Source organism: Aythya marila, assembly GCF_965140915.1.
Source record: "Aythya marila genome assembly, chromosome: 5".
Classification (NCBI taxonomy): Eukaryota; Metazoa; Chordata; class Aves; order Anseriformes; family Anatidae; genus Aythya; species Aythya marila.
The window spans coordinates 20,463,999-20,575,863 of record NC_139046.1 but is presented as its reverse complement, the minus strand read 5'-3'; the positions used below and the strand labels follow the sequence as shown (position 1 = coordinate 20,575,863).

Sequence of the window (111,865 nt, the reverse complement as noted above, 5' to 3'; positions counted from 1 at the left end):
ACTACAACTAACACTGTGAAACCTATTTTGCATCCCAGTCATGTTTTAGGAGATCAGAGTATGGAAGAAGAACAATTCAATAGCTTTAGGCTTGGCTTATTATTAAACTACGATGATTTTAAAGGCTTCACTAATCCTTATTGTTCAGAAATTTTTCTCGGTATTTTGGTAAGTGGCCTACGAGTGACCTCCAGCTCTCAGCTTTTCTCCTGCACATGCCTAGCTGGGCTGTCACCATCCATGCTGGGAGCATCACTTGGGCCAGGACTAGCACCTGAGAACTGTTTGGCCGTGGCAGACCCTGCCCAGAGCAGATCTTCCCTGGGCCTGATGCTGAATTACGAGCACAGAACGTTGGGATGTGAAATGTTATTTCTTGTTCTGATTTATTCCTCACTGAAAGGTGTACGGGTTTGTAAGCAGCTGGGTAGATTTAGATGTGTATTTCAGTAGATTTAGCACATTTGCTGAAGTTCCCTTACATGTCTATCTCCATTATAGCTGTGCTTGTAAAAAAAATAATAAAAAGAATCTGCCACTAGAGCTTTGCCTTGACATCTCATTGTGTTTCAGGTTGGAGACAGAAGAAGCCAAAGTAACCCAGCAGATGTTGCCAGATGCTTTAAAAGGTGCATTTAAAGCCTCCCCAAGGAGCTATGTAAGAAAAGGCATGGGAGAATCATGGTTAGTGTTACACATGTGCACATAAACAGATCCATTAACTGAAATAGCCTTTTAACTGTTACACTTATTGAGCAGTACAAGCAAGCGCATCATTGTTTCCTGTTTTTATTGACGTATCTGCACTGTGTTCAGCTATCTTATAAATCCATTATTGCTGGGAACAGCTGCAGAGCAGACTGATAAGGAAGGGAAATGAGCACAGCTAATAATCCAGAATAACCAGCTCCAGACTGGTCCCACCAGAGCCATTACACCTTGGACGAGGTACACGATCAGAAAATGTCTAGGCATTGCCAAGAGTGTAAAAGCGACTTCTCAAGGAAGCAAAGGCTTGTTTGACATAGTCACCAGCTACTTTGCATTGTCAGGCTAGTGCTGAACTTACAGTTTCTGAAACGCGTCATCTAACCAGGTGTGCATCTATAGACAAGCATGCTGCATCTAGCTGAACGTGAGCCAGGGCTGGTGGGGACGGGCTTTGCACCTATAGCACAGGGAGAAGGAAAGGGAAACAGCACATGAGGTGGAGGGAGGTTATCGGCATCTGGGAAGCGAGAGGGAAAGTGAGCGGCTTGGCAGGAGCAGCTTTACCTGGGAAGAACGATGGTATCGCGTGCCACCTGGAGGCTGAAAACAGAAATGAACAGGATACATTTGTGCAGTTCCAGCCATCGCTGTTTAGGTGGACACATACCTTAATCAGAGCAGATGTTAGATCAGCCTTTACCATAGAGCCTGTTTTCCTTCTGTATTGCATTCCCAGCATTGGACATACCACATGAAACAACTATCAATCAAAAACAAGTCCAGAAATCTTTCACACCTTTTCTTAAAATTTCAGCACACATCTTCTTGCCCGTCCTACTCTCCATCAAAACAGGGACAGAAGCATAGCAGTGTGTGAGAGCACTGTCTCTCTAGCACATGGCAATGTGCTTGCAGTCTTCTCACAAGCACTACTAAAACATTAGGGATGTCCACAAAACACTAGAATTATGTCCAGAACATCACTCCAGAGAACTTGTCTCTTCCCCCGTCACTTGGAAAGCTGAAGGTAGGATGTGAGTTAAAGTAACTCACTTTGATCAAATTAGACTACCGTTTCTTCATGAGGGGGGCTCAGTTGTTAGCTTTGCTTCTGGCTGTTGGGGGATGTTATCTACTAGCTTAAAAAAGAAAGAAAACTGGGAAAAGGTACTTGGATGAATAAATGCGGTGAAGCAAGCAACAGGGACAAAAACAAACAAACAAACAAACAAAAATAGGCCTGGATTCTGAACTTTTTTCTTCACATCTAGGAAACAGGCTGACAGGGGCTCCCAGCTTCTTCCACTTGTGAGATGTACAAACAGCCCCTTTGCTTCTGCCAGCAAAGTAGGCAGGAAGCAGCTCCTCCTGGTGCCTTCCAGGCAGGTTTTGCACTTCATTTACCTCCGCCTGCACAGGCAGGAGGCTGGCGTGGGCAGTTTTTTTTCCCCCAAGATGAAAGGAGGGAGAACAGAACAAAGCACAGTATTGAGGTGACAACATTTGGAACCAACTCCACAAACAGTTCTGCAAATTGCTGAAAACAAAACCATTTGAAGTCAGAGGTTTCAACAACAGGAGGTTTCTTTGGTTGTGTAATGACTGAAAAGGACTTCCTCAGCAGTGCCACAGTAATTGAAAAATAAAAAAAACTAACTTCTCTGGTGGGTATCAGAAGTGGGAGAACACTGTACCTATCTCAGAAGTGAGTAAACTGTTGCTCTCTCTTTGCTCCTCATTCTGTCCCTGAACAAAAACCATTGTATTTATTTTTTTTCCTCTCCCCCAGATCACCCAGAAGCTTTTAAGGCCTAGTAGCTTTCCCAGCACTAAGAAGATTTTTCTTTTTGCTTGAAAAAAGCAGTGTGCAAAATTCTCCAGTGTTTTTCCCTTCCAAGACCCCATTTTTTACTCTTGTTCTGCAAGAACATTCACATCCGTTCATCTCCAAACTCCATTTGCTGCCTGGTAACACCCAGCCAGGAAGGGCATGAAAGAGCAGCAGCATTTCTGACTGCATCCCATTTATCAAATAAAGAACAGGACAAAAACATTACATTCTTCTCTCCGACCTCCAGTTCTTTAGTCTCAAAGGCAGTAAAACTAATAAATGACAATAAATGACAAGACCAGGTACAAAATTTGATTTCCAGATACACTGGCTCAACTCTACCTACCTGAACAGGCTACTAACAAGCTGGTAAGACTGAATAAACCCCTACCTGCAAGAAATGTCTGTAAAATCAAGCTGAAAAAAGATGGGTTTTCATTGTAGTCAGCAGACACAGAAGTGATTTGAAGAACTGTAGCAGCAAACATTATATATTAGAGGTATATTGCTTAGTTACTCCAAGCTGCAATTCTACAGTGAGGATGCACTTATGCTATCCTGCCTTGGGTCAGCATGCAAGAGACATTTTCTGCCAGGTGAAACTTCTGTCATCCAGTCAGGCATAGCTATGTAATAAATGTGAACAGTTTGTTAAAACAGATTCATCATACTATTAGACAGTCATCTATTAGCAATATTTATAAAGTGACAGGAGCTTCTATGGTAATTAACCACCTTTGAAAACCTGTACATGGCTGAAACAGTAACGGTGGTATTTTGGAAGCCCTGAGAATGCGTAACTCTAGGCAGCTTTGCACATGCCCCATGGTCTCTAAGGGCAGCCAGAACAGTTCGAAGTATTTGAATTTCAGTAAACCAAACAACAAGCCTTTGTGATATATGGTAAAAAAAAGTGAGGAATCTTGCTCCCTAAAAGCCTCCCTGAAACTTATTGCCCATGGCAATGGTAATCAGCTGCAGTGGAAGAATACAAGACAATCACTTCGCTCTTATCTCACCACTCAGTCATTTTAGAAATTGCAGTAGGGTTACCGTGGAGGATCACAAGATTTTGCAGTAAATGTCAGCACCCTGAGATGAACTGGAGAGCTGCTGAGTGCCAGAATCATTTTCTGGGCATGTGATTTTCCTGGGGAGTGATTCGGATAATGCTCACCAGGTATGGAGACTGAGAATTTTAATAGAAATTGACTGAATTGAGGTATTTTGTATGCATCTACAGCCAGGTAATCTGTAATCAAGAAGTCTGTTATCACAAAGATATTTTCTTTGTAAGTATCCCTTTTTATGCTTTCCCTTGTGACAACAGAACAGCCCATTCAAGGGATGAAAAAATACTCACTCTTGTTTTTGAATAAGTCCTACAAACACCGGTCCTCAGCCATGGCTATTTCAGTGAGTAGAAATCTTCTGATTGAGCTTGCATTAAGGTATTGTTCCTTCAACTGGTGCAAGCTCTTTGTTTAGAGAAACGTCATGTCCTGGTCCTGCTACGCAAGTCTCAATGTCAGAATAACAACCTTTAGAGAGCCGTGACTGTAACACAAATCATCTCATAATCCACCTGAAAGGGTTGGAACCCACTTTTCTTGCACATTTTAAAGCCTTTCTAAATGAAACAGGTATTTTGGCAAATTAATTTTAATTCAAAAGAAACTGAAAACAAAACTCTAAGAAAGGAAACGACAAAGTGCTCTAGGATGATGCTTTTTAATTGTTACTTTTATATTTTTAAAAACAAATCAATTAAAAACATTATAGACGTGCTGAAATTTCCTGTACAACAAATAAGAAAACAATAAAATTTATACATCATATCAAGATATTTAACTAACAGTCACTTATTTGAAACGCATCAACTTTTCCCTTCTTAAGCAGGCCCCAAATGGGAAGAAGCGTACAACAGAAATGCAGGAGATGTCATTGCCACAGAGTAGAGCTTTGAGCCTGGAAAGTAAATCAGTTTAGATGAGCAACAGCAAGAGAAAACACTGAATGAGGAGAGAGATCTCAGCAGCTATAACACGGTGAACATCAGAATGCAGGGAAAAAAATATTTGCCAGGATTCAAGTCACATTGGCCAAAAAGGATCCACAAGAGACCCCTGGTAGAAAGGTTACCTGTAATCCTGTTCTTCCTGCATAGATATCCTATGAAGCACGGCCTACTTACTCACAGAGAAAATAGAGCCAACTTCATTTAAAACATTTTAAGCCTTACCAACCTTTTCATAGAATCATAGAATATCCCGAGTTGGAAGGGACCCATAAGTCCGACTCCTGGCACTGCACGGGTCTGCCCTAAAGTTTAGACCATGTGACTCAGTGCACAGTCCAATCGGTTTTTAAATTCAGACAGGCTTGGTGCAGCGACTACGTCCCTGGGGAGCCTGTTCCAGTGTGCGACCACCCTCTCGGTGAAGAACCCCTTCCTGATGTCCAGCCTAAACTTCCCCTGCCTCAGTTTAACACCATTCCTGTGGTCCTATCACTGGTGTTTACAGAGAATAGGTCACCTGCCTCTCCACCCCCCCTCGCAATGAAGTGTAGACAGGCCCAGTGCCCTCAGCCGCTCCTCATACATCTTCCCCTCGGCCCTTCACCTATCCCTGGGATCTACAGGTCATTTAGTTCAAACTTCTGCCTCTTCTCACAATGATTAAGTGTTGGGAAATCACAGAAGTGTTGAAGTAGATACAATGGTATTAAAAATGGATATTCATTAGATGCTGACACAATGGAGACTTTGTGACACTGAGACTTCCAACATCAAAAGAATGGGACAGATACTTTTGTTTTCTGCAAGAAAAGGTGGTTGGACAGAAACACGATGCTATCTGGTTCTGATGTTCCACTGCAATATAAAGCAAACACAATCTAAAGTAGAAGATTCATCTCCCTCTCCTCTGTGCTGTATAAAACAAGGACTTCTGAAGCAACAGAGCATTCATTCACCACCCTAAGGCAGCAAGTTTCCGCAGGACCTGGAATAAGGAATAACTGGTTCTGTGCTCTGCACTTAGAAGACTGAAAGGAAGAAAAAAATAACATGACTGTAAGGGACAGGCCTTTCTTCCTCCCAGTTCCTTTGGAATGGTTCAGTTTGGTCCCAGTGGTTTACTTCTGTTTGTCATCTGACAGCAGCTTAGGAAGAATGCTGGGTGAGATCAACTATGTGGACTGCCATTTTGGATGGAGTCGGGCAGGATTGCTAACCTCATGCATTAGGTTTGGAGGTTTTTGTTTTGTTTTTGTGTGTATGTGTACTGATTAAAAAAAAATCAGAGAAAGAAAAAATATTCAAGAACCCACAAGTGGTTGCTACAAAAAAAAAGAACCGAAGCATTTTGTGGTTTGTCCTCCAGCTTTGCTCACCTAGCACACCACAATTTCACACTGGGTGTGAAAAATTCCTCTGGTTATCTGTAAATTTACAGTTGTACACCAGGAATTCCTACATTTTCTTCTGCTAACAGTGGATTCTGTGAGGTTGCCAGGTTCCACTGTAAGACCACATATACTCCTAATATATGTAGCTATTTTTGACAACTCTGCTAAAAAAAACAAACAAACAAACAAAAAGCAGCAGAACTTCAGGGACTCTGGTTATTAAACCTTCACAAGATTTTCACTTCTTTAGAGCTATTCTATAGCATTATTCATAAACTTCATATTCCTTTGCAATGCAACCAGTGCAATGATCCAAAGACCAAAAAACAACACACCCCCAAACTATTTAAGAAGTCCTTCATCGGTAATGCCTTCATAAGTCTAGCAGTTATGTACCAGCAAAATCCAATCAAATCCTTGCCTTGCAAAACCAGCAAACTAGGGGTTTTCTGCTTGTTTGTTCTATTTTTAAAAGGACCAGTTAAAATAACAGCAGCAGTACATTGCAAACAATTACAAAACAATTACATTAGATCAATGAGATGCAGGCAGGTAACATATGTCTCAGTTTTAAACGGCTAAATCAACCGAGAAGTTGGTCTTTACAGCAGAACTTTGTGCAATTTGTTTTGGTAGAAACAGTAAAGCCAGTCAATCTGTTTGGGAGTGCTTGGACACCTGGAACCTTAGTTCAACATTTTCACAGATTTATACATTTGAGAAAAAACAACAACAATAAAAAGACACCGACCTGAGTAAAACTCTATTAGAATAGAGTGATCATTATTCAGTAAATCATATATTGCACCTTTAAATAAATCATTATAAATTGTATAAAAACAGGAATATCAGCCAGGAACAGGGAGGGGCTATTCTGTCCTTCATACACACCCACACACAACCCCGCGCACACATTCACATACTCACTTGCTCAGTTTTTCACTATAGTTAAAGCTCGGAGTGACACACCACACTCCTTTTCCTCAAGCAGAGGCACCGAAACATTAAGGCAGGGGATATTCATGGTGAAATGCAAAAACAAAGCTCACCTCCAAACTTCTGGAGAGTCCTGCCAACAGTGCAACTACAGTTAGGTTTGACATAAGCCTTATTTAAAAATCTGTGTTCTCATTAAGAGTTTCAGTACAAAAATAGAATCTCTGCTGTTTTTTTTTTCTAGAGTAGCAACTAGAAAAGGCACAATTTCCAAGTACAAATGTCCATTTGGAGGAGGTGTTTGTAGTCCTTTTTTAAATAAAAAGGAACACTCAGGAAAAAAAAAAAAAAAAAAAAAGATCACAGAGGCACGTATCTATTAGCTAAGTAACCAGATACAGTAGATAAAATATGTTCCTGAAACTTATAATTAAATATATTAAAACAGCCCACAAGCCTGGTGTCTTTAAATGAAATCATATAAAATTGTAATAAAAAGCTTGTGTTATTATTTTAATATTGAAATTCTAGTTCATTGTTCGTACTGTAAATGCTATTTCACCTATCAGTACTGTTAAATTCCCAAGAAAAAGCAAAAATTCCTCTGTTAACTTTAAGTATTTTCTTTTTATAACAATCCTTGGCTCCTGCCAGCACTGTTTTCGTCCTCCTGTAGATCACATCTTCATATAAGGACAAAACTGGAGAAACCAAATGTAAGACACTGCACACAATCCTGGAAAACATACGTAGAACGTCTTCCTTTCTTATGCGCAGACAACACCTCTTGGAGACACTGCGTTCCTTCCAGGCTATGCATGGTAGCCGTTAGCCTTCCCAAACCTTGGCTCTGGTGTGAAATTTTCATAGATTGCCATTGCTGTTGTGTTTTGGTAAATAAGATCTGTTTTCTTGTCTTTCTGGGATCTAATAATATCCATGACACACTGGTTTAGGAAGACGTACTGGTCCTGATGGGAGAAAAAGAAGAAAGGATATTAAGAGAGTTCTAGCAAATACCTGATTTTGGAAGTAGTTCTGCTCCTGAATACAAGTTTCAGTTTTTGGAGGTACTGCACTGCATGTTTTCACACACAGTCTATTTATGCATTTTAGAAATTGTATGTATATAGGAAGTTGGACTAGAACAGACCTCATGATGTCTTGTGAACCCTCAGCAAAAAAAAAAAGGATCTAATTTACTGTGTTGCCTAACATCCTCTTAAAAGACTTTTATGATGGAGATTTTACAGCCTTTTCCAGATCAGCTTGAGTTAATCCACATGCTTTTTCAGATGAAAGCAGTACTTCCTGCAGGAACGCCTGTGTTCCTGCAGAATACAAAAGATGCATGCAGAGACCTCTTGACTGAAGGCAATTCTGGCTTGTGGCTATAAAGATAAAACTCACATGGGTTGAACAAGCTTAAAAGTAAGTTTTCAGGATTTAATTCTTTCTACCTGCAAATGCTAGTCCAACAAATTACCCTCAAAAAGAGATTGCTTGGATATACTAAAAAAAACTTAGCTGCAAATACTTTTATAGTAAGAAATAGGGCAGGAAGCAGGGAAGTTTAAACGAGGGCGATTTTTAGATCGCTCTGTAAAGTCTTATCTTCCTGTAATTCTGAGCTACAGTCTATAGTCTACCTTTCCTGGATTATTGTGCATGTTTGAGAAACATGCTGCTGAATGAAAATCTAAATCTTACCTCAGTTTGCACCATTAAAGGTCGATGCATTCGAAGATCATACACCACTCCATACACATCCACGGTATTCTCCATTTCAATCTGCTGAATCAGGCGGTCAATGGCAATGAATGTCCCTGTCCTCCCGACACCAGCACTGCAATGACACAGGGAAGACATTTACTACTTTCTCTCAACCACCTGCTCACCTGTAGCCTAATAAAAAGCCAGTGAAGTTAGCAATATGCTTTCTATTATTTCAGTGGCACAGGTATCAAAGCCTCTGCAGTCCAGAGACGTGAGTTTTACCATGACCAAGATGGAGGAAGGACACCCTTCTGGGACTCCCAGAATCACACTGAAAAAGCACTGTTCTTAAAAAGTCACAAGATGAAAGCATGTCTAACAAGAATTTGTTCTTCATACCTGCAGTGCACTAGAACAGGAGAGTCAATAGGATTTTGACTGCTGTATTCATGAACATGGTGTCTGAAGTTGATGAGCAGGTCTGTTGTCTCTGGCACTCCATGATCAGGCCAGGAGGTGAAATGGAACTGACGCACTATGCGGCTCTCCCCTGTGTTGGCCTAGGGAAATACACATTGAAAAAAAGAAAACAAATGAGCTTCAAAAGAGCAGCAGAAGTGCTTCCTGCCATAAGTACTGTGCAAGACTTTTCAATAAAATTGCGCATTACAAACTGTGCAGGGCCCCTCGCTACAAGAAGGACATCGAGGTGCTTGAGCAGGTCCAGAGAAGGGCGATGAAGCTGGTGAGGGGCCTGGAGAACAAGTCCTACGAGGAGCAGCTGAGGGAGCTGGGCTTGTTCAGCCTGGAGAAGAGGAGGCTCAGGGGCGACCTTATTGCTCTTTACAGATACCTTAAAGGAGGCTGTAGTGAGGTGGGGGTTGGCCTGTTCTCCCACGTGCCTGGTGACAGGACGAGGGGGAATGGGCTAAAGTTGTGCCAGGGGAGTTTTAAGTTAGATGTTAGGAAGAACTTCTTTACTGAAAGGGTTGTTAGACACTGGAACAGGCTGCCCAGGGAAGTGGTGGAGTCACCATCCCTGGAAGTCTTCAAAAGACGTTTAGATGTAGAGCTTAGGGAAATGGTTTAGTGGGGACTCTTAGCATTAGGTCAGAGGTTGGACTCGATGATCTTGAGGTCTCTTCCAACCTAGAAATTCTGTGATTCTGTGACTTTGATCAATGATATTCCAATTTCCCTCTTCCTTCCCTTGTAGTAGAGAATAGTTAGAAATAATTTCCTTTCACTCTTCACTTGACTCCAAGATCATCTCTGCCGCATTACATTTGCTGACAGAGATGGGACTAATTGATAATTTAGCAGATATTCCAAATATCTGCATAAAGCATGAGTTTTTGTGGAAGTCTCAGGGAGACACTCTGAAGGGTCACTGATGGGAAAACCAGTAATTCCCATTAGCAGGCTGGATTTTGCCACTGCTTTTATCCCTTCCACTCCGATAACTTTGAATTTGACTAAATTTTAGTGAAGTTACTATATTCTGTCACTCCAGTGTTGCTTGACATATGAAGTTACTGACTCAATAAACCACTTCCACGCATATTTGTACACAACTAACAACTAGACAGCCACTTACACTTTCTACATTGAAGTCCCTTATTGTCCATTCTGGAAGAACAGTCTCCAAGACCACTGTCACAGCAACGTTACCATAGGTTTTGCTTTGTTTGTCTGGCCAATATTGCTCACATTTTGTCTAAGAAGAGAATTAAAAGGTTCAACACATTACACAGAGCAATGAAACACAGGGAAAAAAAACAGAAGATCATGCCAAGGTAGTTTCCTGTGACTCCACCTTGGCCTTGTTTGTTAGTTTTAAATAACACGCCACCCTCAAGTGAGGCTAGGAAGCATTTCACCCTTCCCAATGTCCTATCCTAAGGACAGAGCAGATCTATTAAAATCATTCTCTATGGAGAGGAACCGATCTTAAAAATGGAGATTGCACAAGCCTCCTGAGTCTGGTAGTCAGGAGATATAAAGGGGAAAAAAAAATGTGCTCATTGAATTCAGAAAACAATCTTCCATTAACTATACGCTTGTTTTAAGAGTGATCAATCTCCAACTTATTAGGGTAACAACAAAATTAGAAGAGATACAATTGTATTCAAGAGATGGTTCAGTTTTAATATTAATGATAAACAAAACAACAACAAAACCACCATACCCGGGCTTGTTCAACACATTTCGTCAACATAACAATACAGTAGATATTCTTTTCCCAAATCATGCGCCAGAAGTCTTCTGTAGTATTGGCTAACGGACCTTGTGCAGCAATAAATGCCTTCTTTGAGGTATAGCCCTAAGAAGAAAAAATATACACATTCACACATTCATCCATAAGCCATAAAAAGTCAATTTTATAAATCACATGATCTGTTAAGCCTATATCACAAAAATACACATTATTTTTCTTCTCAACTAATGAAGCAACTTACAGGCATATAGTTTGCATTAATGTAATCACCAGTTGCAGAGTTTAGATCTGAAAGTTTAACACGAGAAATATCATCTGCAGAAAGAGAGGAAAAGAAAATTATGAATTTAAGAACTTTCAGAAATTTTCAGCAAAATACTGCAGTTCTAACACATTTTCTAAATAAAAGGTGTTTTAGAATGATGCACATTCTAAGAATAAGAACATAATTTTAGGAATCAGATGTAGCAGTAGTTCAGGCTTTTATCATGAAGGTCTTCAGAAAAAGGATTGGCCAGCAACAATAAATTCAGAACACTGAACGTATTTTTAAATACGATTTGTTTTCTCACAAACACAAAAATTTGTATTTAATCCAATTCTTCCTTAACACTTCACTTTGCTGGGATGCCTGCAGATAGCTTGGCAGGGTTCAGGTTCTTAGTTTGCAAAGCTGTCCTGCAATGTCTTAATATTCTTTTTTATTGTTCTGATAGATCTGGACTGCAAGTTTCTCACAAATGAAAAATGAAAACAATTTAATTAAGGAAAATATTTTTATAACTTTCAAGGAAAGCTCTTTAGGTTTGTTTGTACAGTGATTTCACACTGGCATGTTCATACAAGTAAAACAACAACCCAATTTCATTTTTTTTCGAAATTGGCAACACTAATTCCCCTTTGAAACCTCCGGGTACTATTAAAACGAAATTAGCCAAACCCAAGGTTTTTCACCTAATAGCTCAATTAATAGAAGTAACAAAATCTGAGAGAGTAACTCACATGGTAAGACATTATTGTATCTATTTTTCCCCCTGTTCTCTGGGATTTCAGCAGCAAATTTGGGCTGATGAACACCAGTAGACTTGAGTTCCTACAGTGAAAGAAAGATCCATGAGCACCTGGTTCTGGTTTAATAATTGTACAGAAACACATCACTGAAGCAAATATTCCAAACAACCTTGGCCTTTGCTGTAAAAGTAGGCATGTAAAACTGGGATAGATGACAAAAATCTGCTTTCTACAAAGAGAGCAGGAGAGTAACAGCAACAAAGCTGATAGAGAAAGTATTAATACAGAATGGAAGAGTAATAGCATGTTTAAAGCCCAGAAGTGGGCTTTAAAAGCCTAGAAATAGTTTTGTAGAAATACATTAACACTGACACTGATTGCACACCCATTCTAACTCCAAGGCAGCAGATCATTTAGCATGAGCTTTGCTGGCATTACAGAGAGAAACGGAGCAAGTTACATCATGGAAGGACTGAAGAAGGAAGCAAGATCTGAAAGGAGGGCAAGGGTGGAGCACCAGCCTGCCAGGTATAGTAAAGGGACAAACTTTGTTCTGGAAAGAAGAAAACCTGTGAGTAACTTTGAGAAGTGGAAAAAAGTAAGATTTTTTTCAACAGCAGACATTACAACACAGAACCCGTCCGTGATGACAGCTGATTCCTGTCTTTTGTACCCTATATAAATTAAGCTTTAGCACACTTCACAGAGAAACAGTTACGGTCACTAAGGAAATTCTGTTTTTTCTCTGACTGCTTATATCCTTCAATTTATTCACAGGTGTGGTTTGCAAATCACACATAATGCATTAAAGAAGCTTGCTATTAGTGAATGACCTGTCTTGCTGTGTAGGAAAAAAATGATGAAATAAACAAAGTGTAGAGAAGGTAAATGGCATTTCCAGAGTACAAATACCACTAGTGCAACGAGGGCAAGGACTCTGGAGGTCTTGTTTCCAGCAAGAGCTCTGAGCAGCAGGCCATGCTATAGCTTACAGGCAGATTTAATGGTTCAGGATGTGAAGAATTTATCATGCACTTCAACTAAACTTAGAGCTCACATGCAGCTTAATAATGTCTATTGTAAAAGGTCCCTTATTCTCCTCCCCTTCAGTAAACCTCACATACACTCCAAAGGAAAGCTAATTTGCTTTCCAAAAATATTTGTCACAAAGCTCTCCCGACTGAGGACACACACCTCATACTCTTCAGCAAAACCACAGTTGGAGTCTGCTTGCTGCTTCTTAAAGTAGGACTCAAAGTTCTCCACTTTAATCATTTTTGATCTAAAATGAGAAAAGCCATGTATTGGTAGCTGATACTAGGTAAATAAACCATGAATTCAGTTAATGCGTTACAAAATGTGCTTTACTTACTTCTTTACTCTTCAGGGGAGAGCGGGAGAAGGGAGGAAGAAAAAAGGATGATTAGACACATGCAGTTGTACTTTTCACTATGTGAATCTAAGAACAAAAGCATGACTGTTAGTAGCACCCACAAAACTGCATTTACAGGGGACAGAATATCAAGGCAGAGCATTTAACTGATCTGTGCCAGCCAAGAAGTGAACAGTGCATCCTATTGATGAGAAGGATATGACAGGTGTCAGGCAGCAATTTCTGTGCTCCCCTTCCATCGGATCGGCCCCATTCCCTCGTGCATTTTATATCAATTAATTAAGTCTACACAGGTGGAACTTCATAGCATGCTCAGGCCATGCCTTTCCATCAGAAAAAAAATAAAATAAAATTGGTGCACGAGCCAATAACCTGGTTCAATTGCTTGTGATTTCCAGGATATTGTGGCTACCTATTGGTGGGCTATTACAATCTCAACATCATATGAATTAACAGCTCAGTGCAAAGCAGCCATAAAATTCAGTGCAGATTTTTGCTTATGAGCTCTTTACCAACAATTTGGATTGCTTCTTTAATGTGTACAGAAGCTTGTGTTTCATGCAAACATCCTATTTTTCAAAACTGCATGGGGCATTTGTCTATCTAATAGTGATTCATGAAGCAAGCACTTAGATCACTGTAGCAGCTGTGGAAGACTTGATCAATATAATTATTTCTAGCCTGCAGGCTTGAATCTTTAAGTTTCATGAGGAGTTAATAATGCAGAATTGTATGTAAAACTGCACAGAAAACAAGCACCAGGGTTCAGAGTAAGTTTTGCACATATCACTTGAGCTCAGAAAACACCATCTGAAAGGATATTGACTTACTTGATTGGAGAAAAGGACACTTCAGTATTCCTTTTATCTTTCCTATGAGGAGAAAAAAAAAAAACACAATAGGCTCACAGTAGAATTTAATGGAACATATATGAGATTTCTGATGACGTGCTTGCTCAGAACAATTTCTTGTAAATCATCTCATTCTGTGCAAAAAAAAATTCCTGAGGCAAACCTTACACCTGCAGTAAAAATAAAAAAACTTCTTCATTCTTTCAATGATGTTTTGTAACGGGCCTGTTTCTTTCTGTTGGAACCAGAGCAAAATTATTCAAAACAATGGGTTTGAACAATCATTTAGCTAGTCTGATGTATCAGCTCTAATGTATAACAAAGATTTTGAATAGAATGTATTTTAAAGCATCATGGCGACAGTGAACAGGAACAGACACCTTATTTTAATAAAAAGGTAGAGCAGTGAAATATTGATATTCCTCAACAAAACAAATTAAATAACAAACATGTTGTTACCTTCTCCTTGTCCAGAATATGTAACCCACTATAGTGACTACAGCCAATATAGCTAAAAGGCATCCAATAACAGCTCCAGCAATAACACCTTATAAAAGAGAACAAGTATTACTCATCATTGATTTACATTTGACAATGCTCTGAATCAATCAACATACTACAAGAGAACCTCACAGGTGACAGAACACACACTATTCTCCTAAGTGTCCTCTCTTCTTTACTGTATCCTTTGGCAGGACCAGTATTGAATCAGTATTTGGCAGGATCAGTATTTGCATTCCAATACATTTGGTTCTAATTTACAGGAACTGTTAGAACAACTGCTTTTGCTGTTTGTTTCTGTACTAAAGTCACACTGTGTCATCCAATCCCTTTCAGCACAACATCAGTAGCATAGGTTTTGGTTATTTCTCAAATGGAAGTCATGTATGGAAAAAAAGAATAACTAGCAGCTCACCTGCAGAACTAGCTAGTTATGAATTTATGGAGCAGTGGCACTGCAAAGCTAGAAAGGAACAGTCCATTGCAGACAGACGAATGGATGTTTTGCTATCATGAAACTTGCCATTAATTAAGGAATTTCCACACATAACGTATATTCAAAACTGCCAGTCCTGCATTAACTATACCTGGATCCTGGGGTAACGAAACCTTGTTAGAACAGGGTGAAAATGATACATAACTATATTCTTCCATAATGATGTTTTCCGCAGTAAAGTTTATGTTAGTGAAGCCTGCAACACTTGCCCTGTTAAGAGGAAAAAAACAACACACATGACATGATTTTAACAGCAAGGTTTGTGATCTCTTCAATTAGAACTCTTAGGTTTCAACTGCAGTGAGATAAATACCTGTAGGAATGAAGTGGAGTCAATGGTCCATTTTTGTAGCCATACGTGGTGTTTCCCTTGCCTACACTGATGATGTGCTGAGAACGGAAGGAAGGTAGTTTTGCCTTCTCTGTCTCTATAACATAAGTCACATAGGTGCCTGTCTTCTTTTTCTTGAAATCTTCATATGTGTAGTTCAGTTTAGATTTCAAAGGTGGACAACCTTCAGGAAAAAACAAGGATATAAGTGGTACACATCACACACTGTTTTTATAACCATCAGTGCAGTTGGAGAGGGTGTCACAAAAAAACACAGCTGTGATTGCTCTGCAAGTACTGCCTGAAATGAAAGGCTGAGGGCAACAGACAATCTCAGAAATTCCCTCTGCTGCAGTGCAATTTACTTAACTTCCCTTCTACTCCCTGGTGTTACTTGGTTTCATCTCCTTTTGGTTTTACTTCTACCAAGTACAGTGGAGCTTCTCAATAAAGGCATATGAGTGGTGGACTCTGCTGTCCTTGTGGACAACTTTCACTACACAAGTCAGTCATGTCCAAACCCACTCCATCAACTACCAAATGTAGAGAATACTACACACTGTAAAAAATAAGGGCAATTTGTGTTTGATAACACTGTGCTATTCAAACAACATCAAGCTTCATTCAGGGTGATGCTAAATTCATCCTGGCCTATACTGTCTGCTGTGTCTGACAAAGTCTCGCACTTACGCCCCGAGAAATGAAAGAGTTACTTTCTGCTTTCTCTTGTCATAGACACAAGTGGGACAAAACAATCAGTGACCAAAACATTTTCTTGTCTGAAAGACGCAGAACAGGGTAATGCAAACGGTGACCAGTAGGACACCACGTGCCAGACAACATTGCTTTGTGCAGTGTCTGCTGTTAAAAGACAAACCCAAGAAATCTGAGGCAGATTTTACAGCTGAGGCACGTATGACCTTAGACATGCTAAAACAGCTTACACCACCAGCTGTCTGACAATTCAAGGACAAGCAAACTAAGAAGAATGTCTTCCTCATTTGGCTGAAGTTTGCTTATATTGCTTTCTGCTGATTGCTTTACAAAGCTAAAAGCTTCTTCTAGGAAGCTGATGTAGTATTGAATTTATCATTAAAAAGGAGAAGCTGCAAAGGGGCTCTCTGAAAGGTTACTAAGTGGAAATGCTCTAACAAGTTTTCTACAGTTGCATAGACAAAGTTTGATCTGATATTCACTGCAACCAACAGCAAAGCTCCCGTTAGCTGTAACTGTGCAGGAACAGGGTGCAATGTAGCTCTTCTAAAGAATTAATGTGGTTACATTAAATGTATCTGAGGCTGGAATTAACTCAGTTGCCTAGAAATGGGTGTTCAATACCACCTGAGATGTCTTATCCAGTCCCTCATTTCAATTCCAAAAGGATGTACATCCTGAGCAAATTGTGAATGTCTTGGTTATCTCCTCAAGGCACCTCACAGCCTGAGACACAACTGCGTAGACAAATGCATAAAGTAATGAATGCCTTTCCTTAAGGTAATGATGTCTATTTTCAGACAGAGAAACCCAATTCACACATATTAATACTATCGGAACACTACAAAGCTGAAGTGATGGTTGGCCATAACGATGGTTTTCTGCTCCTACCAAAGCACTGATCTGATTCCATACATACATAGGATCTTTCTTCCTTATTTCCCTCAATTCTTGAAACCGCCTTCTTGAATTCCTTACAATCCACACAAAAATGGACTGAAGCTTGTCAAGACTAAACAGGACTGGTTGAAAGTACAAGCAGAGCTGTCACTGTGTGGAAGACATGACTTTCAAATCAGCAGTTCCAGGGCAGCTGAGTTGCATGTGAAAAGAATAGGAATTTTCTGCACTGACATACCATATATAGCTGGACATCTCTTAGACTTATATTGTATGGAAAAACACAGAAAAAAAAAATCTACGGACTGCTGCATGATAAATTTCCAGAGCTGAGAAAAAGGACAAGCAGGAATGTCATATCCCACTTGGAAAAAAACAAAAACAACTATCTCCATCAGCTGTGTTATTCCTCCAGTGCACTGTCAGAAATTAAAAGGTGAACTAGAACCTACACTGCAAAGAGATGTTCCTTTACTTTATGATTTGTCTCTAGACATTCATGAATTAAAGAAGGCTTGATGCTTTAAAGAGGTGAGTTTTATAGAATACCATCTAGCTTTTCCTGGTGTTCTGCTTCCTGTGACATGTAATGCTGACAATGTTATTCAAGCCTTCCAACAACCACACACACACACAAAAACAAACCACCCACAACAAAACCACCATCTCACTGCAGAAGTCTTCCAGTGGAAGAAGGGATGGAGAAAAACATTCCACATTGCAGAACTCTATATTTCCAGCTCTGAAAATTATTCTCTTGGGAAGAAGGATACTACTCAGTCTTGTGGCAGTAACCACTGGCAAATCAAGTAACCACTGGCAACCACTAGCAACAGCACAACAGCAATACTTCAGTCTTATATACAAGGATAACTCAGGCTGAAAAAGGCTGAGTGAAAGCAAGAAGTGATTTGGCTTCAGTCAATCACAGTATTTGCCTCATGATTTTTGAAAGGTGACTGAAAACAGAGCAAGCTTTTCCCCTCTCCATTTAACACCTGTTTGGAGTTTAAAACTTCTGATATTCATCACAGTAAATTTTTTGTCCTCACGTAATGCTATCTGATAAACTGTTTCACACAGCTAGGAGACACCATTTTAAAGATCTTACCTTCTTCTGTTATGATCATTACTGCATAGGCTTTTAATGGTCCATACACTGCCTCAAAATCAAAAAATTCAACAGACAATGAGTTGTAACTAAGCACCTTGATTACAGGAGCTGTTTTTGGAGCAGGTGGATCTGTAAACAAAAATATTTTTTTAGTACCTTAATGTCAGGTGAAGATAATTTTTTCAAATAAGGATATATTGTAATAATGACATCATTCAGATCATGCATATTTATCATAAAATCATTTAGCTTTGAAAGTACCCTTAAGACCATCAAGTTTAACCATTCACCTAAATATGAACTCCACCACCAGGCCATGTCGCTCAGTGCCACATCCTCACGCCTCTTAAATACCTCCAGGGCTGGGGATCCACTATCTCCCTGTGCTGCCTGTTCTAAAGCCCGACCACCCTTTCCATGAAGAAATTCTTCCTGATATCCAATCTAAACCTCCCCTGGCACAAGTCCAGGCTGTTCCCTTGTGTCCCATCACTTGTCACCTGAGAAAAGAGACCTACATCCACATCGCTGCAACCTCATTTCAAGGTGGTTGTAGACAGCGATGAGGTCTCCTCCCTCAGCCTCCGTTTCTCCAGACTAAACAGCCCCAGCTCCCTCAGCTGCTCCTCATGTGTCTTGTTTTCCATCCCCTACATGAGCTTTGTTGCTCTTCTCTGAATGTGTTCCAGCAACTCCATGTCCTTCTTGCAGTGAGGGGCCCGAAAGAGAACACTGCTCGAGGTGCGGCCTCACTAGAGCCGAGTACAGGGGATGATCACATCCCTTGCCCTGCTGGGCACACTAGGTCTGGTACAAGGCAGGATGCCATTGGCCTTCTTGGCCAGCTGGGCACACTGCTGGCTCATGTTCAGCCAACTGCCAACCAACACTCCCAGGGCCTTTTCTGCCAGGCAGCTTTCCAGCCACTCTTCCCCAAGTTTATGTTGCTGCATGGGGTTGTTATGACCCCACATGCAGCACTGGCATTTAGCCTTGTTAAATGCCATACAACTGGACTCAGATTACAGTTGGCATGAATGTAGTGTTCTTTTAATAATCTGCATGATAATAATAAACTGCGTATCAATTATGCTATTCTGCAATTGCACAGTTAATGTTTTGGTCCTGTAAATATCTTCCATTCTCAGATCTCAATGCTTACCTGTAATGCTTGTTTTACATGTTTTCTGCACTGGAGAACTTGTATTACCATTTGAAGAAGTTGTAACAGTAACATTATAGGTTTTGAAATAATCCAAAGGTGATGTTTTGAAGCCTTCTGAACAGGACTGACTCTCTTCTGTTATAACCGAAGAATCAGCAGAATATATTTTAATGATGAAGTGAGAATAGTTACCATAAGGACATTCCCACTTCAGCATTAGGTAAGACATATTAGCCACCGGTTCACACTGAAATGAATTCACTGGAGAAGGAACTGCACGAAAAAAAAAAAAAAAAAAAAAGTTTTCTATTTATAAGCTCTTCTGTGTATAAGCATTTGTAAAACACTGGTATTGCTTTCCACTTTTAAACAGACAAAACTTCTGCCTACAAAGAACTTGTCACACAATGAGGAAGAAGAGTATTTAGCATATTAAGTACACAGACCCCCTTTTGTGCCAGTTCCTCTGCAGACAGGTTTACTGAGAAAACTGGGGTTGGATAGGTGTTTGTCAGTATCAGCAAAGCTTTCCAATACTGTTCACCCATTGAACACAAACATTTTTAGACTTGTAGACAAACACTAACTCCCTGTGTAATTACATTAAATGCTTAGTGGCCAACAAATAATAAAAAAAACTTCCTTTGATATTCCTAATGCCCTCAGTTGCTCACGGATAGCTGGACCAGATCTAACAAAAACTTAATCCGGTCATCTATGCTGTCTCCAGCAACGGATGAGCATGGATACAAAGAAAAGAATGCAGGACTGAAGGATGTAAACTTGCTAGCATGTAAAGAAGAAGTTATACATGGCCCCATGGGGACGGTAGACAAGAGCACTAGGGTCACTGTACATGTAGAAAGTGACTGGAGTACACACCAATGATCCAAGAGGAAATAAGAGTGAATCCAAAGAAAACGTGAAGGAGACTGAAAAGAACCACAAGTGACCCTTCAACTTGGTGCCAAACAGAGGAAGGGGGAGACCTAGCAGAGAGTTACAGCAGGAGCAGCGTGTGAGCCATTCCAAACAGCCTCTCAGCCGCCCTCTCTCCAGAAAAAGGGAGGGAAACTGCTCCAAGTCCCAGGGGTCACTCTGTGACAGGGGGTCTTGCTCTAGGACAGGACCCCAGGGATCAAGACAGGACAGACTAAGCCACCTCCTTCAGGACTAGGTTGTAGCTAGCCCTGGCAAGACAAGACCTTGTGGTCACCAGTTACAGGAGCACAGGCTGCTCAAACCAGCGTAAAAGATCCTGGAGACCAAACAACTGAACTAGCTCTGTGAAAGGCAAGACAAGACTCAATAGCCACAAAAGTTTGCTGACAAAGACAAAAGCAGCAGAGGCAGAGCCACACTGGACTCTCTTGCACAGACTAATTAGCATTATGAGAAGCCAAGCAGCACGTTCGAAGTGCCAGAGACGCTTGTAATGGGTTCATCACGAGGCATCTAGGAAATCTCAGTAAAAACCTGTAAACAGATTCACTTCACCTCAGTTAAACAAAGCAAAGGAAAGGACAAAGCAACGCAACAAGGGGAAAATATCACAGTGCTTAGCATAACGAACACAGGATCACCTCCATCCTCACCACTCTGCTGAGGAGCTGAGTGGAGCAGCATAGACAAGAGCTACCCAGAAGTGCTGCCACGACTCAGCCACAGCCAAACATCCTTCCAATGGGTGAAGTTCTGCAGGCAAAATACACCATGTGGGAGCCCTTCAAAACATGGGTGCGAAGCCCAAAACCAGAAGTAAGAGAAAGCGAAACCATGTTCCACACAACCTCTGTCCGCACAAGCATGACCAACAAGAGGTGGGCAGTGTGTAGCACCTATGCCTGCAGCAGTATTTCACCCGCCAGGCAGAGCCCCGAGCTGCACAGCACAACACGGCCCACAAAAACATGACTGCAAGCACCTGAGACTTACTTGTACACTGGCTTACGGACGCTCCTTCTCCTTCCGTCTGACCATCAGCCGCTACTGCAAATACTGTAAAATTGTAATTTGTCCCAGGAATTAACTCGGTAATTTCGGCTTCTGTGACATTTGAGGTCTCATTCCAAAAAGAGGTACCATTTGCAACCTCTATCCTGTATGTGTAGGGGTCCGAAGGATTGTCGTTCACCTTCCATGTCAAGTTGACAAAAGTCTCACCAACATCCACTACCTGGAGATCAAGAACTTTGTTGGGCTCTGGAAAGGCAAGACAACAATCCATCAACCTCTAACAACATCTGCTGGCAAACAGGGACAGAAAAAAACTCAGGCACACCACTGCTTCACTCTATTCATGCCACTTGTTGTTCAGAGTGCAGGGGAACCCAGCAACAGCACCAGATGCTCCCAGAGGCTTGTCCATCAACGGGATTGTAAAGGAAAACTTCAAAAAAGAATAGTCATCTTGAGTGGCCTCCATATCCACTTTGCTCTCCAAAGCATGAGCATATGACAACACTGTGTCAGCATTCCAGAGCTAGAAAAGTGGGCAGGAAGGAGATGAGGGCCAAGAAGGAGATAGGGAAGGAAGACAATTAAAACAAAAAACAAAATCAGATCTGGACAAATGTTTCTGCTGCACTCTAACCTCCCACGATTAGCATACAGCCCACATCAGGCTCCAGCACCAAAACATCCCTTCTGTCCACAGCCATACTGAACTACAAGCCTCACACAGCAAGGCAGAGCCCCGAGCTGCACAGCACAACGCGGCCCACCACTAACACGACTGCAAGCAGCTGAGACTTACCTGTACACTGGCTTATGGAAGCTCCTTCTCCTTCCGTCTGACCATCAGCCGCTACTGCAAATACCCTGAAATTGTAACATGTCCCTGGGATTAACCCGGTAATTTCGGCTTCTGTAGCATTTGATGTCTCATTCCTAACATTTGCAATCTCTATCCTGTAGGTGTAGGAGTGCGAAGCATTGTCGTTCACCTCCCACGTCAAGTTGACAGATGTCACACCAACATCCACTACCTGGAGATCATCTACTTTGCTGGGCTCTGGAAAAGGCAAGAAAATAAACTGTCAAGACAGAGAAATACAGAGAGTGGAAAAAACACAGCAACATTTACTATTCCACACAGATTAAGCGTTGACTGTAACCATTCAGCACTTGTCCAGTATCAATGCCCTGCTGCCAATATCCAGGGACATACATGTATCTCAGGAAAGGCCACAGAAATTTTGGAGGAGATTCTCTTTAGTTTATTTCACACACTGAAATTACTTGTTTCCACAACGGCTTCCCAGACAGGTAAACAGATGGAATTCAGGAAAGGAAGCAGAATGCTGGACAGCGTTGGACTATTAGTTCAAGACTTTGCCTGTGAGTGTCTTAATCTGAGCTTCCCAGCACAGCCTCTCGGGGACACCAGAAGGAAACTTTGCAGGCAACAGTGGCCCGCACTGGGGGGTCGAGGTCGGCAAGTCTAAAGCAGCACAAACACCGGGCCGACAAGACTCACCTTGGGCAGCTTAGACAAGCTCTGCTGAGTAGAAGCAGCTCCAGGACACGCTGCCCCTAATTGCTCTGTATATGGATGCTGCCTGTTCCCCTTCCACATCCTGAGCTCAACACAGAAGAAAGCTCTTCTTCCATCTGTCCCTCTGATCTGGGGAAAAGGTGCCAGAGCACAAAGCAGACAGAGCTGGCACCACTCCTGATAACGCGGTCCTAGGCAATGGCACAGCTCACAGAAGCCCCGGGCCATGGGCCTCTGCAGACAGCTCAAAACAAGCTTCAAGATCAGTAACTCTCTGTGATCCTGGGCACTGGATCCTAGCACAACACAGCCCCGCATAAAACCTGATGACAACCTGCACCAAGAGACTCTGTATGGGGCCCATTCAGCCCTGATGTCCAGGCAAGGTCATGCTGTCGTAGCATCTGGATTTCTACATAGCTCAACAGCTTGGGCATTCAACAAGGCTAACTGCTCCACAGGCAGCTCTCACAGTCTCAGACTGTCACCTTTTTATCAAGGACAGCCAGACATTCATGCCCACAGGAGCCTGAAGTAAAGCAGCACAGCAATGCAAAACAGTAAGAAGTTGGAAATATAGGGAGAAAAAGCAAGGCTCTGTTACAAACTGCTTGTTTAGGCACTGCAGGTGAGAGGCACCGGTTCCTTACTTGTACACTGGCTTTTGGGCTCTCCTTCTCCTTCTGTCTTACCATCAGCCGCTACTGAAAATACCGTGAAATTGTAACATGTCCCTGGGATTAACCCGGTAATATTGGCATTTGTAGCATCTGATGTCTTGTTCCCAACATTTGCAATCTGTATCCTGTACGTGTAGGGGTCCGAAGGATTGTCGTTCACCTCCCATGTCAAGCTGACAGATGTCTCACCAACATCCACTACCTGGATATCATGAACTTTGTTGGGCCCTGGAAAGGCAAGACAACAATCCATCAACCTCTAACAATATCTGATGACAATTGGGGACAAACAAACAAACAAACAAAAAAAAAACCACACACAAAAACAACGGCATGACACTGCTTCACTCCCTTCATGCCACTCGTCATTCCAAGTGCAGGGGCACCCAGCAACAGCACCAGATGCACCCAGAGGCTCATCCCTCAACAGGCCTGGAAGGCAAGAGTAAGGAAAAGTGTCTCCAGTGGGATTCATCTCCAGCTCACATTTAGAAGCAGGAGCACACACCAACACCATGCCAGCGCTCCTAGGGCTCCTCTTGGGAGCCCAGAGATCTGTGCAGGAAGGAGACAAGTGTGCAGATGAAGGTGCCAAAGACAATGGTGGTGCTCCTTGGCACAGCCCGAGGTATAGGAAGCTAAATGATTGCTGGAAGAGAAACAGAAATGATCACCCTGGACCACCCTGCTCCTTTTCCACTGCTCAGGCCCCAGCCTCACTCCGGGACCAGGAGAACAGGGAACACCTCCCCACAACCTCTCTGCGGCACTCTGTTCGCTGTGCCTCTGCCAACGGTCAGTCACCAGTCATCACCAACAGGCAGAGTGGACAGGTTCTGGGAATCAACGGCAAATTCACAAGCACATTCACACATGCATTTCTGGACAACACAAATGACAAGAGCCAGCATCGGTTTCCTTTGAAATGCAGCATGGGGAAAGACCAGACTGTGCTACAGCCTCGCAGGCCAGCTCAAAAACTGGCCCTTCAACACCGTGCATCCAGACGTAGGACACCCAGCACAGTAAGGTGCTGAATGGCCAACGCAATTCTCCTCAACTGGCGTGGCCCAAAGCTCACGCTCCTGCTGCAGCCTGATGGCAGACACGGGACCCAAATCACAGAAACTCCCCATGTGCAATCTGCTTTGTGCATGGGCGCATTGAAAACAGGCGTCTGAAGCCTAGGCTGATAGCGTTTTTTATACAAATCTATTTTAATAGATTTTGATAATAAAATAAAATGGAATTTCAATACTCTATTTAATATTTTAAAATAGTTACTTTTTAAAGTCTCTTTCCCCTCCAAACTTAGGAAAGATAGGTTCTCAAGAAAAATCTCTATGCTGCAAGCTTTAGTGACTTTAGTTTCACAAACTGCTTACTGTCAAGGTTATGCTTCTTCTGCATTCTAACCTCCCATGCTTGGCATATAGCCCACATCAGGCTCCAGCACCAAAACATCCCCTCTGTCCACAGCCATACTGAACTACAAGCCTCACACAGCAAGGCAGAGCCCCGAGCTGCACAGCACAACATGGCCCAACACTAACACGACTGCAAGCAGCTGAGACTTACTTGTATACTGGCTTATGGAAGCTCCGTCTCCTTCTGTCTTACCATCAGCCGCTACTGCAAATACTGTGAAACTGTAGTTTGTCCCTGGGATTAACCCGGTAATTTCGGCTTTTGTGGCTTTTTCTGTCTTGTTCCTAATGGAGGTACCATTTGAAATCTCTATCCTATACGTGTAGCTGTCCGAAGCACTGTCGTTCACCTCCCACATCAAGTTGACAGATGCCACACCAACATCCACTACCTGGAGATCATCTACTTTGCTGGGCTCTGGAAAGGCAAGAAAATAAACTGTCAAGACAGAGAAATACAGAGAGTGGAAAAAACACAGCAACATTTACTATTCCACACAGATTAAGCGTTGACTGTAACCATTCAGCACTTGTCCAGTATCAATGCCCTGCTGCCAATATCCAGGGACATACATGTATCTCAGGAAAGGCCACAGAAATTTTGGAGGAGATTCTCTTTAGTTTATTTCACACACTGAAATTACTTGTTTCCACAACGGCTTCCCAGACAGGTAAACAGATGGAATTCAGGAAAGGAAGCAGAATGCTGGACAGCGTTGGACTATTAGTTCAAGACTTTGCCTGTGAGTGTCTTAATCTGAGCTTTCCAGCACAGCCTCTCGGGGACACCAGAAGGAAACTTTGCAGGCAACAGTGGCCCGCACTGGGGGTCGAGGTCGGCAAGTCTAAAGCAGCACAAACACTGGGCCGACAAGACTCACCTTGGGCAGCTTAGACAAGCTCTGCTGAGTAGAAGCAGCTCCAGGACACGCTGCCCCTAATTGCTCTGTATATGGATGCTGCCTGTTCCCCTTCCACATCCTGAGCTCAACACAGAAGAAAGCTCTTCTTCCATCTGTCCCTCTGATCTGGGGAAAAGGTGCCAGAGCACAAAGCAGACAGAGCTGGCACCACTCCTGATAACGCGGTCCTAGGCAATGGCACAGCTCACAGAAGCCCCGGGCCATGGGCCTCTGCAGACAGCTCAAAACAAGCTTCAAGATCAGTAACTCTCTGTGATCCTGGGCACTGGATCCTAGCACAACACAGCCCCGCATAAAACCTGATGACAACCTGCACCAAGAGACTCTGTATGGGGCCCATTCAGCCCTGATGTCCAGGCAAGGTCATGCTGTCGTAGCATCTGGATTTCTACATAGCTCAACAGCTTGGGCATTCAACAAGGCTAACTGCTCCACAGGCAGCTCTCACAGTCTCAGACTGTCACCTTTTTATCAAGGACAGCCAGACATTCATGCTCACAGGAGCCTGGACTAAAGCAGCACAGCAATGCAAAACAGTAAGAAGTTGGAAATATAGGGAGGAAAAGCAAGGCTCTGTTACAAACTGCTTGTTTAGGCACTGCAGGTGAGAGGCACCGGTTCCTTACTTGTAAACTGGCTTTTGGGCTCTCCTTCTCCTTCTGTCTGACCATCAGCCGCTACTGCAAATACTGTGAAACTGTAGTTTGTCCCTGGAATTAACTCGGTAATTTCAGCTTCTGTAGCATTTGTTGTCTTGTTTCTAACGGAGGCACCATTTGCAATCTCTATCCTGTACGTGTAGGAGTGCGAAGCACTGTCGTTCACCTGCCACGTCAAGTTGACAGATGTCTCACCAACATCCACTACCTGGAGATCAACTTTGCTGGGCCCTGGAAAGGCAAGACAACAATCCATCAACCTCTAACAATATCTGATGACAATTGGGGACAAACAAACAAACAAACAAAAAAAAACACAGAAAAACAAAGGCACACCACTGCTTCACTCCCTTCATGCCACTCGTCATTCCGAGTGCAGGGGCACCCAGCAACAGCACCAGATGCTCCCAGAGGCTCATCCATCAATAGGCCTGGAAGGCAAGAGTACGGAAGAGGCGTCTCCAGTGGGATTCATCTCCCACTCACATTTAGAAGCAGGAGCACACACCAATACCGTGCCAGTGCTCCTAGGGCTCCTCTTCGGAGCCCAGAGAGCTGTGCAGGAAGGAGACAAGTGTGTGGCGAAAGGTGCCAAAGAAGACAGTGGTGCTCCTTGGCATAGCCCGAGGTAAGGATGATAAATGATTGCTGGAAGAGAAACAGAAATGATCACCCAGGACCACATTGCTCAGGCCCCAACCTCACTCCGGGACCAGGAGAACAGGGAACACCTCCCCACAACCTCTCTGCGGCACTCTGTTCTCTGTGCCTCTGTCAGTCACCAGTTATCACTGACAGGCAGAGTGGACAGATTCTGGGAATCAACGGCAAAGCCACAAGCACATTCACACACGCATTTCTGGGCAACACCAATGGCAGGAGCCAGCATCGGTTTCCTTTGAAATGCAGCATGGGGAAAGACCAGGCTGTGCTACAGCCTTGCAGGCCAGCTCAAAAACTGGCCCTTCAACTCTGTGCATCCAGATGTAGGAAACCCAGCACAGTAAGGTGCTGAATGTCCAAGGCAATTCTCCTCAACTAGTGCTGCCGGATGCTCGTGCTCCTGCTGCAGCCTGATGGCAGACAGGGGACCCAAATCACAGAAACTCCCCACGTACAATCTGCTTTGTGCATGGGCGCATTGAAAACAGGCGTCTGAAGCCTAGGCTGATAGCGTTTTTTATACAAATCTATTTTAATAGAGTTTGACAAAAAATAAAATGGAATTTCTAATGCAATTTAAAAATTTATAATAGTTATTTTTTTAAAGTCTCTTTCCCCTCCAAACTTAGGAAAAATAGGTTCTCAAGAAAAATCTCTATGCTGCAAGCTTTAGTGACTTTAGTTTCACCAACTGCTTACTGTCAAGGTTATGCTTCTTCTGCATTCTAACCTCCCATGCTTGACATACAGCCCACATCAGGCTCCAGCACCAAAACATCCCCTCTGTCCACAGCCATACTGAACTACAAGCCTCACACAGCAAGGCAGAGCCCCGAGCTGCACAGCACAACGCGGCCCAACACTAACACGACTGCAAGTAGCTGAGACTTACTTGTATACTGGCTTATGGACGCTCCTTCTCCTTCCGTCTGACCATCAGCCGCTACTGCAAATACTGTGAAACTGTAGTTTGTCCCAGGATTTAACTCGGTAATTTCAGCTTCTGTAGCATTTTTTGTCTTGTTCCAAACGGAGGTACCATTTGAAACCTCTATCCTATACGTGTAGCTGTCCGAAGCACTGTCGTTCACCTCCCACATCAAGTTGACAGATGTCTCACCAACATCCACTACCTGGAGATCAACTTTGCTGGGCTCTGGAAAGGCAAGATAACAATCCATCAACCTCTAACAACATCTGCTGGCAAACAGGGAAAAACACAAAAACACAGGCACGCCACTGCTTCACTCCCTTCATGCCACTCGTCATTCCGAGTGCAGGGGCACCCAGCAACAGCACCAGATGCTCCCAGAGGCTCATCCATCAATAGGCCTGCAAGGCAAGAGTAAGGAAAAGGCGTCTCCAGTGGGATTCATCTCCCACTCACATTTAGAAGCAGGAGCACACACCAATACCGTGCCAGTGCTCCTAGGGCTCCTCTTCGGAGCCCAGAGAGCTGTGCAGGAAGGAGACAATTGTGCAGATGAAGGTGCCAAAGACGACGGTGGTGCTCCTTGGCACAGTCTGAGGTAAGGAAGCTAAATGATTGCTGGAAGAGAAACTGAAATGATCACCCAGGACCACCCTGCTCAGGCCCCAACCTCACTCCGGGACCAGGAGAACAGGGAACACCTCCCCACAACCTCTCTGCGGCACTCTGTTCTCTGTGCCTCTGTCTACGGTCAGTCACCAGTCATCACCGACAGGCAGAGTGGACAGGTTCTGGGAATCAACGGCAAATTCACAAACACATTCACGTGCACGTTTCTGGGCAACAAAAATGACAAGTGGAAGCATAGGTTTCATTTGACATGCAGCATGGGGAAAGACCAGGCTGTGCTACAGCCTCGCAGGCCAGCTCAAAAACTGGCCCTTCAACACTGTGCATCCAGACGTAGGACACCCAGCACAGTAAGGTGCTGAATGGCCAAGGCAATTCTCCTCAACTAGCGCTGCCCGATGCTTGTGCTCCTGCTGCAGCCTGATGGCAGACACAGGACCCAAATCACAGAAACTCCCCACATGCAATCTGCTTTGTGCTTAGGCACATTGAAAACACGTGTCTGAAGCCCACAGTTGCTAATTAAAAAAACAAAACAAAACAAAACAGAAAAAAAAAAGTCTTAATAGCATTATACAATAAAATAAAATGGAATTTCAAATCGCAATATAAGTATTTAAAATTGTTATTTCTTAAAGTCTATTTCCCCTCCAAACTTAGGAAAGATAGGTTCTCAAGAAAAATCTCTATGCTGCAAGCTTTAGTGACTTTAGTTTCACAAACTGCTTACTGTCAAGGTTATGCTTCTTCTGCATTCTAACCTCCCATGCTTGGCATATAGCCCACATCAGGCTCCAGCACCAAAACATCCCCTCTGTCCACAGCCATACTGAACTACAAGCCTCACACAGCAAGGCAGAGCCCCGAGCTGCACAGCACAACACGGCCCAACACTAACACGACCGCAAGTAGCTGAGACTTACTTGTATACTGGCTTATGGAAGCTCCTTCTCCTTCCGTCTGACCATCAGCCGCTACTGCAAAGACTGTGAAACTGTAGTTTGTCCCAGGAATTAACTCAGTAATTTCAGCTTCTGTAGCATTTGTTGTCTTGTTCCAAATGGAGGTACCATTTACAATCTCTATCCCGTACATGTAGGGGTCCGAAGTACTGTTGTTCACCTCCCACGTCAATTTGACAGATGTCACACCAACATCCACTACCTGGAGATTATGAACTTGGCCATGCCCTGGAAAGGCAAGAAAATATACTGTCAAGATAGAGAAATGCAGAGCATGGAAAAACTATTGTATTTTCCTCAACCAATTTCTATTTTAATCAAGACATTCTTTTATGTTATATAGCATGATTGCTAGCTCTATGATCTTCCTGCAACTCCTGAAGACTCACTTCATCTCAAAGATTAAAACTGTCTTGGTGCACTGTGGTGACTTCCATACCTTACTTGTCAACTTTATGCAAGCTGCTGAGAAAGAATTCCACATACAATTTATTTATTTATTCATTTTTCCCTGAGCTAGCTATCCTAAAGAGAAGATCTGCAAGATTCACAAAACTCTCCTCTAGATCCAGGTAGAGGTTATTTCAGCTGTACTCTATCACATATATATTTCAAATCTCTAGGTCACATATTTGAACTGCTGCAGCTGTACTGTAAAAATTTGCCATAATCAGCAGGGAAGGGAACCCAAGTCTAATGGTGATAAAACTATTTCAAGGCCATTCTACAATCACATTGTTCAGTTACACTCTTAGTCAGTTGTGTAGATAATTTTTTTTTTTTTTTGCTCATTCTCTACTCCAGTGAAGCAGTTGGATCCACTTCCTGCCACGATCCTTGCACCGTGAACTATAGTTCAGACTTAAAATGCTAACATAGTGTAAAAGCACAGAATACACTAAAGGTTCACATCCCGGTGGCATTCCGAATCACTTACATGTTACATTGTTCGCATCAACAGTTAGCGGCATGTCCCCTGATGATCTTTTGTTCCTACTTGGAGAGTTTACTGATAAATCATAATTACTACTGGCTCCCATTTCTGCAATTAAGTTTTTTGATCTGCAATCCTCAGTACCTGAAAGAAAAAAAAATACAAGGCAGTAAATATCTTTACAAAGATTCTGGATTCCCCATGTGAAAAAATACAGCCATTTACAGATACCCTGCAGAGACCCAGTCTCCTCTGTTTTTTAATCTGTTCTCCTACAGAGATTTCATTGCACGTTTCCTGTTTTTACCACTTTTGTCAGACAATTTATGTTAGATCAAGAAATTGCCACATTGCTTCAGGTATTCAGTGACTCAACTCATAGTTTGAATGAAGGCTACCATGAGCTGCTCTGTACAGTTTTTTTAAAAAAACTTAGAAGTACAGTCTGTATGTGCATTGTTATTATGTAAAGCTAACTGCTTTACTCAACCTGGCACAGCAACTTTTTTTCTTAGCCCCAGTGTATGAGAGTAAAGAAAAAAACAAATCTGGTATTCACATACTGTTTCCCGTAAGGCAGATATTATATAGTTACAGAAAACTTTAGGTTGACATCGTGCAGCCCAATGTGAGGAGAGAGTTGATTCAGCTCTTTCAGTGAGAATACACAGAAAAACTGCTATCTTAGTTGAAACTGTGATATTGTTACATGAGCAATACACACTGCAAGCATGCTTAGGAAAGGTGATTGTGAGCATCAGGATTTCTAGTCCTGGAGCATGGATTTGGACAGAATCCCAACAGAACAGTTGTTTCTCGGTTTCATCAAAACTGATACACATGCAGGTTCACATGAAACTGAAAGCAAAGAAAATACTATGAGCCAAACTCACTCACAGTTCAAAGCTCCTTCAGAACTATATACAGTTTAAAGCAGTATAAAATGTGAGTTTGTCTCTCCCATTTTAGTTTGGTCCTGAAACTTAAGGGCTAACTCATTTAAGTCTGATGTTTGGTATTAAGGTAGATCTCATCTGCAAGTAATTTTGGAAATTAGTGACATATGAAGCGTTGTCATCTTGGTAAGCACAGCAGTTGCTATACCGACTTCAAAAAATCCTTGGATCATTATTTTGGGAGTCATTTTTGCTCCAAGTTGTTTGTTTTGATGTATATTTTCCTCTTTCTATGTTAAACCTGTACTTGATTTTACCAGAACCCTTTACAAACTGAAAAGCAAAAATGGATTAAAATGCTCATTTATGTCCTTAGATATCCTTAAATGCACTGCTTGAATTATGGTGACCAAATAGGCGTTTATATTTTTGAATGCTTTTTATAAAAAATAATTACAGTAGGTTTTTTTAAATAGTTAGCTGATGCTCTTTGACCTTTCTAAAGAAAAAGAGGACAGCAAAAGTTAAGTACAAAAAAAAATAATACATAATTGAGTAACAGAATAATACTTACAGACAATTGTACATCTGACCTAGAAAACAAAAAGAATTAAATTAAAACTTTAAAACTACTGGAGGCTCAAATAAAATAAGGACTGTTTAAGTAACAGGTACTACAAAAAAAAAAGTTTTAAAAAGAAAGTATTGTTTCACTATACGCTTCTCAACCTGCAAAAGAAATACCTAAAAATCTATTAACAAAAACACCACCAAAAACATTCTGATCAATTAGAGAGAAAAAGTAAGCGTGCTGGTAAAATGTTAGTTTCCACATTTTTTTCCCTCTAACCAGACAAAGTTTATTTTGTCAAAAACCTGGCTTGGCATATGGTGGTTATTTTGCACATAGAAATTTAAAAACAAACCCCAGATCTTAATTAAGAGACTTAAGTTACCCTCAATACCATCCCACAAAAAAAGAGGCAGATGAGACTGATAGGGTTTTTATTCACAGGGATTTTTCTTTCATCCTATGGCTGCATAAACTTTATTATTACTTCTCACAAAAGAGCATTTTGCATTTTCTGAAACAATTCAGTGAAGTCAAAATTCACAACATTTAGCATATATTCTTAATATCCTATGAGGAGCGGCTGAGGGAGCTGGGCTTGTTCAGCCTGGAGAAAAGGAGGCTCAGGGGCGACCTTATTGCTCTCTGCAGGTACCTTAAAGGAGGCTGTAGTGAGGTGGGGGTTGGCCTGTTCTCCCACGTGCCTGGTGACAGGACGAGGGGGAATGGGCTTAAGTTGCGCCAGGGGAGTTTTAGGTTGGATGTTAGGAAGAACTTCTTTACTGAAAGGGTTGTTAGACATTGGAACAGGCTGCCCAGGGAAGTGGTGGAGTCACCATCCCTGGAGGTCTTTAAAAGACGTTTAGATGTAGAGCTTAGGGATATGGTTTAGTGGAGGACTTGTTAGCGTTAGGTCAGAGGTTGGACTCGATGATCTTGAGGTCTCTTCCAACCTAGAAATTCTGTGATTCTGTGATATGTACACATGAAATAGCAACAGCTGCCTATTAACTGCAACCTAAAACTAGTCTGCTAGAAACACTGACAGGCACACAAGAATTTTGCGTTGAAAATATTTTTAGTCTTTCAACTTCATGCTTTTCCTCCCAGGTAAGCCATTCCCCTTCCTGCTAGTCCCCACACAAACTGCCCTCTAAATTCTTTTTTTCATCTCCCGCCAGGTGGCAGCACAAAATGCTCCTAAAAGAGCGCACTAAAAGCACCAGATAGGGGTCTGAAGGCACTTGAGAGAAAAATAGTGATTTCCAGCTGACACCTACCGACTGCGGCAGTCACTTTTGTCAGGCAACAAACAAAAGACTGCTTCAGCAGTCATAGAAAATTAAATACAACCATTCACCTCACAAAGATGCACATTAGAAGGTAAAGGCAAGCAGGGAGATGTACGCATCCCAAGAACACACAGGGCCCCAGCACAGTGCTGGGGACCAGAAGATCATGGTTCCCTTGTGCCACGAGGGCTTGCAGGCACAAGAGGTTTCTGGCCACACACCTCTGGGTCTTCCAGCATTATGGTGTGGGCAATCGGAGACTGTCTCCATCCCCAACTCCTCGGGTGGTGCCTGAAGAAGGGCTGGCCCTCAAAATGCATTGTTTCTAGAAAATCCAGCTTAGCTTTATGGTGGATGGTGCCTTACCCGCCCAAAACACTAAGCTTTCTGATAGCAAAGGTTGACACATTTACCTGAAGCACTTCAGGTTTTGTCTCATTTTCTTTTTCCACTCTGTTTTCTTAGACAAAGTTGCTACCACCCAACAACGTGATGAATGAGCAACGGCCCTGAGCAACCTGCCCCTGGTGACCCTGCTTCAGGTGTGTGTGTGGGTAGATTTGATCATCTCTGGGGTCCCTTCCACCCTTGCCCATTCCATTTCTGAGCTTCCACAAGCTAACTAGAAATAAGCGGCTATATCATGACAACACAATGTAGAGCCTGAATCCCAAACAGCTCGCCCCTCAGCTCTGCTGTTGCCACAACCAGCTCCAGCAGCAACAGGGTTACAGGCCCTGGCAGACACACTCTCAAAAAGTTAGAGGATACCATTAGGTCTTGCTCTTCGTATAAATGGCTATAAAAAGCATTCTGCAAAGGTGAGGCAGACAAGCTGACTAGAAGAAACACAGCAGAAGGAAATCCTTCAGCTTAACAACAGTGAGAAATGCAGCAGAAGAGACTGCGATGGTGTCAGTGCTGCAGCAAAATGTTTGGCTGCACTTCCTAAGCAAAAAAGTGCTTGTAAGAGGTAAAGAACCAACTCCTGATCTTCTCCAGTGCAGTCCTACAGACAACTCAGGGCACAAAGGACAATTGGTACTCGGGTTCACATCTCCTACATACAAATGTAACACTCATCGTCAACCTTGCTGAATATTTGAGAGCCCAGCCAAATCACTAGGCCTATAGGAAGTGAATAAACGTGTTCATCTGCACTCAGGTCAAGAGTCCTTCTGTATTCTTTCACAAACAAGTGGCCAAGGAAGAAGTGACTACAAAGGAAAAAGCCACTCAAAGGTAGGAAAGCAGCCCTGTGCAGCATTCCAAGTACAAGTGCTGAGCTACCTGGAAACAGCTGCTGAATGATGAGCAAGAGGTGAGATTCCCTGAAATGCAGGGCCATCTAGAAGCAAAGCCAGAAAAATGCTGTGCTTAATATGAAAAGGAAATTGCAAACAGGAAAACAACAAAGAAAACTGAAACAGAACTGTGTATGTCACAGTGATTTCTACAGTCCCACAGGCAAAATAGCAAAAGCCTCACATCACACACAACTTGTCCTTAAGTTATTCTCTCTTCTGTAAAACCACCTGGAGATGCCAGTGTTCTTGAATTTTTAAGTTTCTCAGTTCCTTCTCCCTAAAGTTCAAGTTCAGGTGTAGAGCATCCTTCCTGAGCAACAGGAACAGACATCAGATGACTGAGAAATAGCTATGCCACTACCAAGCCCCCCATACCCCTGCTTCCCACCTCCCCATTTCTTCCCTGCCTGCCCAAACAATACGCACGTTGATCCCTGGTTTACCCCCAGCTCTGACCATCTGATCTAACAGCAACTTACTACCAAGCTGCCATGAACTCAGTTGTACAGTCATGCGTTGGTTTTGTTAATGATGTTCAAGCAACAAAAGGAAAGTTGTGCTAAAACTTCTGTCTTGTGATGAACGAATGTCTTCCTGACATTTTATTTGCTTTTGTTCAACGCAGACTTCAGCAATCTCGCAATACCCCTCTGACTTTCCAGAATCCTACATGCTAACCAAATTGAACAAAGCACACCCTGCCGGCAGCAGACAGCCCTCCTTATGAAACCCAAAACCACGCAAAACAAATGATCCCATTCCCGAGCGTCAGCCTGCCTGACTCAGTCATTCCGTGCTGTATTTTTCAACAAGCCATCGACTTAACTGTTCTCCAGCCTCCTGTTATTACTTAATGAAATGCTATTTATACAAAACATTTGTTTATTATTTCAGAGGATATTCATGCTGAACACCTGATTCTCCTTGGGTTCACACCTGACATGCCCAGAGTCATGCCAATTCCACTTTTCTTTTCAATTACATTAATCCATATTACTCATGTACGGAGCTGTTCCCACCCCCTCCTCTCCCCCAGACAGCTGGAATGTGCAGGGGAGAACATCTCTTCCCAAGAAAAGCTAGGAGATATTCAACAGATCAAGCAAACAAAAAGACAGCAAAATGTGAAACGGTGAACATTTCAACCGAACAACAGGAGAGGTGTGTATATACAAACTAATCGCTGTCATCAGCTATGGCAAATGAGTCTTTTCATGCATCACACAGCAACATGTAGAGTCTGACCAGAGGGTGTGCTTTGCAGGGGAGCTGAAGAATTCATCTGCACTCACATGAGGTCTGTCCTGCACTCCTCATTTGTTTTGTGTAAGAACTGCAGGACTCGGCTCCATCCTCCGTATGTAGAGGGGTGGGTCACGTCACTGAGCAATCACCATTATTTTCACAGGTAATTTTACCAATGAAGAAACTAGGAACAGGAAAACATTTTCAAAAATTCTACATGACTGAGAAGCCCAAGCCGCACTGATGTTTGCTGACTCAAAGCTTTTCAAGAGGAGGATCTGAAATGTGCCTGCCATACACAAGCATCAGAGTAGCCATGGGAGCTGGGCAGCAGCAGGAAGCCAGCGGTGCCTCTCCTGCTGGCAGCAAGACTTTGGATTGACTCTACAACTTCCCTCTACAACTGCCTGAAACAAAGCTGCGGGGATTTGGGGGTCAGCCTCTTCTCACAGATAACTAGCAACAGGACAAGAGGGAATGGCCTCAAGTTGCACCAGAGTAGGTTCAGGTTGGAAATGAGGAAACATTTATTCTCAGAAAGAGCAGTCAGCAGATTGCCCAGGAAGGTGGTGGAGTCACCGTCCCTGGGGGTATTCAAGGGAAGGTTGGATGTGGTGCTTAGGGTCATGGCTTAGTGGGTGACATTGGTGGCGGGGGGATGGCTGAACCAGATGACCTTGGAAGCCCTTTCCAACCTTACTGATTATAGGATTCCATGATTCCAACTAGGCTGTGCTGCTGAACTGCACCCTCCAGCAAAGTTTGGGTTCCTGCATAGGGGGAAACCCTCGTCGACAGCAACCCACCTGCCTGGGGTGCTCCAGTTTCCAAAACAAACAGCGTGGTCTGGTTCATGTAAATAGAGGGTTAGGAAGTTGGCTCTAGAGTCAAGTGTGAACAAACCAAAACACCCTAACCAAAAAAAACCCTTAGCCACAAATCTTTCCTGAGAAGACAGCTGAGGCTGCTGCTTACTGTTTCATGTGTGCTCACCAGCGCGTGCCTTGTGACTCAGATGCAAAGAGCCAGGAAGCTGCTCACACCCCTCTCACAGCTAACGATCTTTCACACCTGTACCTTCTGATCTCCTCTTCTCCACCCACCCCTCCTCTCAGGTTTGGATTAGCTCTACACAAATACCACCAAGCTGTCATTACTGCAGTCTCCAAATTCCTTCTCAAAGCCCCTTCACAACAGCAATAGCAATCAGACCATTGGCTAATTAAGCTCAGTGCCCACTGAACTTGACCTCGCTTCCTTTTTCCCTTTGCTGTGTGCACCTACCATTAGCCATCCCACACCCATGGCTATGGGCTTTTAGGGCAAGCCAAAACACTGAAACCATCACAATGGTTTTAAGACTCCAGGCTTTGCTGAAGTTAGAAGTCATCGCTGCCCGGCTGACAAATATTAACTAGCAAAGCCACAACGACTCCGTCGCTTGTAGTCTTCTCTGACACCTCAGATTTTTCATACTTGGCACAGGTTTATTCAGAAAGAATTCCAACACAAAGGTTTTGCTCTATGTCACACAAAAGTGAAAACTTAAGCCAGGAATATCACCATGAAGCCCTGCAATGCTGACAGTGAGACTGCCCAGGCATTGCATCCACAGACTGACAAGGCCCTCCAATACTTGCTCGTTTTCTAGGTCTTGTAAGGCATTGACTGCTGCTCCAGCTGGGGACATGTTCCCATTACATTGGGAGTATAGTGTCTAGACCAGCAGGACGCGTTCCTGCAGGAGGGAACAGTCTCAAAGGCTGGCTGTGGTTTGGACAGATGCAACATTCTTGTCTCTTTCAACCCATCTCAGGGCTGTTTCACCTTATTCATTTCCACGTTATTGCCAAATCAATGGATTTTGTAGGCTTACAGCACAGGGCAATCAAAATGAGATTACATGAACTGGGACTTAAAACCACGTCCCACTCATTAGGTGTGAATGAGCCTATATGAGCCTACTTCAAATACCATGCCTTACTTTGACAATTTCTGGCTTTGGGGGCAAAAAGAAAGATCATAACAGAAAATGAACTAAAACATACTGCCATAGTATTTCTCCTTATTTTCTAATTTCTTCCTAAGATGTCATAAGTCTTTAATTCCAAAACGCTTCTCTGCATTTAAGCAAAGTCTAAATGTATCCTCTGGTATCTTAGGCAGGCACTCATGGCACATCCACAAAACACCATTTCACAGAGTGGTTTAAGAGGGTTTATCCCTTGGGGGGAAAGCTCCAGTTTTAGAAGCAGAACTCAAGTTTTTGTGAGATATTTGGAGTCTCCATATAACCCTAAATGAGCAGCAATGCTAACCAGACTACATGGGGCTAGCTGGAGGTCCAAAATCCAGAAGAAAGAAAAATGAGCTGATGTTTGCTATTAATTGGGTAGGGCTGGGCCCCATTCTGACACAATGTTGTTTTAGGAAGCTATGCAAAACCCTAAAGCAGTTAATAGTCATACACAACTGTGCATAGGCTATTTTGAGCTTTTATGCAGTTATGTGAAAGAAGGAAGACTATTTCCACTTTACAAATACAAGTATTTGACCCCTGACATTTCTAAATTCTGTCTTCCCCGAAGCAAGCTTTTCTCCAAAGAGGGACCAAATATAATTTTTTCCACTGACTTTTATGAATAAGTTTGAGATTCTGTTTTGTGCATCACCTCCAGTGAACTAAAAATGCTGTCAAAGACAAAGCCTTGTAGAAAAGCTAAGATGAGACACCGAATGAAAATTCACAGTGAAATATACTGAAGAAAATCTTTCCTTCCTTTCCTATTTTTTCTCTGTATTTGACCTGTATCTGCTTCTCAGATGGCTAACGTAGGAGTGAGGAATTTTCTGGGCAAAGTATCTGAAATCAAGAGAAAATATCTACAATGGAACTCATCTGAAATGCACCTGTTAGACCTGCTTCTACTTTCTCAGTCCTATCCTTCTAGAAAAAGTTTTTGAGGGAAGTTTTCCAGTGGTTTGGTACCAGGCGATGACTCATCTACCCGTGCACATAGGAACAAGCAACAGAAATACCTAAGGCCAAAAAGCACAGATTTTGGTAGTAAATTGGCTGATAGTAGGTCCAGACACCAAATACATTACAACTGATGGCTCACCACTGACCTTAGGAAGCAACATTAGACCTCGTTCCAATAGCTTCCAGATGAGAAATGAGTTTAAAATTTTTCCATGCAACCCAACAACTTCTCTATGTTTCTCCCAAACCTGCAGGTCCTGAAGAACTCCAGGCCATGGGAGCTGCAAGCCACCTCAGTTTGGCAGCACCACTCTCAGCATTTTGCATTCATCCAGCTGACAAAGCAACAACAAAACTTCATCCCAGAAAAAGGCTGCACAGTTTAATGAGTTTACATTTTCCATATAAACCAATCAGCCCTACGTATAACATCTCCTCAGTGATGGTCCCGCTGAAGGAGTTTACGAACAGAGCAGTGTGCTTATTCAACAATGGCAATGAGTAGTATTTAGGACAGCCACTTATTAAAAACCAAATTATTATCCTACTCAAGCTTCTTATCGCCCCAACATTGGTGTAAAGTGCAGCTGAGTGCGCAATGAGCAATGCCTGAATGGAAAAACTCCTCTTTTAGTATGAATTTTCAGTTAACACAGCCATTTTCTTTCAAAATTAAGAGTTTTCAGCATCAACCTTCATTTTATACAAACAAAGCACATTCCTGCATGTGGCCTAAGAGCACTGTTTTTTTTCCACTCTGAGTCATTGCTTAGGCACACCCTGGAAGGAGTAGGATACAATAAAAAAAGGAAAGAGAAAAAAAAAAGAGAGAAAAAAAAAGAGTCCTGTGGCAACGACACAATGCTAACTGTCCCCAAATCAGCAGGGTTGGCCACCCAGACAACATGGAAAATGCACACCAGAGCCAGCAGCTGCCTGGCGTTTGCTGTGCAGTTATGAAAATGAGGGGCATTTCCTGACAGGGCCGTATTTCAGATCTGTTGAGAGTGATTGAGGCTCTGAGTTTCTCTCTTATCAAAAGTAGATTTCCTTTTCCCAAGTCGGACACTTTGGACTGTTTAGAGTCTTTGCTCAGGAAAGCGTTAAAGCTCACTTTTGAGCTGCATTTGGTTTGAGAGTTTCCAAAGTACTTCTAACTATAAAGGGATTTAAAAAAATTATATAGAAACCTCGGATACGATATGAAGAGAGAAAGATGATTTACAAATAAAGACCAAATTTTTAATCCATGACACCTTGCCCAGGGGCAGGAGAACCATGGCCTGTGAAAGCCTTCAGCTTACTTCCTCCCACAAGGAGCTCAAAATTCTGTCTTGCTAGACAGAAATCCTTCTTTTATGGCAGTCTTGATGTTGGTATATGAAAAGTTTGTTGTTTCCCATGTTTCTGTGTTTTTTCTATGCATGTCTTAGGACCATTCATCTATTTGCCCTTATCAGGCTCCTGAAAACTTCCTAATTTAAAAAGCAATGAGGTGTGCAGCTGGGATAAACCAGCCTGCGACCACTGCCTGACACAAAGACCTTTCAGGCTAACCTTCATCTCCTCCTTCATGCTCTGTTACTGTTTATTACAATTTATTTATGCTCCTTCAGTTCGTTCACTTCTAACTCTACGTAAAACACTGCACAATAGCCCAAATCTCTATTGTGTTTCCCTTGCCCTTTAGCTGGGAAAACCTATCCGAATGGAGGGAGGAAAGCAATCCTTCCCGGCCATCCCCAAAAAGTAGCTCTGGTTTGGTAATGCAGCCTTCAGACCACTAGAGGCCTCAATAAAACCCGCAAACTTCAGCCTGAGTGACTAACAACAGTGAAACGTGCCTGCATTTCCCCCCAAATTGACATATACCGGAAAATACAAGGCTAAGGATGACCGTGCTGGAGCAGGCTGGGCGGATGTAGATGCAAACGCCAGCTGAGCCGCGGTCGTGGGAGCTGACGCCACCATGCCTGGCTGGCTAAGGCAGGCTCACTGCATCTTCAAGCATCACAAACCTGTCACGAGGGAAGTAATTTTTTATACAGTAAGTTATTGTCTAGACCTCATAGTTTCTTCACAGTGGTTATTTACTACTTGTCACATCTTCAGCTGCGCTGTTTTGTATCGAGCCTGCAATTTTTGATGAGCCCTAATAGCAAAGCAGCATCAGATCATTTTCTTCAAAATAAATGCAAATTGCCTCATAGCAAAAAGTGTGGAGCTAAACATGTTCCAACTCGAAATTAAGTCAGAGCTTCAGCCGATCTACAAGGCTCAGATTATCACAAACGAACAATCTGATTAAATAAACAATGTTTTTCCATACGCCGTTTCCATGTGCAGCAGCATGGGGCCAGTGGGGGACACCCTTGAGGTTTGCCCACAACTGTCAGCCCATTTAATCCTTTAATGAATTTAAACTGGAGCAACAGACAAATGGACTAAAAACGTTCAAAACATGTAGTAGTACTCCTCAGAGGGAACAAAAGATCCATTGTACAGCTCCAGTAAGTTCATCCAGGGCTCTGGTAGAGTCTCTCTTTTCGTCCCCTTTGAACAGAAGCTGAATAGAAACAGGAATGAGAATTGGCTTCGCCATCACCCCTTTGCCAGACTCGCCTCTGTGAATACACTGAGGCTGGATGAGAAGTTATTCACTGACAACAACTTCGGCTCTCTCTCACTTACCAGTCAATAGATGTGGCCATATATTAAAGGTCATCTTCGTGGCCACCTGTGAGGACCAGCAATGGTGGAAGAAGGCTGGGTGATGCAGCATCACAGCCAGAGATCAATGTGACACTGCAGCCCAGACAGCTGCAAACTTTTTGCTCTGGAAAAATAATATCCAGGGCTTCTTTCTCTTTCCAAAATATGTGAAGGAGTTTGGCTTAACTCTGATACAAATCAAATATCTATTAGCTTGCTTCAAACTCTTATATTTAAGAGGAAGATAAATTTATGCTGCTTATTATGAGTCTTGAGACAACCATGTTAATCCCCAAAACAAATCGCATATTGTATCATTTTGCATGGTCTTGCAGATCACTTGAAAGACAAACAGAAGGAACTTCTAAAACAACAAGTAAATTTGTTTAAACCATTCTGCTCATTGCTGGCTTGAAGCAGCAGTACCATCTATACAGCTTCCCATAGCCTTTGCTACTTCCATACAATCATGTGTTTTCTGTTACCTGTACCATCAAAACACAAAAACACCCGTCTTTCTCCTGCATGGTCTAAACAGACACATTTGAAGTTTGTATTAAAAGTTCTTGAAAATGACTTTTTAAGAAAAGAATGCAAGTGAATGAAAGACAAACATTCCTTAAATTTACCTGTTTTTTTGTTGTTGTTGTTGTTTTTTTTTCCCAACTGATTGCATTATCAATAAATTAATATGCACCACCAGCAAGTTTAATGATGAAGCACAGCAGTTTAAATCAGAAATTCACCTTCCACTTTATGGTGGCTTTCACAAATTTAAAAAAACACAAGACTTTAAGAAGAAAACTTCCACACAAGATGTGTTTTTGAAGGCAGACACACGTTTTATACAGCCAGCCTTCTGTTTAACAGACTGATTTGGCAAAAAAATGTAAAGCAAAGCACTCTGAAGATCTATGAGATAACGGTGCGCTACTAAGAATAATTTCATCTCAATGACATTTGACAGTGCTACCCCTAACGAAAAAACAGAAAGGGGCAGCAACAAGTGCAGTACCATTCTCCGAACGTTCTGGCAGAATCAGACTTTGGATGGGTCTGTAGCATAAATTATTCTCCTGATTATGACTGAAAGAAAGCAAACTGTTAAGGAGAACTAACATCAGTCAGGTGCCGCCAATAGTGCAGAAGAGATTTGTAGGGGAAGGCTCCATCGGTGTCTATTCCTCTGATCTATCTATATTATTACCCTAGTTAGGCAAATTCCTTTTCAAAAAGCATATTTGGGACAGTTAGAAATTCAACCTCCAGACATGCTCCATGCATTTCAAACAAGTCTCTCTTAGTACTTATACACAAAATGGCTTAATGAATGAGGAGTAGCAGGTACTAGAATCAGTCACGACAACTCATCCTCCAAGATGAGCTTGATTTTTGTTGCATCTTCAGCAAGAGCAGAATAGTTCCTTCAACTAATAGTTCTCTGACTAAACCTGAAACTCTGAACAGATCTGATTTTATTTCACAGGCAATGTCTTTGAAACATTAGATGCATTTTCTTTTGTTCCAATGTCCTTAACATACCTCAAACACAGAAACTGAAAAATATCACAACTTCCTCTCCAGTAGCTTTCTAACCTTGAGACCTTCTGACCTTCTAAACTGCAGAAACATTTTTCCTTCTCCATCACAAAATACCTTGGAAGCCTAGAAGGACAAGAACTTTATGATTTACATACATACATATCTATATGGATTTATATAGATTAAAGATAAAACAATGCCTACAATAAACGGTGGCAAAGCATTACCAACCAAAAGAATAACAAATAGTAAAACATTTCTATCCTAGAGATAATTTTTTCGGGCCTGACATTTAACATTCAACTTGCTACACTTCACAACAGCTGAAGTACAACATCTCTATCATTTTCAGGGAGGAAACAAGGACACATACACCCAGAACCAGGTAGAACACAATTGCACTATTACTGATTTGCTTTAAAGGAAAAAAAAAAAAAAAAAAAAAAAAAAAAGACAAAACATAGGAAAGGCCATGAAAAATAATGCACAAGGGTTGCATTAACACAGATCTTGGCCACAAATAGGATTTTGATTGGTCTGTTAAAAATATTCTTCTACAGTTTCTCATCTATATGTTTGATGCTGACAATTTCCAAAGCTCTGAATAAAAACTCCATGCAAACATCTCCATAGGTTTGGAGCAGGAGCTACAGAGAGAGGTACAGGAGAATCTGTTCAGTTCACCATGATGTATTACATCATGCACAAATGGGGCAAAGCTTCATCTTCCCAATCAAACACAGAAGCCACCTTAAATCAGCATTAAGATGGACTAAGTCCTGCACACCACCATTGTATTTTACATGCCCATTACAGACCTAAGTCATTTACCGTACTTTCTCAGGAAACTGCCACATTTCCCGTAGATTAGAGGGCATAACATACACATATGTAACCATCTAGCAACTGCTGCTCACTACCAATAAAGCCTTTAAAGCACCAATATAAAACAGGAGTTATGCAAAGCTTGAGTGCTCTACACCACGCTGAACTTCTTAGGCCAGTGACACATCCTTACGGTTTAGGGTATTAAAAAACATGGGAGAAGTCAGTGTCGAGTCAGAAGTCAAAGCCTTGCATTAGATGAGATGAATAGTTTCTTGACCTTTGTTACCACTGCATGGCTGTTCACCTGCACAAAATGTGCACGGAGGGACAGAGATAAGACTGAAGTGCAAGCACCTGCATTCCAGCTGCTAAAAACTCCTTTGCTTGTACCTTTTAATTGATGATGTTGTGCAGATTTCCACGCTGCCTTCCCTTAACTGCTCTTAGTGGCCTCATGCTCTCTCCCCACCTTCCAGTAAAGGTTAAACCAAGAGTGATCCACCAGCTGGATTCCTCCATGCCACTCCTGCCTCTAACAGAAAGTTAGAATGTCACAGAGTTATATAATGCTGACAGAAACATGACTACCTGCAAAACAGGTTTCAATAAAGAAGATAAAACTTTTATGATTACATACCAAAAAAAAAAAAAAAAGGTAAAAAAAGTAGTGCATCCTTCACAGGCTATTTTGGCCTCATAACTCCCAGGAGATGCAGCTTTATTACTGTTTACAGCAATCACATTACAGCAGATTAACTGGGGAAAACTAACTAACAACAACAACAAAAAAGGCTCTTTGACCAATTTGTGCTATTGGCAAGAGGTGCCAGCAGGGTTTGATCATCCTTTGCCCACATGGCAGAACCCCCACCCTGTGTTTCAGCATCAGCGAGGAGGCAACTTGCAGACAATAACCGCTAAGAGTTTAAGCGGGATGAAAGACTCAGCTAGGACTGACACACACAAACCAGACCAAAGGCAAAGCACGCCAAGCTGAACTAAAGACTACTGTTCGCTGCACCCAGGCTGCCCGGTGCAAAGCTAAAAAGCTTCTCATTTGACCAAGAAACACATTAGATTGAATTCACCAGTGCAGACAAGACTTACGTTTAGAAGGATGCCTGATCCATCACCTGACTTGAGCTATGAAAAGGGAAATATACCCGCAAACCTTTTTTTTCCTCTCAAGGGAGAAATGCCATGTATCGGGACACGAGTCTCCAGATGCCACAAGGCATGAAGGCAGATGTCCAGACAATCCCTAAGTGCTGAACGTCTTTACAAAGGCATTTTCTCTTTTTCTTCTTTAGTGATATATCCTGTTTGTATGACTCACAGCCTTTTAAGATCCACTGTTACAATGCTTTCTCCCCTGCACCGTTCAGCAAGTTTTATGTCTATGCTGCTTCTAAGTGCATGTTGTGAAGGGTGCGTTCACAGCCTGCTTTAAATCCTGCCATTACAATTTAGAGCACAGTCCCTGCACTGTCTCTGAAAGACACTTAGCAATGCACATTCCTTCCAATTAAGCCAAACAAACAGAAAAGCCTTTCGATAACTGAGGGGTTTCCTTGTTTTAGAACAGAGGTAAGCCCAGCAAGCCTGTGCTCCTGCGTTGTTGCCCAGGGGAGTCAGGCATAGGTTGGTGAAAAAATAAGCTCTAATCATATCATATATATGATATTGTCTTATCAGACATTTCTCAAGATCCTGGTTAAACAAATAAAAACAAAACAAAACAAAACAAACAAACAAACAAAACAAAACAAACAAACAAACAACAAAACACCACCACAAAAAACAATGTCTTAGCAGGTGCTGTCATGAAAATCATGGGTAGGTTTTCATAAAACTGGTAAGATTAAACTATCCTATGAGAAGTAAGCAGGTAGCTTTTAATATGTGTCAAAGAAAAAAATAAAAATCAACCCTTCAGCCTACCTAGCTTCATTAACATTTACAGAGAAACGTATCACCATTAAGTCAACTGATCCCAAAAGTTGCAACAGTGAACACTTTTGTCCTAGGACTTCAATGCAAGTACTTCAGGCAACAAAGCATCCTTCTGGACTGTGGTAACACACCGCTTTGTCTTTTTTTTTTGTGTCATATGTTACTACTCTGGAGGCAGGAACCTGATGCAAGCAAAGACAAGGCAATCACAGAAAAAAAGCAGCAGAGGAGAATTAACTTGTTACTGACACAAGAAGAAGTCACGATCTGTCATTATGCCTACGCCCTGCGCTAAAATCACAAGTGCCACAATAAAAGGCAGTAATTTAATGGGAAAGTCTCCAATAACATCTTCCACATTTTTCTTGCAACACTGACCATTGAGTGGGTCTCAGGAAATTTCTCAAAAACTGAAGTTTGATTATATGACTTATCAGAACCTAACTTCTGCATTGAAATGAAAGAAAATGAACTGCTTGTGCTGTTGTTAACCCCCAATCACAGCATTTATATTGTAGATTTCTGAAACTGTCTCATCTGAGTAACATCCTTTATACCCTACATTCAAGCTACCTGAGCTGGAGACTGTAGGTTGAAACAACTAAAAAAAGGGTATTTTATTCTTTCTGTTCTTTGCCCTGATTTAACTAGAACTTCTCCTGCGAGAGCATCACCAGTTTTCCTAATAAATATCTTTTCAGATTTAACGCATAATCAAATCTTAGAACAGTAATTTTTTAAGCTCTTACATTGTTCCTTCATTTCCCTTTCCCATGTACCCACGGGATGTTCCACACTTCATGTATCCATCTAAAGACTTAACATCTATATTATGCAGTCTGAGTTTTCTTTCACTAAGTTCATTAATTTTACTGCTATGTCATCAGCAGAGTGCACATTTACAAGAAAAGCTTGGTGTAAGTGGTGGCTCAATCACCCCAGAGACCCGGTGCCCACACAGCTACACAACCCAAACCAGAGCGAAACATTATCTTCCAACTGATCTTCTGCAGAAACAATCTTTCCAATAAAGCACCAGAGCTTCCTCCTTTATTTCAAACACTGAGCAGACACCCGAGAGCCAGAACTGCTTTGAATAAGGATGAATTTTAAATGACTAATCATTTCCTCTATTATTATAGAGTTTATGGTGCCTCTTATATCTTGTTTGTGTTTCCATGTGAGCTAGTTCCTTCTGCAGCACCGCAGCTTTTGGTGCTAAGCCCTCTTTTTAAAGCTGTAAGCTTACAAGGGGAAAAAACAAAGCCAAAAAACAAAGCAGAAAAACCAAGCTCCCTTGTCTGAGGGAGTCCAGCTTGCTTGTCTGCTGAGCGGGATCCACGCTGCTCGTGACAAGCCTGAAGACAATAAGGAACAACAATAAAGGAACAGGCCTAGCAGATGTTGATATTGCTGTTGCTGGATGGAGCCTCTTTTTCCCTTGCTGAATCATTTATTCATTAAAAAACAGTTCCAGGGAAGCCTAAACTATTCATGAATTTGGGCTGAACTTACAGAAGGGTTCACTCAAGGACAGACCCCTCCAACTTGCATTGAAAGCAGCACAGGAGCTTCTGCAGTGAACTATTTCAAATCCAACAAAACATTTGGATGCTGGGCGCGGGGAATAAAAACCCAGGCAACAAAGGGCTACATTCAGCCGAAACACGGTGCAAGTAGTTCCCAACAGCCAAGGGGTTACAGCACTCAGCTGGCACGCAGCAGATTCAGGGCGAAAGCTCCTCGAGCGCAGACCGGGGCCTCGGCTCCCCTCCAAAAACCACCGGCCATCAGCACGGCTCAACCCGTCCTCCGCCGCATGCCCTGAAACAGCACCAAGCTCGAAAAATACGGCCCTGCTGCAATGGAGACCCGAGGCCAAGCCCCGAGGACGAAAACAGGCCTCAAGCAGAGGCACGTGGGGATGCACCACGGCAGAAAGGATGGGCTACTTTCCTCTCCCGCTGCCTTCCCCTGTGGCTCTTGGTTTTACAACGCAAACCACACAGGCAAGAAACCTGAGCTGAGCCACTCAAACATGAGGTCACGCCTAGCGGGCAGATCAACTCGAAACCAGCCAGATTAGGGCTTTCTGGGTTTTTGTCCTGCCAATGCTTGCTTGAATTGCCACACTTCCCCCTCCCCTCTCCTTCAAAAATGTAAGAATCAAAATTAATTTCCTGTATCTATGCCACCAAATGTGAAAATAAAGAAAGATGTAGATGCAGTTATTTTCTTTAATGCTATCCAAAGTCATTTAGAAATAAATCTGGCCACAGCAGAACTGCACGCACTTACAGGAGGTGAGCCTAGGACACATTCACATTTCATTAGCACCTAGACACCAACTGCCCTGGAACAGAAAATACTGTAAAAACAATATATGGACATTAAAAAGAAGCACTGGGGAAAAGCATCTGTTTGCGTGCAGGGGTGGGGAGGCAGCAAAATACGAACAAAAGGCATAAATTGTTCCTTTTCCTTTCTGTTTAGCTTTCTATGTAATCCCTCTGAATAGCTGCAATTTGGGGAACAGCGTTAAGTTCCTCTACCAGAGGCCACTTGGTACATTCCCCTCATTCAAAAGCAGTCTGAGTACAATGGTAAGAATGTTATTCATTATTTCCTATTACTTAGGGTGGGACTAACTGCTACTCAACAAGCCCGTGTATCTGATAGAGACATCTATAACACGTTCACTGAAATGAATATCCTGGGGAGGGAGTGGTATAAGCCACTGAATGCCTTTTTTGTTTATAAGCAGAAATAGTAACAGTTTAATTCCAAAAGCCATCTAATTAATCAAAATTATGTGCAGGACAATGGTGTGAAGTGACAGCACTGAGATCACCATGCAATGCTCTGATTAACACCAGTAAAGCTGGGTTGATATATGTACAGGAAGGCAGAGTTATGCAACCTGGGATATTTGGGTAATCTGCTCTAATACGTGCTCTAGTTGCAGCATTCCTACCCCTTAGAACTGGGCCTGAAGAGCTCCTTTTATTCTGTTACCTTCAGAGAAGAAAAAATCCTACATTACAGGTAGTTTCTCACCTTACAAGTGGCCATTCATAAGCAAGACTATTCTTGCAGCATCCACACAGAGTCCATGAGGCACTACACCCAGTTATGTACAGCAGGGATGCTGTCAGTGATTACCCAAGGGACTGGATGTTTTTGGCTCCATGGCTTCAGCGACAAACTTGCAACCAGCTGAAAATGCTGCCCGATTTACCTAAGCTTGTCCGTGTCCCACATCATCATCTCTGCAAATTTACACCCTTGATGACAAAAAAAAATACAAATAATGAAGCAAACATAAGTGGGCCAGCCACAAAGGTTGTGCTGAGTTTGGCAGTTTGTCCACTCAAGGGCTTCTGTGAGCCGCTTCTCTTCTCCTGCCTGCCCTCTGACACCTGGCCAAAGCAGTGGGACCGCGGTCCCGGAGCCCAGCAGGCAGATCGGATCGGCAGCCGCCTCACACAAGAGACTGGGCAGACAGAAGTGGAGGAAAGCCTCCACCCTGCAGCATGGCTTGTTCAATTGCCAGTCAGCGTCAAGACTTCTAAAAACAAGAGTAAGACAATGAAAGATCTCAGTGATATGATGGGAGCCAAAATCGCCCGATTTTTTTTTTTTTTTTTGCACACAAATGAATCAAAAGTTCCTGTCTGATAATATCTTCCAGCGTACAACTCCCAGCCAGTGGCACATGCCAGGCTGGGGTGGAGAGCTGCAGCCATCCACGGCTCTAGCTGGAAGGACAGACACGCGGCGCTTGTCAAGATCAGGATTGTAGTTCCTGATTTCCATTCTACTAATTGCTGGTGCACAAAGGGGGAATAAAATCTGTTAAGTATTTATGAGAAAAGACTGTATGGTAACAAAAAACAATCAGCGATTGGGGATTATTTTATTTTTTTGGTTTTGATTCTGGATGAATGTTCTGTCCAAGCAGTAAACTTCCAGTTTTTGCAGGCACTGGAATCTCTTGTTCCCCCTCAAACAAAAAGATGTGCTTTAAAATAATAGGAGGGAAAAAAAAAAAGCCAACTTCAAGCATTTTTTCCCACTGCTTTCCCCACCACCACTGTACTAAGAGCAAAGCTCTAAATATATAAATAGCCTGGCAAGTGTGTAGTATAAACCACACCCCATCTCAGGGCCACTGTCTTAAAGGAAACTATAATATTAAAAAGCCCCACAGATGTGGAGAACGCAGTATGGTCTGCACTTGATATACTTCTGTGCCTCCCTTTGAAGGACACTGAGTACCTCACACAAAAATGCCTTTTCCCTCTATTTTATTTTTATGAGCAGAGAATTTTCAGAAGCTCTCCCAGCCCCACTGTTTTCCACTCCTCCCGAAGCCATGATGGTTTTTAATGAAGAACAGTGGCTAACGTTACACACACTTCAGGGTTTGGGAGAATGAGGGCTCCTCCCTGCAAAAAACAACATACACATAGTTTCAGGATGTTAGGGCAGGAAGATGCAGCAGAGCACATCTTTCTGCATGACCGAGGTCCCGTCTTGCTGCAGAAGGTTCCCTCACAGTCAAGGGGCAGAAGGCTGCCCCAGCCTCCAGCCCTCTCGAGGTTCCCAGAGCAATTCTGCCAGCACAAGCTGCAGCCTCCCCTTGTGCAGGCGGACATCTGACACCCAGAAAACAGCACATTTCCAACCGAAAAAGAAAGCAACTTTTCCTGGATATGCAAACCTCTTCTGTGGAGCTCACTGTTGCTATAGTTATAGGAAGTTGCTGAGAAGTAAGATGTCAGGAAGCTGAGAAGAGGAACCAGGTCTTTATAGGACTAACAAGAATCAGAAGTGTTGCATTGCTAAAAAAGTAAAATAAATCCCTTAATGGCATGGTTAAACTACACACTTCTGTTATAAAGAAAATCCCGATGTTCAAAAGAGACAGGGAACTAGTATGGAATTCCTCTCACAGCTGAATTTCAAGCTCCTTTGTTCTGCCAGATCTGGACGCATGTACCTCTCACCAGCTTTCCCTTCTTTCTCTACCAGTTCAAATGATGGGTGAATGCCACCCTCCATGCCTCTCATTAAAGCACTTTGCGTTTTGCTCTGCACTGAGTGAGTAACGGGAAAATAAAACAGGACTCCCCAAGAAGCCAAGGCTTTGCTAGCTCTGCTGAAGCTGGAAACTACAACCTCAGCCTGTGCTGTTCTGTGTCTGCCAAAAGCCTTTGAAGTAAATTCTTTGAAGTTGGCCAGAATCAGCTCAGAACTGGAGCAAGCCACGAGTAGGCTGGCTGGGGGGCCGCCCGGGGGCTTCAGTCCCCACACGTCAAGTGCAAGTCAAGCTTGGATTCAGTAGATAAATGTGCCTTTAAAAAATCACCCTTCTTTTTACAGGTAAAGGAGGCTTCAGTCCTCGCTTACATTCACAAGATGTCCAGTGGGCTGAACCGCAAATTTCAACAAGTGTCAGGAAATCTGGATGCATGCGTTCAGTTCGGTTACTCCCACTGCTGCAAACAGCATCTCTTGAAAAAACCCATCTGTGATAGCATTGGACTAGATGCCAAAACCATTCACCACGCACATTTTGGCAACCCCAGACTCCCTGCAATATTTCAGCTACAGGGGTAACACAGCTTTTGTTTTCTCAGAGACGAGACAAAGAGGGAGTCATTTAAAAATGTCTTTTTCTGGAATCTATCTGCAAAGGCTAACCCTGATCCTCATTTCCACTTTGCAACCTGGTGGCAGGCAGCCTGTAGTTCTAAGGGTTACAACTTCACAGAGCAGAAGTAAGAAGTTTGCATCAGTTATCTCTAACAGCCTGCCTGAAAACAATCCCAACCTGTTGCATGCCCAGCATGTACCACCACACTAAGCAAGAGGCAAAGGAACATCAAAACACCACCAAAAAAAAAAAAAAATCTGTAAGTGTAACACATCAGAAACATTTCAACCTCTTTGGGACGACCAGCAAGGAAGAGAGCAGAGGCAGTAAGAGTGGTGCTGTACGCACATGGAGTGACAGTGCTTTAGTGAACTGATAGGAATTAGGGCAGTTTCTGTTGCACTGAGTGAGGAATCGGGACCCGCACAGCAGGCAGCTGGCTTTTTGGCCGACAGGATTATGAATGCATTAGACATACTTCGATTCTGAAAAAAATAAAAACATCATTAAAATTAAACCAGTTACATGCAGGAGATTCTGCACCAGGAACAAACTGCCTGAACTTTTGGGGCACCAGGTCTCATTATACTAATCGCTTATTTTTTTTCCTCCTTTCCCAAAAACTGTACATTCTTTAAGGCAAGTCATTTCCCTCATAATTTAGAGCATCTTCTAGAAGTGCTTTACCTTCAGTCTCCGACCAAGCTGTATGTAACTACCAAGACGAGAGATCAAGATTATCTTCTTCTGCTCAGGTTTTAAAAACATTACTCGTAGGCTTTTTTACAAGTCAATATTTTTAATAATTATGGTAAGGAAAAGGAACCCGTCAACACTATTTCCTCTCTATTTGCTCTGTTAATTTTGTGGCTTTCCGCAACAGTCTAAATCAAATAATTTTCAAAAGTGAAATCTAAAAGAGCTTCTGCTTTTTCTCTTTTATTATTATTATTATATATTTTTTTAATATAGTCTGACACTTAACATATTAAGCTCCAGAGCATGCATACTGTTTAAAATGCAGCACCAGAGTGCAGGCATTTCCCTGTGATAAAAATGCTGATGAATTTTTGTACGGCTCTCTGACTGTAAAGCTCTCATAAGGCTGCCTCAAACACGGCAACAGGTTTCCTCCTGGTGATTTGCACATTACATTTACAGAGTTTTAAGATAAGTTGCCAGTGTTACTCTAGTCAACTTGTTTATTTATTTATATATATATTACTTTTACGTTAAGACTGATAATTTGAATTTATCTAATAGCTCGGCTGAATCTCTCTGAAGAATCGCTTTCCTCATCTATTGCACATAGACGCGTGACTTGCAAGGAATTCCATGCAGAAGTATGACAGTTCTATCGAAGGAAGAAGAGTTTACAAAACTAAGCACAGCAACATACGAGTTAAGTAAAAATATATTTAACTGGCCTGCTGACCACAGCCAGATACTGAAGCCAAGATCTTCAGGCAAAGTAATGTCAGTTAACATCACATTCAAACCGCCTTGTACTATTTTAACAGCTTTCAGTTTCTACAGCGTTTAACCAGATAACGTACGGATCTTAGCACTGAGGTCTTTAACACAGCCCCCAGACACAAGACTTCATTTTCCTTAAGGACACCACAATGCCCGAAAGAGAAGACTCTGAACTAGACCCTGAACTAAGCCCTCTCATGTTGCTTGCTCCCTGTTTGTGCATTTAGCATGTCATCAACACAATGAGCCAATAAATTGCTGCCCCTTCCTTCCATGCTTTGTTTTCCAAGGGTTCATTGTATTTTATTTCAGTTTATTTAAGCAAGTTTTCTGTCATTGCTGGTACAGAAACAAACGATTCTTATCTTTGCAAGTATAAAAAAGCCTCTGAAAATATATTTATGTACATTAATTGCTCTAGCCTTATAATTTAGCAACTTAAAATTTGTTTGTTCACTCTAACTGGCAACCACAAATCAACAAGCTTTTAAACCTTGACAAGTTATGGAAATTAATGATATCGGGAGACGTTCTTTTCACTTTTTCATTTTCTCCTGACAGTTGCCGAGATCAGCGAAACAGCAAAGCAAAACATCAGCTGTAAACCTTCTTACAGTGTGCTGTTTTCCTGAACATGCAAACACTGGGAAAAAACTTCATACTGAAGAAAAAACTTCACGTTCATAGGAGTTGAAGGCTAATCACTGCATGTTAGGCGGGCTTCCTGCAGCCCAGCAGGCACAGCAGCTCCCCAAGGCCTTTTCTGATCAGCTGCACAGGTTCTGATGTACACATAGAGGTCAAAAAGAACTGCTTCGACTGACTTTCTTTTATGCCATCCATTTTCTGAGTCACTCCAGACATTCAAAATAAGGGCATGTGACTTATTTTCCCAACCAACTACTTCCAAGGATTATTGCTTTCATGGGTCATTAGACATGTTCCTGCCCTTCTTCATTGTTTTTGCTGCAGAGCAGGGATGGTAGTTTGGCACTTCCAAATTCATTTCAAATTTCAGAAGAAAAAAGACAGAAAAGGGAAAAAAAATTGGGGGTGGGGGTGTACAAGTAGCTTTAGTACAAGGCTCACCAAAATACACTGACGAACGCCAAGCTCTCTTTTTTCACCAAACACCATAAGGAAAGCCGAAGGAGGAGTTGGGGTTGATATTGAAAGAGCTGTGGCAGAGCTGGGAACTGTGTTTGCTTCCCTGGTTTTGGGTAAACATCCAAACATTTGTATGACTAACTGATCCTCATCATTAGATTTGTGTGTAAACTTCCCTGTATCAAAACATTTAGTCTGCATACACTTAGAAAGACATCTTTGCCGCTTTTATTTCCTCTCACAGTCCAAACAGAAATGGGGCACAGATTGCTTTTATTCTGATTTTTTTCCCCTAGCTGGAATCTCTTAATTAAAATACGGTGAATGTTACCCCAAACACATGAAACAGGCAATCAAATGTCCAGCTGCATGCAGAAAGGGTCCCTTACACTAAGCACAACTGAGTACAGTACTTCTCTGCAACAGCTCAGTCACTAATGCTTTGGCTGGGCACTTCCAACAGTGGGAAGAGGCAGCAAGCAGCAATGGGAGAAAATGTCTGCTTAGCTTTGTGCTTCCCACTCCAACCTGTGGTTATTATTTTGGGCCTTTCTAAAAGGAAAAAGGTAATCCCCATCTTGAGGTCAGATCTGTGAGACCAGAGCAAGCACGAACAGGACGCAGGCAGCTGCGGTTCTGTGCGGTCCTTGTTCAAAGGTACTAGCAAACACTAAAGAGAGGTGGAATGGACCAACGTGGACTCAGCATTTACAGGGGGAAAGCAGCTGGGAACAGCAGCTTAAGACTGTCAAAACTGGAGAGAGTACTTCAGCTTGTTGCACAGCTTTCACCAACTGGTAAAAACACAGGCCTTAAACTCAGTCTCCTAACTAGAAATAATTCCTTGACAGCCAAACTACAAGAAAAGTCTAAAAATGGCCTTTTTTTTGGTTAAAACGTGTAATAAACATCTGTGACAACAAGAATATTAAGCCTCAATAGAAACAAAATGTGTTTGGGGAAACAGATAAGAGCCTTTGGGTAAAATAAACAACGTAAGAAACAAAAATTAATTCCCTAATGTAAACTGGAGGAGGAAGAAAAGAGATTTTGCCAGTAGATTCCCATGTTCTGACCTCTGCATGAACTCCAAGTAACCAGTTTGCAATTTTAAGCAGCAACAAGAATGGAAAGTGCATTGGAAGATAATGAAGGAACCCAGTCCTTCTGACTTTCTGCTAAGCAGCTGAAGCAAAAGGTCAATCAAAGAAAAATATACACTGCACAAAGTTGCAACACCAAGATCCCCCAAAATACTTTCTTGCAACTGTTATAGGTAAAGCAAAGCAAGTCATAGGCATAAATTTACACTCAAAATAAAGCCTCGGAGCCCATGGCTGGTTTCCTTCTGCAAAGTTTCTGCACAAAATCTGTATCTTGGGCTTGGGCTTTAGCTAAATCATCAGTTCAAGAAAAACAGTCTTGATATAAGAGTCAAGTACTGGAATATCTGTCACATTCCCACATTAATGATTCCAGTGCTTAATTAATTTTAGCCTAATCACTTGTATCCACCCCAAAAGAAAATGTATTGAGATCCAAATACCCAAACTATTTTAGGGTACGTGAATGTGTGGATGTTTTGTGAGCTGATGCAGAAGTAACAAAACCCAACTGTGATCCCCAGTGACTAAAATATCTTGAATACAAGTTTATCTGCTGCTACTGCTGCAGAACGTGGCTGGCCCTAGCCCACTCTGGCTGCAGCTGGAAGAGGTGAGCCGTGCCTCCTCTCCTCCAGCTGCCCTTCCTCCTGCCCCGTCACTCACCTGACTGCACGGTGAGTTTGTTTGAGGAGCAAGACTGATGTAAAACTCTGCCAGAATAACGTGAATACCTTTCTGCCAGTTTAGCTATCTAACCCGGCCCAACACAGGGTCAGGCACAGGCCAGCAGAGGGGAAGGGAGCAGCGCATGTCACTAGGCAGCAGCAGGGAAGTAGATGGTCATTAGATTGGCTCAGCTGTTTCATAAAACCTCACCCTCCTGCAAACATAAAGGAAAAGACCACACCTGGTGCAGGTCACCTTCTGCCAGCAGCAGGAATTTCACAGACAAATATTTCAGTGAGGTGAAGGAAGCAAACAGAATCTTTCTGACTGCTGAAGACTACCAAGTTGCCTACAAAATGAAGGTGTGTTCTTTACCAATGGAAAATGTCAAAAACACCATTACTGTGACCCACTCAATTCCCTACCTACCTGACTTACCTGTCTTTCTTTTGCCTATGTGACCCACTTGAAGGCCACCAGAAGAGGGGCAAAAGCCACTTGTCTGAAGCCACATAGATCAGGTCACTTCATTTAGTTACCTGTGCCATAATTAACAGTGTACATCATTCCTGGATATGCTTTTGGAAGGATTATTTACAGAAGTGCTCACTTCTCCAGCTACGCTACTGAAAACATCCTAGGTTATTGTTATCATTACTGTGATGCACAAGGCACTTCTGGAAGGATTCTCCTCACAGAGCAGGAACAAACAATCCTTTGGCCAGCACCAACAGTGAAATGAATGAACCGGCTGGGAACCCCTTGATGAAATATGTTGTATTTGATAACCTGGCCTACTTCTTAGTAGAGCTTAGTTTTTGTTCACAACAGAAATGGTACCATGTGTTCTTCAAGTAATTGCCATAAATACTGCACAAATTAACTGCTATGAAGTATTTGTTTCTAAATAAACTGTCCTCCTTCCTCTGCACAGTAATATTAGCAGAGGAGACAACTAGAGTGCCTCGAAATAGCAGAACTTGAAGAAGGCAGAAGGAAACAGAGCAACCTTCATTTTGCCTCGTCATGCAAATCAGATATCCGTACTTCAGTGTCACAGAGAAACAGTGCCCAGGGGCACCTCTCTGCTGAGAACGGTGCTCCAATCTGGCCAGAAGGGCTCCTGCCCGCTGTGCTTCTGACCTACCCACAGTAACACAGTGGGCTTTGCAAAGGACCTCCCCTTTTCCAGAGAGGAACACATTAATTCTATTTCCCACAACACATTTTTGAAAGATGAATCTGCAGCAGTTACTGGACAAAAATAATTCACAGCCCACCAAGGGCTCAGAAAGGAATCCTCCTTTTTTGGTGCACATGGAGGGTCCAAAATGCAAGAATGACAGAGTGAGATCATTTACCCTTCCTTGCTTTAGAAGTCATTGAGCTCTACGCAGCCAGTCAAAAATACATGACATCCTTTCTGAAGTGAGATACTGAGAATACTTTCCCATCATTTTAATAAATTGAATGAAAAAATACAAAAGTCACATACAAAAAGAGAGAAGCGTAGTAGCTGCATACATGCTACAATGTTCAAAATGAATATTAACTGTGCTTCTTGCAGACAACAGGACATTATGTATAACCACAGAATATATCCAAGCAACACAAAATGTCACATGTGCATTTAAAGACTGAACAGAAAGCTCAGTGCAAAACCATACACTACCTTGCACATTGAGCTTTTTATGAACAGCAGAAGAAAAGCAGAGTTCCTGGTGCTGAACATGCCAAACAAATCATACTACTGTAGTCTTCATACCAGCATAGTCTTAGCTTCTCTCTATTGATAGAGGGAAACCATACAAGCTAACCCTCCGCTCACTGAACTCAGTGCGAATAGAATCTTAGCTTAAAAGTTGCATGACTAGTTGGGATTTTTTTTTTTTTTTATTTAAAAATGAATTTTAATAAGCTAAAAATATTTTCAGACACTGTTTACTCCTGGTACTCTGGGAGGACTTTGAACTTTACAGGTATATCTTACTGTTTCCCCCAGTATTTTTTTTCCTTCCCTGTTTTATGCCTGACACATACAACATGACTGGATATGCAGAACATGGCCATATGACTTGGCCAAGGTGCTGCCAAAAAACTCCAGGAGAAGGATGTAGCTGGTGGTGGTTTTTTGTTTGTTTGTTTGGTTTTGTTATTTTAAAGAACTTCCAGTAATCACCATGCTAGAGGCCACAACACTATAAAAGCATAAAAAACAACATCAGAACAGCTGCTGTTTGACTTCTTAACATCTGTTAGATGAGGTGCTAGAGAAATTTATGCTACGTTACTGCTTAAATCTTATCCCAAAGAATGCCAAACAGACTATGCCGAGTGACAACTTCTAACCCCCAGAAGCCATAACTGTTTGGAGATCCAAAACTGCTGTGAAAACATGAAGACAAATTACAACAGCCATCGGTAGCTTCATTTCTCTTTCTGTATAAAACACTGGTACTAAACTAACCTCGCAAGATCAGAATTGAAATGGAAAAGTGAAATAGAAGAACCTTTGAGTGTATATCCATATATCCAAAAGGAAGTAAAGTTTATTAAACATTCATAAGGAACACTGAAATACTGTGAGCTAGTGGACATACCCCAAGGTGAGTAACACAGGGTGAGCAGAGTATGCCTTACCCTGCAGTTTAGGTTTTTCTCTATAAAGATCTGTAAGGCAAATTTATATTTCAATATTTAAAGAAAACTGAGAAGTAGATGTAGCTAGCTCTACAAGTGCAGATCTCAGTGTAAACAAGCTGCTCTGCTAAAAATCAGGGAAGAGAAGAACCCTTAGCCCCACTGTTAGCATTGGTGAGGGGATGAGGAAAAGAAGGGAGCAGCAGGTGAGTTCATATCACAGGCTCGAGATTTTAGGCAAGCAGCTGTCATTTATATCACCTGTCATTTACATCACCTGGGCTGTCCTTGGAATCAAGGTTAGGGAACACCCAGAGAGGCTGCAGAATCCAGCCCAGGGGTGTTAGATGGAGAACTAAGCACACAAAACAAAGCCTCCCAATTCAGGATAATCTTACTGCTGTATGTTCAGTATGTTGAGAGCTACTCTGTGGCTCATACTTTGTGTACTCACTGAAATCCCTGGTTATTACTTCGTACTGCAGGACAGGTGCTACTTTTAATGATTTTGGGGGCACAGGGGCAGTTGGTTATTTGGGGAGAACACTGTGGGGTTGCTGGGAACTTCTTACTGACAGGTTATGGTCCCTCCTCCCCACCTCCGAAAAGAAAAGCAAACACCGAGTAAGGTTACTGTTTTCCAATTAGCCTGTGGTTCTTCTAGTTATATATTAACTTTCACGCATATTTACCAAACCATAAAACCTGTGTGGTTGCCCTCCCCGCACCACGTACGTTAAGAAAATGGTAGAGAGCCAACACTTCTTGGGCAAGATGCATCTTTCCAGAAACAGCAGCAGCACAGCCCAGCCACTAGCTGCAAGCTCAACGACAGAGCCTTGCTAAAGTGACAAGGCGACGGACACTGCAAATACACACAGCGCCTGAGCCGAAGTTTCAGCTGAAAAATGCAACACACCAAGTGATACTGAGAAAAAAAAAATAAAGTTAGAAGAAAAAAAAAATCAGGTATTGTTCACCATCACTTCTAAAAACTTCATAGGTAAGATTCTTGTTATATCTGCTTGAAGAGCTGGATTAGAAAGAAGACAAAACAAAATCAAAAACCCAATACACACCACACAACATGGGTCTGCTGTAATGTCAAGCACCTGACCTGCAGAAGTATTGCTGTCTGTCTGTAAAGCTACATCCAAAGCAAGACCTCACAAGCAGGCTTAAGGGAGACTTGGCCAATGCACAGGCCTCGAGGTGGGACGGATTGCCTTCAGGAGCTCCCAGTTTTTAGCTTGTGCCCCAGGCAGTGAGCGAGGCCCTGCTGACAGCTCAGGGCAGACACTGCGAGCAGTGCCATGGGCAGGGAGCCAGCAGCAGAAGAGCAGCAGCATGCCGAGCTCCTGGCACAGGCAGCACCTTGCCCCAGGGAATAGCTTCCCCCAGCCGGTACAGGGCCAGCACCCACCTGAGGGAGGTACCAGCCCAGCCTCCGCCTAACACCACCAGCTTCCCGACAGCCACAAACAGGGAAAAATTACAGCAGGTGCCAGACTTTCTCCCTATAAAAGAGCTTGCTTTCTATCAGCAATGAAAGATGCATAAAACTAGAACTGTAAAGCAACCCACCCCCCCTGCTGTGACCCCTAAAATGATGCACAGTCTACGAAAGACAAACTAAAATGGACAAAGCGAGGGACCTTTCACTCCCCTTAATTCAATTCTCCCCTTTAAACCAGTGCACTGTTAGTACCCAGCAATGAGACTAACACTGAAGTTTTTCAGCTCGATGGTAAAATCATGTAGTGTCCATCCATCTCCAATAATAGCAATATCGAGACAATGAACTCTATTGAGGCATCTAATAAGGCAGATAGTCATTTGCATAGTACATTTTCTGTGACTCTCTGTAATACAACATCTCAAAGACTCAATTCAGACTATTCTCCTTTCCCACAGACGTTAAAAAAAAAAAGAAGATTCTTTTACTAGAAAAAGTAACAATGACCCCTCCCCTAATAGGGGAAAGCACAAGATGGGGTTTTCCTGCATATGATGGGTGCACACTCATGTCAGTGTATTTTTCTTCGGTTGTGTAGTTTTTCTTCATTTGTTTTAAACTATAAGCTCTTCACCTCTGCTGTGGGGTGAATGCTCAGAAATATGTACATTTCTGATTTTGCTCTAATAAGCTTCCATGTAGGAAGCACTTGGAGATCCCCACCCACCAGCAAATTTCATCTTGAATTCCAGCACTGCTGTCTTTTCCTTTCATCTCTGCACATAGCCCTGTCCTGCGTGACTCACTGGATTATTATTTGCTGGACATACCGGGACATACCACTGTGCTGTAGATATGCCAGCCTGCTTATGAGTCCTGAGCTTTGGGACAGGCTCTGCAGCGTAGCACTTGGGTAAGCCCAACAAATCACCTCCTTCCCATCAGGCTGTAACAGCCTCGAAGATGATGCATGCACACGGAGTTTATGCTGCGTGTCACAGTTCAGCTCCAATAAGATCTCCAAGTACTGCTGTAGAAAAGCAGTAATGATTGTGGCCTTCCTCTTTATCTTTCTGCTTTCTCCTCTTTCAGTAAGTAATCCTGGACTTTGTCAGTGCTTTATTTAGCACAAGGAAACACCTGTATTATTCCTGGAAGTAACTAAGCTACCTTTAACTGTGCACTCAAAACATTGCTGCAATGCACCATAAAATCGCTCCTGCCTGCTCTGCTCTCTGTCCCTCCCGGCATAGTCACAGGCACACAACAGGAGACTCCTAAATCCCCCATCCTGGCACCCATGCCAGAGCCCACAAAAGGAACAGCAGGTGGGAATACACATGGTAGCTCCTCACACAGACTCCCAGCCCCAACACCATCACCAATCCACCTCTGGCTGCCAACGCAAGCTCTCTGCAGCCACCCCTGCCCGGGGCGCAGAGGAACGCCCTGGGCAAGCCCTCAGAGGCTTCCTCCGCCGTGTTCCACAACAGCAACACCGCGAGGGTTTCCCCACTGAAGACTAACCCAGAGCATTGCTCTCACATCAGCCTTCCCCATTCCTGCCCAGGCAACTCAGCATCGGGTCCCTGTGAAAATGAAACTAGATGGCATTTTCGGCAAGCCAGTGAAGGTCAGCGGAAAGGGGGAAAGAGCTGCCGCACAACAGCCCCAGTGAGGAACTGCGCTGAGCTCTTTGTCCAAGTTTCTGATTTTATCAGATTATGCCACAGTGTTAACATTGTTTATGGCCCTATTTTGCGTCTGTGAATCACCCACTCCCAGAGACTCTTCCTCCACCCCGGTTTATAAATAGCACCCCACACAGAACGGAGTTTGTGAAGCACGGGAGACTTGCCGAATCAAAATAATGTATATGGAGCTGACAGTCTTTCAAAAGCCTCCCTCAATTATTTATAGTGCTGGCCAGACAGGCAGATTCCCACATTTTATAAACCCTGTAGGTCACTATCTCCATTGTTCATTCACAAACAACTGTGCTAATAAAGAATTCCCTCTGGTTACAAGCGAACTTGGTTCCCAGCACACTGCTTCTTGGCACAGACCTTCTGAAAAGAAAGATTTTTAAATAAGTATTACACATTTTTTGTATGTATTTGGAAGCAAAATATGCCTAGTCCACAATAACGTAATAGGACATTATTTACATATCTGCAGACATTTAGACTTTGCAATGCACCTCATGGAAGTGTACCAGTACATCAATACAGGATAGGTCATTCTCTACCACTGTAGCAGACTGACCTATGTTTCCAGAAATTATTTTCTGTGAAAACACATTCCCAATTGTAAGTGTAAAACCCATCAGAGGGGTGCTCGTCACATTAAGTTCCTCTGCGAAACTAGAATGCCATTAACTCTTTTCTCCTGGAATCATTTCCTCGCAATGGGAAGCTCACCGTGCTATCAGCCAGATAACAAAGCAGATAGGGAGATGTGTGTTTGGACTCCAGAAAACTGTTCTCTGAACCTTTGGTCACACAGCACCTTGCTGAGCCAACACACAACCACGTATCTGCTGAGCTCAAAGCCCCAGCAAACCCACAGGTGCAAATACACACCACTGCCCCATTCCCTCTGTCCCCAACTCCATTTACCAGGCAGCCTGAGCAACAGCAGTGGGGCCGGGGCTGGGAAAAGCCCTCGATCTGTGCACTGATGGCAGAGATGAGGGTAGGCAGGGAACATAAAGGGCCTGTGAAAGTCTATCTGCCCAGATTGATTTAACAGAAACAGAAGAGCCAGTGAAATAACACTGGCATTTTCCATTGATAAAATCCCTTCTAAGTGCCTAAGATGAAGGCATTCAAGTACTTCTCTCTCTGATTCACCATTTTTTTCCCTGCAATAAATCACATGGTTATTTGTCAGACTAATGGTTTCTTAATAAGCTGTAGAAGTTAAAACCTGTTAGAGCAAGATTCCTCTTTAAACACAAAAGGATCAGTAAAATAACTGAAACACACATTTGGGGAACAGTTAAATGTATTATTATTACGGTTCTTTTTGTAATTTTGTAGATTCAACAAATAAGAAAAAACAGTTTATAATGTTAATAAAAAAAAAAAAAAAATGCCAGTGCCTGGAAAACATCACAGTGCATTTGGACATCTTTTATGCCAAGTGCATGTTTTTTTTTTTGTTCTTTTTTAATTCTCCCACTGCTTATCTCAACACACAGTTCCTTTTCCTTTAGCCTCCTTCAAACAATACTTGATACTAAACAAAATTAAATATCAAAATGAATTATTTCACACTAAAGGTTCACTTCTCTCTTGTTCTACATTCACAAATATATATACGTGTGTGTATATACGGTCAGAATTGTATTATGCGTTACTTTCATGCAGAAAGACAAAGCAAGAGCAGGAGCCTCTTGCAGTCAGACAGCAGCACTGAAATGCAGTAAGTCCGAGCCATGCGTCATCACTTCGCTGTGTTGCTTCAGCCCCTCCTGCCTCGTTCTCCACCTTCGGGAAGAGAAGCGTTCCCAGAGGGCTCAATAACACTGCTCTCCATTATCACTCTGAAATACTGAGCAAAGGAATTGCAGAAGTAATATTTAACCTACTGTAATCTCTTTCCATGTGAAGAATGTGTCTGTAATCACAGTCCTTGATACCATCTCTGATCAATGCACAGTGAACTATGAGATCATAAATTTGGACTGTGGCATAACTGCAGCAATGGGAATTTCCCCCAAAAGGTCTCACTTACGGACACAACAGGGAAACAACTTGAAATCAGGGAGGAGAAAGAAATTTAATTAGAGCTGACTGAAGCACAGCACATGGTTCACAGGAATTTTTGCTTTCAATTAAAACACCCTCCTCCACCACAGCAAACTAAATAAACACAAACTAAAACGAACTATGCTGTGACATATATACGCAAAAACGAAGACAAGCATGACAGAAAATTTGGATGGAAACTGAGCCGTACACCATGTGCAATTACAAGCCAAGTTCTGCAACAAATGCTATTGTGCCATAAACTACACAGGCATTTATTCCACCTCATCGCCACAGCATGTAACCATCCTTTTTCCTCCACATCACTAAAACCCATTCTACCCACATAACTAAAATCTGATTTGAGCTGTGGGCAGAAAAGGAAAGGGGAAAGGGAAGGATGTAAAGAACAGCACTGACTTTCAGAATTAGCCTTTAAAAAAAATCAGTGAAGATTCACATTGATGAAAGTGCTAAAATAAGAAATCTGCCACATTTCTAAAATTGTAACAAGGAACAGTATAAAAATGGAGGCTATCAGGGAAGGATTTGCAATCAAAATGACTGACAAACTGCAGTCAGAAAGAAACATAGAAGGCTTAGGAAAACTGGATATTTGATTTAGAAACCGGTAATGAGACAGACCATCCATACCTGCTTTAAGAAAAGGCCAAGATTTTACAGAAGGCCTGGAGCTTTCACCTCCTTTAAGCTTTAACGGGATTATCTGGCCCAGATAACAGGATTTAGGGAGGAAAGGTTTCAATGCCAGGCTGTGGCACAGCTCACAGCAGGGCACTGCTGAGGCAGCCAGAGTGCAACGCTGCCCAGGCCTTCCTAGCAAAAGGCCCCTTGCTTTTAATTTCCTTGTAACTTACCTCAAGTGCCTCAATGCGGTGAGGGATTTTTCAGGCTTAGTGCCCATACTTGGCCAGATATATTCATTATTTACGAAATGTGGAAGCCAAAATGCCTCAAATATTTGAAAAAGTAAGAATGAGTGAAAAACACATGACACGCTGTGCCATTATTAAATACCCCAATGACCTTCTCCTCCTCCTGCTGTACAGCACTGCTCTGAATTCTGGCAAGAGGCAGCCTTTTACCCCTCCCCAGTAATCCTCCCTTTGCTGAAGTAGCCTTTGCCATCACTGGCAAAACCTTACGTACATCAGGCAGCTTCGGAAGATCAACATAAAACGGCCGAATTGACTTGTGCCTACCCATGTCTTTGCAGAACTGGAGCAGAGGGCAATAACCAGCACAAAGCTACCTGGAGATAAAGCATGTACTGAAAGACTGTAGGCAAACACGGACTACGCTATATGAGGAAGATTTGGGGGGCAAAAATGGGTGAAATAGCCAAAGGCATGTCAGGAAGCAGCATGGGAAGGCGGGGAAGAGGCAACAGGAAGCTGGGGACCAGTAGCCATGATACACACAATTTTGGAGCTTGTACAAGGCAGATCCAAGGCCATGCCAGAAAGCTGACCCTATGCGACAGGGTCCCAGTCAGCAGGGCACCCAGTGGGGCCCTTCCTCAGACACCCACTCAGCTGCAAGGCCCATGCAACCAAGCCAGGCTGGTGCTTACCTGGGCTTGAAAGCTGCTTCAGCACAGAAGTGGGAGAGCCACCTCATGGCAAAGGTGCACTGGGGGAGCTGCACAGCGGCATCTTTACCACAGACCGTGTCCCGTCAGGCTGAAGCTTCCTGATAGCTGCTCCTTCTGATGAAGGGCCAGCACTGAGCAAAGGCAGCTAAACGGGGGTGAAAGAGAAGAGCGTGCCCTGTGCCCTGCCACCACCCTTGGAAGGGCTTTAATTCTGACATTACCTAACTTTCAAGAGCTGGATCTTGCAGCATAGAAACGTTGCCTAACTACAGGCTGCTTGTGTGCACATATGCATGCTTAAAAACAAGCGTGACTGTCAGCAGATACTGATCATCATCAGTGTGTTATAAGCTGCATCCAACTTGTAGGCTCCTGCTACGTGAGGTTACAAGTTCAATACTAGCTGCCTAGAAATGCCTTCTACCAGTTTAAGCAGTATCCAAATTACAAGCGATAGTGTCATATTATCACAGCTGTCAATGGCGCAAAGGACTGGGAATGAGGGGGTTGATTTCTACCTCTCTCATTTCAGGAAGGGATGTCTCATCCCAACAGGATCTAATTAAAAAGAAGGGGGGGCTGACCAGTTTTATTTCCGAGACGAATATGGTTCAGCTCTCTGTAATGAAACAGCACATACTTGGGCACTGCTTCAACAGTTGATACACACTGTTAACTTACGTAGGCTGCTGAAGTCTTGCTCCTCCTGTATGCTGTGTTTACTCATCATCCTCCCCCAATAACCTACTTCCTTTTCTTTAGAAACTTCTGTTCCTGCTTTTGGTTTCTTAGAGATGGACATGATGAAAGAGTGCTTATACCCCGAAGTCAATTAGCCTCTTGCATGCTTTCTTTTCTGTGTCCTCCCCAACTGTGCCCACGCATGGTTCTCGTTTTGCTCCCTTTGATGTGTTAAACTTGGGGTAGAAACATCGCAAATTAGAGTCCTCCAACCACCACCCAATGTCTACAGACCACAGATTGCCCACAAGACCTGTTACTGTGCTGAGGACATCCAGAAACAAACTGTAGGATTTCTTCCCTGGCAAAAAGAAGGATTTGCTGAGTAACCAAAAGCAACAACCAGGTCATTTGTTAGGTACAACAAACACAATTTGGAGTTTGAGCAGCCTGCTGGTAGCCATTTCAAAGACATTTTACTAGCATATTGGTTTTCCCACCATTTCAATACAATGGGTATTATCTTGGCCCCTGATTTCTCAACACGTTCAGAGGTACAGTTTGCTCCCTAGCACCCCGATTTCCCCTCGCTATCCCCACTCACTCCAAGGAGCTGTTTCACAGCTCGGATTTGCTCCGCAACATGCTAAGCATCCCAGATGAAATCTGCTGCCCCACTAAGTGCCTGCCAAGGTTTTGTGCTGCCTCAGTCACACCACACAAGTGGTTTACCACAGGCTGCCCTCTGTCTAGGGGTGAATGTCTATCTCACAGCACAAGAAACCCTTCCCCATCTGTGCCCGATGTAAGGAATGCCTCTCCTATCTACAAACCCACAAGAATTAACCAATTCACTCAGAGAAGAAAGGGACGAGACCCCACAACCCAGCTTTTGTCCAATTTATAACCCATTCATGACCAAAAGGGAATACTGTATTCATAAAACACAGGAAGTTGTGCAAGGGAAGCTTTTTTCCTCCAGCTCTCATTTTTGACAGTTCATGGGCAGAAGTGAATCCTGGTAGAGACAGATGCGGTGGGGCACTATGTTCAGTTTCTACATGCACCTGGCAACTGAGAAAGATTTATTTACTTTTTTTTTTTAAGAAACCATTGCCAGAAGTCCTAACCCCATCGAGATCCTTTAATATTAGCTTTGTACAAATGCACAATGTCCTACCGTATTTACAACCTCCAGATCACAAAACATAACCAGTGCAAAACAGAGGAGGAATGTGCAGAAAAGATGTGAGGGGAAGCAACTGGAGGAGAAGATTATTTTGACCAGTGGTCACGTGAAACCATGGCTTGGTTTCAGAAGCTATGGCTCAGAGACCTGCCCCAGGAGCTTGGATAGCTTTACCCATGTACATGGGAGTTTGTGAAACTCAATCAAGTAAGCTGCCAGAGCACAGCTGGAAATCAGAACCTTTTCAGATGCTGACAGTTTGTTCAGCTGACAGAAGGAAAGACATCACATCATGTCTTGCTTCCTTGCAGCCTGCAAAGACAAGCATGAAATGGATTTACATAGTTCTGGAAACATCCTGTCCACCCTCCAGCTCAGGTGAGCAGCTCCTCTGCCCTCAGACAAACCTTGACAGCACAAAGTCCTTAAAAGAGCTCGGTCATTAACTTAATCCTCAAACCTCCAGTAGGAGTTCAGAAGTCCTACAGCATCCCTGGATGACAGAGCAGCAAATTCCTTACTTTGGTAGAGCAAATATTAAGAGACCATTGCTCAACAGGGAAAGTGAAGTTTGATTATCTCTTATCTTTTCCAAATTTTTCTGCAGGAGACAAAACGTTCAGCTAACCAGGTTAGTACTGCAAATCTTAGGTTACCATTGCTTCAAAGTTCATTTCAACCATCTGAAGACAGCAGTGACAAATACTGCATACAACAGAACTCCAAATAAACCTCAGCACATGAGGTACCTTGTTTCTTTTTGACATCTTTTTTTTTTTCACGACAACCTCAGATTTCTTCCCTGCAGCCAGCTTTGCACACACAGGAGTACAGGGCGTCACCCCATCATCTGCAGCAACTGGTCTTTGGCAGAGCTGGACATTGCAATTGACTACTCGATTATCTTTAAGAGGAGCTGGAAAATAAATAAATAGTAGCAACTGTGTCAGGTGACGTAAAGAGCCTTAAAGGTAGGCACTGGAACAAGCACAGTGCACACTGCTCACAGGCCAAAACAGAAAGGCACTGCACAGAATGTGTGTGTAAGCATAACCTATAGGGCACCGTGAAAGACATTGGGAATGACCTCCTGCCTAACAGCACAGGCAGCAGGCAACAGCTTTGCCAGGACGGAGCAGGAGCTGCTTTGTGAATCACAAAGAATTGCCACCTCTGAACAGAAGTACCTTCCTGCAAGTCAAAAACAGGGCAAGTGAAACAAAAGATTTTTTATTTTTTTTTTGGCTGCTTAAACTTTTAGAACTTTAAAAGAGAACTTCTTTATTTGCAGCTCTGTGATGAAATGCTAACCATAGAGACCTAGGAGTCATTACCAAGAGACTGCTGGGGTGAAGAAGAGGAAATCATACTCCGTAGTCAATAATTACAAGCTCTGGCCTTCTGTTCACTTCTGCAGCATACGCTTCCCCAACTGAACCAGGAAATCAACAGATGCATTTAAAAGTATGAAGACTGAGTCAGAAGACAATAGTTAAATACCAGTTAAACCACATACCGTAGGTCTGTCTTGTAGTACTGGGAAATGAGTACTACTCAAGGCGGTTCCAGATATTGCATCCACCTGCAAATATTTGCTGCTGGCTACAGCTCAACACATACTCTCACTAGCAGTGCCAGTACTTTGCAAAATATTGCAGGCAAGAAAGAAAAAGAAAGTTTGCTTAACATAGAGTACAATAAACTCATTATATACTTTAATCATCAAATGCATATATAGACTGGTTGAACAGATTTTTTTTTAAAGCAGGTTACGTGATTACAAAGTTAGCTAAGGATAACTGCTTTTTTCAAGTATTTTAGGCTTTCAGTTTCATGAATATAGAGTCTAATTATTAGCTTCTTTAATGTGAATCTTTTTCTCTAAGTGCGTAGCAGAAATCAGAAATTACGGTGTCACAAAGGAATCGGGCACATGCCCACAATTAAAGCACAGGAGCAATTACACTTTCATTACATAGTCTCAAATCCACATATAAATACCCTGTGTTAAGGCATTTGTATTTTAGATCGACTACCTTCCAGCAATAACGAAAAACCATTCCAGCTGGAGAAAGAAACAAGATAAAAATGCTCTGACATGGTGCTGGAGGACATTGGCCATTAAAATCTTATCTCACAAGAAATAGCTAAACACTTTATAATATCTCATCTGTAATTGTTAAGCTGGAAAAGCAGCCTTTTTCCCAAATGGATTCAAGGCATAAAATTTTTTATATGCTGTTAGCTGCCTACCTTCTCTAGTTCTAAGCATCTCCTAAAAATGTTAACATCACCAAATGCAAGTCCTTGATAGAAGTTATAGACAAAGGAAAGTTATTATTTTTTTTTTCTTTAAAAGACACAAAGGAGAGTATTGTTGAGATTTATTAAATACATACAATTACCTGCATTGTTACAGAGATTAAAGGACAAAGGGCCAACAGATCTAATTCCAGATTGTACAGCCTTGTCCTTCTCTGTAATTACGATTTAAAATTGAACTTGAGTTAACACATTCATAATACCATTATCTACAAATGTTTCGCACGCACTCAAAAATATTTATTTTAATGGGGATGTGACAATATATTTAATTTATATCTATTATGATTGATCATTCAATTAAAACTAAAGTATGCTTTTTCAAGCATACTTTTTTTTTTTTTTGGTTGTAAGAGTAGTTTCAAAACTAGTACAAGGTTCTTTAGAAAAAATAACTAGCTTGTCTGTTAGCCACATCAGAAAAACTGCAAAACAAACTCACATAAAAATCTTCTATCTCAGAAATACTTCCAGAAATAGAAGTTCACACTGCAGAGATACTGGAAAAAGAAAAGGAAAGTATTTTCACTCTGCAGATGCTAATGTTATCTACCTCATGTGAGAGTACCTTGGTCTCCTTTCTCCAGCTGTCAGATACATCTATTGGAAATTGTGCTTAAACATCTGTGGTGCCCGCAGTACACCAGCTAAAAAGGCCAGATCCTGACCTCAACGACGGGCTGGTTATTTCCCCCGGTGCCCAGCTGCACGGAACTATACCATGGAGGTGAATTCCCCTCACAAAGAATTATGCAAACTGAACCAAAGACATTGAACTTCCCCAAAGAAAGAGCTATTTCTTTTCATTTTCTTTGTTTTTTCCCCTTGGTTTTGTTGAAGACACACTTTTACAAAAACTGTGAGAAGGAAACTATGCCTACACTTTTATTTCTCCTTTACAAGAAAAAGAAATATTTATCTATACAAGGTGAAGCCATCAAAGACATCAGTTAATAACGCACAGCCTACTTCACACACACACAAAAAAAAGGCACTGGAATCATGACCACAGCCCAAAAAATTATTTATTTTTCTTACTGGTATTGAGCTCCAAGTCTACTATCAGCAGTGGCTGATCCTGCAAGTGGACTGCAAGGTCTTCAAAAATGTCATTCACATAGCAGAAAAACCATGCCCTGTCAATAATTCCCCAAATTCAAATTAGGTTGTGAATGAGAGTTCATATGCGCAGCACCAAGAAAAATTAGAACTCCCATGTTTGCTTTCACTGGAGAAAAGTAATGAAAGAAAACAAAATTTAATGTCCTAAAAGGACCCTGGCAATTTAACACTGTTCGTTCTATTTCCCTCTCATTTTGAGGAATTTACAAGTACGTAAAGCTTCTGCAGCATGGGAGAAAACAACCGAGCGTAACCACAAAAGAAGGAAAATGCAGGTTGTTGCTAAACTTCCTTACCAACACAACACAACTTTGCATCTGTAAATTTGATGGCTTCCACAAGCACCGTTTTTCCCCTTCAGCCTGGTTTTCATAACAACATCACGTTTTAATGTTTAAAAGTACAGCGAAACTGTGGCACACCTAATTCTGTGACAAAACCACTGGTAAGGCTGAGTCAACCTCTCTTGACAGTTCCACACAGCTACTTTCTGCTATGGTGAAACCAACGTGCGTTCCTTCCACCTGCACCCCAAGGCTCACAGTGGGAGCCCCCTTCTTTCTCAGTCAAAGCTCCCTCTTGGTCTCCGAGAGCAGGGCCAGCACACAGGAGCGCTGCCCTTGCCAGGCAGGGCTCCTCTTCACATTTTGACTTTTGTTGGTGCTGGAGACTACCGGCATCTTCCCTGCCATTTCCACTTTAAAACGCACAGGCCACCTCACGCACGGACAGGCAGCAGAGCAAGTTTAGAGAAAGACAAGGATGTGATCCCTCCGCGTACCAATCAGACAGTAAGCACCAAATCATCTGTCCTTGAGCTGCTATCGATTGCTGTTAGTCATGGGTCAGGTGATGCTAAGTGAACGAGCTCCCATGGTATTCCCCTTTGTTCCTCTGGAGCACAGTATCTTGGGCAAGTTCAAAATTTCAAGTGAATGCCCTGGGATCATAAGGAAATTGCAGGGAAGGTGGGCAGTGGAAAAAAGCAACCTCCACTTATCTGCAGGGACCAGGCAATTGACACAGCAGGCAAAATGAGCGTCAGAGGGAGGCAGCAGGAAGCATGCAAACTGTAACACCGCAGACAGTCCCATACCTCGCTGTGTACATAGGCTGGTCTGCCCCAAACCCAAGCTGCATCCTCCTCTGGCCACTGCCCGCTGCCCCGTCGCCTTCGCAGCATGCCCCTGACTCACAAGCCGAGCAGAGCACAACCAACCTAATCCTGGGCACCTGTGCTTGGCTCCCTCCTTATTTCCTGGTACAGAGTTGGTAGAAAACCCGATTTGAAAACACAACAGCCTCCAACAAGAAACACTACAAGACTGCATCTGCTCACCAGGCTACAGTAGGCAGGCTGTAATTTACAGCAAAGCTCCAGACCCAGTGCTCAAGCCTTGCCTTGATGATTTTATGGGCTCAGAAGCAAAAGTCTCTTACCTTCAGTAGGGGTGGGGGGAGCTCACACAAATTACTCCTTATATTCCAGCCCTGGCCCATATGGTGCACAGTAAACAGAAAACAGTACTACGGTATGTAGATGGCATTCTCCTGCACACCACAAAACCAAACCAATCAACCAAAAAACCATGAAGTCTTTCCAATAAAGAAAACAAAAAGCCCCAACATTTTAAAAGAGACAACAAAGACATACACATTACGAATTCACCAATGACATAGTTGATTTTTTTTTTACTAATTTAGTCTGGCTAAAACTGTACGACACAATTAGAGAAGTCAAAAGTGCACCAATCAAGTAGGAGGTGGAAGAATACAAAAGGGAAGACAAGAGGAGTGCGTAGTACTGGGCAGAAGGAGGCTTCTTGACACTGACCAGGAGATTAGAGGTCATCCTTCCAACAGCCCTTCTCCTCCCCACAGCAGGGCTCTTTCAGACATGAGTCTCAGCCCTCTTCCCTGCAAATACCTGCAGGACACAAGTCTGAGATCCATTACAGCCCCACAGGTCTGGTACCCCAGCAGATTCCAATTCTTCTTCCATTCCTTTTTCTGGCTATAGCCGTAGACACAATTTCCTCTATTCTGAGATGCTGGTGAAAGCACAGTTTCATTTTCTACCATTGCATTTCTACAGGTGGAGACACAGGCTTTCTTACGTGGCCCAGGCTGTCTCAGATCAATCGGAGTGGGAAAAGAGTGACAGTCACACTACGGGTTTCATTAGAAGGGAACAAGGGGTTCTTCAAATGTCCTGGTGGCGATGGGAAAACAACCCTACACACATTCAGTGAGGTTCCAAACACCATCAACATCAGTCAGACTCTATGGCAAGATATGACTGTTCTCTCGTCTTGCCCTGCCCTTTCCACCAAATGCCCATCAACGGCTCAGAAGATAAGTAAAAGCCACGAGTTCATCAATCTAGCTCTGGTTGGACCACATGTATGTGTCCATTCCTTGCTGGATTTCAGAAATACCTTTCCCACTTAATCTTGGATTTTTTCCTGGAATTTTGGATTAATAGCCCCCAGGGGGCCCGTTTATGTGCAGATACATTTGGGAACAGCTGGAAAGCGCTTAGAGAAAAGCCTTGGTGCTGCTTTCCAGAGCACTGCATCTGTTTTGTTCTTCTCTTCCTGCACATGCCTGATCACTCTTTCCCCCCAGCAGATGCTTTCTAACGTCTCACACTCTAGCACATGCTCACCTACACTTAGTTGGCAACCTCCCCCCACAATTAATGTCCTCCTCCACACAGTCATCTCCTGCTGAAAGCTGATTTCCTACTGATGGCTCCATTTAAGGCAGGTTCTCTGTCACTCTCCCCTTCCTACATAGCAGTAGACCCTCTCTGCTAAAGAAAATTCAACTAGCTCCTCCTACGCTCCCACTGACCTTTGATGATGCTCAAAGTATTATCTACATTCAAATTTTGAAGTCTAACAAAAAGCAGTCACATCAGGTTAGCACCCAGCTGTGCAGAGACTGACTGGTTCAATAGCTTTGCTCATATCAGAAATCTTCTTTTAAGCAAGAAAAAAAACCAAGCAAACAGATGACTTGGGATGGTTTCATACCTACGAACATCAAATTTCCAGTTCCCAACCACCCTCTGACATTGCTGAAATGCTCACTCCATGATCTGTAATTGTAGTAGGAAGACGGAAGTGCACACATTAAAATTATATGGATTAGTAAAAAACAGCCCCACATAATAAACAACCCAAAATTTTAAAACAGTAACAATTTCTCTCTCTCTGATACTTTGCAACTCCAATCCAAAAAAATGACATGCCATGAAAATCCTCAACAAAGACTTGCATGTAGCTCACATAATTGAGGAAGTACTAATAATAGCGTGGCTGTTTGCACAGACAACATTTCCACTGTAGGCCTAAATTCTGATCTCAAACACGCAGAAGAAGATATTTGGTTGTGTATTGCTGGCTGTGGACTAAAATCCAAGTACTGGAAACCAACTGAGTGTGCTGCAATACACAGTCGCTGTGCACATCTGTGCCGCGCTGAAAACAAAGCATTTATGAAGCATTGCGGAAGGTGTTCGCAGCATCTGTTCTCGTTTTGAGCATACAGAAGCTCTTGAAATAAGCCTAAACTGTGGTTTAGTAAAAGAATGAAAGCATTTGCATTAGAGCATCAACCATCAGTCACCACAGAAAATAATGCGTCCTGGCAGATGAGAAGTATATCTCCAAGCTCCTCTGACACAAGGAAACACAGTCCACAGCCACAGCTTCCCTTCCAGCTCTCCGCGGCGTAACTCCAGGCATGCCCAGGTCTCTGGACCAGTGAGGCCAAACAAGGGTATCTATCTAATGGTGGTTGCTAAAGGCTTCACCCAGGGGTGGCTTTACAGTAGCAGCTAGGTAGCCTCACATTTCTCAAGCTTTATTATATTTTAAAGCTCTAAAGGAGCCATGCATAGATTTACACCAAAATATTTACTAAATCTTTTTGTAAATGGTACTTACTTTGAACATCTTTTTCTTTCATGTGATGAGTAGAATAATTTTATGAACTAAAATAAGTACCACACAAGAATCAACAAGGATGATTAGCAATGACCAGTATGTAGCAGAAACTAACCGACGTGCAACATACACACATGGCAAGCCCACATTTTAAATATGATGGTGCTTCATTTAAACTCCTCAGTTCAAAATTCACATCAGCAATTAAGTCATAATCCTATGTAATCGACTCACGCAGCATCAGTAGGAGTTCTGTGCAGGGAATAAGCTGTAAGAACAGGCTGTTAGGTCCACATAAAAGGCATTTGTAATTCTAAGCACCAAAACAACCACACAAACACAGGAGCTTAGAAGTCTATTATTTTTGAGTAGTGGATGTTATGCTGTTGTATCACTACCAGGATCATTCTCAAACCACCAGCTCCCATAAAAACACAAAACAAGGTTCCTTTGTCTTGTTTTTAAAACAAAAGAAAGCCAACCTTGCCCACTATTTTGTAATTCGTTAAGGAAAAAAAAATAGGGAAGATGCTTATCCTTGAGTAAAAGACACCATAGAAAGATCATATGCCTGTCACACCACCGAGGAGCTGCCGTGACACAGCCGTTCCACAGCTCGGGACGCTTCCCAGCCCTCGCGTGTGTTGGGGCCGACAATGCTGCCTGTGTTAGGAGCTCTGTGCCCTCACCGACCCCACAGCCGTTGTCTCAGAGGCAACGTGGAGGCCGGATCCTGCCAAGCTGCTTCCATCCAACTCGTTGTCCTCCCTCTTGCAGGCTAGCAGGGAGACTGCAGACAAGGGGCCATAGTTTCTTACCAGCACTACACGAAGCCAGCTCATGGCACATGCCTGATGGTCCCACCAGCTGCTGCCTCCTTCATCCTCCAGGATAACTCACCAGGTAGCCCCAGGCCACGTCCCTGTACCCACACACATGCCACACCATGAACAACAGTGGCCAGCGCTGACATCTGCCTTAACCTGTGCCAAGAATTCACCACACAGAGCCAGACTGTTCCCTACTAGATGCCATCCTTATTTTTAGAGAACAAAACCACATCAATGGTACTTGGAACAGGCAGCAAGACTAATTATGCATAGAGCAATCATTCCCTCCAAGTAAGGCTTTATTTCACATCTTTATTATTGGCATTAACGAGTTACACAAATCCAACATACACTTTTCACACATTACCCCCCTTACCACCACAAGCAGCCATACTGAAACTTAGCTATTTCAAACAAGTGAATGATTTTCACAGGGACTCGGTTCCCATTCCCCCACCTCTCTCAAGAGATCAAGCAGGCGCTCCCAATATTCAAAACCCCACAAGGTACTGAACAGCACCAGTCAAGAATGCTGGTGGACCCAGAGTCCTGGCTCACTGGTAAGGGTCATGTCACAACCGAGACTGTCAAAAATTGCAGTCTTCAGCATTGTCAGACCATGACTCCCAGCCTTCGTACAACAGCAAAAGGAGATGGAACTACAGAAACACAGGTACCCAAAACTGAATCCGTAAAACATACAAAGAGGATGAAGCAAAGATTTACAATAACTGTTGTCTGTAATCACAAACTGGTACCGATGTAAGATAAGGAAAAAACAATTAAACAATAGGTGGTGTAATTCTGCTCTGTGACACTCAGGGTGGGCCTGAAAAACAAGCCAGGGGAACTGTCAGCACAGGTTACTGAGCACCTTGGTCCATACCAACACATGCTCACGCTTCTGTAGGAGAAACGGTCAAAGCAGAGCAGCCAAGCAAGTATTTCTGGAAGCAAAAGTTCAGCAAGCCCCCAGACATGACAGCTCGCAGCAGTCACGTAGCATACCTATGGAAACGTCAGAGAATCATCAGCCAAGACAAGCATGGGGTGAAAGTCTATGCCAGCCAGCGATGGGTGGATGACCTGGCAAGGGATTACAATTTACATCACCCAAAGGTGTTCTTGGAAGAACATCCTGCATCATGCTCAGGTGTAGAGGTAAGCTTGAAACACAACCGTGCCAATAGAGGCCTCTGGTTGGCCCACGGCCGTACACCACCAGGTCCGCTCTGTCCACAGCACAGCAGGGTTTTACTGCCCAGTACCCACACCTCTCCTGAAGCCTGGGACCCAGCGGGCGACACGCATCGCTGGCGTGGGAGAAGTGCAAATAACGCATTACTAATTAACCAGCAGTGACACAACGAGGGCAGGCTACCCTACACAGCAGGGGGGACTGGAACCATCCCCCAGGTAGCTTTCAGCGAGGCAAGCACCCGGGGGCACCCTCACGCCCGGCCGTCCCGCGGGCTCCTGCCTCCGGTGTCAGCCGGCAGCCACCCCCCTCCCCTCGAGCTGAGCTCCCCAGAAGGGGGCAGCCCCCAGGACCCCGGCAGGGGACCGAGCCCCGGTTGGGGACAAAGGCCGGCCGGGAGGCCCCAGCCGCACACCTGCCCTGGGCCTCCCCGCGGGGCAGGTGCGGCGGGCAGGCTGCGCCCCGGGCGGGAGACCCCCGCCCCGCGTCTCGTCTCGCCTCACCTCGGCAGGCAGCAGGAGCAGCAGCAGCAGCAGGAGGAGGAGGAGGCAAGGCAGGAGCCGCGGCAGCCGCCTCATGGTGGCGGAGAGCGCTCCCGGCGCGCTGCCGGCCGCTCAGCCCGACGCCGCCTCCCCCGGAGCCATGGCCCCGCGCCGCCCGCCCCGGCGCCGCCCTCCCGGCCGCCGCTCCCCCTAGCGCTGCGCACGGGAGGAGCCCGAGGGGAGCCCTGAGCGGGGCTCGGCACGGCTCCCCCCGCCCCTTACATGGCCGTGCTGCGGCGCGGCTGGCGCTTCCCCGCCTCCCCCCGGCTCCCTGTCACCCCTCGCCCCCCCCCCCGGTGGCCCCGTCCCTCTCTTCGTCTCCTCCGCTGGACGTCCTGGCCCTATAACATCCCTTGCTGCCCCTCAAGGCGTCCCCTCGGCCGGGAGAAGGGAAAGGGCCGAGCGAGGTGAGCTTACACCCCGAGTCTTTAATTACGGGAGCACGGGCTGCCTTGGTTTTCCCAAAGGCTGGGAGCTCACATGTTCGCGATTGGCCCGTCTGCCCCTCAAAACACACGCTCAGCGTTAGGGAAGCGGCTGTTGCCTGGGAGTTCATGGGGAGACTCCCGAGAATAAGGGCATGTGCATGGCTACGTGTGTGAGGGGCTGAGAGTCAGAGCTAGATAACGAGGCTGCTCATCCCTTCCTATCAGTAAGGCTTGGAGGAAATAGATAATTACTTCATGAAACTACTTAATCATTAGGGCACATTCAAGTAAGAAAATAAGCACTGTACAAAATCCCGTAACAAAATCATCTTTTCTAGACTTTCCATTCTGTGCAAGGCACCTGAGAATTATTTTCCAGTTGAAGGCTCTTCCTGGTAAGCCACATGACTGCCAGAAGTCTCACTGGCTGCAGTGAAGTTAACACTGGGATATCTTCTGCAGATCAAACCCTACAATTTGGAAATTACACCTCTGACTCAAGCTCCTTGTCGTAGCTCCCTGTGCCTGCAGAGAGCCCTGGTGGCTCTAAGATGCCAAACCGCAGCTCCTGCCCAGGCAGGGTTTCACTTGCATCTAAACACAACCAACCATCTTCATGGCGGCACATCAGGGTTATGCTGCACAACTGCACTTGAGCAGTTGTACTTGGCCATCCTCAGTTCCAGCTCACAGCAAGAGCATCGTGGTGTTTTTGATTGCATGCCTTTCCAGTACAACAGTCTAACAGCTAATCCAGCCAGCCTTAAAATTCAGTGGGAATCTCTCCACTGATTCAAGCAGCAGTGGCATTGAGAGAGCAAGAAATGGGATTCTGACCTGTTCAAATTTACAAGGATCTTGAAGCTGGAGTTGCCATTCCCAAACTCACATTATTCCCAGACTCTCAAATTCACTCATCTTTCTTTCCTCAGTAGCCCATAGAACCCATCTTAGAAGTAGAAAGTACTGTATTTCTTCAGGCATTTGATCCCTTGCTCCAGAAAGCAACCAGCCAGCTGTATCGTCACTACGGGAAGTTAAAACTCTTTCACAAAAGCATGTCTGTCTGGATCCATCATAGCAGAAGGGGCTCTCCATGTACAGGCTATGCAGAATCTATGATAATTACTTTCATATAATACTTGTGGCTGAATCCTCACAACTACTTGTATGTCAATTACCTGAAAAAAGAGGCCTGTGTAGTTCTGGGAGGTAGTCACATCTCTGGAACATCCACAGCAGCAAGAAACTGTATGAATCCTGTGAAATTTACACATAGCAAAACAGTATTTCTAGGCCTGTAGGATAGAACTGCCTTAATGCAGATCTTTGATTGTAACAATCACTAGCAGCATTGTCATCAGCAGCTTCTTAAATGAGGTTAAACTGGCATAAAGCATAGGACGCTCGTTACTGTTTTAGGGTACAATACCCAGTGTCTGTTACCAGACCTCAAAAGACTAACTCATTTCCAGAGACATTTATTGTGTGCTAGAAGTATGCAATCAGTGACACAACACCAGCTGCACTGATGTGACCTATCAGGATTCACTGACATTTGAATAAGCTCAGATATACCAAAGATGGCCACAGTAGGAAGTGTCAATAAATATAAGAATGTAACACTTTGTAACATAAAACAGAGTTGCAGTTTCCACTTGATTCATTAAAAAAAATGTTAGCAAACTTCTTTTTGTATGTACACTGATGAAACATTCATCTCCCCTAGATTGTTTAAAATTCTTGGGTGAATATTACAAAATAGGCTATTCTGATTTTATTTTGAGAGGTCAGTGGAGAAAGAACAATAAGTGTACCTCATAGTTTCCTTGGATCAATGATTCTTCTCTATAGCATACTGTCATTGAATGCTAGCCATGCAGACCACAGGAAAGAGCTGGATGACAACAAGCTGTGATTCATGCCAGAATGTGGGACGTAGCATGCTGAAAACAGAAAAAAAAATAATAAATAAAATCCCAGATTTTTTAAAGAGTTTTCCAGGTGTTAATTGTTAATTGTTCAGCAGCAATAACCATCTCAACACAAATGATATCCAGGAATTAGAGGCTCAAGGTTGCATTTCAGGCCACAGGCTCTTCACAGCTTGTTACTAATCTGCTGGAAATTCCCTGAATGACAGCTGTGGTTGCCTAATTGTTTCTATAGGTAAATTGTGTTTATTCTACAGGCTTATGTTAAAGCTATATGCGTGACAGGATTATAAAACAGGGTAGGTGTTGCTCCTGGGCTAAAGCTTCCACCATACTTTCATCTGAAAGTTAATTTGTGCATCTGAGTCATAAAACCTCTTCAAAAGAAAGCATAAGAGAGAAGTGTTTCCACATCCTCATAATCAAGTTTTTGAACAAGAGACCTAAGTTTAAAAGTGGCCTTGGGCTCTTGCTCACAAATCCAGGAGGAATGTGCAGGCATACTACTTATGAGCGATCTAGTTTGTACAGTAAGGTGTACTATTGATGTTCCAGGCAGAGAGAAAGGGGAGACTGCAAAAATATACAGTAATCCAAAGCAGTCCAATTCAGAGCAGTCATCCTGGCCGATAATATCAGTCTTGCACTGAGACTGGCAATTAAATAGTTTCTAAAAAAATCAGTATGGCTATATTTAACTGCATACCACAGCCAGCCTCGATCACAATAGCATAGTCTCATTAGTTATTCACAGTTTCATTCATCAGCTCAATGCAGTGTCAGCCAAAAGAGGCTTCACATTGTTGAGCATCATCAGGAAGGGTGTTGAGAACAATGCAGAGAACATCATTTTGCCAGTACATAAAATCCAGGTGCACCCACATCCTGACTGACATGCAGTTCTAGTCTCAGCATCACAAGAAGGACATAATGGACTTTGTAGGGAAAGGCAGTTAAAATGACATAGATGATGGCACAGCTGTCTTACAAAGACTTAAGAAGGTAACATTTTTCAATGGAGTGGAGAAAGCTACCCAAAAATAGGATGAAGAGCTTTTCTTCATTAAATCCCACCTAGAACAAAAACCACACACCAAAACTAGTAAGACATTGGCTTAGAACAGATGCAATATGTTTTTTTGTTTGTTTGTTTGTTTTTAAACATAACAGGCAGCAAACATAGCAATCTGTAGCCACAGCAGGTTTTAAAGGCAAATGGCATAAGCAGTTCCATAAAGAAGGGTGACAAATCTAAGGACATGTCCATAAACAGGAAGAAGGCAGAGGTGAGTCTGCAGCATCCCAAATCAAAGACTGGATGCTAGTCATGGATCTGAGATGGCGGTCAGTTTTCTTTGCTCTTCTTAAGCACAATCTCCTAATGCTGCTGGAGACAGGACACTGGGCTGGATAGGTTTATCTGTGGCCTCCCCTGCAGAGCATTCATTCCTTAGTTGCTTACAGCAGCAAAGTCCAAAACAGGGCCTTGCTGTACAAAAGTGTTGTATAAGCACTCAGCAAAAAATAAGCGTTAGCATCAGCTTGCCATTTAAATAGGCGAGCCAGGACAATGGGTGAGGAAAGTGTACGTTACTATTGTCATTAATAAGAGGAAGCACTCAGTGATACAATTTCAGACTGGGATCCAAAAAGTGGTGTGTGTTCTTGCTTGCCATTGCAAGTTCACAGATTCAGGTAAGACAGGACCTATGTGACTCATGCTGAATGACAAACGGCCTTCTGTCCTGTCCATCATTGCTCAGTGCCCTGAAGCAATGTAAGCCCAAAGTGCTCCTTCTGCTTGACATCGTTCTGACTCATTTACACCACTTCCTCAGACCCCAAAAGGGTCCTTCAGGATTCCATGTACCACTGAACTCAGATGCATCTCTTGGGAACAACTAGGAAAACAGGACTCCAGTCCCTTTTATATTGCAACAGAGAAATAAGGGGAGAATAAACTAAAACATACATCACCATAATGTACAGTGTTGTCCTGGGAACAAATCCAGTTCTACTGCTTTTAAAATAACCTTGAAAGAAAAGATTGACTAAAAGATTGACTAAAGGTCTTCACAGGAGAAGGTTTTTATATATATGCACACATGTCCACACACAAATAGTAACAAAACAGAACAAAAATCTGTACTTAATTTGGTTCAGATGTTCTCAAATCAAATGGAAGATCACAGCACACAATTCAGTCTCTCTGTCTGGCCTCAGAGACAAGATAAATGCTGGACATTAAATTAGAAGTTGTCCTCGAAAGCAGAGCAGTGCGTGGAAAGGATAATGCTACACTCATTAAAAGGTTATGGAGGTGAACGTCTTCATGAGTGCTGTGGATCTTCCTGGGGTGTTTAGCTGCATGCAGAAAATGAAGAATTTGCAGCAAATGCTACGCTCAGCAGCAGCTTTGGTTAAAAAAAAAAAAAAAAAAGTAGAACACCTTCTATTTAGTACTGCACCTGGGATAGTTCTACTGTTATAATAGATGCTGGAATGTCTCCGAAGTTGGATGTGGATATAACCTGGTTTCTGCTCACATAAGTTCTCCACAGTCTGTAGCTGCCAGAACTATTGGCTGAGGACTGCTATGTAGTATTGTAACTCCTAAGCAGCACATTTCTGCTTTTTCTTATGTTCCTCACAAGGAATAAAAGGTGTACTGAGCTGCTGGCATGACCATCTTTAAGTTGGATGGTGAAATTTGACCAAATAGGACATTGAAAGGCAATGTCACTTTTTGAAAGAGGAAAGTTAACTTCTGTGTCCTGGTTAGGCCAGGTTTGGGGTGGTTTTCTTTGGACTGAGAGAGAGGAGAAAGACAGTTTTAGTTGCTTTTTGTTGCCGTGGTGGAGGCTAGAAAAGAGAACAAACTGAATACAAGCTTTTGTCTTCTTTTTTAGACCTGACTTTCAACAAGACTTCAAAGTGCAATAACTGAAAATGACTTTCAGAGGCAGGAAACACCTTCAGTCAATCTATTACACTTATTCAGCGGCCAGTTTCCTGAGTGGGAGGGAAGGTGGGCAGGGAGGATATCTTTTACATAATAATTGAGGGGAAAATATGCATTGAAAACCCACAGAATAACACACTCCAAAGCATCTGCAGCACCTGAGCTACTCCCAAGACAACAGAACATTTTTGTAAGTGACTCAAGTTCAAACTGGCATCAGTCTTGTAAGCAGGCTGTCTTCTATGCAGCAACAAATAGGCTTAGCTTCAATGGGTGTAGGGAAGAAGTCCTGGCCCTATAACATGCCTCATGAATGCCATCCCATGTAGTCACTAGACTTCACGCAGGAATAATGTCATGGGTTGCAAAGGACTACTAGCACAGTAAACATACAGAGCTTTACTCAGACAGGAGAGCAATGTTCACGACAGACAATCTCTGTAGGGATTACCAAAGGGCACATCCGTATCTCAGCAACCCATAAGTAAGGGACAGGTCTGAGGTAGCATATAGAGCAAAAAGCACCAGGAACTGACACGAGTCTGGAACATACTGGGAGAATCTGGGAGCTTGTGCAGCTGGTAGAAAGGTTTGCCCTTCTCCCCCACTTTACAAGCTTTTTTTTTCTCATCTCCCTGCTTACTAAAATAAAACACATAGATGTTTTTTAGCATGTAGAACTTGAGCGGAATCACTTTCAATTGTTCTAATTCTCTGAGAAAAACTGTTTCCAAAAAAATTGACACCACACAATATAAACGGAATGACATCAGAATAATTTCTAAAGCTGTGCTACAAAGCTTCACAATTGCTGAGTCTGCTCTACTGAACAAGTGAAGTCACCTGGCTGATGTGAACTAGCAGGTGTGGATATGACTGGGGACCTCTGTCATAGAACAGTAAAAAAAAAAAAAAAGGCAGTGGCTGAATAGTCTATGGTGTCCAGAAGTACCATCTGCCATGATGTCCTACAATTATCCTGCCATCTCTAAAAAAATCTGCCTTAAACTTGTCTGCAACACCATGGCTCTGTGACATCACTTGCCAAAATGACTGGTAACTAACAGAACCAAGATTCCCAGATGTAAGGACTGTAATCTCCAGCCATAGATGACTGCTCAGATCCCAAAGTGGCAAGTATCAGTATATTAAAGAAGGAACAAGTTAAAGAAATTAAAAAGCAAATATTGATTTTCTTGACAAAATGATCAAGCCTCCTTTTCCCCTATTTTCAACATTAACTGAGTGGCAGAGGGTTAGCATTAGGGGTTAGGGTTAGGCTAACCAGGCTTTTATAATGTCCTGCTCATCCCCCCAAGAAATAAAAATAATGGGGAGTAATTATGCAAGATTGCAGATGTTTTTCAAGGGTGATGCATATCAGCTAGATTGGGGGAGAACTGTTGGTGGATGTCCTAGGTGACTACAGTTTTCAGAATCAACCAACTCTTGCTCCACTGCAGAGATAGCCCCTGAAAGTGATGTGGACACATCCTCTTGTACTCATTTCATATACAGTATTGAAGCATGATTTTTTTCCATAGCAATCTATGTTTGATAATACTATAATAAAGCAGGAAAAACAGTAAGTTGAGCAATAAAAATACTGTCTGGACCACAACTGTCCTGTTTTACATATAACCCGCACAAATGCCAGCTTTAAGATGAATATCTCTTGCCTTTTACACAGGTATACAAGTGTCAGAAAGGCAAAAAGCAAGGAAGTTAAGTCTGAGTCCCTGCAGTCTTGGTATTCAGCACAAGGAGAGACTGAGACCATCCTGAGCCTCTTTTTGGTGGCTACCAGGTGCTATTTACTGGGCTCAAACCAGTGTGATTGAATTGGGATGGTTTCAAAAATTTTGGCAATAAAACCTACCAACCGAGCTTGAAAAGCAATGGCAAGAAGGCTAGGAAGACATCTGCCTGGGAAGAAAACAAAAGCTGACATCAAAAAATTATCAGTTCACATCCCAGCTAGCATGGCTACACTCCCTGGCTCTGAATTTGCATCCCTGCACTTGCAATTCTAATGCCTGGTGATGCACTCTGATCTTTGTTCATTTACTTGTCCTGTCTGACTGGAAATGATGTTTTGGCAATAACCTGCTATTTACTGTGGCACCACAGCCCTAAACATCCTGCAAGACATGCTGAGGCTTAGCTGGCCAAATTCTTATACTGACCTTTCAACTCTCACTGAGAATTGAATGCCAAGTTGGCTTATATCCCTTTCAAAGATCCCAGATTCTGATTCTAGATTTTTTGTTTTAGTATCTACTTTCTTAAGGAAAAACTGCTATCTACCACTTCAGCAGTCAATGCTATGTGCCTTCCTTTTGCTCCTGGAAAGAAGCTCTCACATTCATTAAACTCTAGCTGAAATAACGAACAACAAAACAAACAATGAAGTACTGCTATTGCTATTCCCCCATATTTTAATAAGATGCACTTACGTATGAACAAAAATGACAGACTAGTACATTGCTTTTTGGATTAATAGTTTCAGTCTGTGATGTTTCCACCTGCGATTCCTTAGTTAAACAATAGGCTGTTCTGAATGGTGCTTCTGTTCTGCAAGAAAACAAGTGCCCAGAGGGCAAGGAAGCCACATCAACAATTACAAATAAATTCCATGGAAGGCACTTAGAAATTGATAGATTAGATTCTGCTTGCTTCAACAAGTACTCACCCACAATAGTCCAAGTTTATTTTATAACTATTTGACAACTTAAAAAGGTTGGGTGAATAGTCTGCTCTCTTGAAACTGAAAAATTTCATTTTCCTAAAGATCCTGAACTTCCCAAAGTGCATCTGCATAGATATACACTGTTGTAGGAACTTTACAGGATATGAAAACATGTGATCATCTGATATTTTCATACTTGTCCTCCTTGCTAATTGCTGCAGATCTGCTAGCAAACTCCAAAGTGAGACAGTGCAGAAGGGCAATAGCACTACAGACTGTATTTGTGCCAGAAAAGATGCAAGTTTTTTTGATTATTTTTTTCCCCCCTGTGAGTGACTGGGTAAGGAGCTGTAACTGTCATCTCTGTTGCTAGTTGAAGACAGCCCAGATTAAGCACATAACTCCTTTTGAGTATAAACAAGTGTCTTGTCTTCGGCAGGGCTTTACAGCAGTACAGATACTCTGTGTCACTGTAAAAACACCCCTTTTTGGCAAGGAATAACTTCACAGTGGCCAGGGAGAAAGGAAACAGGAAGAGAATGGGGTGAAAGCAAAACAGATAGCAGGGGTATGGCAGAAAATTACTGCCTTATTTCTCCACAAGACTCATACCTCCAGGTGATACCAAAGCAAGGAAATGAAATATTTGAAGTGGCTGACAAGGAACATAAATCATACAGCACAGACTTTCAATATTAAAGCTGCAAGTCAAAAGCAGAGAAACACTACAAAAAAAAAAATTAGTTTTCTTGTTCAAGAAGCATTGCTGCTGCCACACCACAAGCTGCAAAGTGGAGGCAGAGCTATCCACGGCTGAAAGCACTGCAGATGTGGCCATAAATACACCGCATGGGCTTCCTGTCAGACTGTGCTGTTATTTTTGACAAACCAGGTATGCTGAGGCAGATGCTTTTGGCTAGGCCTGGGTTCTCTGCTCTCAGTCACTGGCTTCTTTGCTGTAATACACCCCAAGAGGGACACTTAACACCTGATAAAGGGGAAGCATCATTGCCATGAGAAGACTCCCCATGCCCACCTATCATGGCAGTTTGACCAACCTTATCTGAACCTCAGGCAAGCGGGTGCCTTGCAGGTTCAAAGTGGTGTCCTTTGGAGAGATTCTAATCCCTGCAGCTCAGAAAAGCAGCAGATAATAGAGAATGTGCTTGTGCTTTTTAGTGATTGTCAGAGGGAATGGTAATGGACCCTTTCCACAATTAATTTCCTTTAACCAGTGTCTTTAAACTAGGGGATAAAGCTGATTATGTTTCTCTTCTGCAAAGTATATTCTTTCTGTACCACAAGTTGAGTTTGCTTCTACTATTAAAATGTGGTTTGGTGAGACAAATAAATACAATCCAATTTTATTTTTTTTTCCCCTAACAGTTCGTCTCAACATTGATCTTACCTAGTCCATTAGGCACTTCTGACTCAAGGAAACATGTATCTCCAAGAGTTAGCAATTCTTTTATCTAAAGGTAACAGAACAGTAAAGAGTAAAGTTAAAATCATAAATATTTTTTAACTCAGTATTTATCTCTGGTTAATTAACAAAACTATTTGCTGATTTCCTTCTGAAGAAGTCCTCAGGTTTTGGCCTGAGACATGATAATTAATCCTTATTGTCATCTACGTGTTCTTTACAAGCTTAGATTTTCTGAACAAGTTCATTTAGTTAAGATAGCTCAGCTACATTTTTCTCCAAGTAGATTATCTAGCATCCTATCTTAATCCCTTTAATTTTGTGTGGTAATTACTGCCTTTCTTGTGTGTTTTATTGAAGTTTGGGATACTGTATACAAAAACTGGCTGAGGTAGAGGTTAAGGCATACATAGACATAAGTAATAGCTATAGGACAGAAGAGATAATGAACCTATTTACCATTTAATGGTGGTGCTATTCCCTTCTAGAGGGTAGTTGCCAAGTACATTCTCTAATTTCTCTCCCCTGGACACAAAGGACTGCTGTACTTGGCCTACTGCATCTATAATGCACATTATCCACAAATGTGGGCCATATTCCTTCCTGGTATCCCACGAACAACAGGAACTGCCACATTTAGCAGTGAAAGCTTTACTGCCTCATCTAGGTTCTGGCAGAATAAGCTGGAAGACAGCTGTTAGCCAACTGAGAAATGTTTTCTCAGGATGCCCTGCCAGTCCCCCATTCCCTCCCTAGATGACATCGGGTAGAAACATCATGCTTTCAAAAAGACACCTATTGACTAATAAAGCTACTAAGGAAGTAGGAGCCGCCTAAATACAAAGTCTGATCTCACAACTATGTTCAACTATAAATAATTCCAGTCATCTCAATTCCTCTGAATTCATTTCATTTCAAATGAGTTCAAGATCAGCACCACCTTTAACAGTTTGACTGCCAGCCTCATCATGAGAATGGCTTTTTCATCTTCCAGAAGTACCTACACCTGCATCACAGGCAGGAAAGACTCCCAGTTCTTCTTTAAAAAGAAGTGTGACTGGGTCCCTCCTGATCGCAGGAATAAGTCTAGAAACGTGATCCCTAAAGGGTCACCATCCAAAAGACATTGTTGGGGACAGGGGGAGACATACTTTTTAAGTTCATTTCGTTGTTTCTGAACATCTGGCACAACCAGAGTGAGCACTTAGCTTTTAAGGAGCTTTTGACACTTTAGAGATCACAGACTTTCATTCGGTCCTTTGTCAACTTTACCTCAGGTGCACAAATGGACATCCAAGCTGCACAAGGCAAAGGAGTACCATGAACTCCTAAACTTCTGCCACTGCTAAAGCCATTCCACATTTGAATCTGACCCCAAGGCCTGGCTAGACAGTGCTGTTTGAACAAGGAAAGTCTGCCCAGGTGCTTTTAATTATTAAGAAAGTAGTTTCCCAGAAATAGCTTGCTAGCTGGCTGTTTGCCAGATCTATTTCTTCCGACAGGAAAAGCTAAATGTAAACCTCCAGCACTTCATAACAGGCCACAGAAGTCTCCCTCCAACTGGAACAGGACTCTGGAAAGACTGTGCCATCCTCTCTTCTCCTTTGCAAATCTCTGGGCCAACTCATAAACAAAATTACCCCACCTACTTTACCAGACCTCTATAGAGAGATTCTAAGAGCTACCTCACACTGCCAGAAACAGCACAGTGCTGAAGAATCTCCTGAGTCTTGATACAGGCATAGGCATTACAGGCTTGTGAAAACAGAGCAAAAAAGAGCTGCTCTTATACTAGTGCGTATAAAGCCCTTGCATACTGCTGAAAGAGACTAGTCCCACCCTGTTGCTTGAACGTAGTTTCAAGGCAAAATTGGGCCCACCTGAAACTGATTGAGAAGGAAGGTTGGTAGATATATTTGCCTGTTCTTTTTTCTCTTCTTTTTCAGCATTTGTTTATTTTCAAAATGTTCTGATATGGACTGTGTCAGATTTGCCCAAACTTCAGAAGAATGGGTTTTTATTTACGTATAAGGTACCTTATGTATTGCATGTATTATAACTGTTGCTGACCTCCAAAGGCAACTCTTCAAAAAGTATTTCACCTTCCCCTTCCTTGATCTATACCTGGGAATCTCTTACAGGAGGCAGACAGATCCTGAGGTACAAGTCCAAGAGGAAAAAAAATGCTCCCCAATAACGGTAAGCATGACATAGCAAGGCAAGGAATTGTGTTTCCTAGGTTCTGCCCACCTGTACACACGCCACTCTGGCAGGAAGAAAATGAGACAAGGAATGTTACAGTGAATAAAAAGGTCACTTTTCACAGTAACTGCCAGGCAGCTCATGGCTCCAACTCTCCGTTTGCAGCCTTGTTCCCTGCTGGCATGGCATCTGTGCTCAGTCTTCAGTACTGAAAGCTCCCTATTTGTGGAACCTCTAGCCAGACTACATGACAGGAGATACATTCTTATTAGTGCTTTCATTTCTAGTTTAGCAATATTTGGAAGACATCCAGAAGACATGTTAAAGGAGTGTAGGTTGAAATAAATTGATGTTACTCAGATATTACTAGTTTATTCTTAATTCTAATGATGCCTAGGGATTACCAGGAGCTAAGTTTCCTAGCTGGTAGGTACCATGCAAATATGTAGGATAATATTTGCATTAAAGTGGTTATGGATAAAATAGGAGGCACAGGGAAGGGAAGGTTTTTACAGATGGCACAGAAAGCAATTAAGTAGTTTGCCCAAGGTTGCAGAGAAAGATTGTGTGAAAGCCAGAAACTGAGACTCTGTCTGCTGAGTCATAAAACATGAGTTTATTCATTTGAATTTTTTCCCTTTGCATAAATGCCAAGGAGCTCTGCTGTGATACAATATACCTAAGTTGCTTAAATGTAGCTGAACTCAGTGTATAGAGAGTGGTCTCATTAGCTTGAAGAAATAAAGACCTTTGTCGTATGGAGGGTGGAAAAGACACTACTTATTTGCAAGAAAAGCAGCGGCCTAGTCTTCTGGGTCACTGCTGGGCAGTGTCACCCTTGTGCTTAGTGCCAACAGGGAGATGACTCACTAGTGTTGACACTGTGGTGCTGCTGTTAGTCTCTTGCACATCTTACTTCCTTGCTTTGGGCAATTTTTACAACTGTACCCATCCACCACAGTACTTCAGCTCATTCAAAGTTTCCATAGGCAAACTCAAAGGTCTGGAGGGAGCTACATGAAAATATTGCCTGTCTGCTACAGATACAGGTAGATGCCAAGGGAGGCTTGCAGCTCAGTTGGTGAAGCCCTTGCAATTTACAGCAAAAAAGAGGAGGGAAGAGGGTATCACGAGGGAATTGCATAGCAGAGCACTGCAAATTGAATCGGGAACTGGGCTTTTCCTCCTCTGGAGACTGGTTGTGAAAAAATAAAGGATCATCTTGCTTCCTCTTCATAGGAGGTCAGGCAAGGCAGAGAGCCGGCATCAGCCTCAGCCAGCTGAAATCAGCAAGCATAAGCAAGAAATCCAGTGTCCAAAAGTAACCTTTAAAAAATTAAGACCATTACATGGCACCGAAATAATGCAAAGCAGAGCTTCCCCAGAGCACTGTGGAAACATCAGCACTGTCCTATTACGCAATCCTCCATGGCTGCCTACAGAGCAAGCAAACATCTAATTCAGTCACTAAAGAGATCTGATGTTTTCAGCAGGGGATCTGCAAATTGAAGAGGTGGTATGACACGAGATGGTGTAGAAGGAAACAAAGGTAAGGCAGAGGGTCCCACTGTGTAGGACAAAACCTCCAGTTGGCAGGTGACTCCCTGTTTGCCCCATCTGCTGGCCTCTGATCCAATAGAGTACTCACAGGTATTTAACTTGAAGCATTTGAGCAGTCCCTTGAAGGCAGTATGGATGCATGGCTTGTAGTGTAACACACAAGCCATGTGCTGTACTTCAGTTCTATGTTGAAGTACTTCCCAAAAAAAGCAAGATTCAGCCTCCCTGGCATGGCCTAGGCAAGACTTTTGCCAAAAATTTTTCACTGGTCCACATCTGCTCTGATAGAGAGAGAGCAGCAAGGTGGACTCTTCAGCAAAACAGACATTGAACCTGAAAAATGAAGATCTGGGTCCAAAAAGAATAATTTTTAGAAGACCTAAATGTATCATCAGCTCAGACAGCATTGATTTTATACTTTCTGTGAAGAGAATGGATACCTTAGAAATCCCTATGTAAGTTTCTAGAGAAGTTTTTTGACTTTCAAATTAGCATCTACTCCCAACTCCAATGGGATTTGCATATGTCCAGAGCTTATTAAAAATTAAGATAGTCTTCTGTAGGAGGCTAAACCTAAAGACTTCTGAACATAACTTTAGACATTCACATTTGGAAAATGTTGATCTTCCTCTAAATATCATTTTATTAACTGATTTTTCTCATTATATAAATGTTGTATCTGTAGTGGTTTCTAACTGCACCGATAGGTTGGGTGTGCAGATGAAGACTATGTTTAAAAAAAAAAAAAAAAACAACAGAAAAAAATATTTCAAATTTTCATCTGTTTGGATGTTTCCTGCGATTTGCCTTTTCATAAAATGTTCTCCTTTGCCTAGAGAAAAATTTGAATGCTTTTAGTTTCTGAATGTTGTCCAATGAAAATTTCTGAAGGTTATTTTTTTCCATCTGAGAACAGAAACATGTCCGTTCCATGCTCTGCTGCCCACAGCTGCTAAAAGATATGTAAAAAATCACAAAAAGCCCAACCCAAAACATTAGTTATTAAACTTCCCCCTTCCTCTTATTTTGCAATAACAGTTCAAAAGCATGCACAGTTAACTTTTCATCATGAAAACTATTCTCATCTAAGTTGCTAATACACCCATAGAACTGATAAGCTAAGGATATTTCCTGATTATTTTTTTTTAATTTCCACTTAGTATATATTTCCATGCCAAGCAGAATTGTGTTCTCTACCCACTCTGAAATTCATACCCAAAGTTACATTGCCTGTAGAAAGGCAGACCTTAGGAGGCTTTTTTGCTTGTCTATTTTTTCCTATCTAATGCTTTGCTGGTTATGGAAAGTTATTCAAGACTGATCTGTCAGAGTGCTTTGAAAGAACTTTTATTAGTAACAAACAAGGCTAATAGGCCAAGGCAGCACATAAACAAGAGGTTTTTTCTTTTAACATCAAGATCTCTAAACAAAGGGACCTATTGATCTTCTAAAACTATTATACAGAGTACTCAGCTCTCTATATTTGGGGTACAGAAACTGCTCTAGCTTCCAGCCAGAAAAATGATGCCAGGCTGCCTTTATGCAGCACTCAGAAAAAGGTTGGAACTCTTAGGAAAACTGGAAATTCCACGGCTATTCTTAATACTCTTATTAATATTATCATTATTCTCTTACTATTAATAATATATTAATAGTAAGAATTAAGAATTAATTCTTAATCAATCCATTAAGAATATTCTGCATTGTTTTCCTCTGTACGTTTTTTACCGAAGTAGTGTTATTCAGCCCCTGACTACATAAGCACAATCTGGTAGCGGCAGGAAAGGAGTTTTGAGCAGCTGTGCACAGACACCTACACCAGTTGTCACAGGACCCCAGTGGGACCTCAGTGGGTGGGAGCTCTGGTTTTGCCCAGCAGGCATCTGTGCTTCTCTTCAGATTCACAAGCATTGCTAGTGAGGGCCTTGTTTAAGTAAACTGGCCACCAGCTGATCCTTGCATTTAAGCATCAAGCCACCTAGAAGTTTGGTTGGACTGGCTGCATTAGAACCCAACGAGACAGAGTGACAGCTCTGCTATCATGGTACGTACTTGTGTTATGCTGAAGAGAAACCTAAAGGATCATATCAAATCTCCTGGTAGCCTTCCAACCTGTCAATGACAATGGCCAATAGCAGAAGCCTAGGAAATAAAAGAAGAGAGAAGAGAAGAGCAACATGCTAATCATGTATTGATACTTTCCAGGTGTCTCTGCAGCAGGTTTTATCCAGCATCCAACAATCTGCAGCTCAGTACTCTGGGGTGTAAAGATATAGGAATTTGAAGTGCATCTATGTGGTTAGAACCTGACATTGATGCTTTTTGTGGGACAGAACAAAACTCACCAAGAATCAAAATACAGACGTCTCTCCAAAAGTTAGCTCAGATTTGGAAATACCAGAAATGTTTGATGAAATCCTGGAAAATTTTATGGAAAAATAAATTACAAAGCAAGAGAGAGGGAGTTTCCTAGCCTGCCCTGGTCTCTTATTCCCTTGTCTGTATCCAACCCACTTGAAACTCTTGAGTCTTGGGTTAAATTGTTATCGGTGATACAGTAACCTGCAAGCTAAATGAGGTTATGCCAGTTGGTCATCCTGTCTTAGCTAAAAACACTTTCAGAGGAGCAAGAAGAAGAAGGACTAGAAAGACCTTTGTAACGAGCAGAAGTATATCAGCTTTTATGGCCTGGTGACTGGAAGCCCTACACATGTTTCATTTGATAAGGCAATCACAAGGCTTTCATTCTCATATGAATAAGAACATTTAATCTTCACAGCATTAAGTCCCATGTGCTAAATTAAATTTCCTGCCAGCTCAGCAAACCATTTTGATACTTTGAACTGCATTGTACATGCTTTCCTTTCATCACAGGATGCATTTTGTCTCAGTGTCAACAGCCAAGGGGAGAAACTCCACTTAGGTCAGAGAGCTCCTTTTGCTTAAGCGCAAATATCAATATACTGCAGGCAGTGAGCTGCGGTGTTTGGAACAGCCGTCAAACAGCAGGCAGTCGAGGTGGGTTTCAGATGACCAAGCAGAGCTACCTGCAGTGGGGGTGACTACATCTGAGCTAGTCACTGCAGGCTCCTTTAACTGTTCCTGGAGATGAACGTCACTTGGCTGGCACAATGCAGCTCATCTGATGCAAGCAGCAGACCAGACAGAGAACATCCAAAAAGCGCCTCCTTCTCTGCATTGATTTTTAAGGTTGTGCAGACAATCAGCTTAGGTGTGGACAGCCACATTGCAGTTCTCTGTGGTCAGGACAGAAGAATCTGCTTTTTAGTTCCATTCCAGTTCTAGGCTAATAAAATACTTTGCTACAGTAGGTTTGGGGAGGTTTCTGTATTCCGCCTGCTGGGTCTCTCACCTATGAGTGTCTTTCAAAACACCTCACCCCCATAAGCTCGGTTTTATAGCTTCATTTAACAGTCACCTAAAAACCTAAAGCAGAGAAAGCTGGTCACATTTTCTTTCAAGGGAAGAGAAGGAAGAGGGGGAGCAACTGATGCCATTATTGAAATAGTAGAGTTTTTTCACATCCTAAATTCTCCACAAGTTTAAAACACTGCATCTTGGTAAAGTTTGCCAAATACTTATGCTGATTTTGTAAGCAAAGTTTTAACTGTTTTCCCTATTTACATTTTTTATAAATGTGATAGTTGTGATAAAGAAATTTAAAAGAAATATAAGCTGGATTAACACTGCGGTACAAATCAAAAGGTAGACTGGAGGAACAATGTGCAATAAAAAAAAAAAAAAAAAAAAAAAGAGAGAGAGAGAGAGAAATGGACACAGAAATTTCCCATTCAGCTCTCTTTTGGTCAACTCTGTTCACAGCTCAGTCCCTTCCCAACATTTCTTGCATCATCTGAAGTTCATAGCATTTTATAGATTTGCTGGCTCAGGCTCAGAAATACGGGTGGTTTAGCTATGTAAATCATCTCAAAAATGTACTTGCAGATCACCTTTTATTTGTTATACCAGTGAAGCATCATAGGAAGATGAGGTTGACCTACAAACCTCCATTTCTCAGTATCCCAAACTAGCTTTACTTGATCAGAATAGCTGAAAATGTCCAAGGAAGAAAAGCTTAATTTGCTATAAGAAGGAATTAACTGTGTATAAACAGAAACTAGGTTTTGGCAAGCTCTCCTCTTTCCTAATCCCTCAGTATTTCCCCAATTACTACACAACCCAATCACTCTACATAAGTTGTTTGTATTAACGTTACAAGAGGCCATCTGTCTACAAATACCCAATCAAATAATAGAAACCTCAAACCAACACAAGAACACTCAAATTCAGCTACTGACTGGTCTAGAAGATTTTTTGTGTAGCATAAATATTTTCTTTTTAGGCACTTCAATAAAATTCTTAGAGTATTCCAAGCATTTATCATTTCAGGGTGGCAGAGAAATATAACAATTCTTTCTCCACCCATTTCAAGAATTTTTAATTTCAGTCACCAAAGATGATGTAACACAAGGCCTTTCCAATCTGCATCACCCTGTTATCACAGCCCAAAATACTACTGTGCATGCTGTGAATGTTACACACTTAGAGAAATCATAACAGCACATTCTAATCCCCCATACTGTGCCTCCTTTAGAGGCATCTCACCTGAAAGATCAGCATTCCTCTACAAAAGCATGGATGTAGCACACCCCTGGAGCATGGATGGGTCCTCCAAATCAGTTTAGATGGATTGGTTTTGGTAATCCAAACTAAAATACTTGGATTAGTTGCACAGTTTCTGTGGAGAACTATTTTAGATTTGTTTTTAGTTAAACACACCAATCTGCATAGAAGATGTACATTTTGCTTTAAGAGCTTCAGTTTGAAATCAGTATCATTTGTCATATTCAATATTCTTGTTGAAGATGAGGGAGAAGAGGAAGAAAAATAGGAGACTGCACAGAACTAATCTGGCCAGCATTAGCAATTATAGCAACTTGTATCACACTGTGCCATTTTTTTCTGCTGTCCAAAGTTTCCATGGGGACAGAAGAGATTGAAAAGATTAACTATGAGTTGCAATAACATCTCTGAGCAAGGAACACGACAAAATGTTTGCAAGTGTGGCAAGAGGGTGTTTCCCTTTCTTGCTCAGCAGTCTAAGAAATTGTAGTGATGCAGCAGTGTGTAGCTGTTTTTCAGGTACCCCTCAGCTTCCACATTTCACCACTGCTCATCCAGATGTCTGAGAAAGGGAAATACCCGCACATCCTATGAAAGAAATACCATGGTAGTCACAGTGCCTCTGAGGAGAAGATGTTGCAGCACTACGTGCAGCAAAGCTACAGCTGTGCAGTCCCCACTTTGCCACATGCAGCGAGAGCTCCCAGCCTGTTAATGGAGCAGTTGCTTGTGTCCGGCCCTGATCCTGGGAGATGAAATTTCAGAAATGTTGAGGGCACATATGATCAGACTGTTACACTGACCTACACTGATGCTTAAGAACTAAATTTGCCTTAGTAGCCATAATGACTCTAATGTGTAACTGTAGGTTTAAAATTAAATGTCAAAATATATTAAAAGCAGCTGATCACAATGACAACAAATACACATATCATGGAGAAAAAACAAGATATTTCTGGAAATAGACTAGATTGGATCTTGAATGATTATCTCAGCTTGAATAGATAAATAGTTTAAGTAAAACCCTATCATTCTTAGAAAATCTTGCCTTTGAAATATATCCTGGGATTTCTGTTTCTTAAGAGCATTATATATAACAGAGGAGTATCTTTCCATAACTGCCTTATGCAGTAGAGTTATGATATACTGAGAACAATGACCACAGTAACTAAAAGGACATATGCAGCAGATTTGTATAAAAAAAGTTACACAAATGTTTGCAATATGGTCTGTAGTATTATCATTACTGCTTAGGGAAACAAAATATTTCACCAGGGATAAATACAGCAGCCAAAAATCAGCTATTATGTAATAGCTAAAAAAAAAAAAAAAAAAAAGGAAAAGAAAAGAAAAGAGAGGGGAAAAAAAGCACTCTGCATCTCCTCATGGTCCCTGGGGTATCTGTCCAGACCAGATGTTAGGAGGGAAGGATGTACTAGTACAGCCTGCTGCACAACCCAAATGACACAAGGATTAGGCTTCTTGCAGTAGTGTAAGCTATGAGGTGTAAGAAATGCTGAGAAACTCATGCTCATGGAAGGAAGAAACTCCTGTGCTTAGTTGTATGTCTCTGCCTCATAAGATGGAGTGCTAATTCCTGGCTGCGTTGTCTGGCAAATCAGCTATCTCTTTCTGTGCCTCAGCTACCTGTGTAACAGCCACGGACAAAGTGATTTTGTACCATTCAGAACCATGCTGAGAAAAGGAATCATTAATTTTATTATCAAATAGTCATCCTAGTAGATACCAGTCATTATATGTTGTTATACAATAATATAGTTGTTATAAACTACTATGTACATGTTATTACATTTGTTATGCAGATAGAATGATGCATTTGGAAAGCTGTTCTTCAAGTATGAAAACTACATACTAATAAAACTTACTCCCCTTCCTGCATAAGCTATACTATTATGAGACACCTACCACCTACATAACTGTGACCGTGTGCAGTATTTTTTGTTTCTTTCTTTTACTTTTTCTACTACTTCAGTAGAGTGGACGCAGTGTTACTTCAGAGCGCAGAGATGAACTAGCAATAAAAACGCAGTTCAGATGCTAAACCCACACACCATTTTTCTGGGCCTGAGAAAAGGATGGACAAGTAGCAGGAGAGTTAATGTCAGGAAATAATAATAACACTAATACTTCACTAATTACTCTTTTCCTCTGCACTCGATCAAAAGCAAGATTAGGACTGCAGCTAACCAAAAAATAAACCCCAACAATTTATGTTAAGAATAAGAGGATACATCTGTTTCCTGCCTTAGCCAGATCAGCTCACCCTTGTCATCAGAATAGCTGCGCTGAGACGCGAAGTTCTGAAGATTAAAGCCGAGGGTCACTATTTTTACCCAGAAGTGCTCAAGAATATGCGTAAGACTAGTTCATTATGTCATCTCTGACTGTGACAATGCAGAAGTATTGCCAAATGGGGAAACTCCTAATTGTAAAAAGCTCATCTGAGGGAATGCAAGTGAGAGATTAAGCAAATATCTGCCCTCAAAGACTTCTTGACTCCATTTCTAGAAGTCAAAAAGACAGGCTTACCATGTTACTAAGCACAGCACTGACATTTGGCGTTAGCAGGACTTTACCAGTACGTCCAGTATGTCTCAGCTCTTACTGTGGAAAGTCTTTTCCATATTTTAGAGCTGGGAGAAAGACATATTGAAAATAGTCTCTTTCATTTAATTTTTCTTTTACATACCTCTGTTTCTGGGCTGTTCGCAGGATTTCTTTTTTAAGATGAAATCTGCTACAAAAATTATCAGAATGGGAATACCTAGTCACACCGTCAACGTACTACCATCTGTTCACTGGTTACTCATGAGTGGTTGGAGTCCCCTTTGTGCTAAACGCTGCATGTATGCATAACAAATGAGAAAGTGCCTGTCCCACATAGCTCAGAATAGATCAAGCTAAGATTTGCCCAAAGACTACCAGATGTACGTGGCAGAGTTGGGAAAAGAGCCCAGATTCTCTCATTTCAGATTCAATTCCAAAGCATCATCTTTCTTTCTGAAATGGATTTGAGACTGTCCTATGTTAGCAGGGAAAAGAGAAGACCCGTGTCACTGACAAACAGGGTTTTAGTAGTCTGTGGCTACAGCTGGGAATGGAAAGGCTGGTTTTATTTAAGCTGAATGAAGGTGGATGCTCTGCTACAGCCAGTACTGTTAAGAATGATGGCAGCAGAAGTAATCACTTTGCTTCACACAGGCTCCTATCCCTATGAAGCCTCCTGTCATAGAGGAAATAACAGTTTGGTAAAGGTCCAGGTCAGAACTGGTCTTTGATCTTTCATAGCTTAGCAAGGTAATGTCTCCTAGTTAACTGCAGTCAAATTATATGACCTGTGGCAGATATTTAGAGACAGATTTATCCTAAGAAAACAAAGCCCTTCAAACCCCAGGTGAGAAGGTTCTGCAATTTAATTCCATCATCCAGAACTGATTTATCCCTGGATATAAACAATGCCATGTGTAGCATGGCCTATTGACACAGCTGTTGTGCCTTCATTTCTCTCGTCCTGCTCTTAGGAAGGCCATTTTTACTCTCTATGGTTCAGAAGCCCTTTCCAGAACATATCGCTGCAAGAAGTTAAAATACAAACCTCACCCTGGACTTACTCCTGGAGGGTGATATACAGAGGATTTTGTGCCTCCTTAGAGATAAACAAATTCAGGAGTGCTTCCCAGACAATGCCCAAGGTCCTACAAGTCTTTGCACGTCAAGCTCAGACCTAGACCCTGCACAGCCCCATGTAGTCTCAGACTGTTACTACAGGTAACTGCTTTACAAAGCTTTTGCAGTGCCACTTCCTAGCTGATCTGGGAGAAGTTTCTATCGAGTCTGTTTCACAACTCCTCACATATTTTTGCTTTGTTTCTTTGCTTTTAGAATATTTGGGGTTCTTCTCCTTCATTAAGGATCTAGATCAGCAGACACTTATAGCTGAGTAATATTCCCATGTATTCCTCTTGACCTAAGTAGGATTTTTCTCAACAATAAAGCCTATATATCCAGCAAAAATGTGTGCAGACTCAGACCTGGAATATGCAATTTCCTCACTCCTCTTTCAGTTTGATATCTGATCCCTGTCCTTTTGATTCTCTGTAATCCAGAACACCAGCCTCCTTTAGCAGCTAGTAGAAAAGCCCAACTGAGAAATCAGGTAAGCTCCAGTGATGAGTATGACAGTAACTTATCATTAAGGGGGTGTTATATTTAACAGTAAAGAAAGAACCTACAGAGCCCTTAGAAAGTTTAAAGAGTTAAAGGTAGAGGAGGAAGAGCTAAGTGAGAAATAGAGATATATCTCAGACTTTCACTACCCCTATAAATTATTGGCCTTCATTTCTCACTCTTCCCTAGTATAATTCCCAACTGCCTACTTGTTGTCATTCTGGCATCATTCTACCTTCAAACTGCCTGAGCCAGATTTCCACAGATCTGAGATTTACAAAAGAAAAATACGTTTGGAATCCTTTTTAGTTGTCACATTGTGGTTTTTGTATGTTTGTTTGTTTGTTTGTTCGTTATTTTTGTTTGTTTGTTTTTAATCCAGCATCTCAGGACATAGTTGGGCAGGGGAGAGTTTTGAAAAAGGAAGGGAGAAAGGGAGAAAAGATCCCTGCTCATATAAGCACCCTGTTTCTGCTCTTCACTGGCCCCTTACCCAAAAGGGGTAAGGGTTCTGTCAGTGTCACAGAATCTTTGTTGTAGAAAATTTTCATGTCATCTCCAACCACTAACCTAAGGAGCCTGGTGTTACTGCACTCCTAACTCAAGCACTGAGTTAAATGGAACAAATCTGATTACAATTTGTATGTCCAGATTACTGGTATAGTGGAGTCTCAGAACTAAAGAGGTGCAGAGAGGATCCAGCAATGTGGAGGAATAGCACAGGTTAGTGCAGTGATTGCTTCTGTAGCAGGAGAACACCAAAGGCTGTTGTGGGCCCAAAGAGACAGGTGTGTGTATGTCCTACGGATCTACACTCAGATCTATTTCTCAAAATCCCTCTAAGTGGGAATACAGAGGAGGTCAAAGCTACCACAGCAGGCTAGAAGCTGCTCTGTGCTATGTCTGCAATGGCATTGTATCACCACCAATTCCTGAGCATAAAGAGGTCACCACATAAAGCTCTTCTACCTAGCTTTGTAATGAGATAGCTTTTCGATCAAGAGACATTTAATTATGATGTAAGTTAAGAACTATGGAAGGTGGTATGTAGTTTTTTGACAGCATCATTCACAGCATTACATCTGTATTTTCAATGAAAGCAATGTAATTAAAGAAAGCACAGCCAGTCTCAGTTTGCCTTGCAGGAGACAGAACTACAGTGATTGAAGCATGTAGCAGAGCAATGGAAAATCCGTATTTCTCCACAGTTTATGAAATGAAGCACTCACAGTGTCAGTTTTGAACTATTTTGCAGTATATTTTGAATAATCCAGTTTATGTCTGTAATAAAACACTGGAATCCCTAAACCCCCATAACGAAACAAATGTATCCAGGCTGAAGATTAAGGTTGATATGGGGGTGTTTCTTTTAAAACTCACCACTGCCAAATTTCAGCTGTAAGGGAAGGTGTTATATGTGTAGTTTCTAATGTTACTGCTCAGCCTGCAATGAGATTATGGTATTGTTAAATTAAAGGAATTCCTGTTCCGTGGTGTTGTTCTTGGCTGGTCCAGTATTGTGGGTTAACTTCATGTGATGTATTTTCTTTAGAACAAATTTCCTTCAATTCATCAGCAGAGGTTCAAGCTGCTCTGCTAAGAGTTTGTGACATTTTTTTGGAAGTGGTTACAAATATGCCAATGAAAAGTTAACAGATTGTCAGGAACACTCCCTGGGGAATGACGTTTCTCATTTTTCTTTATTCTTTATCTTTTGTTTATCCTTCTTTCCCTTTCAAGACTATATCTTTCCAGCCCAGCAAAACTGTTGTATGGAGGTGACTACTTACAATACAATATTACAGAGCTGCAGAAGAACCCAGGCCAGGCAAGAACAATCTAATTATCTGCCATAATAGAGGACTTGAATCACAGAATCACAGAATTTCCTAGGTTGGAAGAGACCTCAAGGTCATCGAGTCCAACCTCCAACCTAACGCTAACAGCCCTCCACTAAACCATATCCCTAAGCTCTACAAACAGCAACAGAGCAACAGAGATTCAAGAGATTCAAGAACAAACCTTCAGTTATTGGTAACTGTAGATTCTGTTCCTGGCTCTCTCACAGGCTTGTTGGATAACCCTGACCACTCTTTGTCTCAGTTTCCCTATCTGTGAAATGGAAAAGATAATTATACTTAACAGACAGAGGCTGTTGTGAGTTTCCATGCACGCAGATAGATGGTTAACACCAGTGCTGAGCCATGCAAGAATGACACTCAGCTTCTGGTTGCGTCCCTAGATGCTGCACTGGTCAGCTGGGGTCTGTTCCTCCCACACAAAGCAGCAGCTGTGTGGAGATGGGAAGCTCTGAACTCAACACCATGCAGAAACACTATGCCAGATCCCAAGTAACATACATGTAGCCCTGTTGAAGTCCAGTTCTCAGGAAGAGATGTATTACTGCAATATAACTGCAGCTAATCCTGGTCCTAGGACCCAAAGTGGTATTCTAATGAAAACATCCTGCACAACATTTGAAAATGCAGGTATCTACAAGGTCCTAACAAATTATTTGATCCCTGAAATTTACAAGGTTGGAACAAACATCTGTGCGTAGGAGCACCTATGACCTGCTTCATTAGGTCTGTATCTGAAGAATAACACGACAACAAGGCATTGCCACAAGCCACATTTGCTGTGCCTGAGTCCCTGCAGAGGATGAAATGAAGGGCACCACTGCCAATTTATTGCCATCAGTTATTTCATGGCATAAAGACAAACACTAACAAATTATCAGTGGTACAACTTCTGCAAAACAACCAGTAGGTCACCTGTGGAGTTGTCTCTAAACAAAAATAGGTGTTATCCTATGTTTCACAGAACACAGAAGCAGTCAACACACATAGCAAAACTGGAATGAGCTCTCTGACAGAGTCATATGGATCATGAAAAGAGCGAGCCATTAAGCATTTAGTCAGAGGGAAGAGGCATGTGATTGTAGGTAATATGGGTAAATCATCAATCTTGGTAATTACAGATAAAACAGTATGCTCAGCCAAGCAGTGGAGAAAGATGGATTAAAGTAACATGGTGTCAGTAAGAACAGGTAGGAACAAATAGAATGTTTCAAGCACAAGAATGTTTGCTATTTGTTTTCCTCTGAAGTGCTTTATATTTCATAGAAACAGACCATTCTGAGAAATTCTAACTGGTACACTGAATACAAATGTCTGTCCAAGCCTCTCCAAATCCATTGAGAGAGTCAGGGGAATAAAGGCAGAAAGGACTATTAAGAAGTTAAAAAAAAAAAAAAAAAGTGGAAACAGTCAATGAATGACCTTGTCATATAGCCCTGTTCAAACATACACTTTCCTAACAACTGCAGTGAAGTGCAGCTTTGAATTGGATGCGGAAAGAAATATTCCTCCCACCCCCCAAAAAAAAGTTAGATTTAGCTCAGCCGTGAAAGCTGCTCCCTTTAATGTGGCAACAACAGGAATACAAGAGCTTCACATTCCCCTTTTATATGTTTAACCTTTGACAAAAAAGGTTAAACACTTTCCTTACACTGACTCACGTCAGGAAATGCAAGAACTATACTCTCCAGATGAAGCCTGGCTAGCTGCAAAATGCAATGTCAGCGTCTGAAGTGAAGTAAAACAAGGATTCCTTGTGCAGTTCCTAGTACTGCTACAGGGGCAGGAAGTGGGTCAGCAGTAGGGTCTTTTCTAGGCGAGAGAGAGATGAAATGGTGACAGGAACAATAAGGAAGTTCGGGGCGGGAGGAGAATTGGCTCGGATTTCAAACATCTCACTGAGATCTACTTTATATGCATTGATGTATTAAAATTCCCCTAGCAACATAGCAGGAAAGTTTACAAAACATTAAATGGAATATCTATGAAAGCTTCCCATGTTTTCCGTTCTGTGCCTTACGGATATTTTAGGGCCAGATTCTCATCTGGTGTCAATACGCCTAATTCCCTTCACTTGGCTCAGATTTGGCTGACTGTGCTAGGCTATTCATCAGGAGCCTGATGGCCAAGCTCCTGAACCGTAGCAGCTCCAAACAAAGTCAACTGAATCTGCAAGTACTTAGCATCTCTGAAATTCAGGTCTGGGGACCAGATAGTGCCACCAATTCCTACTTAGAGCCCTAACGGGCTAGAGGCTCCAGGTTAAACACAGGCTGTGCTAGGTGGAACAGTCACTTGCTGAGCACCAAAGAACAAAGGCTGTAGAAAACCAGGAAGTGCCGAGCACTAACCTCTACCCAGGATAAGGCATAAAGAAATGATCAGAGGTCAGTCCAAGGGTGACTGCTGTCCTCAGAGGAGTTTTTGGAGGGGGCCACCTATTCAGGACACAGCACAGGAAGTCCAACGAGCGTGGTTCCTCTACCTGGAGCATGTTGGGGAATTGGAAGAGAAGAGAAATCACTATGACTATGGCAGTAGCATAAGTAAGGTCTGCCTGCTTCTGTGGACAGACTGTGGCTGGTATAACAGCTGTACAGCAGACATCAAGAAATTGTCTTGGTGGGGTAGATGGTCCTAACACTCTCCTCCCTGGGGAAACTTCATACTGTGGGAGGGAGAGGAGAATATGGAATGTGAAGAACCAGGCACTGTATTCAGGAGTAGATCCTCTCCAAGCACTCAGTCCTCCTAAGCACTGAATTTGCCATCTTCCCCTACTTAATCCCTCTGCTCTAAGCCCACATTGTTCTAATGAGCTCTCTTCCTTCCATGTTTTGATTTACCTCCTTCACTGCCAGGAGACAGCCCACTACAAAAGCTCAGAGGGCTCTATAGCTTCTTTCTATGTCATGCTTCCCAATTCCTCACCTTTCCCTGATGCTAGCTACTAACCCACCCCACTGCCCTGCTCTCTTAATATTGCCTAGGTGACTCCCCCACCACAATGTGTTTGCTGGTGGCAGCAGGAGGCAAGACACAGGGAAACGCTTCTCTTGCCTGAAGTACACATTTTGGGGTAGAAGGACACAAAAGCTCTGATAAACCACAGCACAGTGTAAAGAGTTTAGGAAATGGTTGTGGCCAAGTTCCCGCTTTCCTTCTGCACAGTAAGGCAGTTGTGAAACTCTATGTAGGGCAGCACAGCATGGGACAGTGTCCGGGTGTTGTCCACAAATATTCTCTTCAAGACAATGTGCAAAGGATGGGAGGAGGAAGCTGTTTCAGGACTCTTTTGACTGAGAGGGAACAAAGCTGCTTGTCACAGCAGCACTTCTTTCAGCCAAGTTGGTGTGGATGCAGGGTTCACAGCATATTACAGCATGGAAACAGTATTCTCTATATCAAGCCTACAAGAAGGTGATCCCAAACCATGAAAACAACAGAAAAAAATCAGTTCTGTAGATGTGATCTGTTCAGCATGTTTAGAGAATGGCAATGCTCTATTACCCGCTGCTTTGAAGTTCCATCTCCTGCTTCCTTCACTATATGTGCACTATAGCCAAAGGTAAGTCCTGGTTGAGGAACCTTGTGGGTCTTCTCCCACCATCAAGAACAATTTCACTTTAAGGGAACTTGAATCTGGCTTTTAATTAGTGATTCAGTTCCTCTCCAAAACCAAAGCAAAATAAATAAAAAGGAACTCTTCTGTGTTTGAAGAGTATTCAAAAATCAGGAGATTTTTCAGACATTGGGAGGATGAGGAAGTGCTGCTTCTGCCAATGCACTGATCTGCAGCACATGTTGTAGTGCATGGTGCTAAGAAGCAGCAGCCTCCACCTCAGTGTTCCCCAGGAAAGCCACCACTGCAGTAACCTATGGGTTATACTGCATTTACAAAGGGAGGTGAGGACCGTGTCAATCAGCATATTCCAAAATCATCAGACCCTGGGACTCCAGCACTTTGGTATAAACTGTGCCCCTCCTGTCCCTCTCCGAAGAAATGTTTTAAGCCCAATATTCAAGTCCAGTATCAACACCACAGAAGGCTATAGAAATCGTCATAGAAACACTGCATTTTCTGCAGCTTGGTATTTGATGCTAGCAGGCACCAGGTGGCGATGTAATTACAAGATCAGCAGCGATATCACAAAATCGTGGTATAGTAGAAGTGTTAAAAGGATTATTACATAGACATTTTCATACATCATTATTGATCCAAAAAGAAAACTCTACCACCCTCTAGCAACTGCCTGATCTGATATACACTAACTTTGCTCCTATGTAATAAGATAGATTTGACCTTTAAAAGACTAAAAGGAAGGTTATCTCAATATGGGACAACTGACAGCTTTCAGCAAGAGTTTTTGTCAGAGATTCTAGGTGGGTTTTCTCGTGTTTTTGCATAAGCACGTGCATTTGTGTTTCAAAGAGTAGGAATGACTTGTGAATGGACAGAATGAACTCCTGCCCTTCTCACACAAATGGCAGACTGTGCATCACTGTACTTTGCAATGATCCTCCATTGGGTGAGAAGGAGTGGGTAGGACAGCCATGTAAGGGCTGACTCGATAAACAAATGTTCACTAAGTGGAACAAACATAAGAAAGTAATAAGGCAGTGAACAGCCCAGCTTGCAAACTAAAATAGATGGCACCAAGTGCTCAGACCTGGAGCACTAATGGGCTCTCCAATTCAGGATCGGGGGAAACACATCTCAGGCCTGTTTCTCTTCTCATCAGGAGTCGTACATTGCAGTCAGCAGGGCTATTCTGACATACATTCCCATATCTGGATGCCAGATGGGAAATAAGTAACACATTTTTAAGAGAGGGAGTGACTAACCATTAGAACAGACCAGCAGGGGAAGCAGTAGATTCTCAGTCTTCTGAGCCCAAACTGGATGCTTGTTTTGTGCAGGCTGTGTTTTAGTGAGACTCACAACGCTCGCTGCAAGTTCAGCAGTCAGACCTGTGATTAGAGAATACACTACCCAATCTGGCTTTAAATCTTATTAATCTATGATAGTCAAAGCAAATGAGGGGAGAATTGGGCCCTGTGTTATTATTTCTCAAGTGGGTGCATGAACCAAGCTTGTGGTGTACTACATGCAACACAGGAATCAAAGTTTGTATTCCATAAATCATCTGCTGGTATAATCACATCATTTGAAATTCACATTAACTCATCTAAACTGGTTACGATACAAGTGAATTCATTTTCTTTTTGGAATGAATACCTTTATTCTGCATTGTGATTTTGGATGACTACAATCAAGCCTAATTTACAGGCAAAATTTCTGACCCCAACACTTTGGTTTTGCTGTTGCATTTCTGTTGTTTAATTCCACTTAAGATTCCAGCAAACTGGCAAGAGATGGACACATATTATTCAGGTAGAATTTGCCTCTCTCTGCAGTAAAGTATGACCTTGAAAGTTTAAAATAAATTGTAATCACATTGAAGATTCATTTGCACACAATCTCTTCCAGATGGCGAAGTCTGTGAGCTAGTTCAAAATGATTTCTCATCAAAAAGACGTCATTTTTTCTTCAAACAACTAATACAGTTTGTAAAAGTATGTCTAAATCTTCAGAGAAATACATTTACCTCTGTTGAACTGTAGTACAAGAGTATCCAGTGAAGATGGACCTATGCTAAAGGTAAAAGTGATCTGGAGAACTTCAGCTGAATTTTTAAACTAGTTCTAGATGAACCAGCTCTGGGCTCATCTAAAATGGGATAGATTGTGCCTACACGTCTGTTGCTTTTAAGCAAAAATTAATATGCCATCAGCCATAAAGTTTTGCATCTCATCTTGATTAATGCATTGGATATTCAAGAGGATCTTCTTTTACTTCAGTTAAAACTGTGTTATAGTTCATGATTGGTTTAAGGAATTTAAATAATGAGTTCCTTTTGAATCACATGCTCTGTACATTACAGAAGCATCTTATAGTCTTGTCATCTGCTTATTAATAAATTGCATAAGAATACTAAACCATAGTTCTTCACTGAGATGAAGGAGATGAAAAACTATTTTTCTTCCATCTTTAAAATATGTGGACGGCTATGAATAATTTGTGAATTTCCTGTACATGTCTCCAAGCCCATCTTCATCATTGCCTATAAAAAATGAACTAACCTGGTCAGAAGGCAGTGGGCCACGATAGTCCCAAGACACTTAACAGGACTGCAAGAGAACACGGCAAACTAGGTCTGTGTGGCTACCTACCAACAAGCTCCAGTTTGAATCACTGGGCCATTTTACCCTCTCTGTAAAGCTACTGAAAGTATCTCAGTTCTCTGCTGTTTTCCAAATTCAGAATTCAGCATAAAAGACAACTGTGCTGATTGCAGGCAGAAAAGCCTGAATCCCAAGAGGACTCAAGTTTATCCCCAGGCTGCTGACAGGACCCAGACTGTCAGTATTGGTGCTCAAGTAAAGTTGACTCCTTTCAAAACCTCAGTCTTGGGTCCCAAAATATTTGTGCCTTTCCCAATTTGGAGATCAGACTGTAATCTACATAATAGATGTCTTTTAGGGATTAAGTAATGTGTCACGGTCAATATGGTGAATGAATTACTCTTTTAGTTCTTTTTTTACATGGTGCTGCACAAAATTGACTCTTCTGTTCTCATCGTTTCTAATCCTGCCTGCACATCTGCAGTCTTTCAGATTTTCTTGAACAGAGTGGGGTTTGCTTTGCACCTAACTATAAACCCAAACTAAGCACTCCCTCACCCTGCTCTTCTAGGTTTTTCATCTCCTTTTCCTTGAACGAGATTTTGAAACATGGCTTTCAGACATATTTTTGACACACTATTGCACTGCGCCAAAGTCAAATAGCAAGTTCTTTGGTCTCAGCAGATACTTGCTCTCTTTCCGAGAGTAGTGTGCCTTTTATGAAGCACAAACAACGGCCAGTTATTTCAGTAGAGCTGAGCTTAAGCTGTGTTTTCCTGGAAAAATATATTACCAAACAGTAACAAACACAGCTGTCTGGTTTTTGTTTTGGGTCAGGTGGTAGGAGATCTGAAATCAATTCAGTCTCCAAGATTCAAATCCTGAATGAACAGAGATAATGAGAAAATGTACTGCTCAGGGAATTATAATGTATGTTCACTTTTCACTCCCTCTCTTCTAGTGACAAATTCTACTTCCTATTACACCAGTGTAAATTCACAGCAATAGTATTGATCTCAGTGGGGTTACACTGAAATATATGCTTATATATCAAATTAGGGTCTAGCCCTCTATCCAAAGGTGAAAGGCATGCTGTGAAAGATGCTGATTACTTATTAACAGCGGGTGCCTGCAGTATCACTACCAGCTGAGCTAATCTGTATTTCCAGCACTTTGAGGATCATTTACTAAAAAAGTTTTTAATACATTTTAAGCTGTGAGTTTAGAAAATGGGAATCCTGAAGAAAGCTTTATTATTATTATTATTATTATTATTATTATTTATTTAACTTCACAACTCTGAGAAACTTGTTCAAAATCCAAGTGAAAAGCACTGTCCTGCTCTGTATCACCCCCAGATGCACTACTGTGGGCTAGTCAACTGTGTGATCTCATGGACACTGGCCTGAGGGTCCCAGCAGCCAGGCCCTGCTGCCCACCTTGCCTTGACCTTCCCCTCTCCTAACCTCAATTTCTGATCTCTCCCTCCTGCTCCCTGTGGCCTTACTTAAACTTCCATCTGGGAAAGTACCACTGTATGGGGCTGTCTCAAAAATGTCTTGAGTAAGGATTGAACGAACCCTATGTCGAAACCGTTTCCCGCGACTGATGAGTGTACATTTTCTGAGCGCAGTCTCCTTGGCTAGGGTTTGACTCCAAGAGTCATGGCCAAAGTCTGGCTATGCTGGCAAAGTCCCTTGCAGATATTTCTTATACCATGACTAAAGGAGTTTTTCTGAAAGCATTGCTACACAGGAGTGCATTCCTCCCCTCCATCCCACACCTCCAGCTAGCAATTACTCTAGCCAAATACTGTAGTACAAACCTGGCCTCAATCTATCTATCTCTTCCTGTGGACATAACATAAAAAAAGTTGCAGCTTTTCCCATTCATGAGAGATCAATTGTGTTCAGAGCAATAAGCAGGGTTCTGATTACAGGGGGCCATACCCCTCAATACCACCAACAGGAGCTGTGTGTGGTGGGACAGTGGTACAGCCAACACTCAGCCACCCTCCCCAGTACAGATGCAGCTGCTCCACAAGGGAATCAAACCTGAAATCTCTAGGGTGTTGTCATAGAGCATCCAAAGAGAGTTATTAATTTAAAAGACTGCATTTATGCTCCAAAAGTTTCACTTCATCCAGCAAACATCTCCCTGTTCTCCTTTCCCCTCCCACCTTGCCCTGTCTTCTTACGTTTGGCTCCTTATTCAGTGTGTAAAGTTAACACCTAAGTCTAAGCAAGGGGGCCATTTTTCTAATAGACCATTTTATTTTTCTTTTGTAACAGCCCCTGCCATTTTGCAAAAAAAAGTTCCCAGCTTCAGAGAGAACAGTGCATGCCTGCTGTGGGTGTTATTTGAACGGAAATTATGTGGTTTGGATTTTTACGTGAGAATTCCAGGAGAAGGCAAAATGTTGCAAATAACCTCTATAAATCATTTTAAACAAAGCTCAGGAAATGCCCTAATGATTTAGCTGGCAATATCTAAAAAGAAGTTCACACTGTTCTCTGACTCCTAGTAAGTAAGTGTGTTTGCTTAAGATGTAATTGAAAAAGTACTGTGTTACTGTTTAGATTTTCCATTTTGTATCTCCTGTCCAGACACAGATCATTGCTGGCAGCCCTTAATTTGTACTATGCAGCATTTCATCATCCAAACAACAGTCCCTCTGGGGCTACAAAGTAAATGGCTGAAGGGAGATAGGTACCAACCGGCTGGGGAAGGCTGGAGTGAAAGGCTGGTGACATCTATAGAGCTGCAGAGTTACTGCAGTTTCCCTTGCCCTTCACTTTCCTCAGTCATTCAGGCTGGTGAGAAACGACAAGCCTTTATTCAGTGTGCGATTCTATACTTAAAACCTTGGTCTGGTTATTTTCTGCCTGTGCTGCCTCATACTTTATTTACAACACTGCAAAATACCAGATTACTGTTTTTTTTAAGAAATGTTCTTTGCTGGACAGTAAAGAACCATGATTCTTTACAGTTCTTTTCAGTTCAATTCAGAGCTAAGTATTGGGTGGAAAGAGGATACATTCTCTCCTGTAAAATACCTGTTCCAGTTACACAAGTATGAGGAAACAAAGTCAATATCAAGCACCATATTTGCCATCCAGAAGAAGTAGCTTCATGACAGCAGCATGAGGATAGTTTGTCTTGTTGCCATCAGCCTTTGACATTTTAGAACGAGCTCTGGAAAGAACATATTTGGAGCCCAGTAATAAAAACTGGGAATTCGTGATCATTCCCCTTACCAGTCTTCCACCAAGCTTAGAGACAGAATAGCAGATGAGCTGTTCTGAGAGCTTATGCAGTTATAAAACTCTCCCTTGCATCATTGGTTTTATAGGAAGAAAACAATTGTCTACAGTCAAATCTACTTACTTGTTTGTCTCTCAGGTAAGTTTTATACCTTTCAATAAAAGCTCATCTGTCTTCACAAATGGGTAAATCTTACTTATTTGGTATATCAAACCAATATCAGGCCATCCCATATTAATTCTGAGATATTAGAATTCATTTAATGCCTACTTAGTTTTTTTACTTCTGTTTTTCTTGTTTAGCTGCCCCAGAAGGGCTGCAGTCCAAGTATTTAGTGAGAAATGGCCTCAGCCTGATGCTCTGATACAAGACAAAGAGAGAAGAAATATTAACATCCTTGTTTTACCAGTAGGAACAGAGGTACACGGTAATTTGCTCATATACTCCGAAAGTCTGTGTCAGAGCTGGAATTTTAATTTAGATCTCACAAGTCTCTGCAGTACCATCTCCAATGTCTCAAAGAAAACAGACATGAATTTCTGTCAAATTTCTGAAGGCAGTGGGCCTTAGGCAGGCCTCCTTCAGCTGCCATACATGACTGAAATGCCTCAGAGAGTTGCTCTGAGTGACAGCAGGCACTTCCCCTGCTGGCAAGAGGCACACAGAATAAGTGTGTTTATTATTTTCTCAACCTGCATTTTGGAAGGTTACTTATGCAGGCTTAGAAGTTCACATGTGACTCTTCTGTGCCAGTCCTCAGAGTCATGGTCCCCGCTGCAGCATATTTGCAATGCTCTTTTGATCCACAGCTTTGAAGACAGATCTATCAGAGAAGAGGGGGAATTGCCACAGCTGCCTTTTCTGTAAGTATTTATTTATGCTTATAAAATCAGATGGGAAAGGTGCCCATCCTGTGCCCTAGGCACTCCTGATGATTATTTAAAAGCACAGCATAATAGAATGACAAAACCAGCAGACGCACACAGAAGCAACCTTTGTTTAGAGCCTGCCTCAGAGAGTAATATGAAAGAGTATCCAGACATCCAGAGGGAAAAAAACAACCACCCCCCATGTTAAAAAACAGCCATGTTCCTAAAAGCCCTACAATTTGCTAACTCCTAATGTGGGACTCAATGATGACAGACTGAGGAACTCTGCAAGAAATGGGGTAAAAATAGCCAGGTGTGCCCATAATAGCCAGTATGACCATCACAGAGCAGGTCCCTGGAACATTCAGACTGTGGTTTATGGGGGGGGGGAGATGGGGAGGCTCAAGCAA

General features: G+C 42.4%; 1 protein-coding gene across 5 annotated transcripts; it reads right to left on the bottom strand.

Annotated features, from left to right (window-relative positions):
* Positions 1-4,265: 4,265 nt before the first annotated feature.
* LOC309878827 (receptor-type tyrosine-protein phosphatase eta-like) lies at positions 4,266-77,340 on the bottom strand. 5 transcript variants are annotated; one of them, XM_082761807.1, is made up of 24 exons: positions 77,209-77,340; positions 32,075-32,093; positions 30,608-30,748; positions 29,632-29,898; positions 28,040-28,303; positions 26,452-26,715; positions 25,054-25,320; positions 23,446-23,703; positions 22,055-22,312; positions 21,235-21,501; positions 19,297-19,572; positions 18,132-18,263; positions 15,389-15,590; positions 15,167-15,285; positions 14,538-14,625; positions 14,058-14,099; positions 13,029-13,116; positions 11,826-11,916; positions 11,065-11,138; positions 10,794-10,928; positions 10,203-10,322; positions 9,005-9,165; positions 8,600-8,735; positions 4,266-7,860 (listed from the first exon to the last, which is right to left on the bottom strand). In XM_082761807.1, exons 1-24 carry the CDS (start codon positions 77,281-77,283, stop codon positions 7,702-7,704), a joined length of 3,903 nt encoding a protein of 1,300 aa, XP_082617933.1. In that variant the 5' UTR covers positions 77,284-77,340; the 3' UTR covers positions 4,266-7,701. The 5 variants fall into 5 exon arrangements, with proteins under 5 accessions (XP_082617933.1, XP_082617934.1, XP_082617935.1 ...); XM_082761808.1 differs by lacking the exon at positions 77,209-77,340 and adding an exon at positions 76,516-76,623; XM_082761809.1 differs by lacking the exons at positions 22,055-22,312; positions 23,446-23,703.
* Positions 77,341-111,865: the final 34,525 nt, after the last annotated feature.

Excerpts from the sequence above, each read along its gene's own strand:
- LOC309878827 (XM_082761807.1), bottom strand. The coding sequence starts at position 77,283 with ATGAGGCGGCTGCCGCGGCTCCTGCCTTGCCTCCTCCTCCTCCTGCTG. Across the intron at positions 14,626-15,166 it reads TTCGTTACCCCAGGATCCAG|GTGTTATTGCTGGAGCTGTT; the intron begins GTATAGTTAATG and ends CTCTTTTATAAG. Across the intron at positions 11,139-11,825 it reads ATACAATAATGTCTTACCAT|ATGATATTTCTCGTGTTAAA; the intron begins GTGAGTTACTCT and ends CTCTTTCTGCAG.